Source organism: Zonotrichia leucophrys, chromosome 15 (genome assembly GCF_028769735.1).
Source record: "Zonotrichia leucophrys gambelii isolate GWCS_2022_RI chromosome 15, RI_Zleu_2.0, whole genome shotgun sequence".
NCBI lineage: Eukaryota > Metazoa > Chordata > Aves > Passeriformes > Passerellidae > Zonotrichia > Zonotrichia leucophrys.
This window is the reverse complement of record NC_088185.1, coordinates 12,089,817-12,230,200: the sequence shown is the minus strand read 5'-3', so window position 1 is coordinate 12,230,200 and position 140,384 is coordinate 12,089,817. Positions and strand designations below refer to the sequence as shown.

Below are 140,384 nucleotides of genomic sequence, written 5' to 3'. Positions count from 1 at the left end.
GGGAAATGTTACCCACCGTTTTTTCCGCTTGTTGTAGGGAGACGAGCCGGTCGGGGCGAGGCAGATTTGCATTGCAAACCACTTCCACCCACCCTCCCCCTGCCTCCTTTTCTTTTCAGATTCCCCACCGCACGGGGTAAGTCCAAACCAGGTTTTCGCCTTTTTGCTTCTGTCGAGAGCTCAGGGCGGACGGGGGACCCCGAAATCCCCCCGGTGCATGCGGGGTCCCCGCGCCCTGCGGATGCTCGTGGTGCTTTTTGGAGCTGCCTTATCGAGCCTGGCCTAAAATCCGCACGGAGACAGGCAGAACCCTGCAGCAGGACGGCGGGGCGGCGCTTCCCCACCTCTTTTCTTCCAGATTTTGGCTCCCTTTGCTGGCCAGAGGACCGCGACTGCCTGAGAGAATCGCTCTTGCCTTGAATTTTGAGCTCTTAAAGCTGTTCCTTTGTGTTAAATTGTTAAATATTCCCCCCTAACCCGCTCCTTGGTTTAATCTCGGGGAAGAGGACTGTGCTGGTGGCGCCTCAGAGGGGGCGATTTTACAGCCCCCATCCCACCCCATGCCCTCGCTTGCAGCAAATTTGGGTGGAAGCGGTTGAAGATCCCCCGGTCGGGCTCGGAGCTGCTGCAAACCCTGCCCGGGAGGCAGGGAAGGGGCAGTCGGGCTCCTGGGATGGGCAGGAATTGGGATTTAGGGCTGTGATGCTGCAAGAGCCGGAGCTGCCCGCTGTGTGTTTTAGGAGCAGCATGGCTTTGGGGTGGCCTCAGCATCACTGAAATACCTCCCCACTCCCCAAAAAAATCCCAAACCCAGCTCTTAAATCCATTATCTTGGAGTTAAACCGTTCCTGAACCCCCCAACCTTCAGGCTGGCTTTTTCCCCCTGCTGGGAGTGTTGTGAGCCGGCTCCTTCCCTTCACCCCAAAACGCTCCAGCAAGGAGCAGGATTGTGCTGGCTGAGCCCCGGCTCACAGAGAGGCCCTGGCAGCTGCTGGAGCCCCCAGATTGCTGCCTCACACCCCGGGGAGGGTTGGCTGTGTCCGGGGTGCAGGAGGATCCCGAAGCTCAGCTGCCATCCCCGGCTGGAAGTGCGGCGGGAATCGCTTTGGAGAGCGGTTTGCAAGCACGGGGCGACCCCGAGCAATCCTGCTGAACTTTGATGTCCTTCCCTCTCTCTCCCCCTCCTCTCCACCCCCTTTTCCCCTCTGTCCCTTCTGAATCCAGCGAGGTTAGTCCGGACAGAGTCGGTGCCCTGCGACATCAACAACCCCCTGAGGAAGCCCCCGCGCTACTCGGACCTGCACGTCAGCCAAACGCTGCCCAAAACCAACAAACTCAACAAGGTGAGCTCCCCAAAACCAACAAACTCAACAAGGTGAGATCCCAAAACCAACAAATCAACAAGGTGAGCCGAGAGCCCCCAACAAAAACTCAACAAGTGAGCTCCCAAACCAACAAACTCAGCAAGGTGAGCCCTGAGCCCCTGAGCTCCCAAAACCAACAAACTCAGCAAGGTGAGCCCTGAGCCCCCAAAACCAACAAACTCAACAAGGTGAGCTCCCCAAAACCAACAAACTCAACAAGGTGAGCCCTGAGCCCCCCAAAACCAACAAACTCAACAAGGTGAGCTCCCCAAAACCAACAAACTCAACAAGGTGAGCCCTGAGCCCCACCTGAGCTCCCCAAAACCAACAAACTCAGCAAGGTGAGCCCTGAGCCCCCCAAAACCAACAAACTCAACAAGGTGAGATCCCCAAAACCAACAAACTCAGCAAGGTGAGCCCTGAGCTCCCCAAAACCAACAAACTCAACAAGGTGAGCCCTGAACCCCCCGTGTGCACACCCTGCCACAGGGACAGGATCCCCTGCACACAGATATCCACAGCTTTGCATTCTGTGCAATCCACACCTTTGGAATTCCTCAGGCTGGAAAAGACCTTTAAAGAAAATTAAGTTTGGTTGCTCCCCCTGCACTGCCAAGGCCATCGCTGCCCCATGTGCCCAAGTGCCACATCCACATGGCTGCTGAATGACTCCAGCACTGCCCTGGGCAGCTGTGCCAGTGCCTGATCACCCTTTCAGTGATTAGAAATGTTCCCTAATATCCACCCTGCCCCTGCCCTGGCCCAGCCTGAGGCCGTTCCCTCTGCTCCTGTCCCTGTTCCCTGGAGCACAGCCCGACCCCCCGGCTGTCCCCTCCTGGCAGGAGCTGTGCAGAGCCACAAGGGCCCCCTGAGCCTCCTTTGCTCCAGGCTGAGCCCCTGCCCAGCTCCCTCAGCCTCTCCTGGGGCTCCAGCCCCTTCCCTGGACATGTATCCAATGAAGTTATTTCTTTTAAAAATAAAATGGGATCAGCACTTCCAGAACAGCCTGGATACTGCTGTCCCACTCCTCCTCCATTGTGGCCTCTCAATCTCCAGGTCGAAGCTGAATTTGGGGTGGTTTGAGGTCTCTGCTCCCAATGGAGGCTTTGATAAATAACAAATTTATTGTTGCAAATAAAACCAGCCTGGAATTGGATTGTCCCTGGCGAAGCTGCTCAAGCCAGACCTGACAGAGCACCTGGCTCACTCCTGCTCTGCCTTGATACAATAAACCCATCACAGGGCTGGTGCTGATGGAATTTAAAGCCTGTTGGCCTCCAGTGGAAAATTCCTCGGAGGAAGGGCAGGGTGAGGTGTTGGCAGGATGGAAGTGCTCAGAAAGAGGAATATCACTGACCTGATGGGGAATGGATCAACAAAACCCTGCATTCCCAAAGCCTGGCTGAGCTCCTCCCGCCCTCAGCATCTTCTGGCTCTGGGGAAAGTTTGGGTACCAAGATGCTCCTGGAGACTGACTTTAAACCTAAATCTGGTTTTGTTGTTTTGGGGTGGTGCTTTTGTCCTGAGCGCTCCCATTCAGGTTGAAATTTCCCCTATAAATGTTCTTATTACAGCAGGACTCCCTTCTTACTTTGGTATTTCTAAAAGCATTTCTTTAAAGGTATCCTGAATAAAATAATGGAATGGCTTGGGTTGGAACAGACCTTAAATTCCTCTAATTCCAACACCCCATGAAATCTTACTGTTTTGACCTTCACTGGTTGCTTAAAAAAGAATTTACCTGACCAAGATTATTGAGCATGGAGTGATGACCAATGTGGCTTTCCTGGAAAGCCCAGCTCATTTAAGAATTAATTAATTAGGACAAAATTACCTGCTGGGGAAGGCTCGTGCAGATTTTTTAACCTTGGAGGGAAATTCTGTGGGGATGGGAAAGCTCAGCACTGCTCAGACCCTGTTTGGTGGCTCCAAGTTGGGCAACAAGGGGAGAAATCCTGGCCTCAATTTTCCTTTTGGGATCCAAGACATCCAAGCAGGTTTTCCTGCCTGTTAGCTCTCAGTGGTCCCTTCCCACCCACGCACCCCACTGTGCACCCAAAATCCATGGCTTTGACTGGGAAGATTCAAGGAATGCTGAGGAATGTCTTGGGATGCATTGGCTGCTCCTTCCAGATCCCTCTGCTCCCTGCAAGGCCCTGGGCTTTGGCTCCAAGGAGCTCTGCAGGAACTTCCAGGACCTTGTTGTCCCCAAGGACCAAGCCCCAAGGTGGTGGCCCCAATTCTGGCCTTGGTGGCCGTGGCTGTGCAGAGCCAGGAGATTTGTGGCACCCTCAGCTGGGTGGGAAAGGAGCCAATTTATGGTAGGAAATGCCCTTGGGGAATACAAACAGCTTTGGAAAAAACTCTGGGTGTTTTCTAGGACTTCTGGAAGAAACAGGTGGGATGATGTCATATTGTATTTGTGGGGTGCCCAATGGCAGAAGGAATGATGAATCTGACTGCATGTTCTCCAAAGGCTAATTTATTATTTTATTTTATTATTTATTATTTTATTGTACTATATTATATTAAAGAATACTAAACTAAAGGATACAAAAAAGATGCTTACTGAAAGCTAAAAAGATAATAATGAAAACTCCTGACTCTTTCCAGAATCTGACACAGCTTGGCCCTGATTGGCCAAAGAGTGAAAACAACTCCCAGCAGAATCCAATGAAACAATCCCCTGTGGGTAAACAATCTCTAAACACATTCCACACCAGCACAACACAGGAGAAGCAAATGAGATGAGAATTGTTTTCCTTTTCTCTGAGGCTTCTCAGCTTCCCAGGAGAAAAATCCTGGGCGAAGTGATTTTTCAGAGAATGTGAATGCCACAATGTCATTTGTCACCCGGGGTCCTTTGCACCTTGGGGTGGCACCAACCAGCACTGCTCTTACCTCCTCTCCTTTCCCTCCTTCCCTGTGTCCCTCAGGACCACATCCCAGTGCCCTACCAGCCCGATTCCAGCAGCAACCCCTCGTCCACCACGTCGTCCACGCCGTCCTCGCCGGCGCCGCCGCTGCCGCCCAGCGCCACCCCGCCGTCCCCGCTGCACCCGTCCCCGCAGTGCCCGCGCCAGCAGAAGCAGTTCAACCTGCCAGGTAATGCCACCCTCTCCCCGTGTCCCCACCTGTGTCCTAGGGTGTCCTTGGGTTGTGGGAGGTGGGTGATAATTGCTGCCCTGAGATGTGCAGGATGTCTCTGTGTCAGCCCGTGCAACTGAAGAACGAGTCTGCACTCTTCACTTTTCGGTCTTGAGGTTGTTTATTAATTCTTATCTATAAAATTTTCTTTCTGCTCAGCTGAGGTCTGCTCAGTCACAGGCACTCTGTGCTGTCCTTTTATACTACAAACTACGTATAACATATTTACACTTAATTCCCAATACCCATCACCTATGGTAGACAGTGCACTTCTACTCTAAACCAATCCCAAAGTGCCAACATCACTGCAGAAAATGGAGAACAAGAAGAAGAAGAAGAAGGAGAAAGACTGGACACACCCAGTTCCCTCATCTTGTCTCCATAACCCCCATACCAAAAATCCTAAAATCTACATTTTCACCTTGTGATCATTTTGTTATTACGCCATTCAAACCTGTGTGACTTTCACGTCCTCATACAAAGCTGGTAACTTGCTCCAAGGGTCAAAATCAAATCCCCAGGTGTTCTGGGCTGCGTGCCAGGGTCTCTGAGCCCCCTGGTGGAGTCCTGGCAACTCTGGACACCCAGAGGGATGCACTGAGTTCCGACAGGTTGGGAGAAGGTGGAAGTAGAAATGAGGAGAAAAGATGAGTTTTGGATAATTAAGGTTGGGAGTCTCTGGTCAAACCTCTTGCTTGAAGAAGAATTAGAGCCCAAGGCTTGATCCAGTTGTGGAATCCTCCAAGGTTGGAGCCAGACCAACTTCGGTGGCTCTTGAGGCTACAAAGCCTTTCCAGGCATGGATTTTCCATTTTCCCATGGATTTTCCATTTTCCATGGATTTTCCATGACATTTCACCTCAAGCACAAACAGAAACCAGGGGCTGACTCCTCTATGAGGACAAATTGGGGTGCCCTTGATGTTTTTTTGGGGTGATGGGTCCCCAGCAGATTGGCAGTGTGTGTGGGGTGACAGATGATTCTGGGAATGTCTGACGTGGCTTGTCCCATGGAATCTGGACCTGGATCCATCTGCTCCTGGAGCTCCATCTCTTCAGGAATGGTGGGAGAGGCAGGGAGGTCGTGGTGGCTGCAGGACACAGAAGTTATGGAAGATGACCCAAAAAGCTCCTCCTGTCTGCCTTCCTTTGGGATGTCCTGCTGTTCCAGGAAAGGTCCCTTCCAGGAGGGAATGGCTCAGCATCACTCCTGGAACTGTGTCCACCTGTTCCCAAAATGGAGCTGGTGAAGGAAGAGGAGATCTCTGGGATGCTGGGACACTTCTGGCTGTCCTGTTTTATTCCTGTCAGGAGCAAAATGGGATCCAAAGCAGGACTTACCCTGCTTTCATCTTCCCAGCCAGGAAGTTTTCCGTGGTTTATCCCATCAGGATGATCATCTCAAGGATTAGGATTTGGGCTTGGAAATGCTGACACGGTGACCTTCTCCTGCTGGAATTACCTTCCAGGCTCCTTTGATGTTGGCTCAGGTCCTGATGCAGGGCTGAGGTCGGACTTTGGGGTCTCTGAGCTACAGGGGAGAAGCTGAGCCATGGCCCTTGGGGTCCTGGAGATAAGGAGGTGAATTCTGAGTTGCTGCCAACCTCTGGTGGCCTCAGCAGCCCTGAGTTCTTCACACCCATGACCTGCCTGCTCCTGGATCAATCCTGGGGCTGGAGATGGGAGCCAGTGGATGTTCACAACACCCAGAGCCTCTCCAGACTCTGGTTTTGGATAGTGGCTCCTGGAACTCCTTCCAGGATGGACAGAGATCCAAAGAAGGGAAAAAAGGGTGGAATGTGGCCCCAATGGGCAGCAGTTCCAAACCCATCACTTGGCATCTCCATGATGCCATGAGGTTCCCAAATCCCACTGGCAAACTGGCATCCAGACCCCACCAGTGACTTCATGGATGACATCAACGCTCTCCAAATGGACATCTCTTCTCCAAACGCAGAAGAGAAGTTGTGAGGGGGAGGGGGAATCGAGTTATAATCCAGAAAAAGTCTTAATTTTTTGACCTGGGCATCCTATGTGCCATTTTGGAATATGGAATATTCCATATGGGCATATGGAAGTGGGAGAGGTTGGATCACACAAGCAGGAGGGGTTCACACAACTGGGGTTGAGGTTTCCTGGTGAAGAACTGGGCAGAGGCTGGAGATTTTCCAGCTCCACAGGTCAATGTTGAACCCTTTTTCCTCTTTTGCAGCCTCCCATTACTACAAGTACAAGCAGCAGTTCATTTTCCCAGGTGAGGCTTTCCAGAAGTTTCTCCTTGGCTGGTGGGGTTTCTCCTGGTGGGGATGGGTGCATGGGTAAGGCTCTCTGGAAGTTTCTCCTTGGATGCTGGGGTTTCTGCTGGTGGGGATGGGTGCATGGCCAGCCCTCCAAACCCCTGGATTTGTGCTGGGGTGGGATTTCTCCTCCAAGCCCATTGCTGCTGCAGGGTTGGGTGGCCCTGAGTGACCCCCAGCCCTACTCAGGGTGTCACCAAACGGGACCTGGGAGTGCAGGGTGGGGTTTAACCCCCCTGGATGCCCCCAGAGGTCTCTGACTCCTCTCTCTGTTGCCAGATGTGGTGCCTGAGACGCCGACCCGAGCCCCACAGGTTGTCCTGCACCCCGTCACCTCCAACCCCATGTGAGTGACTCCCCTTTCCAATCCCTTCCCTCTGCACCCCAAATCCTCCAGGGTGCTCCCCTGGCCTTGGGGGCTCAGGTGCTCCTGGTGAGACCCCAGAGCTCTGGAAGGCTGAGAAGGAGGGCAAAGGGTTAATTTATAACTCACAGCTCTTCACTGTTGGGAAAAAAAAAACGGATTTCAGTCTAAAAAGCCCAAGCCCAAAGGATTAATTAAATTATAATTGAATTATAATTAAATTAAAAGCAGATAACCAGCATATCTTCACCACTTCCAATATTTTCAAGCACAATAAAGTTTAGGCTGAAAGTTGGGAAAAGCAGCATCTTATCAGTGTTAGAACCATCGCTCCCCAGCAGGTCGAGCCCAAATCCATCATTCCTTGATGTCCTGGAGCCTGTGCTGCTCCAGCAGCAACATTCCACTGCTCTGTTCCTCCTGATCCTTTCTCTAAAGCCACTTTTGAAGGATTTCACAAGCCAGGGGTTTAAGGGATCAGGTCTGGCCCCAGTTTGTGGCTGGCTCATCCACACCCTCCAAATTTCACTGGGGATCCAGTGGAGCAAAGGATGGAACCACTGTCCCTTGGGAATTGATGGAAAAATGGTCAAGCCAAAGCCCTTTTTTTTCACCCCTGCCTAAAGGAAGGTGTCAAGACAGGATTTTTGGGGAGGAACAGCTTTCAATATCCAAAATTTGTAATTCTGGCTCCCCCCACTAAAAATATCCCGTGGGACCCATCCTGGGCTTGGCTGGGTTAAACATCTCTGGATCCTCTGTAGACAGGAATCCATGCCTGGGATGGCAATGAGGAGCTGGCTGCTCCTGCAAACCACCCATCCATGGAGATGTTTTGTGGCCACTTGGTCTTCCCAAGCTGCTCAAAATACCAGGATTGACTCCTTTTTTGTAGGAACCTGGAATTTATAGTCTTTAGTGGCCGTGGAATGGGATAGGACTTGTAGGATCGCCATGTCTGAGTGGCCTGGGAGCGTAATTCCCCTGGGAAGAGATTAATAATAATAATTTATAATATATTTATATGATGTTTGAAGGCACCCAAGCTGTTCCAGCTGATCCCTCATTCAGAATTTCCCTAATTCCCCATTAATTATCAGGAGCATCAGACCCCAGTCATGGACCTGGGGGGGTGGGAGGTGCTGAGTGAACAGGGAAGGAAAAGAACTGGAAAACCAGTCAGATTTGGGTGCTTTACTGCAGAGAGAGGATCTTTGAACCCTCCACTTCTGCAAAATGATTGAAAAATTCCTTTTCTTTCCTTCTGCACTTCTGCTTTGGCTGGGGTTTGTTGCAAAGAAATCTTAGAAATCCCTGAAAATGCCTCAAATGTGGTCAGTGTGTGTGTGGGGGGTAAATGTGTCCCTTTCCCTGGGTTAGTGACAGCTTCTCCTCTCTGATCCCCTTATCCCTGGGGCAGGAAGAGGGACTGCTCCCCAGATCCCAGTGTTTTTCCATGGTGTTAATTCCATAATTCTTTTAACAGCCTGGAAGGAAACCCATTGCTTCAAATTGAAGTGGAGCCCACCTCGGAGGTGAGATGGCTCCTGTGCTTAATGGGCCTTGGTTTTAAGGATATCTTGGGGCACATTTCCTAGGAAATGGAGACGTTTCCCATCTGTGCAGTGGAATTGCTGATAATTGAATTAAAGTCCAGGCATCCGTGTCCCCATCCCATGGAGAGGGCCCCTCCTGGGCCTCGAGTTTGGAATTCAATGAGGTTTTTTAGGAGGCATTAAAAATGCGCTGGGAGGGAAGGAAAGGAGAGGGAAGATGAGGACGGAGCTTTTAAGGGGTGTTGTAAATCCTGTAGGAAGCCTTAATGGAACATCAAGGGGTCTGGGAATAATGGGAATTAACAGAGCACAGCTCAGCCAGGGGAGGATGAAGCTGTTTTAAGACAAATTAATTAAATCTCTGATGGGTCACAATCTTAAATTTAGCCGCAGGATGGGGTTAAATGGCTCCACAGGGAAGCGGTGCAGTCCCCAGCTCTGGCGGGATGCAACGCCCTGTGCTTGTGGCACTTGGGGACATGGGCTTGGCCATGCTGGGGAAGGGTTGGAGTCTATCCCAGATGGCTTTTCCAACCTAAAGGGTTCCATGATTCTATGCAAATCTGGGATTTTGCCAACTTTGTGTAGAATGGGGCTGCTCCGTTGGTGTTGGGAGGCCCCTGCCTGGTTCCTCTGGGTCTGAACAGGCAGGAATTGGGTCAGTGGGGTTTTTCCCACAGTTTTCCCCCTGGTTTATGGTTCCCCATGCCCTTTGCCCACCGCAGAACGAGGAAGGCGCCGAGGAGGTGCAGGAGTCGGAGGACGACTTCGAGGAGATGAACCTGTCGCTGCTCTCCGCGCGCAACTTCCCGCGCAAGGCCAGCCAGACCAGCATCTTCCTGCAGGAGTGGGACATCCCCTTCGAGCAGCTGGAGATCGGCGAGCTCATCGGCAAGGGCCGCTTCGGGCAGGTGTTCCACGGGCGCTGGCACGGCGAGGTGGCCATCCGCCTCATCGACATCGAGCGCGACAACGAGGACCAGCTCAAGGCCTTCAAGAGGGAGGTCATGGCCTACCGCCAGACCCGGCACGAGAACGTGGTGCTCTTCATGGGGGCCTGCATGAGCCCTCCCCACCTCGCCATCATCACCAGGTTGGGGTTGTTTCTTTCTGTCCAAAAATTTGATTTTTCCGTCTGAAAAATGCATTTTCCTGTGACGGTGTTCACAGGGGTCTTAGGATGAGGGAAGAGATGAGGATCTAACTCCATGTTTCAGAAGGCTTGATTTATTATTTTATGATATATATTACATTAAAACTATACTAAAAGAATAGAAGAAAGGATTTCATCAGAAGGCTGGCTAAGAATAGAATAGAAAGAATGATAACAAAAGCTTCTGTCTCGGACAGAGAGTCTGAGCCAGCTGGCCTGTGATTTGCCATTAATTACAAACAAACCAACATGGGCCAATCACAGATCCACCTGTTGCATTCCACAGCAGCAGATAATCATTGTTTTCATTTTGTTCCTGAGGCTTCTCAGCTTCTCAGGAGGAAAAATCCTAAGGAAAGGATTTTTCATAAAAGTTGTCTGCGACATTTTCCCCATCTTTTTTTCCTCCAGTCCAGTGGTGCTTCTGTGTTGAGTTTTCTCCCCTAAGGAAGGGATGCTCTCCATGTGCTGTATCCATGTTCTCCACGTGCTGGGGTTTGTGGTGTGGAGGACACAGCAAATCCAAAAGTCTGTCCAGGCAGGACATTCCTCTGTAGGAGGGGAGCTCCGGACAGGAATGGTTTGTTTATCCAAGGGCAGGAAGAAACATGGAATCATGGAATGGTTTGGCTTGGGTTGGGAGAGACCTTAAAGCCAATCCAGGGGAATTAACACCTTCCACTATCCCAGGTTATTCCAGCCTGGCCTTGGGCACTGCCAGGGATCCAGGATGGGCACCCTGTGCCAGGGCCTGCCCACCCTGCCAGGGAACAATTCCCAGTTCCCAATATCCCATCCATCCCTGCCCTCTGGCACTGGGAGCCATTCCTTGTGTCCTGTCCCTCCATCCCTTGTCCCCAGTCCCTCTCCAGCTCTCCTGGAGCCCCTTTAGTAACTGGAAGTCTGGGAGACTCCTGGCAACTTTCAGGGTAATGAGGTGGGATTTGGGGGCTTCCAGACCATCCAACACCTCCACAGCTTTCTTGGTCTCAAGACATTCTCAAATACCTGCCCTCACCCACATTTCCAATGGGAATGCAGCACAGAGTCTCCCGGTGTAATCCATGCTTGGTTGGGCAAAAAATCCTGCCTGGCCTGAAGGAAAAGAGGCTGCAACTGCTCCCAGAGCAGCTGTTGTCATGGGAAATGCATTTGTTCCAAGGAATTCTGTGATTTCCTTCACCTCCAGACCATGTTTTCAGCCATGGACAGGACATAGTCCTGTTTTTCATCCCACCCCGGGTTATTTTCTCCCAGAGAAGTTTCTCCAAGGTGAGGTTGAATTTTCCTCCTGGCAGCATTTCAAAAAGCAATGGAATGGCACCAACAGCCATCAGTGATGAAATATTGCATCATCTTTCCCTAATGTCCCTAATTTTCCCTTGAAAGTGGCACCTCCCAGTCCCTGATCCCAGATGGGACGGCTCTGCAGGTGTTCTGCTCCCTTCTTTGTCCAAAACAAAAGGGTTTCACCCCAAATTTGTGTTGCATCACCCCTGCTTGGGTGGGTTTGGGGATGGTGTTTGCCTTGGGGGTTTCACCCTCAGTGGTCAGGGTGACTCCAAAGCAGGACCAGCTCTCCCCAGCTGGCGACTGGAAAAAACGACGCCTTTTATTCAGGGACCAAAAAGGAGCCATCTGGGGAAAATTCCGCAGCATTTCCATCTATTGGGTAGCTCCAGGCCAAAAGCTTTTGGGAAAGTGTGCAAACACATGTATTGATGGATGAGTCAGAGCCCCCATCCGTGTGTCACAGCGCGTTCCCAAAGGAAAAGGCGGCGTCTCCATCCCGTCCCCCTGCAGCCCCCATTTGCTCAGCTTTTCAGGGCTATTCAATAGCAAAACCTGGGAAATTTATTCCTCGATTTTTTAAAAAATTTTTCTTCTTTTATTTTTTTAATTTGAGCCCTGGAATGTTTTCTCTTCCATTTTCTATTCAAATGGGTCTTTCTGCAAAAGCAAAAAGGTGCCATTTTTGACAGCTGGACAAAATCAGTCTGTGTGCTGCTGCAACCTGGTGAATTAATGTGAGGAACGTGGAGCTCTGCTCGTCCTGTTCCTCTTCCAGCTGCATTGGTCTTGTTTTTTAAGGTCAAAATGTAAATGTATTAAATTGCCCAAAATATAACCCAAGCTCACAACATTTCCAGGCATCATTTGCTTGTTCTTACAACACACTTTTATCTGCATCCTTTGAAAGTTGAACCAATATCAGCTTTAAACCAAAGGACAGTAGGGTTAGATGGGATATTGGGAATGAGGAATTGTTCCCTGGCAGGGTGGGCAGGCCCTGGCACAGAGCAGCTGTGGCTGCCCCTGGATCCCTGGCAGTGCCCAAGGCCAGGCTGGACAGGGCTTGGAGAAGCCTGGATAGGAAACAGCTGCTCTGGGCACCCTGTGCCAGGGCCTGCCCACCCTCACTGGGGAAAACTTTTCCTTATGTCTGATCCAATCCCTACATCCAAGGATGCTTCCTTGCTCTTGTGCTGGCACTTCTTGTCTGGTCCATCCTTGGCTGAACATTTTTGGGACGTCTCTGGTGTGGGGAAAAGCCTTCTCACCATGTGGAGCTTTCCCTCCCATCCACATTTCAGGTTTTTCCTAAGGGATGTGACAACCTGGGGGCTTTTCTGCCGTGACAGCTGCTGCTTGGGTTTGTAGGGAATGAGAATGGAAGGGGACATTGTGGGAATGTCCAGGATCCTGGGAATGGTGTAGGATATTGGGAATGGTCCAGGAGATGGCACTGGGGGAGCATCACTCTTCCAATGGGACATTCCCACTCTTCCAATGGGACATTTCAGGTTTTTCCTGAGGGATATGACAGCCCTGGGGGCTTTTCTGCCATGAGAACTGCTGCTGGGGTGTTGTAGGGAATGAGGTGGGAAGGGGACAGTTTGGGAATGTTCAGGATCCTGGGAATGGTCCAGGAGGTGCACTGGGGGAGCATCACTCTTCCAATGGGACATTCCCAAAGGAACCTGAGATTTCCTTGCAGGTTTATGGGAATAACTTTAAACAAGGCTTTATTTGGAGTGGGGCAAATCATTCCCAGCTGCCTGAGGAGCGGATTAAGTCTATGAACCCACGATACCAGGATTTCCCCACCCTCCCTATGCCCATTCCCAGGTCAGGACTTTCTGGGTCACCACTTTTCCCCTGGGAGCCCACAAGTGGCCACTCGAGGCCGTTTTTCCCACAAAACCCCATCAATTCCTTGTGGCTGTTGCAGAAATCTCCATTTCCCTGCACGTCTGGGAGCAGCTGTGTGTCCCTGGGAAGGGGCTTCACCACGCCGTGCCACCGGCGCTGCCGGAAGGGGGTTGCTTATTTATAGCCGGGTTTATTTTTACTTTTCCCCATCCCGACGTTTTCCTTCCTGATTGCCTGTGATATTCAGGGATCGTCTCATTAGCACAAAGAAATTTCCCCATCCAAACAGCACGGCCCACAGGGGGGAAAAAATGGAAGGGGAAACTGAGGCAGCAGCTGGCTGAGGGTGGGATAGTTGGGGTTAAAAATATGATTTTACATTATTGACGTTTTTAGGGATATATGGCACTATATTAACATTTTTTTAGGGATAAATGGGACCAGCACTGTTTAATGTATTCATCAATGATAAAAACAGTGGGATTGAGACTGGAAAAGAGAAGGCTGCAGGGAGAGCTCAGAGCTGGAGAGGGACTGGGGACAAGGGATGGAGGGACAGGACACAGGGAATGGCTCCCAGTGCCAGAGGGCAGGGATGGATGGGATATTGGGAATTGGGAATTGTTCCCTGGCAGGGTGGGGAGGAATTCCAGGGAATTTCACACCTGGCAGTGCCCAAGGCCAGGCTGGACAGGGCTTGGAGCAGCCTGGGACAGTGGGAGGTGTCCCTGCCCATGGCAGGGGTGGCACTGGATGGGCTTTAAGGTCCCTTCCAACCCAAACCATTCCATGACTCCTGTCTCTTAACCCGACAGAAAAGCAGAAATCCAGCATTTTTCAGCAGTGGGAGGTGGCGAGTGCAAGGAACGGTTCCATCAGAGCTGCTAATGGGTTTTCTCTTGGGTAATGAGCACTGGGGACAATTAACATCCATCTTAATTAGTCTGGAGCAGGAGTGGGTGCTTTGAGCCTCGGTGCTTTGAGCGGGAAACGGCGGCGGAGTCCTCGGCTGGGAGGGATGGAAGGGCTGGAAAAACTCCCTTTGTTGGAATAACGAGTTGGTTTTTCTGCTGGGGAGCATAACAAAGCCAGCCCTGGGTAAACTCAGCTCCCTGGGGCTCCTGGTCCCCAGAGGAGGAGCAGAGGTAAAGCCTCAGCCACCCAAGGGGCCTTCCAAGGGTAAAGTCCTTTCCTAATCCCGATAAAATGGCTCCAGCCACCCATGAAAGCAGAGACTCCCACATTTTAGGAGTCTGGTGTTCATCCTGATGAAAAAAAGGGGGGATTTGAATGCTTACTGATGCTTCCAGGTGCTCCTTGGGTCTGTAATGAAAGCAGGGGTTCAGCACACTGCATGCAGCTCCTTGGGGCTCCTGGTGGTTGGGAATGTTGTTTGGCAGAAGGGAGAGAGGTTATCCAGTCTGGGAGAAGGTTTGAGCTGGAGTTTGCCTGGGCTTTGAGCTCACGCTGGCTCGTGAGGGGGATTTGGGGCAGCTTTTCCAGGATTCCTGGGGGTTTTAGTTAAAAGTTCCAACGTGGCTCTCGGACCTCGTACAAGGAGTCTGGGATTTGACCCCTCCCTTGTCACGCCAGGGTGACTCCAACTGTCCAGGGTGCCACTGGTGATGCCACCAGGGCTGTGTGCCCATGATTTATGTCCCTGATGGGAAGACCAAGGAGAACATTGAGGAACATTAGGAATTAACCTGACCTTGGCAGAACTGTGTAAAGAGAATTAATTTGTTGAAAGTGCCTTTGGAGCAGAGGAACTTGGAAGGTTTCTGCTGGAGAGGGAGCAGCTCCTAAACCCTTCCCTGGAGCTGCTGGTGGTGGGGAGGGGGTGGAGATAAACCCAGTCCCTGTCCTTACATGAGATACCAAAGATGAAATGAGAGTTTGCTCTTTTTTCTCTGTGGAAAGCAGGTTTTAATGACAGGAACACATTCCCTGGCACTAATTAATAGGGAAGACATGAGGGTGAGGGATGGGAGGAATATCCAAAGCACTTCAGCTGTTTATTCATGGATAACTTTAGTGCATGGACCAAATACTGGGGTTTACTTTGATTTTATAATAGATTTCCATGCTGGATTTTGCCAATATTTAATGTTTGGCTCTGCTGCTGGGAGGAACAAGCCCTTCACAAGGGATGCTCTCCCATCCCAGGAGCTTGCTCCCTCTGGACAAAACTCAGCTTTAGCCTCTCCCAGTGCCAGATCTCCTGACCTTTACAGGCACAGCCCAGCTGGGAAGGATTTGGGGCTTGCAAATCTTAATGCTCAGGAAGCTGGGGATGTTTAACCTGATTTGAAGGATGGGAGGAAAGGGGAAGGGTGGAAGCCGTGGCACTTACGATGGAACAGACTGGGGGGGTCTGGTTTTTCCCTGTGGATGCTCCGTGGTGCTTGGAGCCAGCTCCCTGTTCCCTCCAGGACATCCAATTGTCCTTTGAGCTTTAACAAACCACAAATTGAAGGAACAAGGTCAGGTGGGATGGAGCCCTGGGCAACCATCACTGCCCATGGCAAGGGTTGGAATTGAGAGGATTTGTAAGGTCTCTTCCAACCCAAACCATTGCAGGGTTTTATGAAATTGGATTTTCCTCCTCAATGGACTTAAAATGAAATCCTCCCATCCATCCTTCCTGTGCTGGGAATTGAAACTCTAAATCCTGTTCAGTGGGAGGGAAACTGAGGCACAGAGTTGCCGCCTTGTTTTTCCTCCATGCCAGGCTGGAGCCATGCACAGACAGGACACAGGGAGTGGCTTCCCATGGACAGAGGGCAGGGTTAGATGGGATTTTGGGAACAGATTCTTTGCTGTGAGGCCTTGGTACAGGCTGCCCCATCCCTGGAAGCACTCCAGGCCAGGCTGGATGGGGCTTGGAGCACCCTGGGATAGTGGAAGGTGCCTCTGCCCGTGGCAGGGGTGGGATGAGATCATCTGTAAGGTCTCTTCCCATTCAAACCATTCCATGCTTTGATCCTGGAGCATTTCCAAAGTGTCCTTCGGGTCCTTCCCTTCTCTCCCTGCTCCTGGGTGTTTTTTGGGAGGGGAACCCATGAAATCCTACCTCCCCTAACCCCATCCATGTTCCAACACCCACTTTGATGTCGGGATCTCTAGCTGGTCAGAGTGAACCCAAGAAAAGTTCCAAAGTCTCTTTTCCCAGCCCGGCGCTTGAAGAAGCAGTCAGGGCTCTTCATTTCTCGCTCTCAAGGTTGTTCATTGTTTCTTATCTGTAAAAAATTTTCTCCTGCCCTGCCGAGGTCCATCCAGCAGGACAGTTCCAGGCACTCTGCCTGCCCCCAGGGCAGTGTTATGTCTTTATACTAAAAACTACGTGTACAATGTTTACAATTCCTTCCCAATACCTATCACCTGTGTTAGACAGTGAGCTTCTACTCTAAACCAATCTGTGAGTGCCACCATCACAGCAGGAGATGGAGGCCAAGAAGAAGAAGGAGAAAGGCTGGACACACCCAGTTCCCTCCATCTTGCCTCCTGAACCCCCATACCAAAACCCTAAAATCTACTTTTCCACCTGTGATAACTTCACTATTATTCTACCTAAACTGTTGTGGCTTGCAGATCTTCATACAAGGTTGGTAATTTGCTCCACAGGTCATAATCAAACCCACAGGTGTTTTGGGCTCTGTGCCAGGGTCCCTGAGCCCCCTGGCAGGGGTCTGGGCTGCTCAGGACAGCCAGGGGGATGTCCTGGGTTCTGACACTTTGGGACCCAGACCCTTCTCCTCTGCCTCTGTTGTTTTCCCTTTTCCTACTTTTCCGCCCCATTCCCTTCGCTGGCAGTTAATGGAGCTCGTAGATCATATAATAAATAGGGATCGACTTCATGCCAGGCTGTGGATCAGAATGGATTGACCCGTGGGAATGCACTCCCTGCCAATCGATGCCAGCCCATCAGCCTGGATAAATCTTGATAACGACTGACAATGGCAAAGTCGATATGTGAATTAATATATACATTAAACCTGGATATATCTTCCATGGGCAGGCAGCAGCTTGGGGAGGGAATATCCCGAGCCAGGAGGATGGTTGGGAATGGGGAAAAGCAGCAGTTTGATCCTCTGTGTTTGATATGGGTCTGGCTAAGCTTTCCTTACCCACTGGAGCATCAAATCCCTGCCGCCGGCGGCTCCTTAATGTGGAGGATGCTCCAGGGGGAAAGTTTTCCTTTGTGCTTTAAGAGTGTTTCCAAATGCCATGGAAGTGTTGCCGGTTTGGCCCTGATTTCTCCGGGAAAGTGCTTAACACAGCGGGATTCGCTGTTCTGGAGAGGAAGGGATTTAAGGAAATGCCTTTGATTAAGTGCCCCGCTGAGAGATGATCCCAAAAAGCCCTTCCGCTCGTGCCAGCTCTTCCCATCCCTGTTGAGTGACATCCCAGCATCATTCCTGATTTTTTCTGAGCATCCTCAGTGCCTGGGATCCTCTTTGGGACAGAGCAGGGCTGCCTGTGGGGGGATCCATGTGCTGGCACCCTGCTTAGCCCAAGAAACAGATCCTTCCTGCCACAACAGCATTAACTTTTTATTAATAATGATCATTATTACTATTCCGAAGTGGTTGCAGGGAAGCAGCCAGCTCAATCCAAAGTTTCTTTCCTTTCTCCAAAAGGGCTTTTAAAAAAATTTATTTTCCTTCCTGAAGTTCAGAACAGTGCAGAGAATATATCAGAGACAAGGAGGTCGAGGCGCTTCCACTCATCCCTGTGCACCCAACCCTCCCTCTCGGAGCCGATTCCGAGCGCGTCCTTTCCAAAGGCAGCAAGTGGCACCTGGAGCACGGAGCTTTTTCGGATGACTTGTTTGCAAGCCTGGCTTTAGCTAAGCCCCAGGGGCTGCTTTGCATTCACCTGGCTCCGAGCTCTTCTCCCCGCAGCTGGAGAAGAGCTCGTCTCCTCTATTTCCTCCAAATAAAAATGCATGGAGTTGGCTTTTTCCAAAGAACTTGTTTTTTTCCGAGGCGACGATGGAGTTGGAGCTACTTTTCGGGGAGGCAGATCCCCCTCCTCCTCCTTTTCCTCCTCCTCCTCCTCCTCCTGCAGCCCTTGTGGTTTGGCTGTAGTTATCTCGCGTGCCAGCTGCCGGCAGGGAAATTTTGCTGCCTAAGTAATATCCATCAAAAGTCGGTCCTTCCATCGGCTGGAGAGAGTGGGATGAGGGGAGCGTTGGCTCTCCAGGGCTTTTCTGTTTCCTCCTGCTGGTTTGGCTCTGCAGAGGCTTCTCCATGAGGAGCAGGAGGGTCTCTCCCATCTCCAGGATGGGGACATGGGCTCTGCTTGAAATGGCAGGAGTTGAATTCCCCATCTTCCCGTTGGGTTCAGTTGGAATGGGGTTGGATGAGATGAGTATTTCCAGCCTGGAGGGGCTGGGATCTGCTGGATGCTCAGGTCACGCCTTTTCTGGCATTGAGTTTTGGCTGCTGCTTCTGTTGAAGCACAGAATTGTTTGGATTGGAAAAGATCCTTAAGATTGTCAATTCCAACCATTCCCCCAGCACTGCCAAGGCACAACTGATCCGTGTCCCCAGGTGCCACACAGAGCTGTTAAATCCTCCAGAGATGGGGACTCCAGGGATGTGCCAGGGCTTGACAACCCTTTCAGTGAAGAAATTTTCCCTCATATCCTAATTTTTCCTCCCTGGTCATGGTTGTGGAGTTTGGACGTAGAGGGCTGAGGAATTTCAGACTGGATGCTGCCACTGCTGGCTCTGGCATTGGCAGGGAATCAAGGGGGCGAAATTCCTTATCCATTTAGAGGAAAACAAAACCTCGGGATAAAAATGAACCTAAAGCTCTCCCATTGCTGCTCTTACAGCCTTGTTCAATTTTCCTTTGTGTGAAACACCTCAGGAGCTGTTGAGTTCCAAAAGAACTGTTGCTAGAAGCTGGGAAAAGAGAAAAACAAGCCAATATATGGGAGCAGCTGGAAAACTTCCTAAATAAGTCAGGAACGTGCTGGAATGTGCAGAGCTCCTTCTTTCCCTCTCTGGTCCTGCTCAAATGAAATCAAATAAGTCCTGGCTCAGTGGTTCCTGTTGCTGTTTCTTTCTTAACATTCCCCAAAGGATCCTTTTTCCATGAAAACCTCAAAGTGGGTAAACTGCTGGGGAATGTGGGAGCATCCAAGCATCCTTTGCCGTGTCTTTTCTTGCAGCACAGATGTAACCTGGGAGCAGAGGTATTTTTATATTAAAGCATTTTTTATTAATTCCCCACCTCGCTCTCTTCTCCAGTGTCTCCCCTGGGTCTGTAGTGCTGGCTGTCTCCATGGTATCCGAGCTGCTTCCCTATAAATCCATATCCCAGCATGAACTTCCCAGGGTCTGGCATTTATCACCTCTTTAATTGAATGGGCATTTATGGGGATGGGAAGAGGGAAGGGAAGCACAAAGCTCCTGGAGTGATGGAATGTGCCCCACAACTCTTGGCTCGGGATGATCCCTGCTCCTGAGCAGGGGACAGGATGGAACCTCCATCCTTGCAGAGGTGTTGGCCATGAATGTAGTGTTATGGCCACCAGTGTAGAGGTGATGGCCATCAGTGTAAAGGTGTTGGCCATCAACAGAAGGGTGTTGGCCATTGACTTATTGATTGCCATGAATGTAGAGGTGATGACTATCGCTGTAGAGGTGGTGGCCATCAAGGTAGAGGTGTTGGCCACCAGTGTAGGGACATTAACCATCACTATAGACGGGGTGGCCATCAAAGTAAAGGTGATGGCCATCAGTGTAAGAGGTAATGTCCACCAGTGTAGAGGTGATGACCATCACTGTAGAGGTGATCACCATCAGTGTAGGGGTGATGGTCACCAGGATAGAAGTGGTGGCCATCAAGGTAGAGGTGTTGGCCACCAGTGTAGGGACATTGACCATCAGTATAGAGGTGGTGGCCATCAATGTCGAGTTGATGGTGACCAGGATAGAGGTGGTGGCCACCAGTGTAGAGACAATGACCATAGAGGTGGTGGCCATCGATGTAAAGGTGATAGACTTGATGATCATCAGTGTAGAGGGGACTGCCACCAGTGTAGAGGTGGTGGCCATCAAAGCAGAGGTGTTGGCCACCAGTGTAGGAGTAATGGCCATCAATGTAAAGACAATGACCACCAATGTAGAGGTGTTGGCCACCAGTGTAGGGACATTGACCATCAGTATAGAGGTGGTGGCCGTCAATGTAAAGGTGATGGCCATCAGTGTAGACTTGATGACCATGAGTGTAGAGGTTATTGCCACCAGTTGGCCACCAGTGTAGGAGTAATGGCCATCAATGTAGAGACAATGACCACCAATGTAGAGGTGCTGGCCACCAGTGCAGAGCTGATGACCATCAATATTGCAGAGAGGGGTAAAAAACCCCAAGGGATGGAAGAGGGATGAGGTTGTTTTCCCATGGAACAGCACAAACACCCAGAGGCAGTGCTCCAGCTCTTCCTCCCTCATCCCAAATTGTTCCTCTGCGAGCCGCCTTGGCTTTGCTCCCGCTGCTGATGTCTCCAGCCCACGTTGGGAATGCAGAATGTTTATAAAGCAATTTGGGATTTGGCTTGCTTGGCTGAACACTTCAAAAACTCATTTTGAATTGAGAGTGACATCTGCAGCAGGATGGGGCTGGGCCTGTCCTGATGCTGGGAGAGGCACCGGGATGTGGATATGGATGTTCCATGGGATGAGGTGCACTCCTGAGGACTCCCAGAAGGATCTCTGTGTCTCTGTCCCAGTCACCCCTCAGGTCTGGATGCTGTTTGGTCACCTCCTGGCACCAGGGCACATGTCATCAACCTGCTCTGCCACCAGGTGGGACGGAGAAGTTTGGGAGAAGAAGACAAGAATTCCTTATGAGTTTTCATTCAGTGCTGAATAACCCAGCATCCATCTGAAGATGCAAATTATCTACCTTGTTTTTGGTGTCGAGCGTAGGCATTTTGTGGCCTTGTCATCCACAGCCGTGTCCCTCAAAGCCAGGCTCAGCAGGGACCTCTCCAAGTGGAAAGGCAGAAGGCTCCGAGCGTGCCCCGGGTGCCGCTCTTTGTCCTGCCCCGAATGGGGAGCAATTGAGGAATGAGGAGAAGCGGAATTGTGGAGCTGTGCCATGAAAAGGTTCTGCAGGTGGTGGCTGAATGGGCTCAGGTGCTGCATAAAAGGTATCAACCAGGCTTTATCTCCACGTTGGCAGCTCCTTATCCAGCAAGAAACGTCGGATGTGCCGGTGGCGGGCGCTCGGTGAATTCATTCGGATTTATTCATCCAGGGGAGGGGAGAAGCACCTGGGCTGCTTTGATGGCTCTGCCAGGGTCTGAGGAGCAGAGGTGGCAGGGACATGTCCTGGTGCCACCAGCCCAGGTCTGGCTGTCCTCCTGCAGCGGCTCCATCCACTGGGGAGGATTTGGAAATCCTGTAAATGAAGTGGAAAGATGGGAATCTCACCAGCCAAGGGCTGCAAGCTCCGCTCTCAGGGTTATCTCAGCAGTTCAGATAAGCAGAAATGGGAGGATTTTCCTCTAAACAACCCTTTACCAGGAAAACAGCTGATCTTAACTTGCTGTAGGGCTGGAATCCAGCCCTGTTCCAGTGCTAATCCACTCATTGCATTTCCAGTGTCAATTTGTGACCAATTCAGATACAGGCAGCTGGCTGTATAAAGGTTTTCTCTGGGAGAAAACGTGTTTTCCAGAGGTTGGGAAGGGCTGGGGGAACTCCTGTGGGTGCAGGCAGGTCATGGAGGTGGCAAAATGCAGTTGTGTGGCAGAGGTTACAGCTTGGTGGGTTTATGTGGCAAATTAGTGTAGGAAAACAGAGGTGGTGGAAGGACAATCCATGTCCGTTGTTATTCTGCACACTTTGATTCATTCTGGTTACAGAAACCCGAGGATTTTATCACTGATTTCCAAGTGCCTGGATCCTAATCTCCAGCAAATTCTTATTTGACTGCAGTCCAAGTGCTGCAGGAGATGGGAAGATGGTTCAGAGGGAGTGCAGCTGCCTCGGGAATAAATCCAGCTGGGATGCTCCGGGAGGTGCTGGGACACCTGAGCAAGGAAAGCCATCCCTGAGGAGGCACTCGCTGCCCTAAATCCCCTCTGCAGCTCACTTGTGCCCAGCAGGACAATTCCTAATGCTTCCAGTGAGGAGAGGGTGCTGTTGTCTTTCCAAAACCCATGGGATGTGGGGATTGATCCCATTCCTGTTTCACTGCTTGTCCTGAAAATTCTGCTCTCTGCCCATGGAGTGATGTGGAGCAGGAGGATCCTTTGTATCCATGAGCTTCTGGAGTTTGGGGTTTTTCTGGGTTTCATGGACTCATGGAATGGTTTGGGTGGGAAGGGACCTTAAAGCTCATCCCATTCCACTCTCTGCCATGGGCAGGGACACTTTCATTATCCCAGGTTGCTCCAAGCCCCATCCAAGGTGTCCCTGCCCATGGCAGAGGGCTGGAATTATATGGTCCCTCAAGTCCCTTCCAACCCAAACCATCCTGTGATTCTCTTTTATGATTCTGTGATTATTTTCACCCAGAAAGGACAAAACCTCTCTCAGGGGTTGAATCCAAACCAGTGCATGCTGGAATTCCCAGGGCAGGAGGAACTGGGCGAGGGGAAAGCAGTGGAATGAAACCCTAGAACTTTAAATTTGTTAACCAGAACAGAATCAAATCAACATCTGCAACCACCAAACCTCTTTAACAAGCTGTGTGCTGGGTGTTTTATTTCCCAGGCACAGGTATCCAGTCTCATCTTTCCAAAGTTGCCTGGAATGAGCGTGGGCGGATAGAGAAAAGCAAAAAAAAAAAGCTCTTTTTTTTGTGGGCGGGAGTCGAGGCAGCAGCCACCCACGTCCTCCATTATGATATTCAAATGTCAATATATTTTTAATTGGTTTATATCCATCCCCCCCCTCCCCCCCCATCCAGCTGCCTTTGGTAATTAAGGCTCTGTAAATAGATTTTACTGTAATTGGTAAGAGAAGGAAAATTGGAGGACATTGTACAGTGCACGGGGTTGGGTTGGGGGATTTTTTTTTCCCCCTCCCTGTCTTTCCTCTTTTGACTCATTTTACATCTGTGAGATTTGGATCCCGTGGGAGGAGGAGGAGGAGGAGGAGGAGGAGGAGGAGGGGGGAGCCACGGCAAGTTCTGCACAAAAACTCAGAGGTGGGAGGACCAGGGGGTTTGCTCTGGGTTGGGACACAGGGAAAAGCCAGGGGCTAGCCCAGGTTGTCCCTTGTGCCACCACAGTGGTGCCACCAGGGTGAACCAGGGGTGCTGAGAGCTCCCTCCCAGTGCCAAACTGGGAGAGCCCCCAGTTCCCTATGGAATCCTCAGCCTGCCTCCAGCCAGGGGGCCAAAATCTGCCCCAAATCCTGTGATTATTTACTTATTTATTTATGATTTGGGGCTGTTTCTCCAGGAGGGTTTGTAACTTCTCTTTCCCTTTTCTTCCAGCCTGTGTAAAGGACGGACTCTCTACTCCGTGGTGAGGGACGCCAAAATTGTCCTGGATGTCAACAAGACGAGGCAGATAGCACAAGAAATTGTGAAGGTATGGTCTGGTGGGGTCTGGATCCTGCAGAAAACCCAGCCAAGAGTCCAGTCCAGTCATTCTGGGGAGCAGGAGAGGAGCAGCCAAGGATTCTGGTTTTAAAATCCCGGGATTCTGGGCAGGTCAGAACTCCTTGGCTTTAAAATCCAAGGATTCTGAGCATGTTAGAACTCCTTGGTTTTAAAATCCAAGGATTCTGGGCAGGACAGAACTCCTTGGTTTTAAAATCCAATGATTCTGGGAAGGTTAGAACACCCTGGTTTTAAAATCCAAGGATTCTGGGCAGGATAGAACTCCTTGGTTTTAAAATCCAATGATTCTGGGAAGGTTAGAACACCCTGGTTTTAAAATCCAAGGATTCTGGGCAGGATAGAACTCCTTGGTTTGAAAATCCAATGATTCTGGGTAGGATAGAACTCCTTGATTCTAAAATCCAAGGGTCCTGGGCAGATTAGAACTCCTTAGTTTTAAAAAGGATACTGGGCAGGACAGAACTCCTTGGTTTTAAAATCCAATGATTCTGGGAAGGTTAGAACTCCTTGGTTTTAAAATCCAGGCATTTTTGATGTCTCTCATGTGGTTAATTGGGGTGGCACCAAAGCTTCCATGGGCTCCCCGTGCTTGGGGCTCATCCTGGCCACTGCTCCTCTTCCCTGCTGGAATTCCTGCTGGAATTTCAGGTGTTTAAATCCAGCATTGCTGCTCTGGGGGAGTTTCTGGTGGGATATTCCTTTCCTCTTGGAAAAAAATGTAATAATCATGGAATACAAGAATGGTTTGTGTTGGAAGGGAGCTTAAAGTTCATCCCACTCCTCCCCTTACCATGGGCAGGGACACCTTCCACTATCCCAGGTTGCTCCAAGCCCCATCCAGCCTGGCCTTGGACACTTCCAGCATTCCCAGTATTCCCATAAAACATTCCCAGGGCCGAGGCTCCTGGAGAAATCTATGCCATAGTGCCACAAGGCCAAGCTCACATACATTTCCCAGGGATGACTCCAAGTGCATCTTCCACACCTCAGACGTGTCCCTACAAACAATCCTATGCAGGATCCTCCCGTGGCAGGGTGGAGGGGCTGGGAATTCGGGTCCTGAGCCCTCACAGCTTCCCATGGGATGTCAGCAGCAGCACTGAGGTGTTGAGCTGCCTGCCAGAGCGGGGTTGTGCTGTGATTCCAAACAGATTTGTCACCAGGAATATTTGGCGCGTGCTCTGGCATGGGAGCCGTGACAGTGCCCCCGTGCCCTGCTCAAGGTCAGCCAACACTTCCCCACCTGGAACCCAAACCTGGAGCTGATCCCACATGTAATGGTGGGAAAACAGAAAATCAGGTTTTCTGGCAGACCTTAGCCCTCCTTAAGTGTTCAAACCCAGGTTAAAAGCTGAATGTGTTCAGCAATATTTCCTGGGCAGTGCCTTTTCCCTGGATTGTCCTTATTAAATTGTTTATTTTGTGTTTATTTAGATTCAGTTTTAACTTTAAAATTTAAATTCCTTCAGTCCTCCTGGACTCTCCAGGTGAGCACAGCCTGAATCTTTATCTATCTCAGAGCCATGGCCTGAGCTGGGGGTGCCTGAGGCAGCCCAGAGCCTCTCCCTCCTGAATTCCTACTTCTGATCCATGTTTTCCACCTTTTAGACGCAGATTTTTTCCTGCTGAGCAAACATTTGAAACATCACAGTCTAGCCTTGTATTTTCCCCCCCTTTTTTGTGCTCAGGGCTTTTGCCTTCCAGATGTTCCCAGCAGGAACAACAGCTCTGTTCAGCCCCTTTCCCTGCGTGGGTTCGCTGCTCCGTGTGGGTTTCGAGGATGAGGCTGAGACATCCTTGTTTTCTGCAGCTGCTGCCTGTTGGGAACAGGTTGGAAACCTCCAAGTCTGTGGTGTTGAGAGGAAGAGAGAGGTTTTGTATCCACCCCAGATCCCTGGAGGAATTAGCAGAGCTCCAAATGCTCTCCCTGTGCACCAAAGGGAATTCCTGGAGAAGTCCCCAATGCCATGACCCAACCACATGGCCCATTCCTGCTGAGGAGCAGCAGATTCCCACCCTTCCCACCTTTCCCCAGCAGATATTTTGAGGGATTTGGAAGTGGTGGGTGTCAGGAAGGGAAATCCCAACACCTTGGTTGGGGTGGGATTGGAGCTGCATTTTCCGGAGGCTTCGGATTTTCTGCACAGTCACAGCAGCTGTTTGGTTTTATCCTTTGAGTCCTGGAATGTGACGGGAGAGCTGCTCAGCCCCTTGGATCGGTGGGTGCAAGGTTATCCCGAGATCCTCGGGAGGGGGAGGATGATTTATCCCGGGAAGGGGAGGAAGGCTCCTCCCGGGAGCGGTGCCGGCAGAGGGAGCTGGCTTTTCACACAGCCCAGCACATGAAGGCGTTCCTGGCCCCAGAGAGTTTCCTCAGGGACCATCCCAGGGGCTGAGGTGGCAGGGCTGGAATTTGCAGTGGGATCTGCACGGAGCCAGGTGAGGGATTGGGGTTTGCCCAGGGAAATTCCCTCCAGCAAAGGCCGGGCTGTGTTTGGTGATTCCATGGGGATGAGCTCCATGGATGTGGGAGCGAGGTCCTGGTGCTGCTCTGGGATCCCATCACCCTCAAACAATGGGAAGGGGCTGCAGAGCATTCCCGGGGCACTGGGGCTCATCCATGCACTGCACCTGGCCAGGGAAACATTGGAATGCTGCTCCTTGCTCCACCCTGGCACTTTCTGGAGGTGACAGTGACATTTGAAAGCCGATTTTTTTAAACCTCATCATTATTTCGTGTGCTGGGAAATGGAGACCCCTAATTAATCCCGGTGCCTGGAACGGTCCTGGCATCCAGCCCCAAATCCTTTCCTTCCTCCAGCATCCCTTGGCAGAAGCTCTGTAGGATTTTCTCCCCACCGGGTGCAGTGAAACTCCCATATCTTGCTGGGTTGGGGTGTTTTTCTGTTTGTTTTCCCACTTTTTCCAGATGGTGGAATTTGGATTGGGCTTCTGGCTCCACATCAGCCGCCAGCTTAAAAATAAATTCATCTCGCACAGCCTGCGTGCTTAATGATGATAGATGAAAAGATGAGACTCAGGATGGATGGATCCCCATGGAATTCCAGTTAATAAATCCCCCTTTTTCCAGTGCCAGACAACCAATATTCCCTCTTAAGCAACAGTTTGCCGGCCTGTTGGCCATTGATCCTCCAGCAGCATCCTGCAGATCAAGTTTTCCCCGAGTCTGCTTAGGAGAGTGAAAAGTGGGACAGCATGAAAATCCCTGCTGAAGTTGGGATAAATGTGCTTTATCCCCCTCCCCGTTCCCAGAATGATCCCGCCGAGCTGAACATCCGCCACGCGGAGCTGCCGGCAGTCTGCTTGATTTGCCGAGGCTAAACAGGAGAGTTTGGATTTCCCACCCATGGCCTTTTTGTGCCTCATTAGCACTAATTTTAATTAACCGCCGAGCAGTTTTTCCTGGGGGGAAGGAATTAAGGCAGGACTCCTGCGAGGCGCCCGTTTCCAGGCGGATGGGGCCGTCGGAAGCGCCGGTGGGGCTGTGGGGAGCGGTGAATTATTACCCTCCTCTGCCAGCCCCCAAAAACACAGAGGCAGAAACATCATCACCATCCATTTCCCAGCAGAGGGTTCCAGGGAAGCGGCTGCGGGGTGGGTTTGCTGCTCATTTTTCCTGTGGAATCAATTAATCAGGAAAATGAGCGGGCGCCGTGGCAGCTGGGACACCCACTCCACAATCCCATCTCCCTCCAGGAGCCCATCCCTTCCAAGCACTTTTCCTTCCTTCAGGGCCCTTTGGGGACATGGTACAGCCTGGATGTGCCGTGGTGGCTCATGGATCCCATGGGAATGCCACTTGGATGTTCCATGGTGGCTCATGGATGCCACCTGGATGTGCCGTGGTGGCTCATGGATGCCATGGGAATGCCACGTGGATTGTGCTGTGGTGGCTTATGGATCCCATGGGAATGCCACCTGGATGTGCCATGGTGGCTCATGGATGCCACCTGGATGTGCCATGGTGGCTCATGGATGCCATGGGAATGCCACCTGGATGTGCCGTGGTGGCTCATGGATGCCACCTGGATGAGCTCTGGTGGCTCACGGATCCCACGGGAATGCCACCACTCTGGCGTTATCCTGCCCATTTGTGCCGCTTGTGTAACCTCAGGGTGTTTTCCTCTCTCTGTCCCACCCCAGGGAATGGGATACCTGCATGCCAAGGGCATCCTCCACAAGGATCTCAAATCCAAGAATGTCTTCTACGACAATGGGAAGGTGGTGATCACCGACTTCGGGCTCTTCAGCATCTCCGGGGTTCTCCAGGCAGGCAGGTAGGAGGGCATGGACACTCTGGGGCTCCTCCCTGTGCCCTAAACCTGGGAACAATCCCAAAAAATCCCTCTCCAAGTGCTTCTCTGTGTCCCTAGCCTTTGAGATGGAGGTCAAGAGGCCTTTGAGTGTTGTGGGGCTGCTCTGTTTGAAGGGAGTTGGGTTTGATCCATAGGAAGGAACACGATGCCGTGTGTGAGCCTCTGGAATTTTGGCTCAGAGAGGCAGATTGTGCCCCTTGGACCAACCTCTTCCCATGGGATGCATCACTGCCATGGCCAAACCCCCCTGCAGCCAGCCAGGAGATGCTGCTGTGGCAGCAGGGCTGGTTCATGCCTTGGCTTTTCCCTTTCCATCGTTATAAATCCCTGGCATCTGCTCCATCCCCTGCCTGGATTGAGTGATGCCATCCCTGTGCTGTCCCCACTCCAGTGACATTTTGGGACTCACCGACATCTGGCCACGGTGTCTGTGCTGGGCATGGAGCAGGACGTGGACAATGAGAGCTAAGCTTGGGATTTTCACAACACTGTGACATTTTGGGGTCTCGGAGGGTTTAAATCTGAAGGTTTTGGTAAATTTTCCTTATTAAATTTCTTTTCCTGATGCTTTGGGAGGGCTTTCCAGCTGTAGGAATGGCAGGGAGAGGCGTTCCAGCAGCTGTGGAAAGGAAGGAAAGCAAAGCTGGGGTGGAAAAAGGAAACAGAAGCAGAGAAGGAAGAACAGAAATTATATTTTCCATTTCTAAGTGGGGAATAAGAACATTGCTGATTTTTCCCACCTTTCCTACTAAATCCTTTGTGTTGGATTTCCTTCTAAACCCTTTGTTGGGAACAGCACAGCCCAAGCTTGGGCAGTTTTCTCCTGGTCCTTCCATCTCCATGGCAAAGATACTCAGGAGATAAAAAGCACTTTGGAAATGATGGATTTTTCCCCAATTTCCCAGTGATTATTTCAAAGGATTAAAGGAAATGGCAGTGGCCGCCTCTCTCCATCCCACACTCCCAGATTTTCCACTCTGCCTGGACGAATATCAACGGATTTCAGCACAAACTTGGCCAAAAACTTTGGAAAGGCAGGAAATCAGGATCTCCTGGTCCAAAGTGGGATTTGCCTCTGGTTTGGCAGCTGGGCGGGGGGTTTGGGATTCAGGGGCTGCCAGGAGGAAGGGACAGCTCATTCCAGCAGGGAATGAGGATTTGGGCAAAACAGCCCAAGCTTTGGCAGGAATCTTTGCTGTGAAGGTCAGGGATGCTCCAGAGATGGGATGAGAAATGGGGGAATGGGGTTTCTGAGGAGGTGGCCGATGTGTGGTCACCTCTGCCCAAGATTGGGATGTCCCTTGTGGGGTCAAAATCCAGGAGATGGCCAGGAAAGCAAGACTGGAGAGAAATGAGCAGAGTTTTGCTGGAAAAATGGAGAAAATGGGAAAATTTGTGCCCTGGGCTGCTGGCAGCAGATGTTTTCTGCTGGAGGAGAGCTGAGAGGAGAGCAGGGATCCACAGCCACCATGAATTTTGGAACAGGAAGTGTCTGCAAAAATTCCCCTTTTCAGGGTGGGTTTTTGCTGGTTTTGGTGTCTCTCAGATGAAGACAGGAGATAAATCCCAATTTTGGGTCCTTAGAGGCTTGGAAAACATCTGTTGGGAAGGAAGCCAATTTTTGGAGGTCAGGTTAAGGATGGTGACATTTCTTCAGCCGATTTCGCTGGGGTTAAACCACTTCCTGCAGAGATTTGGTGACTTGGGGGTCTCACCCTGCTGAAATCAGATTTATTCCTCCTTTATTTAAATGTCCTTGGGCTCAGTGGGGATAAGGAGGGTGGAGAGGAGCCATGGACACCACAGAGGAGACAGAGAGGATGGAGAGGAGCCATGGACACTCCAGAGGGAATAAGGGGGATGGAGAGGACCTCTGGACACCCCAAGGGGGACAAGGAGGCTTCATCAGCATTTTCCTGGAGTAACAGTGTCCCTCCCTGGGGAAGGAGTCCCTCTGGTCACAGCCAGACCTGTGACTGGGAATGGGAATGGCTTTGCAGGCAGGAGGATCTGGATTGTGCCACTTTGGGATCATGAGCCAGCTTTGAGGTGGAACCCCATCCCTGGATGGTTTCCCATGGGATTTTGGCCCCAGGCTGACATTCAGGAGGACAATGACCCCACAGCCATCCCTTAACCCTGTTCATCCCCATCTTTGGGAGGGTTCCAGGGAGAAATTCCTGGCAGGAGCCAGTCCAAGGTGACGTGGGACAGGTTTGTTCCCTCCTGCTGCTGAACCTGGGCTCAGACACACCATGATGCAGCCTCAGGTGTCACCACCCCTGGTGATCCAGGGATTTTGAAGCCAGCAGTGTATCCCAGGTGCCTGCTGGAGGATGTAAAGGATGGAGGAGTCACCAATGTCATCCTCAGCCGTTGGCCAAAGGATTCCAGTGGATTTATCCCAAGCAGAGAGAGCCTGGGGAGGTGGAGGAAAGACAGACAGATAAGGTGAAATGAGGGGTTGTTATAAAGCCAGGCTGGTCCCTTGGGAGGTACCATTGGAGGCTTGGACTTGGAGGGGCTGTTTTGGGGCCAAATACCTGAAAACACCAATTCTTTAGGCTGTTACTTTAGGATGGTTTGCTCAGAAGAGGCTCTTTGTGGTGCCCAGTCCAAATTCCTGCTCCAACCACGGTGAGGCCTCTGGGGGAATTCATCCCCACTTTTTGACCACCAAACTCCCAAAAAACTCACTTCCTTTTCAAACCAGGACACCCCTGGTTCCTTTAAGAGATTTTGGTGCAAAGAGCACAGCAGGAGCCCCAGCAGACCCTACATCCCCAGCCTGGGAGAGCCAAAGTTCCCCTAAAACACCATTCTGTGACCCAGTATTGTCCCGCTGCCTGGGCAGGGACATTTGTCAGAGCAGGGTTAATACCTGAGTTTGCAAAGATGATGTGGGGAAAACCAGGCTTAAAAACCTTGTGAAGAGGGTGGGAAGCTGGGGATGTGGTGTGCCCTGGTGTATCCACAGCTCCAGCTCCACGTCCCAGCAGGAACCACCATCCAATTTTGTCCTGCTGCCTGGCAGGGACATTTCTCAGAGCAGGGTTAATACCTGAGTTTGCAAAGATGATGTCGGAAAACCAGGCTTAAAAACCTTGGGAAAAAGGTGGGAAGCTGGGGATGTGGTGGTGTAGTGCCCTGGGGTACCCACACCCATCCAGCTCCATGTTCTGGCAGGAAACACCATCCAATTTTGTCCTGCTGTCCGGACAGGAACAACTTTGCCAACATTTCCAGAGCAGGGGTAAAACCTGACTTTGCAAGGATGATGTGGGGAAACCAGGCTTAAAAACCTTGGGAAGAGGTGGGAAGCTGGGGATGTGGTGGCCTGGTGTATCCACAGCTCCAGCTCCATGTTCTGGCAGGAAACACCATCCAATTTTGTCCTGCTGCCTGGCAGGGACATTTCTCAGAGCAGGGTTAAAACCTGACTTTGCAATGATGGTGTGGATAAAACCAGGCTTAAATCCCTGTGAGGAGGGTGGGCAGCTGGGTCTGTGGTGGTGCTGTGCTCCAGGGTACCCACGGCTCCAGCTCCATGTTCCAGCAGGAACCACCATCCAATTTTGTCCTGCTGCCTGGCAGGGACATTTCTCAGAGCATGGTTAAACCCTGACTTTGATGTGGGTAAAACCAGGTTGAAATCCCTGTGAGGAGGGTGGGCAGCTGGGTCTGTGGTGATGCTGTGCCCCAGTGTCCCCACGGCTCCGTGTCCCACAGGAGGGAGAACAAGCTGCGCATCCAGAACGGCTGGCTGTGCCACCTGGCCCCCGAGATCATCCGGCAGCTCTCGCCCGACACCGAGGAGGACAAGCTGCCCTTCTCCAAGCACTCGGATGTCTTTGCACTGGGGTGAGTCCTGGGACAGGGATCTGGCCTGGTTGGGGCAGGTGGGAGCTGCTCAGGGCTCAGGAGGGGATGAGGATGCTCTTGGTTTGTCCCAAATCCAAGGGATGGAATTCCCATCGCTGGGCTGGATGAACCTTCCAGCTTCGAGAAATTCTGAGTGGAAGCATCCCTAAATCACCAAATCTCCCTGTTTTAGACCAGGCTGGCTCTGAGTAATGGGAACCAGAATATCCTGAGGATGCCAGCCTGGAGAGTCCAATTCTCTCTAAATTACCAAATTCTCCTGTTTTGCACCAAAATGGTGCTTGGCAATGGGATCCAGAGTATCCTGGGAATGCCAGCCTGGCATCATCTCTCCCCTGCACCTTCCTGGGGCAGGTGCCAATGAGAAGGTGCTTGGATGATGGAGATGTCAAAGGTTGGGGACACAGCTCTGGAGCCCCTGGACACCTCAATTCTCTCTAAATGACCAAATCTTCCTGGTTTGGCCATGGTCATGGTGGCTCCAGGGAATGGGATCCAGAACATCCTGGGAATACCAGCCTGGATTCATCTCCCCTGCACCCTCCTGGGGTGGGAACTGATGAGAAGGCGCTTGGATGATGATGGATGGGATGCCCAACGTTGGGGACACAGCTCTGGAGCCCCTGGACACCCCAATGTCCCTCTCCAGCCACTGCAGAGGGCTGGTGGTGGCGCCAGCTCTACGAGCAGTTGCCAAAAGCCAAGAAAAATGAGAATTCCTAAGTTTTCCTCAGCAAACCAGCTCATTCCTCCTGCCCTTTTTCTGCCCACAAACCTCCCTGAGGGCACGAGCCCAATTCCACCCCGCTAAACCTTTCCCAAACCCTTTCCTCTTTACCCAGAGGATTAATTTTCTCACGGATACCTCGAAGGCTGTGGGATTAGGGAGCGTGGGCCCGTTATCCGAGGCAATATTCCCATCAAACCCGCAGTAATTACAGCTGGAAGGGTCTGGCTCTTTTATTTTGTGCCCTCCCTGAGGTACAACTTCAGCACAGAAATAAAGAGGTAATTAAAGGATCGTATCCAACTAAGTGAGAGTGGGTGGGGAGACGTAATTTTCCCTTTTTTTCCCTCAGTTGTGGGAAAAATGGAAAGCGTGAGTTTCCTGAAAAGATGAAAAGGTTTCCCCACGTTTTCCCTCTTTCTTGTTTCTGCTGCCCTCCATCAAGCCTGGGTGGCTCAGGGATGATCCTGAGGGGTCGCTTCACTCCAGGGATTTGGGTATCAGGGACAGCAAGAGGAAAAAATCTTTTAAAGATGACAAATCTCCCAGTGAGAAACTGAATTAACGCCTTGGATGTGTTAAATCCAATCTGAGGGTTCTTGGATGCTCCCCCCTGAGGATTTTGTCCTGTGCCCAAGCCCCCCCTTCCTCTGCACCCACATCATTCTCCCATATTCACTTTTTTTGAGATTTCCAGCCAAACTGCGCAAAATTAGAATTCCAATTCCCAAAATCAGGGAGCTTCCCTAACCGGGAGGAATCTTTCATATATCAGATAGATTTTTTCCACCCTGGTGTCATTTTAACCCTGGGTTTTGATCCTTTTAGTGGTCACGAGGGAGGGAAAAGCAGGTCCAGGGAATCTGCCTTGGACAATGGGGCTGGCATTGTGGGAATCCAGGCTCATCCAGGCTCCGGGTGCCAGAAAATGATGATGCAAAACTTCCAGGCATCAGCGGGGGCGGAAAACCACAGGGGTGCCCACCGGTGATGCCCTGGTTTTGGGATATTCCCTTGGATCTGGGATTCCTCACGGAAAAGAGGGCTTGGCTTAGCAATGAGAGCAGGAGCAGATGGCCCGGGCTTCACGTGGCCATCACCTGGTGAGGACACCTGGGATGGGTCATGGCACGGGTTTTTGGAGCTTGGAGAGCTTTTTGGAGGAGAAAAAGGGAAAAGGTGGAGTGAAAGTGAATTCTTAAGCTCGTCCCTTCCCGGAATTCTGCTGGAGGGGCAGCTGCATCCCCACCATCCTCTCTTCAGCTGCTGCATCCAGGTGGGACAATCCCACTTGATGGCTTTGCCTGGGCCTCCATCAGCCTCTGTCCTCCTTCCCACTAGTTGGGATCTCCCCTGGTGGGAATCAGGGCTCGCTCCAGGAAAATGGGAGAGGTGACACCTCTGTATCGAGGAGCACCTCTGGGATGAAGCATCTCCTGGATGGTTCTGGAGCAGGGAGAGAGGCTCTGCAGTGTCACCCACATCCAATCTGCTCTGATTGGATGTGGGTGACACTGCACCCACATCCAATCCCTGCATCCAAAGGATTGGATGTGGGTGCAGTGTCTGGACACCTCCCCATTGTCACAGGCATTTTTTATGAAAAATCTTTTCTTTAGGATTTTTTCTTCCTGAGAAGCTGAGAGGCCTCAGGAACAAAATGTAAACAATGATTATCTGCTGCTGTGGAATGCAACAAGTAGATCTTTGATTGGTCTATGTTGGTTGTTTCTAATTAATGGCCAATCACAGTCAGCTGGCTCAGACTCTCTGAGACAGAAGCTTTTGTTATCATTCTTTCTTTTTCTATTCTTAGCCAGCCTTCTGAGGAAATCCTTTCTTCTATTCTTTTAGTATAGTTTTAATATAATATATATCATAAAACAATAAATCAGCCTTCTGAAACATAGAGTCAGATCCTCATCTCTTCCCTCATCCTCACACCCCTGTGAGCACTGTCACACCCCATCCTGAGTCCCTGCTGGCTGCTCCATCTCTGATCCCCAGTGTCTCCCAACAGCACCATCTGGTACGAGCTGCACGCCCGGGAATGGCCCTTCAAGACGCAGCCAGCGGAGGCGATCATCTGGCAGGTGGGGAGAGGGATGAAGCCCAACCTCAGCCAGATTGGGATGGGCAAGGAGATCTCGGTAGGTGCTGTGGGGGTGTGCATGGACTGGGACATGGCTGGTGGGGCCCTTGGAAAACCCTCTGGATCTGCTGATCTCACCCAGCCAGGCTTGGTCCTGCTGCTGAGCTCAGCTCAAACGTTCCCTTTGCTCCAGCCCTTCCCAAGGATATGGGGATGGAGATGGGTGCTCGTGGGATGGACACCCCCCCTTCATCCCAGCCTTTTGTGGGGATGTGGGGATGCAAATGGGGGTCTCATGGGTTGGACACATTCCCTCCATCCCAGCCTTTCCCAAGAATCTGGTGATGGCAATGGGATCCTCATGGGATGGAGACATCCCTTCCATCCCGGCCCTTCCCAAGAACCCAATGATGGAGATGGTCCATCCCAATCCTTAACAAGAACCCAGTAAGGCAGACAGATCCTCATGGGATGGATATGTTCCCTCCATCCCATCCCTTCCCAAGGAATCTGGTGATGGAGATGGCTCTTCATGGGATGGACATATCCCTTCCATCCCAGTCCTTCATGAGAATTCAGTGATGGAAATGGCTCCTTATGGGATGGAAACATTTCCTCATCTCAACCCTTCGCAAGGACCCAGTGATGAAGATGGCTCCTCATGGGCTGGGCACATCCCCTGCATCCCAGCCTTTCCCAAAAATCCAGTGGTGAAGATGGGTGCTCATGGGATGGACACATCCTCCCCATCCCAATCCTTAACAAGAACCCAGTAATGGAGACAGATCCTCATGGGATGGATTCATCTCCATGACCTCCATCCCAGCCCTTCGTGAGAATTCAGTGTTGGAAATGGGATCTTCATGGGATGGATGTGTTCCCTTCATCCCAGCCCTTCCCAAGGATGTGGTGATGGAGATGGCTCCTCACGGGCTGGGCACATCCCCTGTATCCCAGCCTTTCCCAAAAATCCAGTGGTGAAGATGGCTCCTCATGGGATGGACACATCTCTTCCATCCCAACCCTTCATGAGAATTCATTGATGGAAATGGGATCCTCATGGGATAGACCCATCCCTTCCATCCCAGCCCTTCCCAAGGATGTGCTGATGGAGATGGATCCTCATGAGATGGACTCATCTCCTTCATCCCAGCCCTTTGCAAGGAGGTAGTGATGGAGATGGGTCCTCATAGGATGAATTTGTCTCCTCCATCCCAGTCCTTCCTGAGAATCCAGTAATGGAAATGGCTCCTCATGGGATGGATATGTCTCCTCCATCCTCCTCTCTTTCTAAGAATCTAGTGATGGAAATGTCTCCTCATGGGATGGAAACATTCCCTCCATCCCAGCCTTGCCAAGGGTGTGCTGATGGAGATGGGATCCTCATGGGATGGACACATCCCCTCCAATCCAGCTGTTCCCAAGGATGTGCTGATGGAGACGGGCTCCTTTGGGGGTGACGGTTGTGGTGGGAGTGGGCCTGGCTCAATTCCTGCTGGGAGAAGGCCTGGCTGGGTTTCCTGACACTCTCTCCCTGTGGCTCCAGGACATCCTGCTGTTCTGCTGGGCCTACGAGCAGGAGGAGAGGCCCACCTTCACCAAGCTCATGGACATGCTGGAGAAACTGCCAAAGCGCAACCGCCGCCTTTCCCACCCGGGGCACTTCTGGAAGTCGGCTGAGTAAGTCCCCATCCCTGCCCTATTCCCAGATTCCATGGACTGATCCCTTCTTCTCCCATGGCAAAATCCTGCTTTGTTCCGCTGCTTTGGCTTAGTCACATCCCTGTGCTCCAGGAAACGGCATCAGAGGGTCCCCAGTTGGGATTTTGGAGTCTGCCCTGTTGGGAACAGCAGGCAAAACGCAGAGCAATCACTTAGAAACTCATTTTCCTCCCCGGAATTTGTCATGTTGTGACAAACAGAACCGAAATCTCTCCCATGCGGGGGTGGCGTTCACGGGAGGGATTTTTCCTGCTCCCAGCGTGCATCCCCAGAGGCTGGGAATGGGGATGGATGGAGGGGAGGAGATGTCAGCTCAGGGAGAGAAGTGAGGACATTTTAGGGGGTCAGGGACCACTCTTTGTCTCCTTACAGAGTGTGGGAGATGCCCATTTCCCCTGCTGCTGATAACAAACTGCATTTCTTCCTTCTCTGGGCGGCTCCAAGAGTGTCTGGAATGTCCCCAGTGCCACTCCCTGTCCCTTGGGGCTGCCGAGAGCAGCGCAAAGCCCGCGGCCAGGTGGCCCTCAAGGCGCCCGGAACGGGAGATGTTAATCAGGAGCGGAGTTAATTCCCAAGCCACGCTCCGAGCAGGCACCAGGGCGGCTCCGGAGGATGCCGGGCCCCCAGGCAGCTGCGGAATCGCTCCGCTGGCTTTGGGAATGTTTTTTCCAGTCTCTGAGCCACGCTCTGCCCGCCCCGGGCTGGGGCTGCCCCGCAGCTCCCCGTTAATTACCGGCCCAATCTTTTGCTAATCAGGATGTTCCAGCTCGGCTTTGCACGGCAGCTGATTCCTTCCACAGCGACTCGGCTCTGGCTGTCGTTCCTGTTAGGTCCTGGAAGGTTCCTGTTAGGTCCTGTTAGATCCAGGAATCCTGGCTGTGCACAGGGATGAGCTGGCTGTGGTACCCCATCCCTGCATCCAAGGGATTGGAGCACAAACCCGAGGGATCCTGGATGCACAGGGATGGGAGTGGTACCCAAGGAGCCCTTTCCCCTCTGGATGATGCTCCTGGATGCACAGGGATGGGAGTGGTACCCAAGGAGCCCTTTCCCCTCTGGATGATGCTCCAGGAGCCAGGCAGGGATGGCAGGGAGGTGCAGGAGTTCAGGGTGAGAGGAATGGCGGAATTGTCTTTCCAAACATACTCTGTGTCTGCTGGTAGATAAAACCAGCTCTGGGAGATAAAAGAAACAATGGGAAGGATTCCGCTGATTGACGAACGGAAAAAGAGATTTGCCTTTAGAAATAAACTTAAGGTTTGCTGAGAAACGAAATTAGACGTTGTGAGATGAAAGAAACAATGGGGAAGAAAAAGCCCTAATTTCCATAAGAATTAAAAATTTAAAGGGAGGGTTATACCTTAGGGGGAGTCTTTGGTATCAGGTGTTCTGGAAAGTCTGAACCTCTCAAGTACCTTAGAAATGGGGAAAGAGAGAAGGGAAATGCAGCCGGGAAATTGAGATAAAAAGGGAAAAAAAATTGGAGAGATCCCAGGGGAATGCCCCATGGCCTCTCCCTTTATTGGAATAAAGCCAGAAAGGACTCCTCTGTCTCCTTTTTGGACATAAACACATAAACACCCTCTGGTGTTTGTGGATTAATTTTCCTAATGAGGGTTTCTCCCGGTGGTTTTGGGATCAGCTCCGTGGCAAAGCTCTTCCAGGAGGGATTTTTCCCAAATATCTTCCCCGCAAACCCCCAGGTTCCCCAGGGCTGACTCTGCTCCTTGTGTCCCCTCCAGGCTGTGACGGGAGGAGTTGTGGGACGGTGCCTTCCTCCCCCAGCGGGTCTCCTCTTCCTCTCCGCTTCCCACCCTGCGCTACGGAGGAGCAGCGGGGCCGACAGCGAGCCGGGACAGGACCGGGATCTTCTCCCTCGGCGTTTCTGCATCCCGGGAATCCTCCGGCACCGGGATCTTCTCCCGGGGCGTTTCTGCATCCTGGGAATCCTCCGGGAGCCGGAGCAGCCCCGGCTGCGGTGGGATGGGGACAGCGGGCGGCTCTGCGTGCGCAGCCGGTGGCTCTGGGGACAGAACCCCGACCACAGGACAATGACTTCAGTTTGTCCCCCCAGGGCTCCTCTGATCCCCATCCAGCGCTCACGACGATGCTCGGCTGGGGAGGGCTCGTTCTCGGCTCTCTGCGGGTTTCTTTAATTCCCTTTATTTATTTCTTTGCGGTTTTGTCATGAAAAAAGGGGGAATGTCGCTGATTCATGAGTTTGTGCCCGGATCCTGCGGGGCCAGGGAGTGCCACTGCCATTAGCTGCTCCCCGCGGGGAAATGCATCTGTCCCGCTGCCCCCGCAGCCCCTCCGTGGGCAGCGCTGACCTTTCACAAGTGGCTTCTCTCCCTCTTACGTGTCCCCCCGCGGGTCTCCCTGCCAGCGGGACACGGCTCCGCGTTCCCGGTAATTTATCTGTCTCCTCATTCCCGTTAATTTATCCCGTTAATTTATCCCGTTAATTCATCAGCCGGCCCTGCCCCCTCCCTCTCCATCCCTGCCCTGCTCCTGCCTTTGCTCCTCATTCCCCAGATCCCAGGTTTGGGGCTGCTCTGGTGTGACGGTGTTCACAGGGGTTTTCAGATTGGGGAAGAGATGAGGATCTGACTCCATGCTTCAGAAGGCTGATTTATTGTTTTATGATATATATTACATTAAAACTGTACTAAAAGAATAGAAGAAAAGGTTTCATCAGAAGGCTGGCTAAGAATAGAATAGGAAAGAATGAATAACAAAAGCTTGTGTCTCAGACAGAGAGTCTGAGCCAGCTCACTGTGATTGGCCATTAATTAGAAACAACCACATGAGACCAATCACAGATGCACCTGTTGCATTCCACAGCATAAGATAATAATTGTTTACATTTTGTTCCTGAGGCCTTCCAGCTTCTCAGGAGGAAAAATCCTAAGGAAAGGATTTTCCATGAAAGATGTCTGTGACACTCTGGGCTGGGCATCAGCTGGGATTGGGATCCATCCCCTCTCCTGTGGCTCATTCCTGCAGCTGGGAATGCAGGCAGGCTCTGGTTGTACAGAGCAGCTCCCTGCCCCACTCTGGGCTATCTCAGCCACCCAGGACCATTTCCCTCATCTCCCATCAGCCAAATCCCAGAGTTTCCCCAAAAATTCTCCCTGGGAGCTGCTGTTTCCACCTGAATTCCACGTGCTGGTGTTTCCCTCTCCTCCCCCAGCTTGGATGGGCCCTCCAGCCCCTCGGATGAGCTGTCAGATGAGAGCAAATTGCATTCCCAGGCTCTCATGCAGCATAATTGCTTGACAGGAACCATCCCAGATAATTCAATTGTAGTCTCAGTTCGCTTTAATTTGGAGCCGTGACGAGGCTTTGCAAACCCAGCCAGCCCTGCTTTGTCTGGCTGCTGCTCCAGCTCCTCCTCGCTGGTGCTGGGAGTGCTTTAGCATAAGTAAATGAACATTAGTAACTTAATTGCAGCTGGGATGAGATGGGAGTTTAATTGTGGGGGTATTAAAATCCCCATGCGTGCACGTGTGAGAATTCCAGGGTGGGCAGGAGCAGGGAGGGGTGGATCCAGCCCTGAAAGGATCTGAAGGAGTCTCCTGGTGATGTTTTTGGGATGGGAGGCAGCGCAGGGAGCTGGGATGGGGCAGGATGACTTTAGGGGTTGAGCCCTCATTTGGGTTAATTGTTCCTTGCTCCAGCAGCAAATCAGGGGTTCCTCAGTCAGGGCTCATCCCAGCTCTTCCCTGCCTTTCACCCCAGCCCAGCCTGCAGCACCCATGGCCTGGGCTGTCCCTGCTCTCCCCAGCTGTCCCTGTTCCCCTCAAGGGTGTCCCTGTCCCCCCAAGTGTCCCTCTGCACCTGTGCCACCAACCTTGCACTAAAACCTCGGGGTCTCTCTGAGCTCTCACCAATGCCTTCACCTGTGCTGCTTCCATCCTCTGGGGGAGGCACAAAATCCCCTCTCCAGAAGTTTTGGGTACAGGGAGGTGTCACCATCCCCAAACCCCATCCAGAGGGAGCAGGGTCCTGCTGGCTCTGTGGGTTTGGGTTCTGAGCAGGTTTGGATTCCCAGGGGAGCAGGAGGCAGGGGAAGGTGTTGAAGGAGGAGGAGGAAGGTGACACCAGAGTGGTGCCCATCACTGGGGTGATGGATGTTGTGTGGTGGAAGGGACGAGGTCTCTCTTGCGGTCATTGTGGGTTTGCTCCTCGTGTCCCAGGTCCTCACCTTGGTGTCCCCCGTGGGGTCTCACAGCTGCTGGCAGATTCCTGATGGATTTTATGGCCAGGAGTGGAGGGAACAGTGAACTGAGGGGTGCTGGGTGTCAGGGCCTCCCTGGGCTGCAGCCTCAGCCACAGAACCATGGAATGGTTGGGTGGGAAGGACCTCAAATCCCATCCCATCCCACCCCTGTCATGGCAGGGACACCTCCCACTGTCCCAGGTGCTGCAATCCCCATCCAGCCTGGCCTGGGACACTGCCAGGGATCCAGGGGCAGCCCCAGCTGCTCTGGGAATTCCATCCCAGCCCCTCCCCACCTTCCCAGGGAACAATTCCATCCCAATATCCCATTTAACTCTGCCCTCTTTCACTTTCAAGCCATTCCCCTCGTCCTGTCTCATTCCCCTTTGGCCACACCCTTCTCCGCTGAATTTTGGGCATCTGGAAAAAACTAAATATCAGGAAGAAACGAAAAGAAACTAAATATTCCTACAGCCAACCTCTCCCTGCTCTGCAGCCTCTTCCTCCCCTCTCCCCTCGCTGTGGTGTCTCAGCCACAGGCACAGCACAATGGCATCAATTGTCCTGAATTTATCCCAAAGGAGCTCCGAGGAGCAGCTCCTTCCCTTCCATTCCAGTTGTCCAGGCTGCCACATTATTCCCTTCATTCCTCCTTAATTTTAAAGTCTTCATTATTCAAACAAAACCCCACCCACCAAACCAACAAATCTTATTGTTGCTGTTGTAGGTTGGGGTTTTTCTGACTCTGCCTTTGTGAAGGATATTTATATTTTTTTTCCTTTGGCCCGGTTTATAAATATCCAGCACTTCAGCAGGGAGGGAATGCAGGAGAAGCTCTCCACAACAGTTTTTAATGGGAGCTCTGAAGGATGAGAGGGTCCATCCCAAGCCAGGGCTGTTTCCAGCCGGGCTGGGCTTAGCTGGGCTCAGCTGCCTTTGAGATTGCAGGACCTCCCCCAGCCCCAGGGATGCTCTCACAGCCCAGGGATGCTCTCCTGGCCCAGCCCTGCTGCTCCATCCTCCCATCACCTCCCCTCTCTTCCCAGATCTCCCTGACTTTGCTGCTGCCCGAGGATTTTTCCAGCATTTTTCCAGCCCCGCGTTTGGGGCTGGGCTGTGTGGACTCTCCCAGAGGTGGCCCCAAAGCTCTGTGTGCTCCTTTGGCTGCTGAAGGATATTCCCTGCTCTGGTTTTTCCTTCTATTCCCCTTTTCCCCACGAATTCCTAAATCCTCGCTGAGCCCTGACCGGGCGATTTCTGGGAATGACGAGCTCAGAGTTTGGTCCCCATGACTTTTATCCCATCCTTGGCCGTGGCAAGAGCTGGGATGGTGCAGATTTGGGATGGATGGAGGCACAAATGAATGTCTGGGATGTGGAGGAGCTGCTCAGCCTTTCCCAGAGCACGGAATTATGGAATGGTTTGGGTTGGAAGGGAACTCAAACCTCATGGACAGGGGCATTTCCACACCCCAGGCTGCTCCAAGCCCCTGGCCTTGGGCACTGCCAGGGATCCAGGGGCAGCCACAGCTGCTCTGGGCACCTGTGCCTGCCCTCACCAGGAGAAGTCCCCTCCCAACACCCAGCCCAACCCCTCTTTGTGTGAATTTAGGATTCTATGGAAGAGCTGGTGCCTGGAACTCGGAGAAGGGCTCTGTGCTGAGCCCCTCTCTGCCCCCCAAGTGCCCTGAGTCAAGCCCTTCCTCCTTTCTTCATCCTTTATTTATTTTAAATTATTTGAATTTCATCGAATTTCTATGAATTTATTTAAATTTATTTGACTTTCTAGGAATTTATTTGAATTTATCTATTTTTGTTGCCAACAGAAACTCTTTGGGGGGGAAGCTTGGTCAGCTGCAAGCGCTGCCTTTAATTTCAGGTCCCTGTAAATTCCCATATTTCATTGCCTTGTACATAAGGTATATATGGATATATATACATATCTCTATATGTATGTATATAGATATATACAGACCTCAATCTTGTACAGTTTCCAACTGAACTCGCTGGCCTGCTTCGTTTTCTCCGTGGTAGTTTGCAGAATGAGCTGATTTTCAGTTCCCCTTTTCCTCCCTCCACCCCCTTTTTTTTCTTTTTATAAATATATATATAAATATAAATATATATATATATATATTTTGTTGTCGTCGTTGCAAAAAAAAAAAAAAAACACCTCCGGAAAAAAAGAAGCTGGTGAGAAATAAAAATATAAATCACCCCCACAAACTACTGAGAAAAACTAAAAAAAACCAAAAAAAAAAGGAATTTCTGAGAAAGGCACGATGGATTCTCCCCGCTGTAAATTTGTACAGGAACATTTCTAACGTTTTCTACACTTGAAGAAAGTAATTTCTAATTTCCGCTGTCTGGCTGGGTGCGAATCTCTGGGACCTGCAGACCTGGATAGCCATTTGTTCCCGTGGTTTCTTGTGCAGTGTTTGGTGAGGTGACAGTGTATGAATTATTTATGCCAATAAAAAGAAAAAAAAAAAAAGACCAAAAAACTAAAAAAAAAACAAAACACATTTGAAAAAACCTTGTGCTGCTCCGTGTCCTCTCCATGGTGGGGTCGGGATGAGTCCATCAGAGGTTTGGGAGCATCTCAGCGTGGTCCAGAGCTGCCAAATCCCTTTTTCCTTCCCATCCCAGCCCTTTGGGGATTATAATTCCGAGGATGGGAGCTGCAGCAGCACAGCAAACGTGGGGATTGGGCTCGCAGATAAATTTCCACCCAGCTGTGCTCAGCAGAGGGGCTGGGGTGGCTGAGCCCGGTGATGGAGCACTGGAGGCTCCTGGCATCTGCTGCTCCCTTTGTTTGCCTCTCCCACGCTGTTTTCCCGGGATGCCACCATCATCCATCTGCCACGCAAACCCTCGGGAAAAGCGGCTCATGGGGGCACCCAGGGGATGGAGCAGAAAATCACGGCAAGTTCACACGGTTTCCCCCCCTCTCTCCTTCCCTCCTCGCCACTGCCCGAGCACTTGAAAGGTAAAATAATGATGGCTGGCCATTAATAAACCATGAGCGCTCCACACTTCTCCCGTCGAGGGCTTTTCATCTTTCAAAGCCTGCAGGAGCTGGAGCCAATTAAAGCAGGCTGAGCCCGAGCGGGGACGGGGCCAGCCAGGGGGGTTTGAGGGGAAGGGGCTGCTCGGATGGATTCTCCCAGCTGGAGAAATGGGGGGATTTGGGGCTAAAGAGGCACCATCGATGCCTCCTTCACTGGGCTCACCGTGGTGGTGTCACCATCTCTTGGATGTGCAAGGAACAGGGTGGTGAAGATGGAGGGCTGCCATCAGTCTGGAGAGGAACTGGTTGGTACTGGTGTGGAACTGGTTGGCACTGGTGTGGAATTGATTGGCACTGGTGTGGAACTGGCTGGCACTGGTGTGGAACTGAGCAGCCCTGATGTGGAACTGGCTGGCACTGGTGCGGAACTGGTTGGCACTGGTTTGGAACTGGGCAGCCCTGGTGTGGAACTGGTTGGCACTGGTGTGGAATTGATTGGCACTGGTGTGGGATGGGCTGGAAATGGTGTGGAACTGGCTGGCACTGGTGTGGAACTGGCTGGCACTGGTGTGGAACTGGGCAGCTCTGGTGTGAAACTGGGCAGCCCTGGTGTGAAACTGGCTGGCACTGGTGTGGAACTGATTGGCACTGGTGTGGAACTGGGCAGGCCTGGTGTGAAATGGGACAGCCCTGGTGTGGAACTGGGCAGCCCTGGCATGGAATTGGGCAACTCTGGTGTGGAACTGGTTGGCACTGGTATGAAACTGGGCAGCCCTGGTGTAGAACTGGTTGGCCCTGGTGTGGAACTGGGCAGCACTGGTGACTCCAGCTCCAGAACAGAGCTGCTGTTGGCACTGCAGTGCCCAGTGCAGGGAGGCTGAGCTCACTCCTGGCTTGTGGTAATGAGATGCCAGCACCAGAACTGAGAAAAATGTCCAAAATATCCCCCAAAGCAGCTTTAACAGCGGCTTTGGAGTGCGGGGGATGCCTTTGGGCACATCCCTGTGGGATCTGTGTGTGTGTGTGTGTGTGCAGGGACAGGCACAGGGACACTCACACGTGGCTGTCACCTCCTCCCTGCTGAGGATGAATCACAGCCCATTAATATTTCACAGGATAAACACCAGGAGTGGCAGAGGAGCTCAACCGCAGGCCGGCAGCTCCAGCTCTCTGTCCCTGCTGCTGGGTGAGCCCACGGCGTCATTCCTGCTTGGATGCTCTTGGTGTGGGCACCATGGGGATGCTCTAACATCAGACAGGGGTACTGAACTTTTGGGGTCACTTGAGATATTAAACCACTGTTGCGGTGCTAATATATTGGAATTAAGCAGAAGTGAGGGTGCCACCTCAGGGGTCTCTTCCCTGACCGATCCATCCCCAGGATGGAGCTGCCCCACGTTGGACGCCAATATATTGAAATTAAATCCCAATATAGCCAGATGGAAGGTGCCTGGGCTCATCTGGCTCTTGCTGCTTGACCAAAGGTGGCAGCTGCAGTGGTTTCACCCCAGAGACAATTTTGGCTGGCTGGATGTGTGTGTGGTGTTTCACCCCACAGACACTTTTGGCTGGCTGGATGTGTGGTGGTTTCACCTCAGATACACCTTTGGCTGGCTGGATATTGCAGTAAAAATGAGGGTGCCACCTCAGGGGTCTCTTCCCTGACCGATCCATCCCCGGGATGGAGCTGCCCCACGTTGGGCGCCAATATCTTGGAATTAAATCCCATTATAGCCAGATGGAAGGTGTCTGGGCTTGTCTGGCCTTTGCTGCTTGACCAGAGGCGGCAGCTGTTGTGGTTTCACCTCAGAGACACTTTTGGCTGGCTGGATGCTGCAGCTGGGTGCTTGGAGGCAAATCCAGGCCTGCGGGAGCTCAGTTTTACATCTGGCAGAGAAGCTTTAAGGCAATGGTGAAGGAAAGGAGTCGGTTCTGATGGAGGGTTTGGATCCAGAGCTTTATTCTGGCCCACAGGCTCTGAATGCAGCACCAGCTCCAACAGAACTCCCTGAGCCCGTGGTTGCTGCTCCTTTAACCCCAGGGAGAGGGGCAGGGAAGAGGCAGGGAGCCACCAAGGAGGGACAGGAGGGGAGGGACAAAGGGACAAAGGACACCTGGATGGCCCAATGCCCCCCCCAGAGGCATCTTTTGAACTTTGCCAATCACTCAACGCCCTTCTGGAATGCCAAGATTGATGGACAGCAGTCAGCAGGGGCAAGGGAGGGGAAGGGAGAGGTTGTTGGCACACCTGAGGAAAGAACCGGCATGACTGAGACAGGCTGTTACATCGCACCACAACCAACCACCTCAGTTCCCACCAGGGAGGGTGGCTCTAAACGTGTCCCTGTGGTGTCCCAGCACTGCTTAGGTCACCCACCCTCCCTCCGGACACACCGGGCTTGTCAGAGACACAAATCTGCCTTGATTTGTGTAATTCTGCCCCCAAATTCAGCCCCAGTTTAACACCTCCGATGCCCCGAGGCGCGGCCGGTGTCACAGGTCTCTGCTCCCCGTGGGACCCGGGGCAGGGCTGGGCTCTGCCCTGCAGCAGCACAAGGAAAGGCTGGCGAGGAGCCGAGCCAGGGGCTGAGAACCAGCGGTGACCCGCAGGAGGTGCCGGGGGGGACACGGGGGACAATCCGGGCTGGCCAGGATCCCGCACCCCTGCCCGGTTCTCCCCGGGCACAGCCCCACAATGGGCCATTGTTCCCAGTCTGATTTATGCTTCCTCCCCAGGCTGCTCTGGCCTTTCTCAGGAGCCGCCAGGAGCTCAGGGCCTTTGAGGCTGGCAAGGGGGTTTATTTACAGAGGCGAAGGAGACAGGGCTGCTGTGGAAAGTGCATTTTTTAGCATCAGTCTCATTACATGATAATGACAATGGGAGGATGCCAGCAGCTCACATTCAGGCAGCAGGCTAAAAAACTTAATGTTATAACTTGCTTTATAAGCTTCTTAACTGATCTCACAAAGCAAAAGCACATTGACAGTAGTTCTATCTAATCACCACAAGCACACGTACTTTTGGTTAAAACAATCTCATAACTGCTGCTTTAACTCTACTCACCGTTTTGCTATATCTAAAGCCTACCTTTTACAACTTTCCCAAAAACCCTCTAATTTTGTAAATTCCCACAGGCCGCTCTTTTCGGGGGGAGCCGGGGTGGGCTGAGCCCCTGCAGCCACCCGGGGGGAGTTCCAGCCTGGCTGAAGCTCCAGCTCTTCATTAGGGCTTGATTAGCTCATTAAGGGCTGTGGGACACGCGGGGACAGCCCGGGCCCCGGGGGGACAGAGCAGTGCCCAGGGCTGGGGTTAATTTGCCACTCGTGTGGTGGCCACCCGGCCTTTAACAGGATTGTGGCTCTGAGCTGATCCCGCTTTGCAGAGCCCCGGGATTAATTAATTAATTAATCAATTCATTCATTCATTCCGTGCCTGGGGGGCTCCAGCAGCTCCCCAGGGAAGGGGCTGCGCTGCCCCAGTCCCCACTGCTGCTGCTGCTGTCCCATTGCTCAGCAGATTCTCTTTCCTCACCTCTATTTTTACGCTGCCCTGGGGACAGAAACCCGACCCCTGTGACTGCCGACCCTGCCGGGCTCCCAGCACAGGATCCTTTCCTCCTGGCAGATCTGGGAAGGAGGAGATTCCCAATCTCCAGCTTTTTTGCCTTAAACGTGACACCTGCAGCCTCCTCCAGAGAGCTGAGCCGTGCCCTGGGCAGCAGCAGGTAGAGAAACTGGCTGAGGGTTTTCCTGTGCCCCAGGATTTTATTTATTCCTGGTTTTTTTGGAGGGACAGGGTGGCTTTCCGTGCCTGGATTAGGGATGGGAGGGTGTGACGATGTTCACAGGGGTTTTTGGAGTGGGGAAGAGACGAGGATCTGATCCATGTTTCAGAAGGCATGATTTATTGTTTTATGATATATATTACATTAAAACTATACTAAAAGAATAGAAGAAAGGATTTCATCAGAAGGCTGGCTAAGAATAGAAATGGATGGAATGATAACAAAGGTTTGTGGCTTGGGCTCTGTCCAAGCCAGCTGACTGTGATTGGCCATTAATTAGAAACAACCAACATGGGCCAATCACAGATGCACCTGTTGCATTCCACAGCAGCAGGTAATCATTGTTTACATTTTGTTCCTGAGGCCTTCCAGCTTCTCAGGAGGAAAAATCCTAAGGAAAGGATTTTCCATAAAAGATGTCTGTGACAGGAGGGGATCAGGGGACCCCGGGGGTGCTGTGAGGTCCCTGTGGGGTGGGGAAGGGTCGGTGATGCTGAAGGAAAAGAATCCCACACTTGGGGTTTGTGCCTGGGCACCTGGAGGGGGGAAGTTGTCCCAGAGGGGAATTGTCCCACCAGGGTGTGGGGGACCTGTCCCAGACATCCCCAGGAGGATCTGGAGAGGAAATCCCTGTGCCCCCATCCTAGGGACAGGGTAGGGGTGCTCTGTGGGACCCCCTGGCTCCATGGCCCCACTTCCAGTTGGTGGAGAGACATTCTGGAGTCCTGGAAGGTGCCAGGCACGGTGGATGAACCTTCAGCCTGAACTTCCATCCTCCTCAGCCACCAGGTCCTGTGGGGACAGCTCAGCTCCACCCTCCTCCAGCCCCACAGCCATGGGGTAGAACCCAGCAATTCCCACTGCCAAAACCATGGAATTCCCACAGCCAGAACCAGGGAATTCACACAGCCAGAACCAGGGAATTCACACAGCCAGAACCAGGGAATTCACACAGCCAGAACCAGGGAATTAACAGAGCCAGAACCAAGGAATTGCCACTGCCAGAACCATGGAATTGCCACTGCCAGAACCAAGGAATCCCCACTGCTAGAACCAGGGAATTCACACAGCCAAAACTACGGAATTCGCACTCCCAGAGCCAAGGAATTTACACAGCCAGAACCAGGGAATTCATACTGCCAGAACCAAAAAATTCCCACAGCCAGAATTCAACAATTCCCACAGCCAGAACCAAGGAACTGCCAGAGCCAGAACCAGGGAATTCACACAGTCAGAACTCAGCTATTCCCACTGCCAGAATGAAGGAATTTCCACTGCCAGAACCAGGGAATACCCACTGCCAGAACCATGGAATTTCCACTGCCAGAACCAGGGAATTCACACTGCCAGAACCCAGCAATTCCCACTGTCAGAACCTTGCCCTTCCTGCTCTCCAGAGCCTCCCTGCACCCTGTGGAGATCCAGGATGTGCAGGCTGCCCATGCAGAGCCATTCCCACCCGGCAGAGCTGAGCTTTAGCTGCTCCCAGAGCCTGGATGTGCTGCTGGAAATGCAGAATGAGCTGGGAAACAGCCAAAGGTTTGGGGTTTGGGGGCTCAGGGGCTGATCCCCTCATTGGAGGAATAATTCCAGCAGCAAATCTCCTATGGAAGGAGTAAGAAAGGAGTCATCCCCGTGCTGGCAGCTGGAGCAGGATGATTCCATGTGGGATTGCAATCTGGGAGTGCTGGGATGCTGCAGGGAGGGACTGGAACCCATTTCATCCAATTTTTCCAAGCTCCTTCTGCACTGGTGCTGTCAAATTTCCCCCACCAGGCCATGCTGCAGGGCTGGGAGCTCCCAGCAGGATTCCTGAAGGAAAATCTCACTCCAGGAACACCTGGTTTTCTCCAGAGGTTTTCCCAGAGGTTGTTTTGCTGGCTGCAGTGGCACTTGGGACCCTGCTCACCCTCTGGGTCTGGTGACACCAAGAGCTTCTGGTGCTGCTCTGTGACCAGGGGACAGCCACCCCCGAGCTCCTGGGTGTTGGGTTTAAATCCCTGGATTGGGTTTCAGATATTTTTGGTCCTGGAAGTCCCATGGGTGATGATGGATCCTTCCTCCACGTGGCCAAACTCTTTTTTGGGATTTAACCACCCTTAACTTATTCCCAGCTGCCTGCTCCATTCATCCCCAATTCCAGCACCTTCCATGGGGATGGCTCCTTGCTCACCCCTTCCATGGGGGATTTGCTGCTGGAATTTTCCCTCCAATGAGGGGATCAGCCCCTGAGCCCCCATCCCCAGACCTTTGGCTGTTTCCCAGCTCATTCTGCATTTCCAGCAGCACATCCAGGCTTTGGGAGCAGCTAAAGCTCAGCTCTGCCGGGTGGGAATGGCTCTGCATGGGCAGCCTGCACATCCTGGATCTGCACAGGGTGCAGGGAGGCTCTGGAGAGCAGGAAGGGCAAGGTTCTGACAGTGGAAATTCCCTGGTTCTGGCTGTGGGAATTGCTGGGTTCTGGCAGTGGGAATTCCATGGTTCTGGCAGTGTGAATTCCATGGTTCTGGCAGTGGCAATTCCCTGGTTCTGACTGTACAAATTCCCTGGTTCTGGCAGTGGAAATTCCATGGTTCTGGCAGTGGCAATTCCCTGGTTCTGGCAGTGGCAATTCCATGGTTCTGGCTGTGTAAATTCCATAGTTCTGGCAGTGGGAAATTCCAGTTTCCACCTGTGTGAATCCCTGGTTCTGTCAGTGGGAATTCCTTGGCTTGGGCTGTAGGAATTCCATGGTTCTGGCTGTGTGAATTCTGTGTGAATTCCTTGGTTCTGGCAGTGGGAAGTCCGTGGTTCTGGCTGTGGGAATTCCATGGTTGTGGCAGTGGGAATTTCTTGGTTCTGGATGAGTGAATTCCCTGATTCTGGCAGCAGGAATTCCATAGTTCTGGCAGCGGGAATTCCTTGGCTCTGGGAGTGGGAATTCTGTAGTTTTGGCTGTGTGAATTCCCTGGTTCTGGCAGTGGGAATTGCTGGGTTCTGGCAGAGGGAATTTCATGGTTCTGGCTGTGTGAATTCCTTGGTTCTGGATGAGTGAATTCCCTGGTTCTGGCTGTATAAATTCCTTGGTTCTGTCAGTGTGAACTTCCTGGTTCTGGATGGGTGGATTCTGAGGTTCTGCCTGTGGGAATTCCCAGGTTCTAGCAGAGAGAATTTCTTGGTTCTGGCAGTGTGAATTCTATGGTTCTGGCTGTGGGAACTCCATGGTTCTGGACGGGTGAATTCTGTGGTTCAGGCTGTGTGATTTCCCTGGTTTTGGCAGTGGGAATTCCATGATTCTCTCTGTGTGATTTCCCTGGTTCTGTCTGTGAGAACTCCCTGTCTCTGGCGCTGAGAATTCCTCGTTCCATGGCTCCAGACAGCACCAGCGCAGTTCCCCAGGTCCTGCCCCCGGGCTTGGCTCCGTGCGGAGCTGCCCGAGGCGCTGGGAGGAAAATGGATTGATTGCCTCATTATCCCTGCTCTACCCCCCGTGCCTTAAATACAACACACCTGCCCTGAGAGCTGCTCCCACACCTCCCACAGAGCACCCTGGGACTCATTTTCCTGGGAAACAGCTCCTGAGTGCAGAGGTGAGTGGGATTTGGGCTGGGGGCGATCCTCCAGGCTGGATCTGTGTTCCAGGGTTTGGGATGCTGCTGGATGGGATAAAGTGTTCTTGGGTGCCTGTTGTGGAGGGGAGTTTGGGGGATGAATGGCTGGAAAGGTTGTGCTGTGCTCCTAAATGGAGGTGGGAATTGTTGTGGATCTGCTCCTCTTGTCATGGGAATAAGGTGGGAAAGGCAAAGGGTTTGCCTTCAAATGTTTGGGAAGCTGCAAAAGCAGCAATTTCCCTGCTGGGAGCTGCCTGTTCCTGCCTGGCTGCAGGGCATCCATCCATCCATCCATCCATCCATCCATCCATCCATCCATCCATGGCTTCCTCCAGTGCTGCTGGAGATGTCCAAGCCCCCAATAAATTCAATTATAAAACTGGAAAAAAGGCCTGTCCATCACTCACAGCCCCTTTTCCTACTGCTCCCTCCTTATTTCCATGAGTCTGGTTGGTGCTTGGGGAGGGATCCTGGGAATTTGGGATTTGGAAGCCACAACTGAGGGCCCAGAATCACTGAACTGCCCCAATGCTTCTGCTGGGAGGTGGCTGCTCAAAAATCCTTCCCATGGAGGTTTGTTGGTTAAATGGCTCTGGGGCAGAACTGCAGGGCTGGATTCTGGTTTTGGGAATGGGAATTGCTGGATTAAATGGCTAAAAGTGGAGTTTGGAGTGAGGGCACGCAGAGTTCCTGCTCTCAGGAGCTGTATCTGAGTCACCTTGGGATGGGAAGGATCATGTGAAGTGTGACCTGCTCTGGAGGTGTTGACAACAGCACTGTGACATCAAAAACTGGTTTTATTTTATTTTTTTTTAGCTCTCAGAGTTAAACTGAGGCTTTTGAGCAGGAGAGCCATGTCAGTGTTGGTGCAATAGGCAGGTCAAGCTCATTTCTCCCTGCTCAGGGCTCTCATTGGGGTTAAAACCTCTTCAATTTAAAGAAGGAAATTGTTTCTGGGGGTGTTCAGGGGCTTTGGAGCAGAACCTGACATGGGATTGAGGTGCAGCTTGTCCTGCTGGATGGGAGAGTTAGAGGGGAGAGGGACAACAGGTCCCTGGCAATGATTTAATCTCCAAGGACTCCTTTAATTAATGCAGCAGCCCTTGGATGCCTCCTAATTGCCCAGGCATGCCTGACTTTGCAGCACGCAGGGGCTGAGCTTGTGCTGAGGAGCCTGGATGTGCCTTTCTGCTCTGCCTCCCTTTGGAGCTGAGAAAAAATCAATGGAAAACCCTTCCAAAGGCCCGGAGAGCTCCGTTATCTCCGATCGACCTCAAACAAAACCCCACTGCACGCCAAGGACAGCAGCTCCTTGCCTGGTTAAAAAATCAGCTTTTCCTTACGGATGGATAAAATTCATTTGGTTTAGGGCAGAAAGAGCCGTGCTGGGGGGTGGAAATGCTATTTCCCTACTCTGCACCTTTGGGAAATGCATTTTAGGGAAAGGAAAGGGAAGGGAAGGGAAAGGAAAAGTCGGTCCCCCGTGGCCCTGAAGAGCTGCAGGGCTCTCCCTGCCTTTCCCTTGAGTTGGGTGCTTGGAATTCAAGCCCAGAGCTTCTCCCATCCTCATCCTCCTTCCCAACCCCACCTGGTGAGACAGAGTCCCCCTGAGCACCCAAAATTCGCTCCCAGCCGTGCTTAGGCAGGCGTGCAGCAGCTTCCAGCCGGGAGAGATTAAAAGTTACTGAATAACCCAACTCCTCCGTCACCCCCGTGGCCGTGCCAGGTGCCCGGGGGGCATTCCCGTCATCCCAAAACCACCGGCAGCGATCCCCACCGTGCCAGCCCTGCCGAGCCACAGGGGATGCGCTGCATGAGCACGGTGGGTCCGGGGACGGGGGCACAGCCGAGGGGCAATGCCACCGTGGCAAGGGCGGCACGCAGGCGGCTGGGCACGGCTCACGCAGCCCTCCCGCAGCTCCAGCGCCGCCTGAGCCCTTTTCCTGCCGCTGCCCAGCGCCTCCTTCCCCGGCTCCGGCCGGCCCCTGCCTCCGGACGAGCCATGGCCTCGGTTCGTGCCTTTTGTTCGCTCTTCCTTTCGGAGCCCGGAGCCCGGGGCTGCGGCGGGGGCGAGCGGGGGGCGCTGCCCGGGGGCCTCTCGGCGCCTCCCTCCGGACCCAAGTAAGGCTGGGGACCGAGGGGACACTCCGGGGAGGTGGCTCGGGGCGGCTGCCAATGTCCAAGCGGGAGTTGTGGTGTTTTTCCAGGAGTGTTTTGTTCGGGATGGGAGCGGTGGGGTCTGTTGGGATATCGCTCCCGATCTCCCGGCTCCGCTTGTTGCTCGCCTCGGACACACCTTTGGAGGGGTGGGCTGGGGGTGTCGGCAGCGCCCTCCTGGCTGGGGGCTCTGCGGGATCATTTTAGGGTGGTGACAGCCCTAAAAACCCGTTCCAGGTGCGCCTTTCTCCACCTGGGCACCTCCAGCTTCTCCTGCGTGCATGGGCCCTGCCCTGGGCACAGCACGGCAGATTTGGGGCAGGTGTGGGGAAGGAAAAACACCCGAAAAGAAGGGATGGGAAGGGAAGGGAAGCATCTCCTGCGGGGAGGCGTGCGCTCCTTCCTCCAGCTCCCAGCTCATCCTGCAAACTGCGTCGGCACCGCAGCTGCTCCGGCTTCCTGGGAAGTCCTATTGATGCCAAAGCAATCCTGGAGAAGGGAGGGGGGATGACTAAAGTTATCCGCGGCCGTGTGCGGCTGCAGATGCGGGGTCCTTCCCCCCCTTGCCGCTGTTTTTTTGGGGAGGGGTTCCGAGGCTGTGATCAAAAGCTGGAGCTGGCGTCCATCTGCTTCTGACAACCTGAGCGCTCGCTGGCAGCTTCTGCATTCAGAGCCTTGAATTCCTCAATAATTAGGAGTTTTTTCGGAAAAAAAATATTCTCCATCTGGGCTTTTTCATGATGGGAATGAAAAGCCAAGGTGGGTGTGGGAGGGGGGCAGGTGGATTTTCAGCCTTAGCAACCCAAATCTTGAAATATTACATCAGCACCGAAGAGGTGTAATTAAGTAGGAAACAAATGAGCCCAGCTAATCTGTTTTGCTTGTTTGAGCTTAGCGGAGTGCAGAAAACAAACAGAGGCTGAATGATGAATGAGACTTTTTATTTATTTATTTTTAAAGGGTTTTTCTTTGCCCGGAGCCCCGAGGGGGGGTTGGGATGTGGGTCAGGAAACGCGGCCGCTCTCCCATCCCCGCGGCTCCGAGGTCACCGGGCCGGGGCTCTGCCCATTCCCCGCTTCCATCGCCCGCTCTGCCTCCCTTGCACGCCTTCCCGCAGGGATGGGGATGGGGATGCATCTCCGAGCCGCTCTTCCCTGTGCCATCAAAGGGAAGGGCACCGCGGGTGGCAGCGAGTGCCCTTTAAGGTGGCACTGCCACCTCAGCTCCTCGGGACACGGGGGCACGGCTGGGGGCTGGGCTTTCTGCAGGAATTGTTGCTTTTGGGGCACCTTTGGGTGCCAGGAGTGAGGAAAAGCTTCGTGGGGACCCCACAGGCTCCGCCGCACCCTCCCCCTGTTTCCCTGTCCCCGGCCACCCCACAAAGGACGGGGGGACACGGCCGTGGCTGTGGGGCTCTCACAGCTCTTCAAAGAGCCCAGAGGGCTCCAGCAGCTGGGATGTGTCCCTGAGTGTCCCCCCAGCTCTTGTGGCATCTCCGTGCTCCCTGTGCCGCTCCCCTGGGAGGGCTCGGGGGGCTGGGGCCGCCTTCGGGGCCACATTTGGGGCTGCACTGGGGCCGCTTTGGGGGTGCCTTTGGGGCTGCTTTGGAGCTGCCTTTGGGGCTCTGGGATGGTTTTCCCCCCGCTGCCAGGCTCCAGCAGTGACACGAGGTGCCAGGAGCAGATGGCAGCCATCGGCCGGGCTGGCTCTCAGATCCCTGTGGCTCCTGGCACCGTGCTGGGCAGCGGCTCCTCGTAACCCTCTCGCTGCCACGCTGCTCTCTGGGGGAAAACTGGGCGGTTTTGGGGTCTCTGCATTGAGTGTTTTGCGTTTGAGCCCCGTGCCCAGCCCAGAGGGGTTTCTGGTTGCTGTTCCTGGTGTGATGCTCCAAGCTGAGGATGGAGAGGAGGAACTTTGTGGGTCTGGAGCGCTGCCCATCAGTCAGTGGTGACAGTGACCCTGTTCCCCCACCCCCCTCCTGCCAAACCTTGCAGAAATGGATTTAAAAGCAGAGGAAAGGAGCAGCTTTTGGGGTCTGAGAGGGCAGGGGCTGTGCCCTGGGTGGGACAGGGGCGGCTGTCACTGTCAGTGTGTGGGGTCAGCCCAGAATGGGGAGCCTGAGGACCCTCCTGGCACCAGACTGCCCCAAAATCACAGGGCAGAGGAGGTGTTCCCAAAATGGGGGAGCCCCAAACCCTGTATGGCAGAGATGATGTTCCCAAAATGGTAGAACCCCAAAGCCTTGCACGGCAGTGATGGTCCTAAAATGCAGGAACCCCAAACCCTGCATGGCAGAGTAGGTGCTCCCAAAATGGGAGAGACCCAAAACTTTGCACGGCAGTGATGTTCCCAAATGAGGGAGCCCCAAAACCTGTCATGGTAGAGGTGATATTCCCAAAATGGGGGAACCCCAAAATCTTACACATCAGAGGAGATGCTCCCAAAATGGGGGAACCCCAAACCTTGCACAGCAGAGGAGATGCTCCCAGAATGAGAGAGCCTCAAACCTTGCATGGCAGTGATGTTCCCAAAATGAGGCAGCCCCAAAACCTGCAGAGGAGATACTCCCAAATTGGGAGAACCCAAAACCTTGCACGGCAGTGATGCCCCCAAAATAGGGGAACCCCAAAATCTGGCATGGCAATGATGCTTCTGAAATGGGGGAACCCTAAAACCTTGCACAGCAGAGAAGATGTTCCAAAAACAGGAGAACCCTAAAACCTTGCATGGCAGTGATGCCCCCAAAATGGGAGAACCCCAAAACCTGGCAGAGGAGATGCTCCCAAAATGGGACAACCCCAAACCCGGCATGGCAGAAGATATGTTTCCAAAACTGGGGAGCCCCAAAACCTTGCATGGCAGTGATGCCCCCCAAAATAGGGGCCACACACCCTAAAACCTAGCACAGCAGAGGTTATGCTCCCAAAATGGGGAAGCCCCAAAACCTTGCACAGCAGAGATGTTCCCAGAATGGGCGAGCCCAAAAACCTTGCACAGAAGAAGTGGTGGTCCCAAAATGGGGGAACCCCAAAACCTTACACATCAGAGGAGATGCTCCCAAAATTGGGGAGCTCCAACACCTTGCACAGCAGTGATGCCCCCAAAATGGGAGAACCCCAAAACCTTGCACGGCAGTGATGCCCCAAAAATGGGAGAACCTTAAAACTTGGCAGAGATACTCCCAAAATGGGAGAGCCCCAAAACTTTGCATGGCAGAAGATATGCTTCCAAAACGGGCGAGCCCCAAAACCTGGCACTGCAGTGATGCTCCCAGCGTGCCCACCCTGCTCAGCGCCCCCCAAAACACCCCTGACTCTTCCTGGGCTCCCACTCTCTTGGCCGTGCCCCACCGGGATCCCCCCACACCGCCGGCTCTCCCCTTGCATTCCCTGCCCTCCCTCCCTCCCCCGGAGCAGCCAGGAAATTGGGAAGCGGCCAAAATGAACCAAGTTTTCCCCTTCCCTCCTGGGTGACAATTCCAAGCCCGCAGGAGCTCTGTGGCCAGCAGCCAGCTCTGGATCCACAGCCCGAGGGGAGCAGCAGCCCCTGCCTCCCGCCAGAACCCGCACAAGCCCTCCTCTTGTTGTTGTTATTCTTATTATAATTATTATTACATTTATTTTAAATTCTGTTTCTCCTCGGCCAGGGGAGGGCTGGAGGGATTTATTGGCTGTGCCTGCCTGGTTTCGGCAGCGCTGCTGCTCTCCCCGAGTCATCAGAGCCGTTCTGGAAGGGAGAATTGAGCAGCTCGGGAGCGGGCGGTGTCCTCCTCGCCCAGCGAGGCTGTTTATCCTCCTCGTTCGGGTTTCAGACGAATAAATTTGCCAGACAACAATGATATTAGCCTCGTCTCAAAGACTTTATCAATTTGCAGTTGTCTCTCCGCTGATAGTTTTTTATTGAGCTGTCTGAGATGATTTCCAAAGAGAGGGCTGCAATTTCAACTATTAAGTAATTTGGGAAAGCAATTAGTGTGAATCTGGAAACTCCCTGTGTTGCTCCTGAATAAATCAACCTCTCTGCGAGAGAGAGAGCCGTGCTGAAAGAGCCCGGGCTGATTTATGGGAAAGGGGGGTTTGGCCAGGGAAACAGCAAGGAGAGAGTTCCTGGCCTGGAAAACTTCAGTGCTTTGGTGGTGCTGTGGTTCAGGGGGGTGTTGGGGGTCCTGGGAGCTGGGATTTCCTCGGGGGTGTCCCCTCCTTGGACCCCCAACTCCAAAAGGATTTCCTGCTAAAAGAGGTTCTGGGTTTGCTCCTGCTTTGGTTCTCCTGGGGGAGCTGGAGAGGGGTGGAGGGGATGGGGGCAGGGAAATGAGGGAGGGCAGAGGAGATCCCAAATCCTCTAGGATTGCTCCATCCATGGGGTTGAATCCAACTCCTAACTCCCAGTGCTGAACTGGGGCAGGGTTGATTTGGATGAGATACAAGGAAGATGTTTTTGGGATGAGGATGGTGAGGCGGGGCTGCTCCATCCCTGGAATGTCCAAGGCCAGGTTGGACAGGGCTTGGAGCAGCCTGGGATGGTGGAAGGTGTCCCTACCATGGCAGGGCAGGAATGAGATGGGCTTTATGTCCTTTCCAACCCAAACCATTCCATGATTCCATTCTCTGCTACCACAGGGCTGTCAAGGCCTTGCCAAAGTGAGCTCTCACAGCCTGAGCTGCTGTTCCTGATCCACAGAGCTCCTCCCTTCTCCTGGGATCAGATCAGGGCCACTGGCCATGATTTACACCTGAGAAATCCCTGCTAGCAGCTCCCACATCCATCCCAGGTGGGATCCTCCAGCAGGATTTGCCCCATCCCCTCCCCAGAGCAGCCTGTGCATCCCTGCTGGACGATGGGTGATGACATTTCCCTTTTCCCTGGGCTTCCCTGGTCCCCAGCATCCCCCAGGGGCAGGAGCAGCTCCTCAGAGCACGGGGTGAAGCACAGGGACCATCCCAGCCCTGCTCTCCACTCCAGGGTCATCCCAGGACAATTATTGTTGGCTGCAGGAGCACGGCTGGAGAACCCCCCCCACTGCAGAGTTTCTTCTGTTTGGAGCTTTTTCCTGGTGGCTGCTGCTTCCCCCTCTGAATCCCTCCATAATCCACTAAGGGACCTCACATCTCCCTTTCCTTCTCCTTTTTTTTTTTTTTTTTTTTTTTTTTTTTTTCCTAAAACAATTAGCTTGGCTCAAACCCTCTGCAATCCATCAATTAATACAAGCTGCAGCAGTAAATTAAAGGGAAACAGGAACAACTATGCTGGGATTAGGTCACTGAAACTATAAACTTTGGAACAAATCAGATTTCCTTGGGAAGGGAAATGGACAGCAGTGATATGTCAAGCCCTGAGATGAGACAGGCTCGGAGCAACTTTCCAGAGTCTCCTGACTTGGCTGCTGGATGCCAGAACTTCTTCCCCAGGGGAAGTTTTGGGTTGCCAGACCCCGTTGCTGCTGCTGGAGACTTGGATGGCCAAATAAACAAACAAGGAGAGAGGGAAAGGGCTGGGGAAGAAGCTGCAGGGACACTTTGGGTATCAGGCCCTGCTCTCCACCATGGTTGTTGTGCCCTGCTGAAAGGTGGGATGTGAGAATTCCCAGTGACAATCTCCCAGTGACATCCCAAAGGTGGGATTTGTTCATTCCCAGTTCTCCCAGTGACATCCCAAAGGAGGGATGTGTTCATTCCCAGTTCTCCCAGTGACATCCCGAAGGTGGGATGGGTTCATTCCCAGTTCTCCCAGTGACATCCCAAGGGTGGGATTGGTTCATTCCCAGTTCTCCCAGTGACATCTCAAAGGTAGGATTGATTCATTCCCAGTTCTCCCAGTGACATCCCAAAGGTGGAATTAATTCATTCCCAGTTCTCCCAGTGACATCCCAAAGGTGGAATTAATTCATTCCCAGTTCTCCCAGTGACATCCCAAAGGAGGGATGTGTTCATTCCCAGTTCTCCCAGTGACATCCCAAAGGTGGGATGTGTTCATTCCCAGTGACATCCCAAAGGAGGGATGTGTTCATTCCCAGTTCTCCCAGTGACATCCCAAAGGTGGGATGTGTTCATTCCCAGTTCTCCCAGTGACATCCCAAAGGTGGGATTGGTTCATTCCCAGTGACATCCCAAAGGAGGGATGTGTTCATTCCCAGTTCTCCCAGTGACATCCCAAAGGAGGGATGTGTTCATTCCCAGTTCTCCCAGTGACATCCCAAAGGTGGGATTTGTTCATTCCCAGTCCTCCCAGTGACATCCCAAAGGTGGGATTTGTTCATTCCCAGTCCTCCCAGTGACATCCCAAAGGTAGGATTGATTCATTCCCAGTTCTCCCAGTGACATCCCAAAAGAGGGATGTGTTCATTCCCAGTTCTCCCAGTGACATCCCAAAGGTGGGATGTGTTCATTCCCAGTTCTCCCAGTGACATCCCAAAGGTGGGATTGGTTCATTCCCAGTGACATCCCAAAGGAGGGATGTGTTCATTCCCAGTTCTCCCAGTGACATCCCAAAGGTGGGATGGGTTCATTCCCAGTGACATCCCAAAGGTGGGATGGTTCATTCCCAGTCCTCCAGTGACATCCCAAAGGTGGGATGGGTTCATTCCCAGTTCTCCCAGTGACATCCCAAAGGTGGGATTTGTTCATTCCCAGTTCTCCCAGTGACATCCCAAAGGAGGGATGTGTTCATTCCCAGTGACATCCCAAGGGTGGGATTGGTTCATTCCCAGTTCTCCCAGTGACATCTCAAAGGTAGGATTGATTCATTCCCAGTTCTCCCAGTGACATCCCAAAGGTGGGATTTGTTCATTCCCAGTTCTCCCAGTGACATCCCAAAGGAGGGATGTGTTCATTCCCAGTTCTCCCAGTGACATCCCAAAGGTGGGATGGGTTCATTCCCAGTTCTCCCAGTGACATTCCTGTCCAGGGCAGGGGATGGTGCTCAGGGGAGGCAGGGCACCCACAGCTCTGTGCCAGCTCAGGGAAAAGGGGATAAAAACCCTCCCCAAAGCCAGGGTGAGGGGCACAACAGGGATTCCTGTCCTGAGGGATGAGATCCTTGTGCTGGATCTGTGGCAGGGCTCAGACAGATGGGTCAGAGACTACCAATGCTTATCTGCTGTTTTAGGAAGACTAAAGTTTTGTAGTAATGTTAATCTAATCCTTGTAGTAATGTTTACTACAAGGATTAGGTTAAAATCACGTCCACAAACTTATGCATATTACAACATCTCTTGCTTGCAGAGTTTAATGAAATTTTCTTTTTCTGGTAAACCTGTCTGATTGAATCTTCTTGCAGTCTTCAAAGTTCCAGGATGCCAAGGCATCCTGTTATCCAATCTCCAGATCCAAAGTTCATCAGCTGATAGTGTACCAATATCCCAACATTTTTGGACAGAGGGACAGGGAGACATCACCTGGTTGTGCAGGTGCTGCCCCATCCTGGATGCTGCCAACCCTCCCTGGCCAGGCTGTGCCCACCCTGGGGGCATCAAGGTCAACAATGACCCTGGTTTAAAATGAAAATAAGGATGATATTGTGACTTTTCCTTCCAGCTGGAGGCAGCTGAGGATCCCAGAGGATCCCTCTGTGCCGGAGGGGTTGGAGCAGGGTGTGACAGTGGTCACAGGGAGTTCTCGGATGGGGAAGAGATGAGGATCTGACTCCATGTTTCAGAAGGCTGATTTATTATTTTATGATAGATATTACATTAAAACTATACTAAAAGAATAGAAGAAAGGGTTTCATCAGAAGGCTGGCTAAGAATAGAATAGGAAAGAATGATAACAAAGGTTTGTGGCTCAGCTCTGTGTCCGAGCCAGCTGACTGTGATTGGCCATTAATTAGAAACAATCACATGAGACCAATCACAGATGCACCTGTTGCATTCCACAGCAGCAGATAATCAATGTTTACATTTTGTTCCTGAGGCCTCGCAGCTTCTCAGGAGGAAAAATCCTAAGGAAAGGATTTTCCATAAAAGATGTCTGTGACAGCAGGGCTGTGCACCCTCCTGGCAGGACAATCCCAACCCCTGAGCTCCAGAAACCGCTTTTGGCCCCAGCTCTTGGCTTCAGGAGATGCTGCAATCTGAATTCCTGAGTGTTCATGAGAGAAACTTTCCCTGCTCTCTGCTTCTCCCTCCTCTCTTCCCACAATTTTCACCGCAGGTTTGCCCTGCTGAGATCCTTGCCCTGGCACCCCGTGGGCACCAAGGCTCCTTTTGCTGCCCCCAGCATTTAACCCCTGCCCACCACACCCCGCAGCTCCGGGCAGAGCCTCGTTAGCGCTGCAGAACCTCTGCTGGAACAGCGTGGGAGCTGCAGGGCTCAGCCTGAGAAAAACAACCCAGCCCGGCCTTTCATTCCCTCCTAATGAGGCGTCTCAGCATCCCCGGCTCCTTCCCAGCATCCAGGTGGGAGCAAACACCGAGCTGCGGGGCTGGGAAAAGCAGGGAATAAATTCACATTTTAGCAGAGGTTTGAGTGGCGCAGAAATTCCAGGGGGAAATGGAGTTGCTGCTCGCTGGGTTGGCATCCCCAAAATTCCATGGGGTTCCCCACAAACACAACCTGAAACATTCCTGAGGGAAGCAGGGTGGGGACACCAGGATGGGCTCTGGAATCCCTGCACAGAGGGGAATTTGGTGGGACCTTGGAGCTGATAAACCTCAGGGCAACTCTCATATCATAAGTGAACTCTGCAGGGCTGAATTTGGTTCGAATTGTAGTTAACACCTCCCTCCATGCCAGAGTTAGCTACCCCAAAAATATGACTACCCCTTGCTCTATATTATAGATTATATATATATATATAATAAACTCTCATATCTATATACATCTTATATTTATATATAAAATATCATATATATAGTATATCATACATATATATAAACATTAAAATTTATAAAAATTAGTTGTCTATTTTATATATAAATAATAAAATATACATTAATATATAATATATTTTAAGATTATATATATTAGAATATATAATATATATATATTTGGTTCTAATTGCAATTAACACCTCCCTCCATGCCAGACTTACCTACCCCAAAAGTATGACCACTCCTTGCTTTATATTATAGATATATAGAAAATATATCTATATATATCTATACTTGTATAAAAAATATAATATATATAAATTATAAACTATTATCTATATATATTATAAAATATATATAGATAATAATATATAGAATATATTAATTATAGATATAATATTATAATAATATAAAATATAAATATATAGAATAATATATATTTTAAGGTTATATATATTAGAATATATAATAAATACATATATTTGGTTCTAATTGTAATTAACACCTCCCTCCATGCTAGAGTTACTTACCCCAAAATACGACCACCCCTTGCTTTATATTATATATATACACATTTTAAAAATATATCTGTATATATCTATACTTGTATAAAAATATAATATATATAAATTTATATTTTCTATATATAAAATATAAAATATGTATATAGAATATAGAATATAGAATATAGAATATAGAATACACATTAATGTACACTTTATAATATTTTAATATATTATGTATTAGAATATATAATAAATATTAATGCATTTTATTTCTATAAATTTTATTTTATATATTTTATATTTTTGTATATTTCATATATCTATTATGTTCATTATATTTTTATTGTTATTACATTCTATTTGTATATATATAATTTATTGTAGAAATAATAATTATTATAATTGGAATAAGAATAAGAATAGAATAAGAATAAGAATAGCTAGATCATACTCTGAGTGTGCTGAGGCAGATTTGGGGGATCAGATCCTGTTCACAAATCTCTTTGGATGCATTTTTGCAGTCAGCAGCAATCCTTGAACACCCTCACAGTTTTTAATTAACGTGTGCATTAATTATTTCCTCACCTGACAGTGTGGGCCCCTCAAGGGCAGGGTGGGGAGTGCTTTAGGATAAAGTGAGGGTGAAATAATTCCCCTTTTTCCATGAGAGTTGGGGTAGTGAGCAGAGGAGAGAAGGAGTGAGGATGAGGAGCGTTGGGATGGAGTAAAGCAGAGTGATGAGAGCCCAGTCCTGGCAAACTTGGTGCAAAAATGTCCTGTTTTAATTAGGAATATCCCAATTCCTATTGATGAAACCTCTCCCTGCTCTGAGGGCAGGAAATCCAGGCAAATCCTGCTCTGGGCTGGAGACTTTCCTAGAGAACACCTGGAGGGAACATTTCCCTGTTCCTGCTGCTCCTGGAGAACATTTCCATGTTCCTGCTGCTCAGACACTGCCAGCAGCTGCTGTAGGAGAACATTTCTCCTGGGTTTGGCCGCACCAGCCTGGAGTGAAAATTGTGGGAAGGAGGGTGCAGAGAGCAGGAAAACCCAAAGCAGGGATGGTTTCATGAGCTCTACACCCAATTTATTGCTCTTTAACCCCATTTTCCTGGCTCTGAGTGGGGACAGGGATGGGAAGAGCAGAGGCATTTCAGCCTGGGCTGGGATGTTCTGCTGGCCCCACAAAATTTGGCTTTTTCCTTCACCTTCTCCTCTGGTTTATATTTTCCCACCCTCATAACAAGAGCAGATCCCAGGAATTGTGTTGTAGTTTCCAAACAAAAACTGTGTAGACTCCCAAATTGATGCCAGGAGGAGCTGAAGCAGCTTCCAGGAGCATCTGGATCCTGCTTTGGGAGCAGCAGGCAGGGAATTCCCAGCAGGATTTGGGTAATCCAGGGTGTCCCTGGTGCTTCCAACATCAACATCCCCAATTCCCACCTCTGGGGAGAATGGGCAGCTTGGGAGAGGCCAAGACAGAAAAGTGGGATTTGCAAGATGGGATAAATCTGAAATAAACCTGGGATAAATCTGGGATAACTGTGCAATAACTGTGGGATAAGTCTGGAATAACTCTGGGATAAGTCTGGAATAATTTGGATAACTCTGGAATAACTGTGGGATAACTCTGGGGTAACTCTGGGATAAGTCTGGGATAAATCTGGGATAAGTCTGGAATAACTGTGGGATAACTCTCAGATAACTCTGGGATAATCTGGGATAAATCTGGGATAATTCTGGGATAATTCTGGGACAATTCTGGGATAAATCTGGGGTAAGTCTGGAACAACTTGGATAAATCTGGAATAACTGTAGGATAACTGTGGGGTAACTCTGGGATAAATCTGGATAACTGTGGGATAAATCGGATAAATCTGGAGTAACTCTGGGATACCTCTGGGATAACTCTGGAATAACTCTGGGATAAATCTGGATAACTCTGAGATAACTCTGGGGTAACTGGGATAATCTGGGATAAATCTGGATAACTGGGATTAGTGTGGGATAACTGTGAGATAAATCTGGAATAACTCTGGGATAATCTGGGATAAATCTAGAATAACTGTGGAATAAGTGTGGGATAAATCTGAGATAACTCTGGGTCAACTCTGGGATAACTGTGGGATAACCTGAGATAACTATGGGATAAATCTGGAATAATCTGTAATAACACTGGAATAATTCTGGAGGAATTCCGGGATAATTTGGGATAACTGTGGGATAAATCTGGGATAACCTGTTCAAACCTCTGCCAGCAGCACCCACCCTCACACCAACAAATTCTCCACCTTCAGCTCCCCTCTATCTTGCCCTCCCTGCACCCACCTGAATCCCAGTTTTCCGTGGCTGTTTGTGGTTTTCTTGGGTTTTTTGGGGGTTTTTGGGGTTTTTGGGCAGGGAGGTGGCTGCAGGGAGAGCGGGAGGTTCAGACACTGGCTAATCCTGTTAGGAAGGCAGTGGTTATTGCAGGGCTTCCAGTGGGACCTGCTAAATGAACCGTAATTCTGTAATGAGATTTCCTTTTCCCGGCCAGACTAAATGTTCCTGGCCACTGGGAATAGGAGCTCGGGGAGAGGAGGAAAAATAAAGAGAGAGAAAGAAGAAGAGGAGGGGGAGCCTGGCTCAGGCTGCTCTCCCTGGTTTGCAGAGCTCTGGCTCTTGTGGCTCATTCCTGCACCTGGGACAGCAGCTCAGAGCCAGAGGCGGCCCTGAACAAGAAAAACACCTCTGAGGTGGTTACAGCATTCCAAAACCTGGAGAAAGTGGGAGAGACTTCTTCAGGAGAGATTTAAGCTGGTCAGAGTGACCCCAAGAAAAGTTAGAAAGTCTCTTTTCCCAGCCTGGTGCTCCAAGAAGGAGTCAGGGCTCTCCATTTCTCGCTCTCAAGGTTGTTCATTGTTTCTTATCTATAGAAAATTTTCTCCTGCCCTGCCGAGGTCCATCCAGCAGGACAGTTCCAGGCACTCTGCCTGCCCCAGGGCAGTGTTATGTCTTTATACTAAAAACTACATGTACAATGTTTACAATTCCTTCCCAATACCTATCACCTGTGTTAGACAGTGAGCTTCTACTCTAAACCAATCTGTGAGTGCCAACATCACAGCAGGAGATGGAGGCCAAGAAGAAGAAGGAGAAAGGCTGGACACACCCAGTTCCCTCCATCTTGCCTCCTGAACCCCCATATCAAAACCCCAAAATCTACTTTTCCACCCCGTGATAACTTCACTGTTATTCTACCTAAACTGTTGTGGCTTGCTGATCTTCATCTAAGGTTGGTAATTTACTCCATGGGTCATAATCAAACCCACAGGTGTTTTGGGCTCTGTGCCAGGGTCCCTGAGCCCCCTGGCAGGGGTCCTGGATGTCCTGGACAGCCAGAGGGATGTTCTGGGTCCTGATAAGGAAGGAGCTGTGAGGGGAAAACAGGCTCTGGAGAGGGGGTGATCTCCTTGTGGGAGAGGGGAATTACACCATGGTGTCCAAAGGGGTTTATTCTGATTTGTAGCTGCAGAATGGAGCAGTGAGAACTTCCTGATGTGTGATCATCACCCTGGGCTGGGGCAGCTCTGATCCTGTCCTGGGACACTTTTGGCACTGGGGTGAAGCCGGGCAGAGGAGAATGGGCAAACAGTGGGATTCAGGTGAAAACTCCTGCAGGGACTGGGATCTGCTCAGAGTTCATCAGGCCCTTAAATCCCATCCCATTCCACCCTACTATGGTAGTGACACCTCCCACTGTCCCAGGCTGCTCCAGCCCCAATGTCCAGCCTGGCCTTGGGCACTGCCAGGGATCCAGGATGGGCACCCTGTGCCAGGGCCTGCCCACCCTGCCAGGGAACAATTCCCAATTCCCAATATCCCATCCATCCCTGCCCTCTGGCACTGGGAGCCATTCCCTGTGTGCTGTCCCTCCATCCCTTGTCCCCAGTCCCTCTCCAGCTCTCCTGGAGCCCCTTCAGGCCCTGCAAGGGGCTCTGAGCTCTCCCTGGAGCCTTCTCCTCTCCAGGTGAGCACCCCCAGCTCTCCCAGCCTGGCTCCAGCCCTTGCAGCATCTCTGGTGCCTCCTCTGGGCTCTCCCCAGCAGCTCCAGGTCCCTCCTGTGCTGTACCCAGGGCTGGCTCCATTTCCGTGGCAGTCTCAGCCCAGCTCCCAGCAGTGCCCCAGTGCCATCCCAGCTCTGCCATCCTCTCCCTCCCCTCTCAGCCTTCAGGTGTCCCCACACTCCCCAAATTTCTCTCTTTTCACCCCAGATTGAGAAGCCTCTCTGGGGAGCAGAGTGGGGTTGGGAATGCTCCAGGCAGGGAGAAATGCAGTATTTTGTATCAGCTCTTTCCTTGCTTGATCCTGTTTGTGTTCAGGGTTTGTTGCTTTTCCTCCTGGCCCTTCTTGCTCTGATTTTTTCTGTCTGTGGCAAACAGAAGCCTTTGGTTTGCCCAAAGTTCCTCTGCCTGTGCTGCTCCACTGGGGTGAGAGTTTTCCAGAAATTCCTGGTGGTCCTGGAAACCCCTGGGCCCTGTCTCTCATCCAGGTGAGAAAAGAAAAGAAAAATATTTGGGTGTTTTTACTTTTCCCTTTGAAATTTGGCCCTGAGGGTGCTGCAAACCCTGTTTTTTCTGTGCCTTTATTCCCCATTTTTTTTTTTTGTGGGAATTGGGGAGGAATTGGTTTTTTCCAGCCTTTCATGGGCAGTGCTTTGCTGGTCCAAGGTGGCCTGGCTCTTGGTGAGGTTGTTTTTCCTGTTTTCTGTGGTTTTAACCTTCAATCCCTCCCTTGGGCTGCATGGATGGGCACCTCCTGCTCCCAACTCTCATCCCAGCTTTTTCCAGCCCATCAGCTGCTCCTGCTGCAAAACACCCTGGGATGAGGAGGGGAAAATAGCAATGCTAAAAATAAAATAAAATAAAATAAAATAAAATAAAATAAAATAAAATAAAATAAAATAAAATAAAATAAAATAAAATAAAATAAAATAAAATAAAATAAAATAATTTTTTAAAAAAATTAAAAGAAAATAAATAAAATTTTAAAAATAGAATAAAAATGAAATAAAATGAAACTAAATGAAATGAAATAAAATAAAATGTAAACAATAAAATAAAATAATAAAATGAAATAAAATAATTAAAAATTTTAAAATAGAATAAAATTAAATAAAATTAAACTAAATAAAATAAAATGTAGACAAGGAAAATAAAATAAACAAAATTTTAAAATAGAATGAAATAAAATTAAATGCAAACAATAAAATAAAATAATTTTTAAAAATTAAATAAAAAGAAACGTCAAAAATAAAAAAATATAAAAAATGAAATGAAATAAAATAAAATATATAAACTAAAATCAAAATAAAATCAGTGGTTTGGATGCCAGCTCTCCTTGGTGTCCTGAGCACCTCTCCTCCCTCCTGTTCCTGATTATCCCATACTGGCCCAGAAAACCTTGTGGGGCTGGGTCTGTCCAGCCCGTCCATCCCCCTGGCCAGGCTTTACCCAGGACCCAGCCTGGAATCAGCCATTCCAAAGAACTGCAGGGCGTTAAGGTGAAGGGAAAGCTGGAAATCAAAGCAGGCAGGGCTTTCCTGGCACGGAGAAACAGGATATCCCAGGATTTCACCTCCTCCCACCAGGATATCCCAGGATTTCACCTCCTCCCACCAGGATATCCCGGGATTTCAACTCCTCCCACCACAAACTGGGCAGGATCCCGGAGCAAGCGGTGGGAGCAGGGAAATCTGGGGGTGCCCAGAGTGGGATCATGAAATGGTTTGGGATGGAGGGAGCTTAAAGCCCATCCCATCCCATCCCATCCCATCCCATCCCATCCCATCCCATCCCATCCCACCACCCTCCACTATCCCGGTGTGAGAAACGCCCCTCACTTTAAAAAATATAAAAGATTTATTAAAACTTTATCAAAAATTATGAGAAATAGCCACTCACTTTCCATAGTTTAGGAAGGTTTATTAAACCTTGTCAAAAATGTTTAATTAATTATTATTATAAAGGCTTAATTAATTATTATATATAATACATTATATGTAATATATATTTTATATACTATATAGTATATATTGTATATTATTATATATTTATTCTATATTATTATTATTTTATTTTTTAATTGAATTTTTTATTCCTATTGAGGTTTTTTAGGGCCTGGCACGTCCAAAGCTACTTCTGGACCTTGGTGCTCAGCTCTCTTGGCCAGGCTAGTGTTTGTTGGCCCAAAGTGGTTTGGGTGGCTGAGAAGTTTAAATTCCTTCAAACTCCAGCAGTGTCAACATCCCATTAAAGCCGTGCCAGGAATAAATCCAGATTCCAGATTCCATCCCAAAAATCCCACCTTGCCCTACTCACTGCTCCCTCCTCCTGGTGGGATGCCCGAATTCCCTGTTATATACACTTTATATACATTTTATTTTATAATCAAATATACATTTTATTGTCTGGGTCTCGCAGGGAATCGGAGCCTCTCCCTGCAGGCCAGCACCCAGGCACTTTGCTGCTTGGCGCTGGATTATTTTTATCATATTATTTTTTCCCCTCCTTGCTCCTCTTTAGAAATGAAGAAGTCGGCAGCAGCTGTTTCTGCGCTCTTGGCTTTGCTTTGTGCCGGTTTTTTTGCAGCGAATGCTGTGCAGATTTGGCTTATCAGGCTCGTCAGGCTGCTCCACTCCTGCCCGGCCCTATTTACCCAGAGCCCCGGCCCTTTCCTGCCTTTGTCACCACCCACCCCAAGGTGCTCCAGCGATAACTTCTCACTCCGGATTAGGGATTTGGGGCTTTTCAAAAGAGTCTTTAACACACAGCCCTCAGAAATGTGTCACTTGGTTAAAAAAAACCCCAAAAAACAGTTTAAACCTCGAAATTTAGTGCTTAAGGGTGACACAGGAGTGATTTTTCTGCTTTGTAATTACTCCAAGAATTGATCTAAAGGTTCAAAGGTGCCATTTTGGGGGCCTGATCCCGCTGGGAAGGAACGGGGCTGGAAATAGGGGCTCAGATGGCACAAAATCCCGGGAGCTGGCTGGTTTTAGCTGGCTTTAATGATCTCGATTCCGCTGATTCCAGTGGAGCCGTGGAGCTCTGCTGCTGCTGCTGCTGCTTTGGAGCATCTGCCCCCAACCTCCAGCTGCTGGGGATGGCTCAGCTCAGCCCCTTGTGCTGCAGAACAGGGTTTGCATCTGAATAACCCACGAGTGACTCGAGCCCCTTTCAGGCTGCTCAGAGAGGTTTCAAAGCAGGGTTTTTGTAAAATCTAAATTACGCCCCGGATTTACGAGGAGTCCTTGAACTTTGGGGTGTTTGTCAGGCCTTCAATGCTTCCTGAAAATGATAATGAGAGGGATTTGGATTTTGATGGGAAGGTGGCAGGGCTTGGGGCTGGGGGAAATGTGACTTTTTGAAGGGAAGGGGTTCATATTTTGAAGTAGAATTTTAAAAGAAATGCAAGGGAAGACAGGCAGGTCCTTCCCTGCCCTGTAACAGCGGCGAAACATGAATTCATCCCCCTGGAATTTCTTGTTTGTGCGCTCCCATAATCTCATTTCTTTGGTGTCTGTATGAAGCTCGAGATAGTTGAACGCCAGGAGCCAAATTCTCTCGGACTAATATCTTTTTATTAGATTTGCTGCGTGCGTGTGTGCCCACGTGTGAGAGAGAGAGATCGCCCTTCATCACCCACCTCGTGCCGAGGAGGAGGAGGAGGAGGAGGAGGAGGAGAGGAGCTCCCAAGGAATCTTTCCAGCAGCTTTTTCCAACTCTGACCCCCAAGATGGGGATGTCTGGGACATAAACGCTCCCAAGGGATCTTTCCAGCAGCTTTTTCCAACTCTGAACCCCAGGATAGGGATGTCTGGGACATAAACGTGGCTTTGGGTGGGGTTTACAGGTGTCCTGCTGGTTACCAGGGTTTGTGTTGGGATGTTTCGTGTTGTCGCAGCTCTGCCTGGTCACTGTGGGCTGTGACAGCTTCTGGAGGTGGGAGACAAAGAGTTTTCCCCTAAATTGTCACGGGAAAGGAGGAGCTGGCCCAGGGATGTTTTAGAAGTGATCTGCCCTGGCCATGAACTCCCAGGTTTTCAGGATTTGATCAAACCTGGCTTTGATGAGCCCCAGCCTTTGTCCCGTGCAGAGGGGACGGTGCCAGGGAATCCCCCGATCCAGCAGAGGGTGGGTGGGTTCCGAGGGGTCCCTCCTGTCCCACAGCAACCCTGCCCCATCCCGCCAGAGCTCCGGGACTTCCCAGGCTGTGCCGGGGGTCGGCAGAAGGGAAGAGCCAAGAGCGAAGGCTCACTGCCACCTCTAGGCAAAGCCCAGCATCGGCGCTCGCTCTAAACTGGAGCACGGGCAGGGACAATCCTGGGATTTGTCCCAAATCGCCGCAGTGGCAGTGGCAGACCCCGCTCCCGGCTGCTGCGCGTGTGTGCGGGGTGTGCGCGCTCCGCGGCTCCCAAAGCTTTGGTATAAATATAAATGTTCAGCCCTTCCTCCAGCCCGCGGGCTCTAATCCCCTTCCGCACGCGTTTCCAGCCGCGGGGAATGAGCAGCCCAGTAAGTCCCGAGCCGCGGAGGTTGTGTGTGTGATCCCTGCGTGATCTGTGTGTGTGATCCGTGTGTGAGCCCTGTGTGTGTGTGAGCCCTGTGTGATCCGTGTGTGTGATCCGTGTGTGAGCCCTGTATGTGTGATCCCTGTGTGTGATCCCTGTGTGTGATTCGTGTGTGATCCGTGTGTGTGTGTGATCCCTGTGTGTGTGTGATCCCTGTGTGTGTGTGTGTGATCCCTGTGTGTGTGTGATCTCTGTGTGATCCCTGTGTGTGATTCATGTGTGTGATCTGTGTGTGATCCGTGTGTGTGTGATCTCTGTGTGATCCCTGTGTGTGATCCCTGTGTGTGATCTGTGTGTGATCTGTGTGTGATCCGTGTGTGATCTGTGTGTGATCCGTGTGTGTGTGATCCCTGTGTGATCCCTGTGTGTGATCCGTGTGTGTGTGATCTGTGTGTGTGTGATCCGTGTGTGTGTGATCTCTGTGTGATCCCTGTGTGTGATCCCTGCATGTGATCCCTGTGTGTGTGATCCGTGTGTGTGTGTGACCCGTGTGTGTGCAATCCCCGTGTGTGTGTGATCCCGAGGATCTCAGGGAGTGCCGAGCATCCTGAGCCGCACATTCCCGGCGGATCCCCCAGCTGGGAGCTCCAAGAGAGGTGGGTGAGGGACAAGGGCAGCAGCGCAGGGGAAGCAGCGGGAGGAAATTTGGGCGTTAAGCGCTGGGTTTATATTCGGTTTCTATCCCTAACCTCTGGCAGCATATGGCCGGGAGCGAGCGGCGCTGAGCTGCCTCCAGAGGAGACGGGGAGCCGGAGAGGGGCGGGGAGGCGGCTCTTGCCTCTCCCGAGCAGTTTTGGGGGAGAACTTCCCAGGCAGCGCCGCCTGAATCGGCTCCCAGCTGTGGGAAAGGGGAAAGCAACTTCCATGGACGAGGCTTGCTGGGAATGGGGGGGTTCCTCCAGAGCTGGGGCTGCTCCCTGGGGTGAGCAGGATGGCAGGGACACGTTCCCTGCGGGGAAATGCTGTCCCCAGACGCTTTTTGCTGGGGACAGGAAGGCGCAGCCTCGGCTGTCGCACCAGGAGCTCGGTGGGGAAGGGGCTCAGGGGTGCGGCCGTGCTGGGGAGGGTCTCGCTCCACCTTCTCCATCCACAGCCCACCCTCTGCCTCCTCAGTTGTTTATGAACCTCCAAACCTTTCCCTTGCCTTCCCGGCTGACTCACGGCTTCCAGCGGGAGGGAAAGGCGACCTGGGGCTCCTCCCTGGCGCAGGGGGAGCACAGGACACGCACAGGCTCCCTTCCCACAGGGACACTCTGCTCCTGGCTGGATTTCCGGGCCGCAGCAGCGCTCCCGGTGATCCCAAATCGAGCTGGTCCCGCTCAGATTCCCGTGGGGAAGGAAGTGCTGCCGTGCCCCGGGGGAATGTGGTGCAGGGATGAGCAGAGCTCTGTTCCCGGGATCTGTTCAGGGCTCTGTTCCCGGGATCTGTTCAGGGCTCTGCTCCTGGGATCTGTTCAGGGCTCTGTTCCTGGGATCTGTTCAGGGCTCTGCTCCTGGGATCTGTTCCTGGGATCTGTTCAGGGCTCTGGGATCTGTTCCTGGGATCTGTTCAGGGCTCTGGGATCTGTTCAGAGCTCTGTTCCTGGGATCTGTTCAGGGCTCTGCTCCTGGGATCTGTTCCTGGGATCTGTTTCTGGGCTCTGTTCAGGGCTCTGTTCCTGGGATCTGTTCAGAGCTCTGTTCCTGGGATCTGTTCAGGGCTCTGTTCAGAGTTCTATTCCCGGGATCTGTTCAGGGCTCTGCTCCTGGGATCTGTTCAGAGCTCTTTCCTGGGATCTGTTCAGGGCTCTGTTCCTGGGATCTGTTCAGGGCTCTGGGATCTGTTCAGGGCTCTGTTCAGAGCTCTATTCCTGGGATCTGTTCAGAGCTCTGTTCCTGGGATCTGTTCCCGGGATCTGTTTCTGGGCTCTGTTCAGAGCTCTGTTCCTGGGATCTGTTCAGAGCTCTGTTCCTGGGATCTGTTCAGGGCTCTGGGATCCAGGGCTGGTTCCTGGGCTGGGATCCCGCCGCAGGGTGGGAGGGCTGCACTTCCAAAGCCCAGAGTGTCCCAGGGAGCTCTGCTCCCCCGGATCAGGGCTGTGCTGCCTCTGATGGATGTGCCCGGCTGGCAGGAGGAGCAGGAGGTGCTGCTGGCCGTGTGTCGGGGTGGCTTTGGCACTGCAGAGTCCCCTCAAACAGGTGACATCACAGCCACCAGCCCTGCGTCTGCCTGCACCCCTATCCGAGGAAAACTGCTCCAGCCCACAGAGCCCTGCAGCTCTACGGCTCCAAACCGTGAGCCCTGCAAGGAGAAGGGTTTGGACTTTTCCCAGCCCGGGCCTGGGTCACAAAGTCCTTTGTCACCGGTGTGTGCCCGCTGCTCCCTGGCTGATGGACCGGAGCAGATGTCCTTGGGTAGCTCGCTCTTAGATGAGTCCTCCTGGCTCTAGAGAGGCAGAATCACGTTTCCCTTAACCCCAGACAGTGTTAGAGCCCGATCTCGGTGAGGAGGGGCGGGACGGGGGAGGCAGCCCCGGCTCTGCTGCTGCATTTGCCCGTCCTCTCCGCCTCTGCACAGCTCTCGGTGAGCCGGGCAGGAGCGGGGCCGCTCCGCTCCCCTTCCTTCGCCGTGGGAAGTTCTGTAATTGAGCCGCCCGCTGTGCCCTGCCTTGTTTGCCTGCCTCTGCTGAGGCACCCACGGGCTGGGCACCTTCCCCGGGCTCGGGACACCTCTGTGTGCTCCGGTGGGAGCTGCCTGCTGGGCTGGGAGCAGGTGAACCCCAGAGCCCTGCCCGAGAGCCCGCTGGGTTTATATAATATTATATATCTATAATTGTGTGTTTGTTGTTGCCATGGGAATGAGCGCAATCGCGAAGGCTGGAGGCTGATGTCAAGCCTGGGTCCGCTCTGGGCCGCGCTGGGGGCAGGTGGAGAGTCGGGAGGGGAAGTGGGGTGAGGAGATCTTTGTTCCCTGCCCCGTGTGCAGCACAGGGGCAGCTCCGGCAGCTGAGGCTCGGGGATGTCCCAGCCCCGCCTGGAGCCGGGCCGGGAGCTCCCGAAGGGATGGAGGTGTCAGCCCTGGGCACCAGCGGGCACGGGCTGCCGGGAGAGGAGCGGGGTTTTCTGCAGCATAGCCAGCCTGGGAGCAGGAGTGTGGGGGCTGCAGCAGGGCTGGGCAGGGACCTGGGGACCGCTCAGCCGCTCCGGTGCCCCCCGGGGCACGCAGAGCCCCCCACCCGCCCCGGGCAGGCTGAGTCAGGCCCGCGGGGGGTGACGCGGAGCTTCCAGCAACAAGTGGGGGCCGGGGGGTGTCTGTGAGCTCTTTAATTGGTGAGGGAGTTGGGGGGGTGGGCGATGCTCCCCGGCAAGGGGAGGGAGGGAGGGGGGAGAAAAGCCACGCTGGAAATGAGGTTATATAAAAGATGTATGATTTGGAGAGCGGAGTGTCTCCTAATGAGGGCTGCACCGGCTCGCTCCACACCCATAAAAACCCTGGTTGGACGTCAAAGCGGATTCGTTTCGGTGATGCTGGGATAAAGGGGCGCAGCGAGGACTGGCTCCCCGCTGCCAGCCCTGCCCAGCCGAACCCAGCGCGGGGCTCCGTCCGTGCCGAGCCGCCGGGAGCGATGCGGGGCCGGCCGCGGGGCCGGGGCCGGGCACGGCTCCTCTCCGCCGCACGGTAGGTGCCCCCCAGCCCCGCACCGGGCTCCGCTCCTCCGCGAAACTTTGCCGGGGCTGCGGCACCGTGCGCCCCGTCGGGAGCGCCGCCGCATCCTCCGGGCACCGTGAGCGGGGAAGGGGAGGCGGCGGCGGGACCCCAACCCCGGCAGTGCCCGCAGCGAGGGGGACACGCGTGGGATGTGCCCGGAGGAAGCGCTCGCTGCTCGGGGTGGCCCCGCCGAGACGCGAATCGCACTCGCTCCCCAAGCCCAGGGCACGCTGCGGGTGTCCCCCCCCCGTCCCTCCGCACCCGCAAAGTTCCCCCAGCGCCTCCGAGCCCGGCTGGCCCCGCGGGGAGCGCGGTGCTCCTCCCGGGATGGGGCAGCGGGAGGGCGCTCGGTGTGCCCGGAGGGAGGGCAGGAGGGGCAGGGCACCGAGTGCGGGGGTGGCAGGCGGGCAGCGAGCCCGGGACAAGCGGAACTCTGCCCGGGGGCCATCGGAGCGGGGAGGGCAGCGAGCGGGAGCGGCCGTTCACCGAACTGGGGTTGGCGGGGGCGGTTTTGGGGAGGGCAGAGGGACAATTCCGCAGAATGTCACCCTGCCAGGGATGGGCATTTTCCCCTGGGGATGCCGTTTCCCGGGAGAAGGCGGTTTCGGGAGGCGGGCGGCACTGTCCCGGGGCAGCGGCGTTGTCCCGGGTGGAGGAGCCGATCCGCCCGTCCCGCCTGAGCTGTCCCGGGTGCTGAACGCGGCGGAGCCCCGGAGCTCCCGAGCCTCCGCTCCCCACCGGGGATTGCGAGAGATGCCGCCGAGCCCCGCGCTGGGATGGGGAGTGGCCCTTGCCAGGTCCTGCCCTCGCTGTTTGCCTGTCCCTGGGGTGTCCCGGCTGTCCCCAGGGTGTCCTCACTGTCCCCGGGGCACTGCGGTGGAAGCGAGACCCCCGTCCAGCCCGGGCTGGGGACACTCCAGCCCTCGGGATGTCCTGTTGGGGCTGGCTCCTGTCCTTTAGGGAGAACGGGGGTCACCCCGGATCGTTGCCCGTCCCTCTGCCCAACAAGGACCTCGCAGAATGAGCCGGGAATGCAGCGGGAGCTGCAGCCGCAGGGATCGGAGGGGACGAGCCCTGCTTGTCCTGCTGCTGCCCGGGTTTGGTTCTGACTGGAAAGCTTTTGGTTCTGACTGGCAAAGCAGAGGGCAAAGGAGCTCTTTGTGGGGCACATCTGGCACATCTGGCGCCGGGCTGTGCCGGTGTGCGCTGCCCCGTCCCGCCGCGCTCCCTGCCCCGCTCGCTGAGCCCCCAAGCCCGGGTGAGGGGTGCGGACATTTTCTCCCGACGCTTCCAAGTTCTCCCTGTCGGGAGGGAATTCTGGCAGGCGACTTGACAATGATGTGCCGAGTCCCCGAGGAGCGGATCCGCCTCTCGCTGAGATGGAGGGGAAGCGTCTCCTTCCTTCCTTTTTCCATTCCCGATCTCCCCCGTCCCCCTTTTCCCTTCCCGGTGGTTGTTTGGCACGGGGGACGGTGGAGATCGCAGGGGCAGCTGCAGCAATGGGGGGCTTGGCTGTTTCAAACACCGGCTCCTCTCCCTCACCCTCATTCCCGAGTGCCAGCGGCTCTGGCAGACGGGAATCTACAGGGATGATCACACAGAAGCAGCGGGGAGGCTTTGGGAGCAGGGGGGAAATCACTCTCCCAGGAATTTCTACCTGCACCATTTGCTAGTTATCATCCTCTGCTCAAGGTCTCAGTGGGGAAGCCTTATTTAAAGAATTTGGGTTTGCATCAGCAATTTCCTCCTCCCTCTCTTTTCTTCCCGGCTCGTATTTCCCAGAATATTTCCTTAAAGACGCCACAAACTCAGGCACAGACTCTGCAGTTTCAAATGTTTGCAAACAAACTCCGGGTGCGGAGTCTCTTCCCCCGCAGCCGTGGGCAGGGAGGGGACATTTCCCTGCTCAGGTACCCGCTCTGGGAGAAGCATCACACCCCCCTGGAGCCCGGGAAAGGGACAATCTCTTGTACCCTTTGCATTCTGTGTGTTCCCCCTGCCAGCGCCACAACTGTGAGCGAGAGGCCATCTTAGGCAGAGGGGTTTGGGCTGAATCCTCCTTGGAATCCTCGCTTGGATTTAACGTTCTGTGGCTGCTCACGGGGAGGGCTGGGTCCTCCCTCGCCCTCAGGGGCCGTTTTGGCCCTGTCAGATTTTTTTTGTCCCCCTCCCCGCTCTGCTTGTGTATTTTGTCTTTTCCATTTCAGTGGTGTGTCTGTACAAAGGCTTAGGAAATCTGCCAGATTCCCTAAATCAGTGCCTGAAAACAACTATTTTTAGTAACTGATAAGTCACATGAGCCCGGCTCGCATAGATTAGCATTTACCTTTCCCGAGGAACGAGGATATTGTTTGATACTTGTTGATACCATCAATTTTCCCCTAAAGAAACCCAACCCCGCTAACGAGGGGCCGGGTTAGAGAGGCGGCTCCGAGCGAGCTCCGATGCCTTTGTTCTACTCCCACAGCTCCCATCCTATCTGTGCGTTAAATCAAATCTATAGATGCAATCTGATCCCTCCAAAAATAAATGTATTGTGTCCCGAAGAGGCCTGGGAGCCGCTGTCTGGCTCAGGCTGGATAAATCATGCTCGTTCCAAATGAGCCCTGATGGGCTGTGTGTGATAAGGGACACTGGGTTGTCACCATCCCAAATGAGCCCTGATGGGCTCTGTGTGTGATAAGGGACCCTGGGTTGTCACCATCCATGCGGGATGTGGCTTTGGGAAGCCCAGATGTCACCAGGGTGGTGGTTCTGCATGTGGGGCATGGAAACCTGGAGGTTCTGAGTGTGTGTGTGTGTCCCTACAAAAAGGGGGGCACTGATGCCAAGGAAACGCTTTCCACGGCTTCTCCACTCCGTGACAATCCCCAAATGCTTAACAGGATCCAGCAATGCCCTTCTAGGGGAGCTTGTCTTAATCCCATTTTCCAGAGTTTCATGCTTACGTTTCCAGACGTGCTGGAACGTGAGGTTCTGTCTCTCTTTCAGAGGCTGGGGAGCTCGGTGCCCTCCGAGCAGGGATTATCCTTCATGCCCACCAGGCAGTGAATGGAGCATCCCTGCCACATCTGGGACAGGGCTCCGAGCTGGCCCTGGGGTCACAGCCTGCCCCAAATGCCAGCAGTGAGGAGCAGGGGCTTGGGGAGCTAAAATCCTCTCCTCTGGCATGGGGAAAAGCTGGTTTAGGATGGGGGTTAGGGCTGCTTCAGCTTCCATAGGGAAGGGAGAAATGGACCCCTGGGATCAATGGGGTCCATTTCCATTCCTCTCCCACATGCACTCCTGGGTTTTTTGCCACATCCATGCTCAGGGATGCTGGAGGGATGAGGATGATGAGGCTGGAGCAGCCTCTCTCCCACAGTCAGCACCTTCAGCAAATCCAGGAGGCAGAAAACTCCACATCATCTCCCCCCCATGAGTCCTGCTGGAATCGGAGTCAGAGCCCTTGTAGGACAAGGAACAGGTCCCAGGAGGCCCCTGGAGAACTTTGCTGCTGTTGTTGGTACTATGGCAACAAGTGCTAATGCAAGGCATGGACAGAAACTCGGGGGAACAAATTATCCTCAATTTTCCCCTGGCACGTCCCTGAGGATGCCAGGGCCAACAGGGCAGGAGCTGTGCCGTGGCTCCATGTGTTGGATTCATCCCTGGGGAAGGGAGGAATCCCAATCCTGTCCCTTCTCCTACTGCAGAGGGGTGGTGACGGCACTCAGGAGATCCCAGAGCTCTTGGGATCTGCCTGGGGTTGGGGACCATGAGGGGCCCGATCTCCTCCTGAGGGTTCTAAACAGGGACATGAGTCACTCCTTAGGAAAACAGTGCCAACAGGATTTTTTGGGAAATTTAATGCCAGGCAAGAAGGATTTTGGGGTGTCAGCAGCAAAGGAGGGGACGTGAGTTGCTGAACAGGACCAGGAGTTTATTCCTGGATGGACTCAGAGCTCCATCCCTGACTTTATTGATGCTGGCTGGCAGCTCCTGAGCTATTACAGCTCCAGCCAACCTGCTGTGATTTTGAAATTTTCTTTTTCTTTTGTTTTTTTCCCTAAATGGAGCCCCAATTCCCCTCTCATGCTGCGATTGGACCTCCAGACCATCCATCAAGTGGCATTTTCTCATTTATTTCCTCCCTACCTATTTTGTCTTCCAGGACAAAGTGGCGGTGTGTTAACACCGCTCCAATTTGTCACGCCGGAGTCACTGGTGTAATTCCAAGCCTCTCAGAAAATTGATGGTGGCAGAATTGAGGTTTTACAGATGGGCCAAGCCCTAATAAGAACATCAGTTTGAGATGGGGCGAGCAGCGGAATTGACGCTTTTATCTAAATTCTGTTGGAGCCACACACGGCAGGCGCCGGGGAAATATTGTAGGAAACAGCAAAAGAGGAAAGGCAGGCGTGGTGCAGAAATCTGCTCAGTCCTGAACTCCAAATTACAACAAAGCCCTGGTTCTGGCAGCTACAGAAAAAGGGGGATTTTTGTCAACACAGTTGTCTTGGCAACATTAAAATGCATTTCGTGCGTTCTGCTCGGGTTGTGCCGGGTGGGGTGAACGGAAGGGGGGTGAGGGGCTCCAATAAATTGCAGGAAAGTTTTGGGGTGGCTCTGCCTCCTCCAGCACTGCTGTCCCATGATCAGGAGTGTGCAGGACACTGGTGTGAATGGGATGGGATAGGAGCAGATCAGAAAAAATGGGATATTTGTGTTAGAAGGGAGCTGCAATGATGATTTTAACTGCACAGACATTCCCGTGGCTGCTTTGCCAGCAGGACCTGGCTCTCCTTGGCTGCTCCATTCCCTGGAGAGGGCATGGGCACCAAACCAGGTGCCAGGAGCTGGATAAATGTGCAGGTCCTGGGGGCTTTGGGGCAGATTTATGAGCAAACAGTTGTGGTTTGTTTTCCAGGAAGCAACCCCTGATTAGAGGCAGATGAACCCTCTTGGGGTCTGGCCATGGATTTATTACTACCAGAAGCAAGGATTTATCTGATTAACTGCCCTTCCTGCAGGAACAGGAATGTTTTGGGTGCAGAGAGCCACGGGGAGGTGAGGGAGTCTCCAGGGTGGAGCCCGTGGCATTCCATCCCTTTGGCAGTGGGGCAATTCCATCCCTTTGGCAGTGGGGCAATTCCATCCCTTTGGCAGTGGTGCAATTCCATCCCTTTGGCAATGGTGCAATTCCATCCCTTTGCTGGTGCCAGCTCAGGTCAGTGGGCACCGACTGGCACCAGGGCATTGTACAGACGGCAAAGTGCCTCATTCCAGTCACTCCTGGTGGAAATTTGGTTTACTGGGGGCAAAGACAAGGTCCCAGCCCAGCTGGAGTAATGATTCCCAACCCAAGAATGGTTGGGAATTGAGCTGGGAATGGGAAGGGAGAAGCAGAGCCATCGTTTGGGTTTGGAGGGAAAAGGTCTCGCCCATGCTGGGTGGATTTTGGGAAGGCTGAGGGGAGATGGGTGGTTCCAGCTGGGAGTGATCCTGGAACAGAGGCTAGACAGAGCTAAAAGAATAAATCAGGTATTTATTAAAGGCCTTCAAAGGACACACCTTGGGCAGTGCAAAGTCTCACAGAGACTACACCCAGGGTGGGCAATGGTCACGATTTAAGTTTGGCCTATTTGTATATCAGTTAATTGTCCAATTACAGCTTCAGGTAATGAAGTCACATTCCCTAAGTTTCCTCCGATTCCCTTTTGTTTACACTTTTTGGGCCTGAGGCTGTGTTGGTGACCATGGTTCTCAGGCCTGGAAGGATTGTTCTGTCTGCCCAAAACGTGAGGAGAGCAAACCAACACTGCATCAGTTCAGAGTTATACACTAATGCAGGATCTAAAACATGCAAAAGCTAAAACTTAAGACATCAGAGGAACATTATCTGAGGATTAAAAGGCTGTGGACAAGTACACCCTGGGCAGGGATGGAGCGTGGAGTTTATTCCAGTGAGCTGCCTGCCAGGGAATCACTTGAACATTCCCATTTCAGAGGCACAGCCATGCAGGTTTACAGGAACTGTGCATATGCTGCATCCCAGCGCTCCTCATCCCCTCCACCGATGCTCCGTGGGTCGTAAAAATTAAATGGGCATCAATCCATCAGCGCCAGGGCTCTTCCTCGAGCGCTATAAATCCCACGAAAGCTAATTAAAGAGGACAATGGTGCCCATTTAAAGCTGGCACGGGCATGCAGGAGCCATTATCACCGGGAGAACAGGGCTCCAAATGGATTTGTGAGGCTGAGGGGATGGCGTTGAGCACGGCCCAGCCCGGCACAGCCCGCGGCTCTGCCTGGCACAGGCAGGAGATTGTGTTAAAGCTCCTGAGATTGATTTCTCCTCCGCTTTGCCTTGGAAATCAAATCATCCTGTTGTATTGCACTAAATAGTTATTTCGTTGTTTGCACTGGGTGTTTGGTAATTTGCGCTGTTCACATGATTTGTATCCTCTCACCGCGTGGTCTTCCCCTTTTCCCCTTCCCTAAATGTCAGTGTGGTCTCCAAACACGAACTTTTACATCATTCCATTAAGGTTTGTGCTGGGGTTTGTTCTTGGAATCTTATCTGGCAGCTCAAGGAGCTTCTCCTGGGGTTGGTTGGTTGAACTTTTATCACTGATGGAGGGGAGCAGGCTCTGCTGCTTTTCCCTGAAACAGGAATATTCCCCCTAAATATACCCCATATTCCCCCCAAATATCATATTTTCCCCAAATATACCCCATATTCCCCCCAGATATATCCCATATTCCCCCCAAATATATCCCATATTCCACCCAAGTAGACCCTATATTCCACCCAAATATATCCCATATTCCACCCAAATAGACCCCATATTCCACCCAAATATATCCCATATTCCACCCAAATATGCCCCATATTCCACCCAAATATATCCCATATTCCACCCAAATATATCCCAAATAGGCCCCATATTCCCCCAAACCCATCAGCCAAAGGAGAGAAGTTCCCAGGGGCTGGTGTTGGGGTCAGGGTTGAGGCTTGCCTGGGGTGCTGCCCCTCTGCAGGGCTCGTTGCTCTCCTGTAGTTTGAGTTGGATTTATGCTTTGGGATGGGCAGGGAAACTGAGGCAGGAGTGGGGGTGGCACCATCCATGGAGGTTTATTCCAGCAGGGTTTATTCCCAATAAACCATGGGTGGCACCATCCATGGAGGTTTATTCCAGTGGGGTTTATTCCCAATAAACCATGGGTGGCACCATCCATGGAGGTTTATTCCAGTGGGGTTTATTCCCAATAAACCATGGGTGACACCATCCATGGAGGTTTATTCCAGCAGGGTTTATTCTCAATAAACCATGGGTGACACCATCCATGGAGGTTTATTCCAGCAGGGTTTATTCCCAATAAACCATGGGTGGCACCATCCATGGAGGTTTATTCCAGCGGGGTTTATTCCCAATAAACCATGGGTGGCACCATCCATGGAGGTTTATTCCAGCAGAGTTTATTCTCAATAAACCATGGGTGACACCATCCATGGAGGTTTATTCCAGCAGGGTTTATTCCCAATAAACCATGGGTGACACCATCCATGGAGGTTTATTCCAGCAGGGTTTATTCCCAATAAACCATGGGTGGCACCATCCATGGAGGTTTATTCCAGCAGGGTTTATTCCTGACAGGGAGCTGAGCCCGGCTTTGCTGGTGGAGTTTTCATCTCCTGGCTGTTTTTTGGGGTGGGATGAGTGTTCCTACCCCGGTGAAACCCCGTTGTGCTCTCACTGTTTTGAGGAGTTAGACCTGACACTTCCAGCAGCTTCTAAATATCTGACCCGGCTCCGAGGTTCATAAATCAGAGTCCTCATGGTGCTGGGAGGGAGAGCTGGGAATCTGTGGGCTCACGGAGCTCAGCACAGCTCAGCCACCCACAGGGCTGAGCTCTTTGGGTTCCATCCGAAGTGTGTCCCCTCTGGAATCAGAGCTGTCCCACCCCAGAGTGGGACAGGAGAGCCCTGACCCTCCTGGGGGAGTTTTCCAAGCCGTCCTTGTGTCTCCTGCCTTCCTGAACTTCTCCCTCTCCCTCCTCTCTGCACTCTGAGTTTCTGCAAGGTTTTCCAGCTGGAAAATAATCGGACTTGATGATCTTTAAGATTATTTTCCAACGTCAATGATGCCATGATTCTGTGAAAATCCTTATCCAGCTATTCCCTAAAGGAGCAGGAGGATGAGGGGCTTAGGACCTCTCTGTCCTCCCTCTCCTTGCCTGTTCCTCTCCTTTCTGGCTCTTTTCTGACCTTCCTGACTCTGAGGAGCAGCAGAAAAAAAGGATAAATCTCTGGATGGGTGTTGAGGTACCACTTAAAATCTATTTTTTTCTTTTCATCCCTTTTGTGAGGAATGCTGAGGTGTCAGTGGGTTTGGGGGCAGGCAGCAATGAGCACCTAGAAACGCCAGCGTTCCATGGTATTGCTGAGCACACACAAGAAATGACAACCCTTTTCCATGGAAATAGCTGGAAATTATCCTGCTGGGAGAAGAGAGAGGGATTAAACACCGGGGGCTCCTCAGCTCTTTTCCAGCGAGCTCAGCAAGTCCCGCTGTGAGGTCGGGCAGGGCTGAAGGACATCCACGGTCCCCTCCAGCTGTGCAACATCTGCCCGTGTGAGCGGCTGGCAGCCCTGGCAGTGTCTGTCCCAAATTCCACCCAAATATTCCCACACTGTATTCCACCCAAATATATCCCATATTTTCCCCAAATATGCCCCATATATATCCCATATTTCCCCCAAATATATCCCATATTCCACCCAAATATATCCCATATTCCCCCCAAATATATCCAATATTCCACCCGAATATGTCCCATATTCCCCCAAATATATCCCATATTCCCCCAAATATATCCCATATTTCCCCCAAATATATCCAATATTCCACCTGAATATGTCCCATATTCCCCCAAATATATCCCATATTCCACCCAAATATATGGGGTATATGTCCCATATGTCCCATATGTCCCCACTCAAATATATCCCATATTTTCCCTAAATACACGCCATATTCCCCCCAAATATATCTCCTATTTTCCCCAAATATACCCCATATTCCACTCAAATATACCCCATATTCCCCCCAAACATATCCGATATTCCCAGGCGGTGCCCAGGGTGGTTGTGCCCATCGAGATGCACACAGAGCTGGCCCGGGTAAGGAGCCCCGATGGCACGGCAGGGCTGGCCCCTCTCAGGACGCTCTGCCCCGTGCTCCCGGGGCACTGCGGCTCCTTCCAAAGCCACCTTTGTCCCCACGAGGCTCATTGGGATGAGTTTGGTGTGACCCAGCCCTGCCCGGCCAGTGATGGTCACCTTGTGGGGCAGAGGGGTCGGGAAATCAGAGCCCGGCAGGGAGAAGGAAGCGGCTCCTGAGAATCCCAAAGAGCTTGGGAAAATTGGGAAAACTCGGCTGGGAAAGCGAGGTGAGGATGGGGAAGGGATGGAGGGGTGGGAGGGAAGGAAAGGGACAGGAGCTGTCGGGTAGAAGTGAATTCCTGCTTTCCTCCATCCTCCCCAAAACTGGAACCTTCCTTCTCCTGCTCGGCTACCCGAGCCCCGGGTGGCGACACAGCCCATCCCGGGGTCCTGATCCAGTGTCATTTGCAATTAGGGCATTAATTAGCCCTGGTGGATGTGACTCAGTGGTATTTAACCCTTTGTAAACTGCTGCTCTGCAGGGCCAAGTCACAGCAGGGGAAGGGCCACAGGGGTTAAACCCAAGGGTTTGGGTTATGGATCTCGAATTGTTTTGTTCCTAATTCGCTGCTAAAAAGCCCAGCATTCCTCACATGAGGATTAACGTGCCCAAGTGGCGCTGGTGTCCCTGCCCTACCCCTCAGATCCCTTTTGTCCCATTTGGGGTTGGAGGGAGCTCCTGTCAGAGAGGGGCTGGAGGTGCCAAAGCTGCCCTGAGCATGTGGAGAGACAAGGTTGCTCTCCTTGCCATGGCAGTGCCTCCAGCAGAACATGTGCCCTCTGTTCTGTGCCGAAAACTCCGATTTTAAAAAAGAAAAGAAGGCGCTGGCTCGATGCGAAGCGTCAGGGCACAGTCCTGGAGAGAAACGTTCTCCAGAGCATCTGAGAAAAACGCGAGGGGAGCGCGGGGAGGCTTCGGGAGCAGAAGTGACAGAAGCCAAGCGTGCCTTGTAAGAACAAGGGTCCCATCAGGAGCCAATGGGCTGTGACTCCCTGAGCCCTGCGAGGGCTGTTCCTGCTCATCCTAAGGGTGGGATGAGCTCCTTGGTGCCCTCCCGGTGATGCTGCCCCGAGGGCGGGATGAGCTCCGAGGTGCCCTCCCGGCCATGTTTCCCCTCCGCCGGAGCGGGGCTGGGCTCGGGGGAGGGCGAGCGTCCCTTCCTTCTCCCCGTGCCAGGCTGGGAATCTGGGCAGAGGAGGAGCCGAGCGCTGATCCCTGCAGCCAGCCTTAAAAGCAGCAGTTGCCTTTGGAAGTGTTTTCCCAACTCGGGGAAGGAAGGGGAGCTGAGCGGCCTCTTCTGTTCCCCGGCTGCTGCGCCTGGAGTGACACCTCGGAGAGACAGCACCTCCGGAACAGGTTTCCTCCCGGGCAGGGCTGCCCATTCCCTGTCGGGCTCTCACCCAGCAGGTTGTGGGATGCTCTGGAGAACACGCGGAGAGGGGATCCCGAGCGGGCAGAGCCTCCTGGGTGTGCCGAGCCGGGCTGCCCAGCCCTGCCCTGCCCTGCCCAGCGGCCCCTGCCAGGGCTGCCCTGCTCTGCCCTGCCCTGCCCAGCGGCCCCTGCAAGGGCTGCCCGCTCCCCCCGCGCCCCCGCCGAACAGATGGTGCCGATTTTCGCAGGGGGAGGTGAAGGGAGCAAAGCCCGGAGCGCTGCGAGGCCGCAGCCTGGGGGGGTGACATCTGTGGGGACGGGGTGCCCGCGGCGTGCCCAGCCCCGCGCTCAGCTCAGCGGGCACTTGCGCCTGCCCTGCCTCACTTATCTCCCTCCTTTGTTGGTTTTTCCCCTGCTTTGCAGATAGAGAAGCCCGCGCACCGTCGGCGGGGATGCCGGTGAAGCCAGCGCGCTGCCTCCCGCTCCGTGCCAGCGGCTGACTGGAAGCTGGAATGTTTCCCACCCCGGGCGATGCCCAGCCCTGCTCCTAGCCTGCCTTCCCAGGGGTGACATTCCCGCTTTCCTGCCGTTCGCAGAGCAGTGCCACCGAGCATGCCGCAGGGAGCCCCTCGGCAGCCCGAGCCCAGGGGAGTTTTCCATTGAGTCCAGCTCCTCAAGAGCCAGAGTTGCTCCTTCCCACCCTCGGACAGCGAATTCCCCTGCTCCCAGCAGGGTGTTGAGGTCCTGCAGAGCGGGCTGGAGGAGGGGGCTGCCATGGAAGAGAATGTGTTCAGCGTGCAGCAGATCCAGCCCAACGTCATCTCGGTGAGGCTCTTCAAGCGCAAGGTGGGCGGCCTCGGCTTCCTGGTGAAGGAGCGCGTCAGCAAACCGCCCGTCATCATCTCGGACCTGATCCGGGGCGGGGCTGCCGAGCAGAGTGGCCTCATCCAGGCTGGGGACATCATCCTGGCCGTCAATGGCAGGCCCCTGGTGGACATGAGCTATGAGACGGCGCTGGAGATCCTGAGAAGCATCGCCTCCGAGACCTACGTGGTGCTCATCCTGCGCGGCCCCGAGGGCTTCACCACTCACCTGGAGACCACCTTTACGGGCGACGGGACACCCAAAACCGTCCGTGTCACCAGACCCCTGTGCCCGGCTCCCAAGGCGGTTGACTTGTCCAACCCAAGCAAAGAGCAGCCAGCAGCCATGGGATCGCTGTGGAGCAGGGAAACGGGCAAGGAGGTGGAGCCCCACGTCCACGTTAACGGGCTCGTTCCCGGCAGCAAAGGGGCAAAGGACGGCGGCAGGGACAAGGACGGGGCTTGTGCTCACTCCTGCCTCAACGGCGGCGTGGAGGACAACGAGCTGCTCAAAGAGATCGAGCCCGTCCTGGACCTGCTGAAGAGCAGCAGCAGTAAGGACAGCGGTGGAGATGCGCCCTCCAAGGTAGAGACACGGGATATAGAAGTCCAGGTGGACTGGTAGGTCTCCCTAAATACATTTTTTACCTTTGGTGGAACGCGCTGGTTTTGGCTCGCCGAGTGCCTCTCCACAGCTGGCTGCTGCCTGGCACAGCTGGGTGGAGACGGAGGGGAAGGGATGGGGAAAAGAGGGAAGTGGTTGGTGAGGAGAAGATGAAAAATTGGGAGAAGATTGTGGAAGGAAGATCTAAGCATGGGAAATTGGGGAGATTTGGAATAATGTCTCATGGAAAGCTGAGATGTGTGATGTGGTGGATCACGGGCTGGGCTGGGATAAATCTCTGCTCCATGTTCCCAATTCCATTTGTTTTAAGTCGAAGCAAAACCCCGTGCCTCAGTTTCCTCACCTGCCAAATAAGGTCCAGGGTATTCCTGTCCTTGTGGTCCTGCTTTGGAGCTCTCCAGTTGAAATCTGCTTTAACTTTAATGGGAGAGGAGGGTCGGACCAGCAGGGCACGGTGCTTCCCAGGAGAAATCAGCTCCCAAACCTTTTGGGAGAGGGGAGGAGAGCCCCAGTCCAGCTCCATCTGAAGCCAAGACAGGGCGGGGGCAGTGGGACCAGCCTGGTGGGCAGGAGGGAGATGTTCCCTATCGGGAGCTCGGGATGGCCAATCCTTGTGGAAACGCCAGGACGGATCTGCCCGTGCTCCTCCAGAGCCAGATCGCTGTTTCAGGACTTGCGTGCATGGGTGGGGATGTGAACAACGCTTGTCCCATGTCCTGTTGAGGAGGGGGAAGTGGCACAGCTCCTGATTTTCCTCAGTGTTTCCCAGAGCCGGGGCAGCTCCCCGGGGTCCCTCCTGCTTTCCAGAGCTGTTGTTTGCAGCCGGGTTTGTTCAGCGCCAACTCCCTCTCCTCCTGACCGTTCATTAACACTGCTAGCTTGCCTTTTCCTGCTGCTTTTCCCCAAGTCCCCAAACACGTTTTAGCAGTGTCAAGTGCTGCAGCAGGGTTGTGGCTGCCCTCGCTTATTGACTGGCTGGAAAAGCCCCGAGGGTTTGCTGGAGCTGCAGATCCGTGCCTCGGCCACGGAAAGATCTGAAATGCCAAGTTCTCTGTAATTTCAGGTTCTCTTGCTGTAGACACTTCTTAGGAGAAGGAAAACATTGTGTTCATTTTTCTTTATCAGAAACAAGGGGGGAGAGCCACAGCGGGGTCCCCACCACGGGCTCCCAGCCAAGGCTGAGCTCCCGCTCGCTCCCATCCCAATCCCACCCACTCTCTGTGTTTTCCACCTTCCTTGTTTTATTTTCAGTTGTTTTCATGTCGTTCCTGCTCTCCCAATTTATTCCTGCTTCCCGTGGAGGACACGGTACTCAAAGCTTGTTAGGGTGCTCACACTGAGTCAGAGGGAAAAAATATCTGCTGGGCTCGGTGCTGGTGTCTGGGTGTCCTTCCTGCCACCCCCTCCCCACCACAGCTGCTCTCCAGGTTCACTTTCTGAACAAGAATTGTTCAATTGAATTGTTGGGATTTGGAAAATTCAGAAATCTGCTGTGCAATGGGAAGGGATTTAACCCCCTTCCCGAGCTCAGGACGCTCTCCAAAAACCTGTCTGGATTTAATCCCATCCTGGGAGAGCCTGGTTTAAGGATTGAGACTTTGAAAGGGTCAGGACTGGGTACAAAATGTGCAGGGAGGCTCCAAAATCCCTCCTGGTTTGGCTCAGGGACCTGGGGGTGGCAGCCCAGAGGACACAATCCCAAATATTGGGGTTGAACAGGGGCAGCCTCACCCTTCAAACCATGTCCCTCATCCCAGCAGCCGCAGGATCTCCAAGGAAATTCTGCTCCAGTCATGGGGAGGGATGAAAAACATGATTCTACTCTGAAAAGTCTCTTTTATTCAGAGATTAAACAGAAATGCTTTGATTTCACTTTGATTTCACTTAAACTGAAGGATCTTGAAGCAGCAAAGCGGGGACTTCACCAAAATATCTCTTTTTTTTTTTTTTTTTTGTTTTCAATATCCTAATAATTTTTTTTAAAAAGTCTTTGTTATCTCTATACCTTGGGGATGAAAATCCACTTTTCAGTCAAATTCTCCTGCTTGATGAAAAGCTGCAGCCTGGCTTTTGTGGTGTGAGGGAGAAGATCCAGGCTGGAGCAGGGATGTGGGAAAGATTGACTGCAGGGAGAAGCTGTCAGGAGCTGCTGTGCAGGGCAAAGGGCATTTCTGTGGGATTGGGCTGGGCATGATTCATCTCCTCAGCTCGGCTCACACAGAGCCAGGGCATCCTCAAGGTCTCCTGCACTCCGAGTTTTCTTGGATGGCAGGAGGAGTGCAGAAAGGTCAGGGAGCAATGGGGAGTGGGTAGCTGGGGAGAGTGTTGGTCGGTGCCAAGGAAATGCCAAAAAATCCTCGGTGAGGAATGTCAGAGGGATGCAGCTCAGCCCTGACTCCTCCAGGCAGGAATAGTGCAGGAATTGAGCTGTACCCACATCCAGGAGGGAGAGAAACCTTGCTCAAGGTTGAGCTGGACACCTCCAGCCTGGTCTGGAGATGGTGGGGTTGGGATGGATCCTGTTCTGTCTCCTCTCTGCCGTTGATCCAGCTGGAGATGGTGGGATTGGGATGGATCCTCTTCTGTCTCCTCTCTGCCGTTGATCCAGCTGGAGATGGTGGGATTGGGATGGATCCTGTTCTGTCTCCCCTCTGCTGTTGATCCAGCTGGAGATGGTGGGATTGCAATGGATCCTGATCCCGTTCTGTCTCCTCTCTGCCTGGTGCTGACCACCCCAGCCTAGGGCACTTTGTTGGATCCAGTCTGGCTCAGGGAGCTGGGACAGCATTCCCAGGGCAGGAGGGGATGGCACAAGGCTGAGCTTGTCCACAGGGAGACAAAAACTTCTTGCTCAAGATGAGCTTTGGTAAAACCAATTCAAACTACACCTGATGGTTTGGGCTTCCAGCTGCTCTCTCCAGTGATACTTCCAAGGAAAACTGGAAGGGAGCCTACAAGAGAAATGTAGAGGGACTTCTTATGGGAGCATGGAGGGACAGGATAAAGGGATTGGGTTCAAAATGGGCAGGGCTGGATGGGATATTGGGAATTAGGAATTGTCCCCTGGCAGGGTGGGCAGGCCCTGGCACAGGGTGCCCAGAGCAGCTGGGGCTGCCCCTGGATCCCTGGCAGTGCCCAAGGCCAGGCTGGACATTGGGGCTGGGAGCACCCTGACTGGATGTTCTTTAAGGTCCCTTCCAATCCATCCTGTGGCTGATTGATTGATTGATCCATAATTTGCTGTGGGCACACAATCAGTTCCTCTCCATCCCCTGCCCCCACGATCTGCATTCCCCAGGGGAATTCTCCTTGCTGCCTTCTCCTCCCACCCCGTGCCCTCAGGGTCTGTCCATGGAGTGACCACAGCTGCTCCTCAGCTCAGGCCATCTGCCATCAGCAGAGGGAGCACAGATGTGGGGCTCAAGGTATGATGAGAGCTGGCATTTGTGCCATGAGGCTCACCGTGGGCTAGGAGGCAAAAATAGAGTTTGATTCACTCCCTGCCAGCGAGCCCAGGTCTGTTTTTCCCTCAGAGCTCTGGGGAGATTGTCAGGTCCCATCTTCCCTCCTTCTTCCCCCCCTCCCCACTGAGTTGCCAGGGTTGATTTTCCTTCCCAGGTCTCTTCCATGACATGAGCAGCATGATGGAAACATGGCAGTTTCAGTCCAAGCAGCAGCCCCGAGAGGGAGAAGTGTGCTCAGAGCAGGAACTCAGCTCACAAAAGGTTTCAAGGTTTCAGGCTCCAGCTTGCCTTGGAACAAACCCCATAATTTTGCAGTTCCCAAAGAGAACTGCAAATTCCCAAATTCTCTTCCTCCCACCTTCCTCAGGACCACCAAAATCTCTTTGTGTCGCTCAAAACATTTCGTTTGCATTTCTGACCTGTCTTCATTCTTCTGCACTTGGACGCAAAAGTTTTAAACCTCAGAAAGGAGAAGGTTCCCTGGAATTTCCACGTTTGTGCCATTCTGGAAATGGCTGCAGGGAGCTCTGGCAGGGAATAGCCTTCCCCTGCTCCCCTGGCCGAGGCTTCTTCCTCATCACTCCACTCCATCACTGATCCAGAGAGGCATTTTGTGTCTGGAAACCCCATATTCCACCCAAATACACCCCATATCCCCCCCTTCCCAGCAAATATATCCCATATTCCCCCATATTTTGGAGGAATTTGGGATATACTTGGAGGGAATATGGGATATATTTGGGTGGAATATGGGATATATTAGGGGAGAAAATAGAATATGGGATATATTAGGGGAGATATACCCCATATTCCCCCAAATATACCCCATATTCTCTCCTAATATACCCTATATTCCACTCAAATACATCCTGTATTCACCCCAAATATATCCCAAATTCCCTCCAAATGTGTCTCATATTCTCCCCATATATACCCCATATTCTGCCCAAATATGTCCCATATTCCTCCAAATATATCCCACATTCCCCCTAATATATCCCATATTTCCTCAATATATTCCATATTGCCCCCAAATATATCTCATATTTCACCCAAATATACCCCATATTTTCTCCAAATATATCCCATATTTCCCCCAAATATATCCCAAATTCCCCCAAATGTACCCCATATTCCCCCAAATATATCTCATATTCCACTCAAATATGTCCCAAATTCCCCTCAAATACACCCCATATTCTCCCCAAATATACCCCATATTCCACCCAAATATATCCCATATTTTCCCCAATATGTCCCATATTCCACCCAATATATCCCATATTTCCCCAAAATATACCCCATATTCCCCCCAGATATATCCCATATTCCTCCCAAATATTTTCCATATTCCCCCAAATATACCCCATATTCCTCCAAAATATATTCCATATTCCCCCCACATATATCCCATTTTCCACCCCAATATATCCCATATTCCCACCACATATACCCCATATTTCCCCCAAATATATCCCATGTTCTCCCCAAATATATCCCACAGTCCCTCAAATATGTCCCCATATTCCCACCCCAATATATCCCATATTCAACCCAAATACACGCCATATTCCCCCAAACCCATCAGCCCAGTTCCCAACCCACCCCTCACAGCTCAGCCTCTGTGCTGCTCCTTCATCCCCTGGGTTCCCCTGCCCTTGTCCCCGTGTGTGCCCCCAACAGCCAAACCCCTGGGCCAGGTGTGACCCCACAGGAGATCCAGGTGTGACCCCCCAGGAGACCCAGCTGTGATCCCACAGGACATCCAGGTGTGACCCCCCAGGAGACCCAGGTGTGATCCCAGAGGAGATCCAGGTGTGACTCCACAGAACATTCAGGTGTGACCTGCAGGAGATCCAGCTGTGACCCCACAGGAGATCCAGGTGTGATCCCAGAGGAGATCCAGGTGTGACCCCTCAGGAGACCCAGGTGTGACCCACAGGAGATCCAGGTGTGATCCCAGAGGAGATCCAGGTGTGATCCCACAGGAGACCCAGGTGTGACCCCACAGGAGATCCAGGTGTGACCCCTCAGGACGTTCAGGTGTGACCTACAGAAGATCCAGGAGTGGTTCCCATCACCCCTGAGCTGTTTTGCTCCCCTGGCCGGGCTGGGATCCTGCAGGAGCTCACTGTGGAGGGACAGGAGCGGTTGCAGCTCGGTGCTGGCTGAATGTTGAGCTGTGCTGGTGGGACTCTGGGACTGCCTGGATCTGTTCCCAGGTCTTTCCGTGTCAGCGCCTCCTCTAAGGCATTTGCCAGCCTCATATTTCACAGGCTCCCTGAGGCTGCAGCTTGCTCAGCTCATTAGTCCCTGATCCCAGTGCTGGGCACATTCCTGACGTTCTGAGGCTGCGGGATCTTCTCCAGATCATTCCACAGGTTCTTCCTGAGGCTTTTCCTCCTCCTTCCGTGCTGTCTCAGATCTCCTCTCCCATTTGTTCCTTGCTTGGATCACCCTGCACTGTCCCTGCTGCCTCTCCAGGGGGTGCATCCCTGATTTTGGAGTTATTCCTTCCTCCAAATCCCCACCTCCTTCCTGAGCTCTGCTCCATCCTCTGCACCCTGCTAATCCCTTCTCCTGCCCCATCCCTCTCCCTCTGCTCTTGTCCAGACCTCGCTGAACACTCCAGCCTGGAGCCAGCATCTTTTCCAGAGAAGGAAGCATTTTAATTTTAATTAAATTAATTAAATTAGGGAATTTTAATTTCTGCCCCTCTGGAACGTGGTTTTCCATGGGGCAAAGGAAAGGTGAGGCAAGAGCTGCTGGTCCCACCTGAAGGTGGAGCCCTGCAAGTGCAGCCACGCCCCAGGAACAATCAGGGAATGAGGTAAGAGGAAGGAATTTCTCTCCTGAGCGTCCCACACAGCCCCAGGCTCAGGTTTGCCAGGAGAAGGAGAAGCTGATCCCCGGTCACAGCACAGGGTGATGCTATCAGTGTCACCAGAGCTGTCACCGCAGCGTGGGCACTGCCACCCTCATCATCCATCCCAGGGCTGGCTCTGCTCCCTGCCTGGGAAGCAGAGAGATCCTTCTGCCAAGGAAATTCAAAGGAGCCGAGTGACAAACTGACAAACTTCCCTTTCCATCTTTTTTTATTTTTTTCCCCTTTAATTTCTTTTTTGGAAAAGCTTTGGAGAAATTTCTGAAAGGGCTGTCTCAGCAACTTCCCTTCTGCTTCATCACTCGGAGCACTGCAACATCATCAAATTAGTCAAAAGAAAACAGTGGTGCCTCTCATTTCTCCAAACAGCCAGATGCTCTTTCCAAGGGGAGGCAGCATCCCAGGCTCTGCCAGGCACCGGGGGGGAGGGCAGGATTCCTCTTTCCTTTTTAAAGCATCAGATTTGGCTTTCAGATCACAAAAAACCCTCAAAAAGGGTTTTGGGTCTCTCCGGGTCCAAGAGATCTGGCCAAGAGTGTGTGATGAGAGGGATCCTGGATCCTGGATCTGGCTTTTGGGAGTTAATCAAACCAATGGCTTCCATCTTCAGCATTGCTTCCAAAGATATCAAAATGGGGATTAAAAACATCTCATGGAATGGTTTGGGTTGGGAAAGACCTTAAAGCTCATCCAGTCCTAGGACTCCTTCCACTATCCCAGGCTGCTCCAAGCCCCAATGTCCAACCTGGCCTGGGATTTTCCAAAAAGAGGAGCCAGCTCCTCTGTCCCTGTGGCTCTCCCAGGGCAGATCCCTGGGGATGGCCAGCCTGGCTCCCTCGAGGGAGCTGTGCCCCCCCAGTGCCCACCAGGATGGCTTTGGGGGCTCTCCTTTTGACAAAACCCCAAATTCCCAAAAGCGAACATTGTCCAGGGGCTGAGCTGTGGCTGTCCCTGAGCCTGCTGGAGCTGTGAGTGACATCCTCAGGTCACCCCGTGCCTCTGGGGGCTGCAGGAGCCACGGCAAGAGAGGAAAACAACTCATCCCAAAAATCCTGTTCAGCCACGGCAAGAGAGGAAAACAACTCATCCCAAAAATCCTGTTCCCTTCCCAACTCGCAAACCAGGCCCTCACAAGCGAGGGCCAGGAAATATTTGTAAAATGAAGCAATTGATGGTTTTTATTTTTATTCCCCCATCTGTGCTCGGGCTGGGCTGAGGCTCTGGCTGCTCTCAATGGGCTTTTCTCTGCCTGCCTCACTCCAAAAGGACAGAGCCGGATCCTTGTGGGCAGCCCCATCCGGGGGAGGCTCAGGGCAGGCACAGCACCAGGGACAGCCCCAGGTCACTCTGGGGCTTTGTCACAGCCACCCTTGGCTGTGCTTTCCCAGCAGGGCCAGCCCCTCAGTGCTGTGCTCGTGCAGCCATAAATCCATGGGGAGGAGAAGAGCAGCAGGAATCTGCTCCTGCCACACCTGCAGGCACACAGGAGATGTGGAGCACCCAGGTTGTCGGGATCTTTAGCTGGTCACAGTGACCCCAAGAAAAGTTAGAAAGTCTCTTTTCCCAGCCCAGCACTTGAAGAAGGAGTCAGGGCTCTTCATTTCTCGCTCTCAAGGTTGTTCATTGTTTCTTATCTATAGAAAATTTTCTCCTGCCCTGCTGAGGTCTGCCCAGCAGGACAGTTCCATGCACTCTGCCTGCCCCCAGGGCAGCGTTATGTCTTTATACTAAAAACTACATGTACAATGTTTACAATCATCTCCAATACCTATCACCTGTGTTAGACATGAGCTTCTACTCTAAACCAATCTGTGAGTGCCAACATCACTGCAGTAGATGGAGGCCAAGAAGAAGAAGGAGAAAGGCTGGACACACCCAGTTCCCTCCATCTTGTCCCCTGAATCCCCATACCAAAAACCCCAAAATGTGCTTTTCCACCGCGTGATAACTTCACTACTATTCTACCTAAACTGTTGTGCCTTGCTGATCTTCATCTAAGGTTGGTAATTTGCTCCACGGATCATAATCAAACCCCCAGGTGTTTTGGGTTCTGTGCCAGGGTCCCTGAGCCCCCTGGCAGGGGTCCTGGCCATCCTGGACAGCCAGAGGATGCTGTAAATGCTTTTTAGCCAATCATCTAAAATTACCCCTCATAAGTCTTAATTCAATGCATCTCTCATAGTTCTATTTCTCTAAATTATCCAGTCTTATTTGTAAGGCCATCTTCTAAAACTTCTTTTTAGTTCCATTTTTCTCCCAGCAATGTCTGTCCCATTCCATGGCATTTCCAAGTCAGCATTTCTTATTTCCAGGTTTGCATACAGGTGCACACTGTGTGGGCCTTCTGTCAGGTTTGGAGAATTCTCCAATCCATCTCCCACACAGTCCCCTGGCAGGCTGGGATCAGGGCAGGAGGGCAGGGATGTGCAGCCGTGGGAATGAGAGGAGCTCTCCAGGAGATTGAACAGCTGGGCTGGCTCCGAGGGGACAGCCAGGCTGGCCGGGCTCTCATCCTGCTAATTCCCTGCTGCCTGCCTGCTGGGGATTACTGGGATGGAGGCAGCCTGGGCAGGAAACCCTGAGTTTACCCTCTGGATTGGGCACAGAGGGATGTGTGGCTGTCCCCGTCCCTGTCCCCAGGATCTCTGTGCATCCCTGTGGATTCTGGGATTTGTGGATCACCACCCCCTGCAGCAGAGATTGGGATCTTGTCACAGACATCTCTTCATGAAAAATCCTTTCCTTAGGGTTTTTCCTCCTGAGAAGCTGAGAGGCCTCAGGAACAAAATGTAAACAATGATTATCTGCTGCTGTGGAATGCAACAGGTGCATCTGTGATTGGTCTCAATTGGTTGTTTATAATTAATGGCCAATCACAGTCAGCTGGCTCAGACAGAGAGTCCAAGCCACAAGCCTTTGCTATCCTTCCTTCTTTTTCTATTCTTAGCTAGCCTTCTGATGAAATCCTTTCTTCTATTCTTTTAGTATAGTTTTAATATAATATATATCATAAAATAATAAATCAGCTTTCTGAAACATGGAGTCAGATCCTCGCCTCTTCCCTCATCCAAGAACCCCTGTGAACACGGTCACAGGATCTCTGTTGCCTTTGGCTGAGGTGCTTGGGTGGGGTTTTTTAAAAGCTGTGTTTTATCTGATTGAAACCCACTCACATCCTCCCAGGAGCCAGCTCACCAGGGAGCAGCTTCCATGGCCTGCAGGGGCACAGAAATCCCAGGGAAAACGGCCCTTGGGCACCTGTGCCTCCTCACTCCCACCAAGGTGGCCACTTTCCAACGTTTGGAAGGTGGCCAGAGCCCAGGGAAATATTTTGGCGGCTGAGCATGGCTCTGTAAAAGCAGAAAAATGACAGGAAAAGCACAGGGAGATGCTCTTTAAATGAAGTCTTTTCCTTAAGCTAAAGGAGTTCAAGGACTGTGAAACGGAATTTATTTGTATTTATTTGTCTTCCTGAAATTGAATCAGGAGCATGCTGCTGGTGTGATTTATGCCTTGGGTGCAAATGTCCTACTTTGGTCAGTGCCCAAACCCTGCCGCCGTTAATGAGAATTCTCATTATTGATTCAGCGGCACCTGGAAGGCTTTTAAGGACTGACAGCAGGAGCAGAACAATTCCAGAGGGCATTTCCTCAGTGCCTGAGCCCATCCTGACCCGTGCCCCTGCTCTGCCCAGCCCAGGAGCCCCTTCCCTGGTGGCCTTGGTGACACAGGTGCCACCCCCTGCCCGTGTGAATGTCTCCTCTCTAAACCCCGTTTGTTTTCTCCTTGAGGAGGACTCACCTGGCAGAGGCTTTGCACCAGCTCAGGTGGCATTTCAGAGCCTCTCCCACACCCCAAAAGGTGTGTGGTGCAGTGAGCTACACCTGAGTTACACCTGGGCTACACCTGAGTTACACCTGAGCTACACCTGAGTTACTCCTGAGCTACACCTGAGTTACTCCAATGTCACCGCCTGGGCTGGGGCAGCCAGCTCTGGGATGTCCCCAGTGCCCAGCCCTCCCCTCATTCCCAGCATCTCCCCCTAAATACATCCCATATTCCCATCAAATATGTCCCATATTGTCCCAAATTATATCCCATATTCCCACCAAATATGTCCCATTTGCAACCCAAATATGTCCCATATTCCATCCAAATATATATTGTATTCCCCCCACATATATCCCATATTCCTCTCAAATATACCCCATATTCCACACAAATATATCCCATATTCCCCCAAATATGTCCCATATTCTCCCAAATATATCCCATATTCCACCCAAATATATCCCATATTCTCCCAAATATATCCCATATTCCTCTCAAATATACCCCATATTCCCTCCAAATATATCCCATATTCCACCCAAACATGTCCTACATTCAACCTAAATATGTCCCATATTCGACTCAAATATATCCCATATTCCCCCCAAATATATCCCATATTCCCCCCAAATATATCCCATATTTCTCCCTAAATATACCCCATATTCCACTCAAATACATCCCACCTATTCCTCAGTTTGCCAGGCTGAAATCCCTTCCACTCCAGCCTCTGGAAAGGTCAGGAAGAGCAGGGAGAGCTCCTGGGAGCTCAGCTCCTGTTTGTTCTGGGCTGATTTTTCCTCTTCCCTGCTCACTGAGCTGCTCTGCAAGCTCCTTCTGCCACCAGCTCCTCCAGCCTCCCTTCCCCGTCTCCCAGGGCTGTTTTCCCAGGTTCCAGCGGGATTTTGGGGTGCTGTAGGGGCTCTGCTGCAGGGCCGGTGTGGGCACTGCTGTGGCTCTGAGGTGGAGCTCCCGTGGTTGCTTGGGTTGTCCTCACCTCGGTGATTCACCGCCCTGGCTGAGGCTCTGCCTTTCCTCCCTTCCCACGGAGCACTGGCCAAGTTTTGGCTCCTGTGGGAAGCAGCTGGAGCAGGACCCGTGGTGCCAGCACCCCAAAAAGGTTTTTAACCCTTCAGTTTCAGGGAAGGGGAGAACAATCCCCAGAAAGCTCGGATGGAGAACGATCGTGTGCCGGGGGACCTGTGGGGGAAGAGCAACGTCCCCGTGGTCCTGAACAACCCCTGCTCTGAAGGACAGCAGGTAAGAGGCCGAGGCTGGGGCTGCTTTGGGTGGGAAAACCAGAATCCCCAGGGTTTGTGGGAATGTGAGCCATCCTGGTGGGTTCTCGCAGCGCAGAGAACCTGCAGGGACAACGTGTGACCCCAAAAGCTGCAGGTGACGGATCCCTGAGCCCCTTGGGGCCAGGAGCTGGAGGGGCCGTGGGTCAGGCAGGGAATGGAGGTCACTGGAGAATGCTGCTCCTCATCTGACGTGGGATGGGAGCCCAGCCAGGAGCAGGACGCCGAGGCCTCCCTGGGGAGTGTGATCCCCTCTGGTGGCACCAGGCCAAGCTGCATCATTAAAGTCCTTTGGATTCATCTGATGGTAATTCAATAGAGCACTTCAGATAATGCCTTCCACGGTGCCTTTTCATCTCTCACACTCCATGGCCATAAATTCTCAGGCTTCCCTGCCAAGAGGAGATTAACTCCACGTTTGTAGCGGAGCCAGAGACGTCAGGCAGCCCCTGCCAGGCCACCAAGAGCACCTCGGGGAAAACACGACGTGCGTGAGCTCTGCCAGGGCTGCTTGGGCAAAAGGATCTCCCTGATGGGATTATCCAGGCAGAACCTGGGGGACCAGACTGGAGATCACCTCCCTGTCATGGCCAGGGACACCTCCCACTGTCCCAGGCTGCTCCCAGCCCCAATGTCCAGCCTGGCCTTGGACATTTCCAGGGATCCAGGGGATGGCACAGCTGCTCTGGGAATTCCATTCCAGTCCTTCCCCACCCTGCCAGGGGACAATTCCCAATTCCCAATATCCCATCCATCCCTGCCCTCTGGCACTGGGAGCCATTCCCTGTGTCCTGTCCCTCCATCCCTTGTCCCCAGTCCCTCTCCAGCTCTCCTGGAGCCCCTTCAGGCCCTGCCAGGGGCTCTGAGCTCTCCCTGGAGCCTTCTCCTCTCCAGGTGAGCACCCCCAGCTCTCCCAGCCTGGCTCCAGAGCAGAGGGATGGGTGGCCTGAAGACCACAGAGATTCCCACAGGATCATCCAGTGCCACCCCTGCCATGGCAGGGACACCTTCCACTGTCCCAGGTGCTCCCAGCCCCAATGTCCAACCTGGCCTTGGACATTCCAGGGATCCAGGGGCAGCCACAGCTCCAGAGCAGAGGGGCTGTGCATCTCCATGGCCTCCTCTGGGCTCTCCCCAGCAGCTCCAGGTCCCTCCTGAGCTGGCCCCAGGGCCGGATGCATTTCTCCTGCATGCAATGATGTTCCCATTCACTTTTGCAGCCTGGCAGTGCCTGAGACCCACGGGGGACACACCAGACCCTCTGAGCTGGTGCTGATGCCCACACAGGGCACTGGGATAGCCCTGGCCATGCTGCAGGGCTGTACCCAGCTGGCTGGGATCCATTTCCACCCTCCCTCACCTCAGCACCATGGCCAGGTGTCCCAGCAGCACAGCCACCCTTGGGCTGGGTGTCACCCCACGCTGGTGGCAGCCACTGGGGGATGGCCCTGGGCAGCCCCACGTCCCAGCTCATGGGATTCTGAGCCCAGGGACAGGTCAGGGCTGCTCCCTTTGCCCCAGCTGTGCAGAGTCTCCCTGCTCCTTTGCTAAGCCCCGTGCGTGTCCGTGTCTGTTACTATAAGCACTTTATAACCTTCTGTGTGCAGAGCTTAATTTCTCTCTGTGCTGGGGCTGCCAAAACCGCCAGTCTTAAGCTGCTATTAAACTCTTTATTATTTTTTTTTTCACTGGATGCACAGCTTTCTTTTTATCCTTCTTATCCCCGAATCCTTACGCCTGCTTTTCTGGAAGCAGTCTGGTTTTTCCCCCAGCCATTCCCCAGGGCTCTGTGCAGTCAAGGCAGCTGAACTTCTTTCAAGCAGCAATAAATACTATTAACACTGGGGAAAGTCAAGCCAAGTGGGAACTTTCCTTGGGTTTTTTTGAAGCAGGATTGGGTGGATTCACTTGGCCAGGTGGCGAATGCTCACTGAGGCTCATAATAAGGTGCTGAAAGCCCCGCTGGGCATCGATCCCCATCCCTCTGTTATTTTTTACAAAACCACAGCGCATTTTTCACTGGTTTCCCAGCAGCCTGATCCCACTGTCCCTAACCCTGAGGATGCTGAGGTTGTGCCAGGTCCTGTTCCAGACCGCAGGGACTGATTCGGGAGCAGCCCGAGGGCAACCAGGAGCTCTGTGCCCGTGTGGCTCTCAGGGGAAGCGACTCAGAGCAGCTTGTGGGGGTGATTTACAGCTGAGCAGAGGCGCAGGATGTGCTCTGAGCCGAGCGGGGCTGATGCAGTCTGGACGGAAATGTCAGCACGGAGATAAATCCACAGCCCGGCTGCTGCTGCTCTCACCCCGCTGGGACTCAGCCGAGCAGGGTGAGCACCTGCAGAGCCCAGGACAGAGCTGTTCGCTGTCACTGTGTCCCCAAGGAGCCCCCACGGCTCCTCCTGTGGGAGCATATTGGAATTAAATCCCAATATAGCCGGAAGGAACGTGCCTGGGCTGGTCTGGCTCTTGCTGCTTGACCAAGGTGGCAGCTGTGGTGTTTCACCTCAGAGACACTTTTGGCTGGCTGGATGCTGCTGCTGGGCACTTGGGGACAAGTGCAGGCTTGCAGGAGCTCAGGTTTACCTCTGGCAGAGAAGCTTTAAGGTGATGGTGAAGGAAAGGAGTCAGTTCTGCTGGAAGGTTTCGATCCAGAGTTTTATTCCTGGCACTCAGGCCTCTGAATGCAGCAGCAGCTCCAACAGAACTCCTGAGCCCATGGTTGCTGTTCCTTTTAACCCCTGGGAGAGGGGCAGGGAAGGGGTAGGGAGCCACCAACCAGGTACAGGACGGGAAAGTCTCAGGGGACAAAGGACACCCGGATGGCCCAATGTTGACCCAGGGCTGAGAGGCATCTTTTGAACTCTGCCAATCACACAATGCCCTTGCTGGAATGCCAAGATTGATGGACAGCAGTCAGCAGGGGCAAGGAAGGGGAAGGGAGAGTTTATTGGCACACCTGGGTAAAGAAGCGGGATACTGAGACAGGCTATTCCATCACACTGCAACAGGAGCAGACAGCCCGGGAGCCGCGGGTGCCGGCACGCTCCGGGTGGGAGCTGTTTGCATAACGCGTGTGCCGCAGTTGTCTCTCGGCTTGTCCCTCTCCTGAGTCACCCAGATCCCAGCTGCCTCATTAAAACATGAAAAGATCTCACGCTGCCTCCCTGGCACAGCGGCGGGGAGTGTTTGGCTCCTGTTTCAGCACACACACACACACAGCAGCTCACACACAGCTCCTTCCCAGGCTCCCCTGGGTTCTCTCTCTCCTCCACAGCTGCTCTGGGATGGGGGTGTCAGAGCTGACACCTCTGCTCCAGCCTGGCTGCTGTCCCAGGATTCAGCATCTCCGTGGGCCTCTCCCAGCAAGGGTTGTCAGGCACTGGAGGTCTTGGTTGAAAAGACAGGTGTCTGCTAAGGAAGGCAGGAGCTTCCCCTGAAATGGAAAATGTAAACCCCCTCCCTCTGAATTGTTATAAATCTGGAATTAAGGAGCTCTCAGGCAAAGATATGGTAGCAGGAATAACAGTTCTTTACTAGGGAAGAAAATAAAAATAAAATAAGCAATGCAGTAAACTAAACACTGCCAGAGTCAGAACACAACCTGACACCCTGTGGGTCAGGGTGTTGGTGGCAGTCCCATTGGAATTGTGGCTCAGCCCTCCTGCAGTGTCAGGGGTGGTTCTGCTGGAGCAGGGATCCTGGAGAAGGATGTGTTCTTCCTCTGAAGAGGAAGGAGAGGCAGCTGCTGTTCCTCTGGGGAATCCAGTGGAGAAGCCGTGCTGGTGTTCCAGAATCTCCAGATTATATCCATGTAGCAATGCTTGGCTCCTCCCTCTGGGCTCACATCTCCCAATGGGATGCTGTAGTTCTTATCAGCCATGCAGGGACATTCCATAGCTGTTATCAACAGATGTCCCCTTGAGGGAGGTGTGAATGTGGTCACTCAGAGAGAGAGAGATAAGGAACAGATTAATGGGGTCCCATTAACGCCTGGAAATGTCCAAGGAATGACACTCAGTGCTCTGCTCCAGCTGACAGCTTGGTGCTCACCCAGAGGTTGGGATCAACCACCTCAGCGACCTTTCCTGACCTGAATGACTCTGTGATTCCAGGATTCCAGCTTGCCCAGCTCCTGCAGGGAAAAGACAAATGGGGAAGGGGAGAAGCTTTGGGGGAGTTTGAGGCAGAGCAGAGAAGCCCCAACCCACGGTGAAATTCTGTCCCTTTGTCCTCCAGTGGTGGCAGTGTCCCCTGTCCCAGGAGCTGTGTCACCCCATGGTGGCAGCGTCCCCCTGGCCCCAGGGTAGGGAAGGGGTAGGAACTGAAGGTCTGAAGGCTCAGATTTGGCCAGATTTTTGAATCTTGCATCCCCCCCCTTGCTCCGAGGATGGGGACATTGCTACATGTGCATTCCCAGCACGTTTTGGGGCCCTACCTTCTCCAGCAAGAAGTATTTTAGCAGCACACCTTGTCAGGAGATCAAAACTCCCATTAAAAAGTGCTGGGTGCAATCAACACTCCCTGCCTGGTGCTCCTGGTTTCTGTCTGGCAGGTGAGGATTGGTTTTGGTTGCATTTCTGAGCTGTTTTCAGCACATTTTGCCCATCTCAGGGAGCTGCTCTGAGCAATCAGGCTCAGAGGGAAGGTGGCAGATTGTCCCCTTTGGTCCTTGGGGTGGGTCAGGGAGCACAGGAAGCTGTTGGTGACTAAAGAATGATTCAATTCTCTTGGAAGAGTAAAACAAGCAGGGGAAAAAAAATGACCAGGAGCTGCCACTGCCATGATTCAGGCTGGACTCCTCAAAATTGAAAAAAATGAGCTTAAAAATAGTGTTTTTGTAGGACTGCATCGAGGAGGTTCTTATTTACTGCTGGGTTTGAGCTCTGCATGAGGTTTTTTTATTCAGTTTCTGCAGTGTGCAAAAGGGAGGCTGAGATGTGGTCTGTGGACATTTGGCTTCAAGGGGCAGACTTTGACACAGTCCTTGGGAAAATCATGGGATTTGTGACATGGGGAATGTCAGAGAGCCGCAGCAGCACAGCCTGAGGGGTGCAGGGAGCAGCTTTTGGAAACTGCAGGGCTAAAGAAGGTCCTGCTGTGGATTCAGGCTGTAAATCTCTGCCTTCCCCTCCAGCCCCTGTCCCTTGCTCCCAGAATATGTTTTCAGAGCGTGGCATTACACCACGAGCCTCAGGCTGTTTGAAATCCCTGTTTTCCAGGGGGAAAAAAGTCTGGACTTATTGTAAAAATGAGAACTGAGCAAAAAGTCTGGCCAGCAGTGCCAGCAAATGCAAAGGTGTCTGCTCAGCCTCGGAGTCAGCCAGGATTGATGTCTCAGAGCAGCAGAGCAATCCCCTGGTGAAGTGGGAACCAGTCAGAGCTGGAGCCTCAGCTGCTCTATCATCCCTGCTGCCTTCCCTCCTGAGCCAGCAGCTTTTCCCACCCTGTGCTGGTTCTTTGCTTCTTTAAATTTGTGCTGCTGCTGCTGCAGGGTGACAGGAGCTCAGAACCCCCAGAAAGGAGGTGACACTGCTGAAGGCAGCATCAGCTTCAAGAAAACCAGGTTAATCCAAAAGGGACACCAGCCCCAGGATTGTAGGAAGGGACAGACCCAGTCCCAGCCCGGAGCTGCTGTGCAGAGCCTTGAAGTGGTGCCAAACAGCAGCAGCTTTGGCCAGGACGCTCTCAGATGTCACCTGGAGAGCTGCAGCAGTAGCAGCACCGTGGTTCCAGGGATGGAATTACATCCCTGTGTAAGATCTGGCTCCTGGCAGACAGAGCTCTGCTGCCCAGAGCCACTGCAGGCTCCCCTGTCCCCACTGGCACACACTGATGGCTCTTGAGGCTGTAAGTGCTTGGGGTGAGTAAGGGCCACAGCAGAAAATTGTGGTTTTATCTGTGAAAATGTGCAAAAAGGAGCACCTGTAACCAGTTCTGCTCCTCACCAGCTCTGTGCTGGCTGAGGCTCTCCCCGTGCTGGCACAGAACTCAAGGAGAGCTGGAAGAGCCCATGCCAAGGCAGTGTCAGGGAGCTGAGGCTGGAGAAATCCAGCTACTGATGATTCAGCAGCCCCCCCACTTGGATAATTCATCCATCCTTATTCCTATGAGCTTTCCAGCATTGGTATCAGAGGAGCTGTGCCTTTGGCCTGCTCAGATTGATGCTCAACTCTTCATTCTTCCAGGCAGACTTGGCATCTGCAGAACCTGAGCAGGTGATGCTCCTTGGGAAGAAACACAGCACAGATTTTGGAGGAGAGTCTTCCTCTGGGAAACTTGAACACAACATTCTCCAAGTCACTTCCACCTCTGTTTTTAACTCATTTCCCACAGGTTTAGCTGTCCCATAACCAGACACAACTTCTTAACTCCATTGTGAGTCAGCGGCTCCGTTGTAGGATCCCAAATAACACCAAATATTGGGATAACGCACCTTGTCTGGCTGTGTCACCCCCAGAATTTACTCACAGCCATCCAGCCATACACAATGCTGTGTTGTTGGGACCTCTCGGGTTTTCTGTGGTCGAGATGACCCAGAGGTGTTAGAAAGTCTCTTTTTCCCAGCTCTGAGAAGAAGGAGTCAGGATTCTTCAGCTGTGGTTTTTAATGTTGTTTATTCTCTGTTATCTATAACATTCTTTCCCTGACCTGCTGAGATCTGTCTAGCAAGTCAGTCCAAGTCACACTGACCGCCTCAAAGGTGGTGTTATCTTTTTATACTAAAAACTACATGTACATTATTTACAATAATTTCCCAATACCTATCACCTATGTTAGACAGTCTGTTTCTACTCTAAACCAATCCAAAAGTGCCACCATCACCCAGATGATGGAAGCTAAGAAGAAGAAAGAAGAAGGACAAGGCACACCCAAATCCCTCCATCTTGGCTTCTGAACTCTTATTCTAAAAATTCAAAATTCTACTTTTCTGTCTCGTAACAAACTAACTATCATTCTTATTTAAACTTTCGTGGCTTGTAAATCCTCATACAAGGTTGGTAATTTTTCCCATTGGTTAAAATCAAAGGCACAGGTGTCTTTGGCTTAGTGCCAAGGTCTCTGAGCCCCCTGGCAGGGGTTCGAGCCATCCAGGGCAGCCAGAGGGATGTCCTGGGTTCCAACAGGGACCTTTTCCTGCATTTTGCTGATGAGTTCTGACCTTTTGCTGGGTGTTCCCTCATTTCCAGCCGCCGCCATCCGGGCGCCAGTCCCCAACCAAGAACGCCAACGGGAGCCCTTCCAAATGCCCCCGCTTTGTGAAAATCAAGAACTGGGAGACGGGCTCCGTGCTCCATGACACCCTGCACCTCAAAACTGCCATGGTGAGTAGAGCTGCCCCAAATTCCCCGAGCATCGATGAGTGGATGGCACCATTTCCAAGGTGGATTTACCCAGGAATGCAGAAGTGGAGGAATTCATGTCTTGGTTTGAACAGACAGGTGTCTGCTAAGGAAGGCAGGAGCCTCCCTTGAAATGGAAAATGTAAATCCCCTCCCTCCAAATTGTTATAATTTTGAAATTAAGGGGCTCTCAGGCAAAGATATGGGAATAGGAATAACAGTTCTTTATTAGGAAAAATAAAAATAATAAAAATAAAAAGGCAGTAATATAACAGACACCACTGTCAGAGTGAGAGCAGGCCCTGCCCCCCTGTGTGTCAGGGTGGTGTCCCAGCCCCATGCCATGGGGGCTCAGCCCTCCTGCAGTGCCAGCTGTGGCTCTGCTGCAGCAGGGATCCTGCACAAGGGGGGAGTTTTCCTCTGCAGCTCCAGGGCTGCTGCAGATGGGCCTGGGCTCCCTCTGGCCATGCAGGGCAGCAGAAAGCTGCTCCTCTGGCAATGCAGGGGGCAAAGGCTGCTGTGCTGTGCCAGGCTCAGATTGGATCCAGGTAGGAATGCTTGGCTCCTCCCCTGGGCGGAGCATCTCCCCATGGGATGCTGGGATTGGATCAGCCCTGCAGGGACACTCAGTGGCCATGGACAGCAGAGATCTCCTGGAGGGAGGGTTGGCTGTGGGAGAGAGAAAGAAAAAACTGCCCATGAACAGCAGAGAACTGCCCCAGCTCTGACAGATGGGGACAGAACACTCGCCCCCAGCTACACCTTTCAACGTGAGACACTCCAGTACGGTTTGAATTTCAAATCTGGTGCAATAACCAGAGAGAGGGAAATACATTGGGCTAAATAAGGAAAAGCATTTGACTTCATGCCAAGCTGGAGTGTGCACTCCATCTCTCCAGTACCTGATCAGGAGGGACAAGTGGTGACTGCACATGGCCTGGCTGTCACCACTCAGTGTCCCCAGCCAGCTGGGAATGTCCCTGTTTGTCAGCCACCACCACCCTCTGTATGGGTGCTCGCTGACTGCCCCAGCCCAGCCCAGCAGTGCCCTGGTGGCTCCAGGACATCCCTGTTCCCTCCTGTCCCCTCAGTCCACGGCGTGCACCGAGCAGATCTGCATGGGCTCCGTGATGACCCCCAGCCCCCACATCCGCAAGGCAGAGGACACCAGGAGCAAGGAGGAGGTGCTGCTCCTGGCCAAGGACTTCATTGACCAGTACTACTCCTCCATAAAGAGGTGGGTGTTGCTGCTGCTGCCTGGCTAGCTCCGTGGTAGAACATGGGACTCAATCCCAGGGTTGTGGGTTCATGCCCCGCATTGGGCGCCATTTGTTGCTGTTCATTTGTTTGTTGTGATGTGTTTGGGGATCCCCGGGGGGCCCCTAAGCTGTACATTCACTGGTAGCAGCAGGCAAGCAAGGAGACACCACATGGATTCTGAGGGGGCTCATTGGATGAGGGTTTATGGGGGTCCCACCACTGGGAGCAGCATGGTTTCTGAGGGGGAAGGGGGGAAGGAAGAGGGAGGGGAAGGGAGGAGGAGAGAAAGAGAACCTAGGGAGAGAAGGGCCAAGATAGAGTCTGGTCTCCCCCCACAGCTTAACAGGGAGATTCAAAGTGGGTGTGGAATAAGCCTTGTTCAATGGGATTACAGATCCATGATACTTCAGGGGAGGATCACAGGCTTGGAATAAACCGTACATTTTCGAGGGGTGGGACAGAGCATAGCATTTAAATAAAATGTAACACCACATGCTGCCTCAGCCCAAGGCTGCTGCTGGTGCCAAGATGTCACACGTGTCACCCAGAGCTGCCCTCACCCTGGGGCCAGCACAAGAAGGAGCTGGAGCTGCTGGAGGCAGTGCAGAGGAGGCACCAGGATGATCAGAGGGATGGAGCAGCTCTGTTGGGAGGAAAGGCTGAGAGAGTTGGGGTTGTTCAGTCTGGAAAAGAGAAGCTTTGGGGTAACATCCCTGTTGCCTTCCAGTGCCTGAAGGAGGCAAAAAGAAACATGGGGAGAGACTTGAGGCAAGGGATGGAGGGACAGGACACAGGGAATGGCTTCCCACTGCCAGAGGGCAGGGATGGGTGGGATATTGGGAATGAGGAATTGTTCCCTGGCAGGGTGGGCAGGCCCTGGCACAGGGTGCCCAGAGCAGCTGTGGCTGCCCCTGGATCCCTGGCAGTGCCCAAGGCCAGGCTGGACATTGGGGCTTGGAGCAACCTGGGACACTGGAAGGTGTCCCTGCCATGGCAGGGGGTGGAATGGGATGAGTTTTAAGGTCCCTTCCAGCCCAGGCCATTCCATGATTCCATGATGTAGTCTCCCACCCGTGCAAGTCACAGCAGGGGGAGGCTCTGGTGCTCCTTCAGCAGCTCCTTCTTGGGTAGAGTTTCATTCCTGGTGTATGTTGTGTCTCTGCACAAGCCACTGCTCTGTCCCCCTGGTCCTTGCCCTCCTGCTATCCCAAATCTGGGATAGCCATCCCCACAATCCCTGTGGCTGTGTAGGAACAAGGTATTCCAAGTGGAGAGCAGCATCATTCCCTGCCCTCCGCCTGACCCTCCACCTCCTCTGCTCCCAACCTTCCCAGATCCGGCTCCAAGGCCCACATGGAGAGGCTGGAGGAGGTGACCAAGGAGATTGAGACCACTGACACGTACCAGCTGCGGGACACGGAGCTGATCTACGGCGCCAAGCACGCCTGGAGGAACGCGGCGCGCTGCGTGGGCAGGATCCAGTGGTCCAAGCTGCAGGTGAGCACCAATCCCACCACAAACACCCAGGGGATTCCTGCCAAAGGGTGTGCTGGGGTTCTGGAGAGGCAAATTCCTGCTCTCCAGCACCTGGGAAGCACAGCACAGGTCCCAGGGCAGCTGTTCAGCAAACACAGCTCCTCTCATCAGCTGTGGGGTACTGACTGGCAGGAGCTGGAAAAGTGTCTGTGGGATGGGAGGTGAGGTGGCTGTGTCTGAAATGGAAGCTGGTGCTCCAGGGGATGTTTTCCAATATCAGATCCTGCTCCAACATCTTTCCTGCTGCTTCCAAACCTGTTGCTCCACCTGGAGAGAGGCAGCAGGACACATTTGTCCTCAGTACTGAGATCCAGCAGGGGAGGGTTTGGCTCAGTGCCCTTTTGGCAAGGGAATCACAGAACAGGATTGGAAATCAGTGATCCCCAGGGAATCCCTTGGTACAGAGCTGTCCTCTCCTCCTGTAACCTGGAACAAATCCAGTGCTGCTGAGCAGCTCCTGTGGCTGCTTCACACAGGGAATGGGCACAGCCACTTCTGTTAATCCCCCTTCCTGATTTCCCCATGCTTTCATGGATGCCCCTGGATCCCTGGCAGTGTCCAAGGCCAGGCTGGATGGGGCTTGGAGCATCCTGGGATAGTGGAAGGTGTCCCTGCCATGGGCAGGGGGTGGAATGAGATTCTCTTTAAAAGTCCCAACCCAAACCATTCCATGATTCCGTGATTCCCTGTCCCTCAGCCCTGGCTGGCACCTGTCCTGCTCCAGCTTTGAGTGCTGATCTACAAGAGAAGCAGAGCAGACTCTGTAATTGTTGGGGGATGAGGCAGGAACAGCAGCAGGTTGGGAGCATGGGAATGAGGAGGATTTTGCCTGAGCAGCAGATGAGTCACCTCTCCAAAGCAAAAGGGGCAGCTGGATTAGACATCCACGTGTTCCAAAGGCAGAGAACACATAATTACGGAGCTTTAGATCCCTGAGAAGCCACAGTGGTGCCTGGAGTTCTCCATGTGCTGTGTTTCCTCTGCCTGGCTCTGCCCTAGGAGCTGGAACATCCCCACAACTGCTTCCCTGTTCCAGGTGTTCGATGCCCGGGACTGCACCACGGCCCATGGGATGTTCAATTACATCTGCAACCACATCAAGTACGCCACCAACAAGGGGAACCTCAGGTGAGCCACCAGAGAGTCACCAGGCTTTGGATCCAAGGGCCTCTGGATGAGTGGAGACCCAGCTGGAGCTGGGTCTGGGCACTGCACAGCCAGCAGCAGTTCTGGGAAGGGTTAGAAGGATCTGATCTGGGGTGGGGGAGTCCTGCTGGTCCAAGTGTCTCTCTTCTTGCTGCCTGTGGAACCTCAGAGGGAAGTTTTTCCTGTTATTTCCCCTTTCCTATCCAGCACAGAGCTCAGAGTGCTCTCCAGATCTGAAACCCCCTGTGAGCAGCCAGGAGCTGGGAACTGTGATGGTGTTCACAGGGGTTTTCATGTGAGGGAAGAGACGAGAATGTTGACTCCATGTTCAGAAGGCTTATTATTTTATTATATACATTACATTAAAACTATACTAAAAAGCATAGAAGGAGAAGCTTCATCTCAGAAGGCTAGCTAAGCTAAGAATAGAAAGAAAAAGAATGATAACAAAGGCAGCTGCCTCAGACTCTCTGTCTGAGTCAGCTCTGCTGTGATTGGCCATTAATTACAAACAAGCACATGAGACCAATCGCAGATGGACCTGTTGCATTCCACAGCAGCAGATAACCATTGTTTACATTTTGTTCCTGAAGCCTCTCAGCTTCTCAGGAAATCCCAAGAGAAGGATTTTCACAAAAAGATGTCTGCGACAGGGAAAACACCCCAAATTCCCGATCCACCAGAGCCACCAACACTCAGGGACTCACTCAGAGCGCACCCAGAGGTGGTGGCAGCGCTTTTCCTCCAGCATTTCACCCCTCCCTCAGCTCATGGCATTCACCAGCGCTGCCTTTTCCCCCCAGGTCTGCCATCACCATCTTCCCGCAGCGCACGGACAGCAAGCACGACTTCCGCATCTGGAACGCGCAGCTGATCCGCTACGCCGGCTACAAGCAGCCCGACGGCTCCGTGCTGGGCGACCCCGCCAACGTGGAGCTCACCGAGGTACCAGCCTTGGCAAACCCTGTGGAGCTTGGGAAAGCTCCATGGAGGATTGGGGCTTAACCATAGGAGCTGCTGAGTCATGATGAGACAGCAGAATGAGCTCCTTTCTCTGACCCCCCCCGCCCCAAAGCTTATCTCTGTGACCTTATAGGCCACTATACCTAACCCTTACTATTGGACAAGTTTGGATCCCCCTATACCCTATAAAAAGGGGCTGTTTTAGCCCATCTGACAGAAGAAGAGCTGTCGCTGGACCCTTCACAGACTCCCCAATAAACCATCACTGTGGAACCGCCAGGACCTCTCCTTCTCCTCTCTCGCATCTGCTGCAGCCTCAGCCAAAGGCTCCCTACCTAGCAAGCAAAGAGCTGAAATCCTGGGAGAGCTGAGAATCACTAAAGAGCTGACAATCACCAAGCTTGCTAAGGCTAGCCTGCGGCGATGGCCATGAGCTAACTGGGCTTTCGGGCACGCTGTCTCTCTGAGGGACTGGGCTCCCAGACCATCCTTGCACTGCTCGATAACAAGGCCAAGATCGAGGTTTTATTATACCAGCCTGTCTGACTCTGGCCTTCCTGAGCCTTCTCCACTTGTCCTGCTTTAGGGCAAATTTGGGAGAAAACCTCCAAAGGGGGCCCCTCCAGAAAGCAAACCCACACAGCCCCTCTTCCCTTACCGTTTTGGGAAGGATTCCTCAGGGAGAAGTGGAAAGAACCTGTTTATTGAACAGGCACAGCACCCCCAGCACACAAAACCTGTTTCTTGAACAGGAACAGCACCCCCAGCACACAGAACCTGTTTATTGAACAGGCACAGTACCCCCAGCACACAGAACCTGTTTATTGAACAGGCACAGCACCCCCAGCACACAGAAGGAGCAATACCAGGTGACACCACTCTGTCACTGCTCTGAAAAAGATGACAAATTCAGAAAGTCTCTCTTGGGAGTAGTTGCTCTGTTATCAGTCCCTCCAGTGCTGGGGCAGCTGCTGCAGCCACAAGGTGCAAACTCTCGCTGTTCCCAGGGCCCATCCGGAGCAGGTTCGAGTGGTTCCAAAAAAGGGAAAGGAGAAACAGTCCAGGGTAAACTTGCTTAGCTAAACTAACTAATGAGCAGGAGCAAGAGCAAAGCAAAAAGCAAAAGCAGCACCATGCACTGCCCTGTCTGTGTGTCCCGCCAGCCATGGGGGAGCGGCTGAGAGCAAAACCAAAACAAAACATTCACTCTTCAGAGCCAGTCTTGAAGGCACAGAACATGATATCCAGCACAAACAGACTGGAGATACAAGCATCACAGCATCACCCTAGGACAGGGCTTCACCCAAAACCCTCTCCCAGGTCTTCCCTCCAGTGAAGCTGGCAGAGCTGGCAGGGAGGTTGTGTCCGTGTCTCAGGGCTTTCCCATGTTTCCAGATGGATTTTCTTGGAAAGTTTCCTTTTCCTTGAAGTCTCCCAGGGCTTACACCACTCCATAATCACCTTGTTGCCATAAATGAGAGATGTGGCAAATGAGAGGTGTTTAAAAAACTTTTATTCCATTTTCACTCTCATGAGAAGGGTGAGGCAATACAGATGTTATAATTCACACCATCGCAATCAGAAGCTAATTATGTCCTAATTACAATACACTATAAGCATTTCTTGGCTTATCAGCTTTTTGCCACACCGTGCTGTAAATGCCTTAAAGCCAATCATCTAAAACTGCCCCTCGTGGGTCCCACCACAATGCATCTTTCATAGTTTTATTTCTCTAAACTATCCAGTTTATTTGTGAGGCCATCCTTTGAAACTTGTTTCTAGCTCCATTTCTCTCCCAACAATGTCTGTCCTATTCCATGGCATTTCCAAGTCAGCATTTCTTATCTCAAGGTTTGCATACAGATGCACACTGTGTGGGCCTTCTGGCAGGCTTTGAGAATTCTCTACAAATCCATTTTCCACATTAAACCCACGCTTCCCATGCCTGCTGGGAATTCTGAGCACTCCCAGAGGGAGGAGAGGCTGGGTCAAGCAGGTTGGGATTGTCCTGGGCAGCCCCACATGGGGAGGCTGGGTTTGTGTCACCCTCAGGGCTTTTTTCCCAGGAGTAAAGGCTGAGTTTTGTCACTTTTCTGCTTTTCTCACCTATTTTCTCCTTCGCCACTACAGGCACAAGCCATGATCCTGCTGGGGATCAATCCCAGGCTCATTTGCAGCCCAAATTCCCCTGACTTGGCCATGGGTGGGCTGGGACAGTCCACCCCCTGTTGTATCTCCCTTTGCTTAACCACAAGGACAGAAATCCTGCCAGGAGCTGTTCCTAGGACCACACAATTCCCTGCCCACAGTGTCTAAAGAGCTGGGACACCAATCCTGCCTTTATTTTCCCCACAGATCTGCATCCAGCAAGGCTGGAAGGCTCCGTACGGGCGCTTCGATATCCTGCCCCTGCTCCTCCAAGCCAACGGCAACGACCCCGAGCTCTTCGAAATCCCACCAGAGCTCGTGCTGGAAGTGCCCATCCGGCACCCCAAGTGAGTCAGGAGCAGCCCCAAAACTGCTCCAGGGGACCATCAGCTCCTCTGGTTCCACCCTTGCCATGGCCTGGGGCCTTCACTGAAGGCCCTCTCCCAGATCTTCCCTCCAGTGAAGTTGGCAGGGAGGTTGTGTCCAGGTCTCAGTGCTTTCCCTCATATCCAGACTGATTTCCTTGGAAAATTTCCTTTTCCTTGAAGCCTCCCAGGGCTTACACCCCTCCATAATCACCTTGTCCCCATGAACAGCCCCAAAGGGAGGTACTGATGGAAATGTTCTTTTCAAGTCTGTGACAGTGTTCACAGCGGTCTCAGGTCGGTGGAATAGATGAAGATCTGAATCTATGTTTCAGAAAGCTTGATTTATTATTTTATGATATACATTACATTAAAACTATACTAAAAGAATAGAGGAAAAGTTTCATCAGAAGACTAGCTAAGCTAAGAATAGAAAGGAAAGAATGATAACAAAGATTTGTGTCTTGGACAGAGAGTCTGAGCCAGCTGACTGTGATTCGCCATTAATTACAAACAACCAACATGGGGCAATCACAGATCCACCTGTTGCATTCCACAGCAGCAGATAATCAATGTTTACATTTTGTTCCTGAGGCCTCTCAGCTTCTCAGGAAGAAAAACTCCTAAGGAAAGGATTTTTCATGAAAAGATGTCTGTGACACAAGTCCTTCACCCTGGTGGCAAAGTGACTTCCCTCATCCCCCTGCCTGCACTGGGAAGGGAATTCCTGGCTGGCTGCCTAATCCTGACCTTTCTCTTGGCAGGTTTGAGTGGTTTAAGGACCTGGGCCTGAAGTGGTACGGGCTGCCAGCCGTTTCCAACATGCTCCTGGAGATCGGGGGCTTGGAGTTCTCTGCCTGCCCCTTCAGCGGCTGGTACATGGGCACGGAGATCGGCGTCCGCGACTACTGCGACAACTCCCGCTACAACATCCTGGAGGTACCTCCTGCTGCTGCTCCTGGCGGGCCTCTGGGGGCACTGGGGAGCAGGCAGGACACTGGGAGAGCACAGGATGTCCCTTCTGGATCCAGCTCTCCGCCCCTCAGTGTAGGAAGGACGTTGAGATGCTGGAGCGTGTCCAGAGGAGGCAATGAGGCTGGAGATGGGCTGGGAACACAAACCCTGTGAGGAACTACTGAGGGAGCTGGGGCTGCTCAGCCTGGAGAAAAGGAGACTCAGAGGTGACCTCATCACTCTCTACAGCTCCTGAAAGGTGGTTGTAGTCAGGTGGGGTTGGGCTCTTTCTCCAGGAACTGACAGAACCAGAGGACATAATCTCAAACTGCATCAAGTGAAATATAGGTTCGATATCAGGAAAAAGTTTTTCACAGAAAGGGTGATAAAGTTCTGGAATGGCCTGCCCAGGGTGGTGGTGCAGTCACCATCCCTGGGTGTGTTTAACAAAGCCTGGATGTGGCACTGGGTGCCAGGGTTGAGTTGAGGCGTTGGGGCTGGGTTGGACTCGATGATCTTGAAGATCTCTTCCAACCTGGTCATTCTGGGAATTCTCCTGGAGCCACAGGGCCAAGGTTGGCAAGGTCTCTGTGTCCTGTGGGACCAGCAGGTGTCTGACACAGCCAGTGTGATCCCTGCAGAGCTTTCCACAGGCTTCCCAAAGAATCTTAGGGATCAGCAGGCACCTGGTTGTGTGCTCAGTTGAGGCCAAGTGTTGAAACATTAAAGGATGCAGAAACCCTTGGTGGCTCCTCAGGGACATGTGAGCCCTTGGGGACCCTCCAGCCGGTCCCATGGCTCAGGGAATGCCCACACTGGGACAGACAAAGCCAAGCCATGGGAAGGTGGCCGTGCAGGGGGTCTGGATTCATCAAAACCTCCCAGGGAATGTTGTGCTATTAGAGGGGCTCCATCCCTCCCCAGTCTCCTAAAATCCAGAGGGGTGGGAGCAGTGTGAGTGTCCAGCTGGTCCTGGTGGCCTCCTCAGCAGCATTTGGCCACCTGATTCTGCTCAGGGAGGAGGAAAGGCCATGCTCGTGCCATGGAGAGGAAAAGACAGGATTTCTTCCAAGAGGAAGGCATAACATCAGCCCTTCCCTCCCCTGTGGGTGCCTTGTGCCAGCCTCGGTTCCTCTCCCCAAGCAGAGCTCTCCAGTCCTTGTTTCTTGGCCATTAAATCCTTCCCCTCCTGCCGTGTGTTGTTACAGCAAGTGGCCAAGAAAATGAACCTGGATATGAGGAAAACGTCCTCGCTGTGGAAGGACCAGGCCCTGGTGGAGATCAACATCGCTGTGCTCTACAGCTTCCAGGTACCCCACCCAGACCCTGCTGTGCCTGGGCCAGCTGGAGGGACACAGGGACTGGGTGGGACAAGAGTGGAGACATCCACCCAAGCACAATGGCTGGAACTGGGCTGTGCCTCCCAAATTTGGGCTGCTGCAGTGAGATTTAATAATCTCCACACTCTGGATGTTGTAAAACAACACCACCAGCACCTGAGTCCTGCTGGTCCAGAAGGAATATCCCAGCAGGGGGAAAACCCAGCCCTTCTGACCTATCCAAGTGGCAGGAACTGGCTCTTCCCCAGCCACAAAACCAGTCCTTGGCGAGCCAGCTTCAAAGGGGGAGAGTACTTCCCAGAGCTGGGCTGGAGCTGCCCTGCTGGAAGAGCTTCCCAAGGTTCTGAGCAGAGGAGGCTCCATCCCATCCATTCCCATCCATCCCATCCATCCTATCTATCCCATCCATCCCATCCATCCTATCTATCCCATCCGTCCCACCCATCCCATCCATCATCCATCCATCCATCCATCCATCCATCCATCCATCCATCATCCATCCATCCATCCATCCATCCATCCATCCATCCATCCATCCATCCCATCCCATCCCATCCCACCCCATCCCATCCCATCCCATCCCATCCCATCCCATCCCATCCCATCTTTGCTTGGCCCAGGACAATTAGCAGGGGGAACAGGGCTCCCATATCACATCTATTCTCAAATCACTTTAGAGCCCCCTTGGGAAGACCAAGATCAGCCGCCACCTTGGATCATCCCCAAAGACCATGGGAGTAAGGAGTATTTGTGACAAACAGCTCCAAATGTAGAATTTTGGCTTTTTCCCTCTGGGATGTGTTGACAGCTGCTGTCTCTGCTCTCTTGTCCCCCTGCAGAGTGACAAGGTGACCATCGTGGATCACCACTCGGCCACCGAGTCCTTCATCAAGCACATGGAGAACGAGTACCGCTGCCGGGGGGGCTGTCCCGCCGACTGGGTGTGGATCGTGCCGCCCATGTCGGGCAGCATCACCCCCGTCTTCCACCAGGAGATGCTCAACTACCGCCTGACGCCCTCCTTTGAGTACCAGGTGCTGTCCCCACCCTCCACCGTGCCTCTGGCCAAGGGCGGGGCGGGAGAGGGAGCTCAGGAGGTGCAGGAAGGGCAGGGACACCATCCAATTCCTGCACAATGGATGTTTCACCCCAGCATAGTGTAATGATGGGGGTTTGCCCCTCCGTGGGGATGTGGGACACCTGAGCTCCCAGTTTTTAATCACACTTTGGAAGTGCCTAATGGGTGGGTGAGGAAATGGCTGGAAGGCTCCTGCATCCCATTCCAGCCTGCAGGTTTGAGAGGATGGCTCCTGGATCCCATCTCCCAAATCCCATATCCCCTATCCTATATCCCATTCTAGCCTGCAGGTTTGAGAGGATGACTCCTGTATCCCAAATGCTCTCCAGCCTGCAGGTTTGAGTGGATGGCTCCTGCATCCTATATCCCATTCCAGCCTGCAGGTTTGAGTGGATATAGCTCTTGGATCCCATATCCCAAATTCCATATCTCATAACCCATATCCCATATCCCAAATCCCATATCCCATCCCAGCCTGCAGGTTTGAGAGGATATAGCTCTTGGATCCCATATCCCACATCCCATATCTCAAACCCCAAATCCCATATCCCATAAACCATATCCCAAATCCCAAATCCCATATCCCATTCCAGCCTGCAGGTTTGAGAGGCTGGCTCCTGTATCCCATATCCCATATCCCATATCCCATATCCCATATCCCATATCCCATATCCCATATCCCATATCCCATATCCTATATCCTTTATCCCATATCCCATATCACATACCCCATCCCAGCCTGCAGGTTTGAGAGGATGGCTCCTGTACCCCAAATCCTATATCCCATACTTCTTATCCCATTCCAGCCGGCAGGTTTGAGAGAATGCTCCTGCACCCAGGGGATCCAGCAGTGGGCCAGAGGCTGCAGCCCAGCATGGGCTCAAACGCTGCTGCTGGGCTGTTGAACCCTGCAGACCATGAGGAAAATCCCCTCAGCAGACACTCCCTCGTTATCCAGCCTTCCCTGCTCCGGTGCTTTCCACACAAAGTGACCTTTAGTCAAGAGCCCTTAAGGAATAATCGCAGAGCAGGAGCAGTCTGTTCACTCCTTCCCAGCCCACCAGGCCCCCCGATGTTCCTGGCTCTGCCTGCAGCCTGCAAGGGCACGGAATGAGCTTCTGTGTGCCTGCTCTGCCTTCAGCTGCTTCCCCTTCCCAAAGGGCCTCTTAGGGAAAAAACCTGTGGCCAGAGCAGGGGAAAGGATCTGTTTCCATCACCTCTCCCCTTCTGGCGCTGTCTCCTTTTTGGCTGTGGCCTATTAACGCTGCTCTCAAGAGGTGACAGAGCAATTGGCCAGATGCTGCTACAAGCCAGGAGGGTTTATTAGATTGCAATTTTCCTGGGCATGTTCCATACCCTAAACAAACCCCCACAAGGCTCCAAGAATCAGGGACACAGAGAGGAGAGGCAGAGCTGTGCAGTAGCAGCTATTCCTCCCCTTCCTCACTGGAAGAATTTAACTCTCAGTGCTGTGGGTGCTGCATTTCTCCAAGCTCTGAGCACTCCCCACCCTCTCTGATCCTGCTTTTCCCTCTCCTAGCCGGACCCCTGGAACACCCACGTCTGGAAAGGGGTCAATGGGACACCCACCAAGAAGAGGGCCATTGGCTTTAAGAAGCTGGCAAAGTGAGTACCAGCAGGCTCTGGAAAGGCCTGGAATGTTTGGGGCTGGTCCTGGGTTTAAGCACCTATGGGTGTGTGCATCACCCTACTGATGATGGGCTCTGATCTGGGCTTTGGGCCACTGAAGGCTTTACCTGCCCTGAGGGACATTTGGGGACACAGGCAGCCCTTTGAGCACCCCTCAGACCACCAAAAGGGGTGTGACCAGGTAAATCCCAGATCTTGGGTACTGTTTGTTCTCCAGAGCTGTTCATTCTCTGGTTAGGAGGTTTTGATGCTCAGATATGGCTTTCCCACTTTTGGAGGGTGTTTTGCCTGTTTTTTCCTTTCCTTGGGGCAGGAAGATCCCCCCTCCCTCTTCAGGGCTGTGCTGGCACTGAGGACATCAAACTCCTGTCCATATTCCTCCTTTTTCCTACATGAGGAGAACCTGCCCCCAGTGTGTGCCCAACCCTCCAAACACCTGCTTTGGAAGGAAGGGGGGAGATGAGAATGAGGATCTCCTTGCAGGCAGCAGATGGATCAGGGCTGAGCTGAGATTTGCACTTCATGGTCAGTTGACCCCTGGCAAGGGGCCACCCCAGTCCCTCCTCCCTGCCAAGGCTCCTCAGCAGCAGCAGGGATGCAGGAATGAAGCACAATTTGGCTGATTCTGGCCCAAATTCCTCCCCTGGGGGCCATTGGCAGGCAGGAGCAGGGCTGGGTGTGCCCTGGGGATGGTGGCCAGGCTGCCAGGTGGCCCTGGCTCGTCACAGCATCTCCCCACGCTTCAGTTTCCCCAAATCCCTGCCATCAATTTGCTCCCACTCTTCAGCTGTCACCTCCTGCGAGCTGCTCTCCGTGGTGCATCCATAAACAGGAGCAGCAGCTGAGGAATGTGACACTGGGGCCGGGGGAAGAGCAGGAGGATTCATGGAGTTTGGAGGAAAAAATGCTTTTATTGCTCCCCTCTGCCCCATTGAGGGATGGTTTTATAAAAATGTGAGCGTGGCAGGTCATTTAAAACAAAATGTCCATTGTTCCTGGTATAGGGAAAGGAATTGTTTTTGTAATTCACCATTAATCCTGTCTGGATCTGAGCTTATCAGCTGAAGAAGAGGCAGAGCCTTGAGCATGATTTGGTGCCTGCTCAGACTCAAAAATCTGCCTAAATCTGTCCAAATCTGAGGCTTCAGACATGCAGTCCCTGCCCTGGGGACAGGGGACAGTGCCACCACAGGAGGACAAAGGGACAGAGCTGCACTGAGGGTGGTAATGCAGCAGCAATCAGAAATGTTCCTGGGGCTGACCCTGCCAGGGGCAGGCAGGATAAACCAGCCTGCAGGAGTTTCTACCTCTTCCTTCCTCTTTTTCTTCCCTAAATGATTCCCCAAACCCAGAGTATTCCTGGGCAGGAAGGGCAGAGGGAAGCTGGGCTCCTCCTGTGCAGTGTGACCACTCCAGTGTCACAGACATCTTTTTATGAAAAATCTTTTCTTTAAGAATTTTCCTCCTGAGAAGCTGAGAGGCCTCAGGAACAAAATGTAAACAATGATTATCTGCTGCTGTGGAATGCAGCAGGTGCATCTGTGATTGGTCTCATGTGGTTGTTTCTAATTAATGGCCAATCACAGCCCAGCTGGCTCAGGCTCTTTGTCCAAGCCACAGACTTGTTATCATTCTTTTCTATTCTTAGCTTAGCTAGCCTTCTGATGAAACTTTTTTTTTCTATTCTTTTAGTATAGCTTTAATGTAATGTATATCATAAAATAATAAATCAAGTTTTCTGAAACATAGAGTCAGATCTTAGTCTCTTCCCTCAACATAAAACCCCTGTGAACACTGTCACACTCCAGCTGCAGCCTCTGCTCCCCACAGCTCCTCTGGAGGGGCTGCAGGAGCCCTGCTGAACTCAAAAACCTGGGGCAAGGGCTGTCAGAGTGAATCAGGCAGCCCTTCCTCCTGCAGAGGCCACAGAGAGGCTTTGTGCTCCCTCGGCCTCCCAAAAATCACCTTTCCCTGTTGCAACAGCAGCCTAAATCCAGACCTGATGGATTTCTGCCCTTCTGGTGGCCCCATTTAAAGGCTTGGTGGTCCACTTAGAAAAAAAAAGTGTTTGGCATGTAGGAAAACCGGTGTTGATGTGATATAAATGTCCTTAAGATGACAAACCCACAACCCCTGTCCCCATCACGGTGCTCCCAGTGATGCCACAGATAAGGAATCAGCATTCCTGGTGCTGCATCACCTGGGCCACGGTTGGAGAGAGGCTGGGGACCCCCAGTGCCCCTCTGTGTGCCCCGAGCCAGGGGGAAATCTGGAGGAAAAGCCCCCAGGCATGGCTGGGGCACAGGAAAGAGCCAGCTGGGCACAAGGCTGGGGTAAATGTGCCACCACTCCCCAGCCTGCTCCTCCCAGGGGAGGGCTGGGTGTCACCAGGGTGCAAATCACAGGCACTGGGACAGCTGGGTGTGACCTCAGTGTCCCCAGGCTCTGTGGGGAGCAGGGCTGGGTTGGATTTAAGGGATGGAGGAGCTGCTGTTCCTCCTGTAGCTCCAGCTCTGCAGGATCCTTTCCTTTTCCTTTCCTTTCCTTTTCCTTTCCTTTTCCTTTCCTTTTCCTTTCCTTTCCTTTTCCTTTTCTTTCCTTTCCTTTCCTTTTCCTTTCCCTCTCCTCTCCTCTCCTCCTGATTCTTCTGTTTCTGTGCCCCCCATACCTGGTTTAGCATTTTCCTCCTTCACCCCATCCAGGTGTTTGAGCTCTGTCCAAGCTTCCCCATCTCCTTTTCCTCTCTGACAACTCAAGCTCTTCCAGGCTTCCCTGTTTGCCATGTGAGAACCAAAAATTTGATGCTGCAGCTTTGTAAGGCTGTTCATTTAATAGGAAATTAAAAGGTCTGGGCTAGAGGCACAGGTAAGGACCAGGCTCTGACTGGGATTTATTCCTGCTTCCCAGGGCTGTGAAGTTCTCAGCCAAGCTGATGGGCCAAGCCATGGCCAAGAGGGTCAAGGCCACCATCCTGTATGCCACGGAGACGGGGAAGTCCCAGGTCTATGCAAAAACCCTGTGTGAGATCTTCAAACACGCCTTTGATGCCAAGGTATTGCTCCTGACACGTGCTGGGTGTGAGATCATGGTGTGGAAAGAGCTGCCAAGGGCCTTCAGGTGTGCCCCTGTGGGTCTGGGATGGAGGAAAATCCCTGATTTCCTGCACTGATTGCAGCTGTGGCCCCTCTGGAGGCAGCCCCAGGGCTGGCCCTGTCCCTCCACTCCTGTTCCCATGCAGAGATCCCAGCAGGGATGTGCTGTCCCCATCCCCAGCCTGCCCAGGAGGCTCCCAGCTCTCTGTGCCCTCTCTGTGCCCCCAGGTGATGGCCATGGATGAGTATGATGTGGTGCACCTGGAGCACGAGACCATGGTCCTGGTGGTCACCAGCACCTTCGGCAATGGGGACCCGCCTGAGAACGGAGAGGTAGGACAGCAGGGACAGCAGGGGTGTCTTGGTTTGGACAGACAGGAGTCTGCAAAGGAAGGCAGGAGCCTCCCCTGAAATGGAGAATGTAAACCCTCCCCACCCCTCTGAATTGCTATAAATTTTAAATTAAGGGGCTCTTAGACAAAAATATGGGAGCAGGAATAACAGTTCTTTAATAGGGGAAAGAAAAAAAAAAGGATAAAATAAACAATGCAGTACACTAGAACAACACTGACAGAGTCAGAACCCAGCCTGACACCCTGTGGGTCAGGGTGTTGGTGGCAGTCCCATTGGAATTGTGGCTCAGCCCTCCTGCAGTGTCAGGGCTGGTTCTGCTGGAGCAGGGATCCTGTAGAGAAGGATGGATTCTTCCTCTGAAGATCCAGTGGAAGGAGAGGCAGCTGCTGTTCCTCTGGGGAATCCAGTGGAGAAGCCGTGCTGGTGTCTCAAAACCTCTGGATTATATCTGGGTAGGAATGCTTGGCTCCTCCCTCTGGGCTCACATCTCCCAATGGGATGCTGTAGTTCTTATCAGCCATGCAGTGACATTCAATAGCTGTTATCAGCAATGTCCCCTCCCAGGGAGGAGTGAATGTGGTCACTCAGAGAGAGATAAGGCAAACTGCCCACTTGACAAAGGTAATCTGCCATACAGATGGTAATTGAAAACATCTTGCATTGCAATCTTCAACAAGGGGACAGCAGGGGACAGGGCCAGGAATGTCCTAGTTTGGCTCAGACTGAGCTGAAAGGACCTCAAACGGGTCCAGGTGCTGCAGCTGCCTCCAGGCCGCTCTGGAGCAGGGACATCTCCTGGTTCCCTGCCATGACACAGCCACTGATCTGATGTTAAATTCATCCTGTGTGACCACAGGACAGTGTCACACAGAAGGTGACAGTGCCCTGGCTGGGGGGCTGTGACCTGGACAGCTGGGAACAGCAAACAGGCAGCAGAGCCACAGCCCAGGCTGTGCTCAGGGCTTGGTTTCCTGCAAAATCTGGCAAAAGTGATGGGCTTTTTTTGTTCCTTTTTCTGCAGAAATTTGGCTGTGCATTAATGGAGATGAAGAATCCCAACTCCAACCTGGAGGAGAGGAAGTAAGAGCACTCCAACTCCTTCCCCTTTCACTCCAACGCCTTCCCCTCCCAGTCCAACACCTTCCCCTCCCAGTCCAAACGCCAGCATGCAGGACAGGTTCCCTGGCTCCATCCTCTCACAGGGAAACCCTCGGGCAGATCCCACATTTGCAAATATCCAGGAATAGGACCTGCCTGGACACCCAGGGAATGGAGAGACTGGAGGTCCCAGGGAGGACAAAAACACAGATTATGGGTTGCCTGTGAATCCTAGCTTGTAACTCCCTGGGGTGACACTTCAAAGCTTCTCTCTTCATCTTGAAGAGGCAGAAATCTGTGAAAAAAACAGATAAAAATAGGAATTTCCCCAAAATCATCGATTCTGAGAGCCAGAGCCTGTCCAGGAGGCACCAAAATAGTAAGAGTTGGAGGTAGAAGGGAGTTCCCAGGCTTGCAGATGTAGGTGGGGGAGGGCTGGAGAACCAGATTTAGCTCCATGCATGGTGTGAAAAGATTTCTAGGGAAAATAAGAGCTGTGATAATCCTGTGATGTTTGTAACGGGTACCTAGGAGACAGAACGTGGGATTGTAGAAAATCCCCCTTCAGGGGAGGATGAGCTTTGTGCAGATCCCAGGGGGGGAAAGGAAGGGAGGGCTCTGACAATGATCATTTGGGGTCTCCTCTAATTTTAGCTGCGAAGAATAAAATATTTCCCTGAACTGGGTCACTGCTGTGCCCTGGAATATCTCCTGAGCTGACAACTGGCACAGGGCTGCTCCTTAATTCAGGAGGGATCCAGGGCAATTCCAGCACCCTGGCTCGGGGCAGTGTCACCAGGGTGGTGACAAACACACAGGGACCAGTCTGTGCTGTGATGGCCCTGACTCCAGGGTGGTGACAAACACAAAGGGACCAGTCTGCCCTGGGATGGCCCTGACTCCAGGATGGTGACAAACACACAGGGACCAGTCTGCCCTGGGATGGCCCTGACTCCAGGATGGTGGCAAACACAGGGACCAGTCTGTGGCTCTCCCTGCTGATGGATCCCTGCTGAAAACCCAGCAGGCTCCTCATGGCCTCGTGCCTCAATGGGGACAGTGACAGAACAGGCTGCCCTGGAGGGCTGAGGATGGAGAAGGGACGTTCCACATATGGTGTTCACACCAAGGATCTTCTCCTTGGGTGCAGAGGTGCTGCCCATGGCTGGTCAGGCAGATTTGAGGAGGTTAAAAGCCCCTGAGCTCGGTGCTTGCTGTCCCAGACACGTCCAAGTGTGATTTAAGGGCTGGTGGGAGTTTCTAAGAGCCAGGCAGAAACACCCTGCACTGTCCCAGCTGCTCCAAGGCCTGCTCAGCCTGGCCGTGGACACTTCCAGGGATCCAGGGATCCACAGCTTCTCTTTTTGGCATTGCCCCAGCCAATATCCAGGACCTTGCTAACATCAAGCACACAAAAAACCTTTTGCAATGAGAAAAGGAGACCTGGAGGAGGCAGTGGGAGGAAGAGGGACAGTGTCAGACACGTTACAGACACCTGGAGAGAGCAGCCCATGGAGTCCCAGCTCCCCAGGGAATGCTGAGACCCTCAGGGCAGGGTGGCCTTAGTGTGATAGTGTCACAGGAGCCTGTCAGAGCTCTCTGCCCACAGCCCTGAGGCTGTGCTGGGCTTGGTATTTGGCTCCTCATGTCTTACAGCAAGGGTTTCCCATGGGTTTTCCAAAGTATTCTTATTCCAAGCCTGATGTTGAAGTGCAGCCCATCCCTCCCACACCACAGGGACCTCCTCATTCCAGCTGCTGTCCCAGCCTTGGGCCAGCACCCACCTGGGCAATTTGGGCTTTGTGTCCCTCTAATCCAGAGGGTCCTGCTGCCCTGAACAGAGCCTGGATTGCAGAAAATCTCTGCAAGATGAGCTTGGAGCATCTCAGAGGCTGGGGAGGGAGGCCCCCTAACCCGGGATAACCCAGGGGAAGGGCCGTGGCCAGGGCCAGCTGAGTGGAGGAGCAGAAAGGCATGGAGGTCTGGGGAGAGGGGGGAGGATGAGGGGCAGAGGTGGCCCTGGGGCTCTGTGACCCAGCTGTCCCTGGCAGAGGTGGCACTGGGGCCCTGTGACCCAGCTGTCCCTGGCTCAGGCCGCGCTCTCCCATGCCATGCCATGCCATGCTCTCCCGTGCCGTGCCATGCCGTGCCGTGCTGGCTGCAGGAGCTGTGCCGTGACTCATGCACACAGCGCTGCTCACTGCTCACTGCTCTGCCTGTAAATTTAGAAACTCTTGTGCGGAGCAATTTTGGGAGATGGCTCAATTCAGAAATACTTCTGCTGTTGTCAGATTTTATGGTTTTTTTCCTCGGCTCCCCTTCCCCCTCCTCACCCCTTCTTCTCTCACTCTGTTTTTTGGGATTTTTTTTAATTTCCCACTTCCTATGAATGAAAGAACCCTCAGAATATCTCTTCAGACACACGCCCGACCTTGTGTGCTGCCAGGGAAGGGCAGGTAGAGCCCAAGGTCCTGGCAGCTCTGTGTCGCTGTGGGAGGTGACCAGGACCTCATGGAGCATCCCTGCTCCAGCTGAGGATGCACAGGGGTTGCTATGGCCTTATCCCCGGAGGGAGCACATTCCTCTGCTCTTCCCACACTGCGTGCTGGTGGGGTTGTGAGCCCTCAGCTGTGCTTTGGAGCCCCCCTGTGAGCCCCAAAGCCAGGGGGTGCCCCCAGTGTGAGCCTGGCTGCTGTTGTTGTCCACAGGAGCTACAAGGTCCGGTTCAACAGCGTCTCCTCCTACTCGGACGCACGGAAATCCTCCAGCGATGGCCCTGACCCCAGGGACAACTTCGAGAGCACGGGGCCCCTGGCAAACGTCAGGTAAAGGGACAGGGCAGGAGCTGGTGCTGCACAGACCCCACCTCACCCTGAGGTGTTTGGGTGATGTGCAGACCCCTCCAGGCTGCTGTGCGTGGTGGTGGGACAGGAGGGACCAGCTGTGCTCTGGCATATCTAAAAGATCCTTTTTCCTGTCATGTTTCTATGAGACCTGGCTCTGAACTGAAATAATTCAGATCAATAGCTGCGATTTTTAAAGCTTAATAGCTATATCTGGATGAAGCTTTTGAACTTGACCTGTCATTTGCTGACTTGCTACCCAGACATGTGGTCTCCAGTGCAGCACAAACTGCAAATTTTCACCAAAGCCACACATCAAATGAATTCTCAGAATAAATTGTTCATATAGCAAGTGAAAACAGCTGCATTGTGGTGAGTCACCCCACTGCACACTGGGGTTAAAAACAGCTCATCACCTCATGTGTGCGAGAGAGTTGTGAGCCCTACAATTTAGAGACCACATTAATAAACTCTGGTGTCTTCTGGTGGGATTACCTTCCCCCTCAGGGTCCCTCCCAGCTGAGCAGCCACAGCTGAACCATCTTTGCACAGGTTCTCCGTGTTTGGGCTGGGCTCCAGGGCTTACCCCCACTTCTGCGCCTTCGCCCGCGCCGTGGACACGCTGCTGGAGGAGCTGGGGGGAGAGAGGATCCTCCGCATGGGAGAGGGGGATGAGCTCTGTGGCCAGGAGGAATCCTTCAGGACCTGGGCCAAGAAGGTCTTCAAGGTAACCTTGAGGGGCTGCAGGGAGGAGCAGGGGGGAGAAGGACAGAGCTTGGAGCTGGATCTGAACCCAGCCTCCCCTTCCTGGGACCGGGACACTCCAGCACCGCCCCAGCCCACAGCAAAGAGAGTGGAGCTGATGCTCTACTTTGTGCTGACCACCCAAAGGTCACCAATGTGTTGAATCCCTGCATCATCCCAGATAGGTGGGAGGGAGAGCAGCATGAGCAATGTCCATGGCCACTGGTCCAGCCCCATGCTGCTGGGGGCTCCTTGTCTGTGTGGGCTGGGCTGAGGGGCTCAGCTGGGCTGGGCTGGGCTGGGCTGAGGGGGTGCCTGAGGGCCTGGTGGGTGCTGCAGGCAGCGTGTGACGTGTTCTGCGTGGGGGACGACGTGAACATCGAGAAAGCCAACAACTCCCTGATCAGCAACGACCGCAGCTGGAAGAGGAGCAAGTTCCGCCTGACCTACGTGGCTGAGGCCCCGGAGCTCACACAAGGTACAGGCCAGGAGGGCTCTGTCTGTGGGAAACATGGGCAACACACAGGGGTAGAGGGGCCAAACCCCTTTTTTTGTCTCTGTTAAATCCCCAGCGTTTCAACCCTGCCTTTCCCTTCATCTCATCCCCAAGGAGCAGCCCCAGGCCCCTCAGGCTGTTTCAGCCCTGCCTTTCCCCCCATCCCATGGCCAAGGAGCAGCCCCAGGCCCCTCAGGCTGGTCCTGTCTGTGTCTGCAACAGAGATGTTTGGACTTGATCTACTCTCCCTCATCCTGACCCTGTTTCTTTGTCTCTCTTAAATTCCCAGTGTTTTAACCCCAAGGAGCACCCCCAGGCCCCTAGGCCGGTCCTGTGTGTGTTTGTAACAGAGATATTTGGACCTGATCTACTCTCCCTCATCCTGACCCCATTTTTTGTCTCTGTTAAATCCCCAGCGTTTCAGCCCTGCCTCTCCCCTCCATCCCATGCCCAAGGAACAGCCCCAAGCCCCTCAGGCCGGTCCTGTCTGTGTAACAGAGATGTTTGGACCTGATCTGCTCTCCCTCCTCCTGACCCCATTTTTTGAAGCAAGGAGCTGGAAAATTGGGATTTTTCCAGGCTTATTTTGTCCAATGCTGCTCCATGGAGTGTTGTGGAGGAAAGGCAGGTCAGCCCATGGACACCTGGCCCCTCAGCACGGTTCCTGCAGCTCCTGCAGCACCAGCTCAGCTCTGCCCAAACCCAGGTGCTCTCCTGCCAGCCAGGCAGCAAGAGGAGCTGTGGGCAGTGTGAGGGCACTGCCCTGAGTGTCACAGGACTGGTTTTGGAATCCTCTATCACCAAAAAAACGTGCTTGGGTCACCCCTGGGCTTCCTGATCCCTTGGGCTCACAGGAGGGAGGTCAAACCCCTGTGGTCACCTCTGAGGGGCTGAACCCACAATGGCCCTACAGAAGCTTTGGCCATGCTCTGCTGAATCCCTCCCCTGACTCTTTTCCTCCTCAGGACTGTACAGCATCCACAAAAAACGTGTCTATGCAGCCCGGCTCCTCACACGGCAGAACCTGCAGAGCCCCAAGTCCAGGTAGGAGGTGCAGCTGTCCTGGGAGCTGAACACACACCTGGGGCACCCAGAACAGTGCTACAAACAGCCCTTGAGCCCTGGATGTCTGTGGAATCCACCTTTGTGCAGGCCATGAGTCAGCCTGGAAGGCAGAGGGGATGTTCCTGCCCTCCATGCGTGGTGGAATTCCTGCTGGTCCCTCCCTCAGCCCATGGGATGGGGAGCTGGCTGGAGGGGTGTGGGACACCAGGACATCCCTCTGGCTGTCCAGGACAGCCAGGACCCCTTGCCAGGGGGCTCAGAAGCCCTGGCACAGAGCCCAAAACACCTGTGGGTTTGATTATGACCCATGGAGCAAATTACCAACCTTGTATGAAGATCAGCAAGCCACAACAGTTTAGGTAGAATAATAGTGAAGTTATCACAGGTGAAAAAGTAGATTTTGAGGTTTTGGTATGGGGGGTCAGGAGGCAAGATGGAGGGAACTGGGTGTGTCCAGCCTTTCTCCTTCTACTTCTTGGCCTCCATCTTCTGCTGTGATGTTGGCACTCACAGATTGGTTTAGAGTAGAAGCTCAGTGTCTAACATAGGTCATAGGTATTGGAAAGTAATTGTAAACATTGTACATGTAGTTTTTATAAAGTTTTTATAAAGACATAACACTGCCCTGGGGCAGGCAGAGTGCCTGGAACTGTCCTGCTGGATGGACCTTGGCAGGGCAGGAGAAAGAATTTTATAGATAAGAAACAATGAACAACCTTGAGACCGAGAAATGAAGAGACTTGACTCCTTCTTCGAGCACTGGGCTGGGAAAAGAGACTTTGAAACTTTTCTTGCGGTCACTCTGACAAGCTAAAGATTCCGGCAGAGGAGCAGCAAAGGAAGGATAAAATTGCTGAGCAAGAAGTTCAATTGGTTTTCCCCTTTTAAAAGGGTGAGTCAGGGCGTGCTGCAGTGTCCCTTCTCCCTGCTGTGACCTTGGTGACACGGCCACCACAGCTTGGACGTGCAGCCACCCCTACCCAGCTCACCAGCAGCTCCTGAGGCCAGGGCTCAGCTTCTCCTTAAGGATCTTTGGAGGCTTTCCCAAAGATCATCCCAAAGTTAGTGATTTTGGGGAAGGATCCCCTAAACCACTTTTTCCTGGTTTTTGTTCCTTGCCCTGCAGCCGCCTGACGATTTTCCTGCGCCTGCACACCAACGGGCACCAGGAGCTGCAGTACCAGCCTGGGGACCACCTGGGTGTCTTCCCGGGCAACCACGAGGACTTGGTCAATGCCCTTATCGACAGGCTTGAGGATGCACCTCCAACAAACCAGCTGGTGAAGGTGGAGCTGCTGGAGGAAAGGAGCACGGCTCTAGGTAAGCAGGGAGCACAGGTGGTCTCTCTCCTCCTTTCCCTAAGTTCTTGTAGCTCCTCAGGGAGGTGGGTGGCCACAGGAGAATTATTTTCATCTCCCTGCTGTGTTTGTGTGGATTGGGAGCTCCTTCTTCATCCCTGCTCTGCACAGAGCCATTGCTTGTCTGCACTTGGCATGTGGGGCAAGGGTTTGAAGGGTGTGACTGTTCACAGGGGTCCGAGGATGAGGGAAGAGACGAGGATCTGATTCCATGTTTCAGAAGGCTGATTTATTATTTTATTATATATATTATATTAAAACTATACTAAAAGAATATAAGAAAGGATTTCATCAGAAGGCTAGCTAAGCATAGAAAAGAAGGAATGAATAACAAAGGCTTGACTGTGATTCGCCATTAATTAGAAACCACCAACATGGGCCAATCACAGATGCACCTGTTGCATTCCACAGCAGCATATAATCATTGTTTACATTTTGTTCCTGAGGCCTCACAGCTTCTCAGGAGGAAAAATCCTAAGGAAATGATTTTTCATAAAATATATATGTGACAGAAGGGTAGGCAGGGCCCTGGGGAAGATTTTCTGTGGAAAAACTAAAGGTCTTTATACTCCTATAGAAAGGGCAATGTCTAGGACTGGGAAGAAGAGTTAAGGGGCGTGGAGGGGCCATCCCAACACCGGATTTCAGGGATTTTCTGATTCCCAACTGGAGATGGAAAACTCTAATCCAGTATCTCAGAGGGGGATTAAAACCAGGATTTGCCCACCTTGGCCCTGCTGCTCAGCTGATGCCAGGCTCGTGCTGGATTCCCTCCTGGCAGGTGTCATCAGTAACTGGACAGACGAGAACCGTGTCCCACCCTGCACCATCTTCCAGGCCTTCAAGTACTACCTGGACATCACCACCCCTCCCACCCCGCTGCTGCTGCAGCAGTTCGCTCTGCTGGCCACCAGTGACAAGGAGAAGAAACGTCTGCAGGTCCTCAGCAAGGTAAAGAGCCCAAGCCCCAGGTTCTGCAAGCCCTGGGGGCAATCACAGCCCAGCCAGGGCATTTCCATCCCACACTGTGCTCAGGTTGAGTCTCCTGAGCTCTGCTCAGGGTGCCTTCACTGCCCCTCACTCCAGCTTTGCCATGGACCTCCTGGAATATCACCTGGAAAAGGTGGATCCTGCAGCTCTCTCCTCCCTCCCTCCCTCTTTCCCAGGGCCTGCAGGAGTACGAGGAGTGGAAGTGGTCCAAGAACCCCACGATCGTGGAGGTGCTGGAGGAGTTCCCCTCGGTGCAGATGCCCTCCACGCTGCTGCTGACCCAGCTGCCCCTCCTGCAGCCTCGCTACTACTCCATCAGCTCGTCCCCAGAGATGTACCCAGGGGAGGTGCACCTCACCGTGGCTGTGGTGTCCTACCGCACCCGAGGTACCGCCCCAGGGCTGGGCTCTGGGGGAAACAGCACAGGGGCAGCCACACCAAACCTCTGGCAGGGAGATGTGCCTTTAAAGCCTGCTGCAAGAGTAGATGGCCCAAACCACTGCTGTCCCATTTCATGGACAGTGGCAGTGACACAGAGGTGATACTTCTGGGGCAATGTCTTGGTTTGAAAAGCCAGGTGTCTGCTAAGGAAGGCAGGAGACTCCCCTGAAATGGAAAATGCAAACCCCCTCCCTCCAAAATATTATTATTTTGAAATTAAGGGGCTCTCAGACAAAGATATGGGAGTAAGATTAACAGTTCTTTACTAGAAAAATTAAAAATACAAATGCAATACAAAAAACTAAAAAACATTTCCAGAATGAGAATCTGACCTGTCCCCATCTGTGTCAAGGTGGTGTCCCAGCCCCATCCCATGGGGGCTCAGCCCTCCTGCAGTGCCAGCTGTGGCTCTGCTGCAGCAGGGATCCTGCACAAGGGGGGAGTTTTCCTCTGCAGCTCCAGGGCTGCTGCAGATGGGCCTGGGCTCCCTCTGGCCATGCAGGGCAGCAGAAAGCTGCTCCTCTGGCAATGCAGGGGGCAAAGGCTGCTGTGCTGGGCCAGGCTCAGATTGGATCCAGGCAGGAATGCTTGGCTCCTCCCCTGGGCGGAGCATCTCCCCATGGGATGCTGGGATTGGATCAGCCCTGCAGGGACACTCAGGGCCATGGACAGCAGAGATCTCCTGGAGGGAGGGTTGGCTGTGGGAGAGAGAAAGAAAAAACTGCCCATGGACAGCAGAGAACTGCCCCAGCTCTGACAGGTGGGGACAGAACACACAGCCCCAGCTAAATCTTTCAGCTTGAAACAGACAGGTCCCTAATCCAAGCTCCATGTAGGATTCTGTTTGCCTACCCCAAAATCCACATTCCCAGCAGCCAAGACACTGATGTGTCCAAGCATGGTCATGCTGTGGATGGACACAGCCCTGGTGCTCTGCAGGACACGGGGAGGACAGTAGAGCTGCCATGGAGGGTTTCTATCTGGGAGCATCACAATGCTGCTCCTGCCAAAAATACTCAAAGGAGAGCTGAGTGCTCCCTAAGGATTGTGGAGGTCCAGTTCTGCCAGGTCAGGGTCCTGGGTAGCTCCACAGAGGGATCCAGGTGCCAAACTCTGCCAAGTTCATGGAGAATGGATGCTGAGGTATGAAATGTTTCAGGGAAGTGTTCATGCAGGATGTAGCAGGGAGGGTTTGAGGAAAGAAAACAGTGATGTGCCATGTACAGACCTCCTCCCTTCCCAGATGGAGAGGGACCCATCCACCATGGAGTGTGCTCCTCATGGCTCAGTCGGATCCAGACGGATGAAGTGGTGCCCTGCTTTGTACGAGGGTGAGTGACCCACAGAGGCCAGGCCTGAGGAGGAGGGAGTGAGACCCCTCACAGGGTGAGCTCTCTGCCCTCGATTGCTGTCGCAGTGGGAGAAAACAGGGCTGGGTTTGTGAGCAAATGGTTCCCCTTAGAGGGAAATTCTGCGCAAAATGTCACATCCTGGGATTTCACCTCATTTCCCACCCCTCACTCTCTGGGAGGTGTCTCAGCTGGCTGTGGGCAGAGGGAACACCCTGCTGGTGTTTAACTGGAGCTTTGCTGTGTGCAGTGCCCCCGGATTCCACCTGCCCCAGGACCCCCAGGTGCCCTGCATCCTCATCGGCCCCGGCACCGGCATCGCCCCCTTCCGCAGCTTCTGGCAGCAGCGGCTCTTCGACATCCAGCACAAAGGTGGGGCCGTCCTCTTCCTCACCTTACAGACAGTTTGGGTGGGACCATCCTCTTCCTCACCTCACAGAGTTTGGTGGGGCCATCCTCTTCCTCACCTCACAGGGTTTGGTGGGGCCATCCTCTTCCTCACCTCACAGAGTTTGGTGGGGCCATCCTCTTTCTCACCTCACAGAGTTGGGGTGGGGCCATCCTCTTCCTCACCTCACAGATTTTGGACAGGGCTGTCCCCTGCTTCTTCCTCACACAGAGTTTGGGTGGGGCCATCCTCTTCCTCACCCCACACAGATTTTGGGTGGGGCCATCCTTCCCTATCTTAGATTTTGGGTGGGGCCATCCTCTTCCTCACCTCACACAGTATTTGGGTAGGCCATCCTTCCTCCCGTCACAGATTTTGGGCAGGGTTGTCCTTCCTCACCTCACACAGATTTTGGGCAGGGCTGTGCCCTGCTTCTTCCTCACATAGATTTTGGGTGGGGCCATCCTCTTCCTCAGCTCACTTTGTGTGGAGCCATCCTTCCTCACCTCACAGATTTTGGGCAAGGCCGTCCTTCCTCACCTCACACAGATTTTGGGTAGGGCTGTCCTTCCTCACCTCACGCAGGATTTGGGAACCCTTGGTTGGGGTGTTGGGATGGGGGTCCCACCCTGCCGGGGGTGTCCCAGCAGATCTGGTGGCAGTGTGGAGGGAGGCGGCTGGTGGGAATTGGAGGTGGCTGGTGGGAACTGGAGTGGGCTGGTGGGAACTGGTGGCCCCTCAGGGGAATTGGTGTGTCCCCTCATGGGAGCTGGTGTCCCCAGGCTGAGAGCTGTCCCCACGCTGTCCCCAGGGCTGAAGCCGTGCCCCATGGTGCTGGTGTTTGGCTGCCGGCAGTCCAGGATCGACCACATCTACAAGGAGGAGACGCTGTTTGCCAAGAGCCAGGGTGTCTTCAGAGAGCTGTACACGGCCTATTCCCGGGAACCCGACAGACCAAAGGTGGGCACGGCCCCAGCAATGCTGCCCAGCCTGGGCTGGGTCCCTGGCCAGTGGTGGCTCATCCCTGGGGCACAGAAATGGGCAGGGTTGTCCCTTCCCTGTGGGCACCATTCCCAAGGTGTGTCACCATCCCAGTGCCAGCTGGAATGTGTGCCCAGGCTGCTCCTTCCTGCTGCCATCCACATGGGAGAGCAGGAGGGAAAAGGGGAATGGGAAAGGGCAAGAGAGGAAGGAAAGGAAGGAGAAAGGAAGAAAGGAGGAAGAAGGAAAGGAAAGGAAAGGAAAGGAAAGGAAAGGAAAGGAAAGGAAAGGAAAGGAAAGGAAAGGAAAGGAAAGGAAAGGAAAGGAAAGGAAAGGAAAGGAAAGGAAAGGAAAGGAAAGGAAAGGAAAGGAAAGGAAAGGAAAGGAAAGGAAAGGAAAGGAAAGGAAAGGAAAGGAAAGGAAAGGAAAGGAAAGGAAGGAAAGGGAAAAAGGGGAAAAGGAAAAGGAAAAGGAAAAGGAAAAGGAAAAGGAAAAGGAAAAGGAAAAGGAAAAGAGGAAAAGGGAAAGGATGTCACCCAGTGGAGTGGCCCACAGCCATTGCAAATACCTGCTCCAAATTCCCACTTGGACTGAACAGGCCTGGCAATGGCAGAGATGGTGCAGGTGTGCCCATGCAAGAACAGGAAGATTCTTTGCTGCTGTCCCCATCTCTTTTTTGTCACTGTGGGTGTTGCAAGGCACATCTGTACCCCCCAAAGAGGGGTCACCCCTCAGTGCTGCCCCCAGGGTTAATCCCAGCTCCCTCCTCGTCCCTCAGAAATACGTGCAGGACGTGTTACAGGAGCAGCTGGCCCAGACCGTGTTCAAAGCTCTGAAGGAGCAGGGAGGCCACATCTACGTCTGCGGGGATGTCACCATGGCCGGGGACGTCCTCAAGGCCGTGCAGCTCATCGTGAGGCAGCAGGGCCAGCTGTCAGCAGAGGAGGCAGGAGCCTTCCTCAGCAAGCTGCGGGTGAGTGCTGTGTGCCACCGCTGCCACCCCTGCGTGCCACCACTGCCACTCCTGCCAGGGGCACTGCACCTGCTGCCTGCCCCCTGTGCCCAGGGAGGGTCAGCAGAGGGACATGCCAAAGGTGTCTGTGTGCAGGGAGGTCACCTGGCTCCTCTGGGCAGCGGGTTGAGCACCGGTGCCAGCGCTTTTGGGTGCTTCTGGCAGGGCTTGTTGGCCATCCATCACAAAATGGATTTATCAGGGCATTTTGTGGGTCCCTGCTGCAAATCTCCCTGTCTGTGTGCCCTGTACCAGACATAAATGATGAAGCTGAAGTTTAAGTGAGCTCAGTTTGGGCCACAGACCCACGGATGGATGCTGGAACAGCTCTGCTTCTCCCCAGGAGGATAACTCAGCATGACTCCTGTGGGATTTCCCCTTCTGAACCATCTCCCCTCCTCCATCCAGGCCCCATCCAAGGGAACACCGAGCCTCTGCCTGTCCACAGCCTGTGCCCCTGCCAGCCAGGAATTTCCAGCAGCTGAAGGGGTCTAAAGCCCCACTGTGCCCCAAGTGTGACCTTGGGAAGGTCCCTCTGTCCCCTCATGACAAAGCCCAAACCGTCTCCTGTGCTTCTGCTGCCTCCCCACCACGCAGGGTTTTGCTGGGGCTGACCCTGAGTGCTCACCCATGCCCTTTTTCCCTCTGCCACCCTCCCTCCCAGGATGACAGCCGGTACCACGAGGATATTTTTGGAGTCACCCTGCGCACGTACGAAGTGACAAACCGCCTTAGATCCGAGTCCATCGCCTTCATCGAGGAGAGCAAAAAAGACACGGATGAGTGAGTCCACACCTTTGTTTTAACCCCTGCAGCCACCTCAGGGGCTGGGAAAGGATGGGAAAGGAAGCTTTGGCTTTTGTGCACACCTTGAAGCAGAGGCTGAGGAAGGCACTGAGTTTTGCTCTGGAATAGCTGTCACCTCTCTAGGATAAACCCCAACTTATTGCAGTGGTGTGCTCAGACCTGACAATCCCATCCAAAGGAAAATGGTCCTGCCTGCTGCCTGCTTTCAGGCTGGCAAAACTCACAGGCAGGGGTGGCTCTCCCCAGTTGCTGGCTCCAGATGTTCAGCTCTCCATGCCCCTTCAGGAAAGATCCAGAGATTTTTCCCCCTGCTGTTGCAAAAGCAACCAGAAGTTAAAAAAAAAAAAAAAGAAATTTTGACATTTGCCGTGTTTGTTTCTGCTCTACCAAGTCCTGCCATTTGCTCAGCTTGGTCGTGGTGGGATTTTCCCTGGCTGAGCAGAAGGATTATTTAGGATAAAGGCTGGGCAGCTGCATGGATCGTGCTCCTTGTGCTGGCCCTTGGTAGCTTGGGGTGAAACCCCTTCCCTGTGTAGTGCCTGGAGTGGGTTTCCCCACATCCCTGAGGCTTGGCAGGAATTTTTCTCCAAGGAATCACATCCTCTGGGGTCTGGACTCTACCAGAGTGCCTCAGTTTCCCACCTGTGGATAGGGCTAAAGGTCACCTTGCTGCCCAGCCCGCCCAGCTCTGTAAACTCCTGCCCACAGCACAGAAAGGCCAAGTTGGGATGATCCCTGTGCTCCTCGCTGCTCCCTCTAAGGCCAGCCTTTCTCCCCTTTCCCTTGCAGGGTTTTCTGCTCCTAACTGGACCCTTCGCCCCCAGGGGATGCCAAACCAGTCCCAGCACCTGCTGCCCCCTCCAGCTGGAGGGCACTGGGTTTTGTATTTCACGGACACGGTGGCTCCTTTCCCAGGGGAACTGCCCATGGAAAGCGCTCTGTCTCTCGTCCTGTTCTTGTGTCCTGATGATGATGATGATGATAATGATGATGACTTTTATTTCCTTTCCTTCCTCCTTCTCTTGCTCTTGTCCTGTGGCCATTTCTTTTCACCTCCTTCCCCTTTCCCTGGATTTCCCCACTGGAGTTGGATGGCTTTATAACCTGCAGTGGCTCTTTTCGGAATTCCACACTTCCCCTCCTTCCCGTGAGGGCATTTTGCAGCTGCATGAAATCACCACCTTTGTGATCATTTGTGGGAGTTCCTGGGGGTGAGCAGAGCTGGCAGGGGCTGGGCAATGTTGCTTGTCCAGAGCTGGGGGTAGTTCCTGCCAGGGTCCCTCTTTCCCCAGCTTGGGGCTTGGCTGAATCCTTGTGTTTTCATGGCTTTTCTCTGGATTTGGACAAATCTGGGCATATGCCTGAGGCTGGGGGCAGTTGATGTGCAATTCCCTTGAATTTTATTTATCCCCAAGCAGCCTGGGTACAGCTGTGTGGTTTTTGATCTGATTTATGTGTCATGATTGCTCTTAAACGGGCCCTGCTCTGTCTCTCTTCTCCTGCTCTCTTTTCCTGCTCCCTGTGAGCCTCTCCTTTTGCTCACTCCCAACTTTTGCTGCCATGGAAGTTCTCCCACAAGCTCTGAGCACACAGGCTGAGGAAAAGCTCTTGGCAGTGACTTCTCCAGGGGGTTTTCCAGGGAATATTTGATCTGCAGCCACGCTGGCTGCACCCAGAGCTCTGCATGCCCTGATCCCTCTCCCAGGTGATCCTGGAAAGCCATGAGGATGGGACAGAAGCAGCTCCCAGAGGGAACAAAGGCAGCTCTTGGAGGGGGATAGAGGCTCCAGGTCTTTGGTGGGGACGTGCCAACAGAGGAATCATGAAATCCCAGAGCCAGCAGCTCTTAGCACATCTCATGACCACTTCTGGGACAGCAAACCCCAGCCCTTTCCACATTTCAGGGAGCAGAAAGTGCCACCGTGGAGCCACCTGCCTGCCAAGAGAGATGTGTGTGGCATTTTGGGGTGAGACCCCTCTGTGCCACCTGCCAGTGGCACGAGCTGTCCTGTGAGAAGGGAGGTGAGATCAGCTGCAAAGGTGCTGGGCTCTGACACGCTCACACCTCAGCCCTGCTGCAAGAGCCTGGCCCCAAAAGCAATTTAACACAACCACAGAAAGGCTGGAGGAAACAGAAAGGCTCTAACAGAGAAAAGCTGTCTGCAAGGGAAAGCAAACGTGACCTTGTGTGTCCTTCCTGCTGCTGCAGCCTGGAGAATCACAGAGCATTCTGGACTGGAAGGGACCCACAAGGATCCAGCCCAGCTCCTGATGAAAGGCCATCCAGGGACTGAACCTCAGCGTTTTTTGGCTCTGCCCATCCCAGCTTTGTCCTCCCTCAGTGCCACCACAAGGACAGCAGGACGTGGCTGCAGCTCTTGCTGGAGGCAGGCACGCAGGGTTGGCATCTTGAGGTGGCAGCTGCTGCTCCTCCCCTCTGCCCTGCTGTGCCCAGCTGTGCATGGATATCCTGGATGCAGCCGAGCTGCTGACAGCACAGGGATTGCCCCGGAGCTTTCACAGGGCTCAGATCACCTGCCCTGAGCTAAAGGCAGCACAGAAAGGGCTGCAGGAGCTCTGCTGCTCTCCCAGCCCATGGAACAAGCCCCACCATCCCAGGCTGTGCTGTTATTCCCACCCTCAGCCAGGATCTCCTGCCACATCTCCGTGGGCTGTGACACCTTCTGCAACTTCGACTCCCTGAAGCATCTCCAGCCCAAAATCCAGGGGCAAAAGGGCTCCAGGGACCGGGAGAATTTGAGATATCCAGGTCTGCTGGTGCCAGCTGAGCATCCAACACGGGATAAAACGAATAAATGCTGCCACGGTGTGGCCAGAGCTGGGCAGGGCTGGGACACACGGCCGGCTCTGTGGCACTGCCTCGGCTCTTGGTGACCTGCAGGGGAAAGCTGGAGAGCACGGAGGAAAGGACAGCCCATCCCAATCCCAGGGCAGGCAGTGGGATGGAGCCCCTTGGCTTGGGATGTGTGAGTTTGGGAGAGATCCTGTCTGGGAGAAAACTCCCTGGGCTCCAGAGCTGGGGACTTGCTGCAAGCTTGGCCTTGACTCCCATCCTGGGGCTGCAGAAACAAAGCTAAAATCAGAAAGAAAATCAGAAAGAAAATCAGACTGATACTCTTCTTCTGGGAAATTCTGGCTCCTGATTTATGTTCTGGTTCTCCTTTAGAAGAAGAAGGGAAGATGCAACCTGATGATGAGGAGGAGGAGGAGGCAATGCCCAAAGAAACATCCCTGTCCTCTTCCCAGCTCCCACCGTGGTGCTGGCAAGGTTTCCCTCCTGCCCTGCCTCCTGCCTGCCTGCTGTACCACCTCCCACTGGATTGTTTGGCTTTTTGTGCCTCCCAAAGCTCATCAGCTCCATCTCCCTCCCAGGGGAGCCAGCAGGGCAGCCCAGCCCTCCTGCCATGGGTCTGCAGAGGGTCTGGGCCAGGCAGAGAGCTCAGCAAACACCTGGAGGGGAAATGCTGGTTTAGGGCTCCTTACCTGGACCTGGAGCAGAAACCCCTCCCTGCCATGAAGGTCCACGAGGTGAAACCCCCCCAGGGCCCTGAGCTGCCTCTGCTCCTGCTGGCTCCTCACCAGCTGCACCACTGGGAATTTTGATTCACTCTTTGCTGTTGAGTCAGTCTCAGACGTCTGAACTGCTCCCCTTCATCCCCTCCACCTGCAGGGGCTTCACACTCCCCTCGAGCTCCATTTTCTCCCTTAGCAACAGGGGAAAGAAACTTGTGGATGTGCTTTATTATTCCTGAGATGTGGCTCTTCCAGCCTGGCCTCTGCTCACCTCCCTGTGGCCTTTCTGACGTGCAGGTGAAGCCACAAAATCTCTGCTATGAACACAGAGGGAGGTGGGTCTGCCCCAGCCTGGGCCCTGAGCTGTTCCAGGGGTCACACACACAGGGGTTGTGCCTCTGGGGCACTCAGGTGACAAATCTGTCCCCTCTGGGTGCCTGCTGCCCACCCCTCCTGTGCTGGACCTGAGGGACCCAGCCTGGCTCTCCTGAGGACCTCCACCACCCCAGTTTGGAGCAGCTCTGCTCCTTTTCACTCTCCAGGTGTTAAAGAGTCCCTTCTCTGAGCAGGAGGTTTGATTTTCAAGACACTACAAAGTGGGTTTTTTTGCAAAGATTTCACTTTCTAATTCTTTCAAGTGTCCACAGAGAGTCATTATGTGGATTTGAAATCCCAGGGGGAAAGGTTCTGTGTTTTCCCACCCTGCTGTGCCCACCAGCAGGGAAAAACCACTCAGTGCAAGGGTATCCAGTGCTGTGCTCTTGGTGGTTTCTGAGGTTTCATCTCCTGGGAAGGGCTGCCTGGGAGTTTGTTGTTCTTCTGTTTATGAGAGACAAGGGCAAAACAATGAGACAATGGGTAAAACAATGAGAAAAGGGTAAAATAATGAGACAGTGAAAAAACAATGAGACAGGGGTAAAACAATGAGACAATGGGTAAAACAATGAGATAATGGGTAAAACAATGAGACAGTGAAAAAACAATGAGATGGGGTAAAACAATGAGACAACAGCAAAACAATGAGACAATGGTAAAACAATGAGACAATGGGTAAAACAATGAGAAAAGGGTAAAATAATGAGACAGTGAAAAAACAATGAGACAGGGGTAAAACAATGAGACAATGGGTAAAACAATGAGACAATGGGTAAAACAATGAGATAATGGGTAAAACAATGAGACGAGGGTAAAACAGTGAGACAATGGTAAAACAATGAGACAATGGGCAAAACAATGAGACGAGCAAAACAATGAGACAATGGGCAAAACAATGAGACGAGCAAAACAATGAGACAATGGGTAAAACCATGAGACAAGGGCAAAACAGTGAGACAACAGTAAAACAATGAGACTGGGTAAAACAATGAGACAGGGGCAAAACAGTGAGACAACAGCAGAACAATGAGACAAGGGCAAAACAGTGAGACAAGGGAAAAAACAATGAGATGGGTAAAACAATGAGACAAGGGCAAAACAATGAGACAAGGGCAAAACAATGAGACATCTGCCACCAGAATGGCCTCACAGAGCTGTCACCTCCACATTGTGGCCTGAGCTTGTTGCTCAAGAGGAGCAGAGCCAAACTGGCCAGAGGATGGGATGTGTCTCTGTGCTGTCCCTGTCCCCTGTGTGTCCCCAGGGGGAGCAGGGACTGTGTGCACCCCCTGGGCACGGGGATCTGAGGGATCTGAGGGATCTGAGGTGTCTGTGCACAGCCAGCAGCCCTGCAGCTGTGTCCTGGCCAGG

The 140,384-nt window shown here is 52.8% G+C and overlaps 2 protein-coding genes across 8 annotated transcripts in view; both read left to right on the top strand.

Moving 5' to 3' along the window:
• The window catches only part of KSR2 (kinase suppressor of ras 2), a 90,855-nt gene extending 47,555 nt beyond the window's left edge, over positions 1 to 43,300 (top strand). Inside the window, exons 9-21 of one of the 3 annotated variants that reach the window (XM_064727043.1) lie at positions 38 to 136; positions 1,225 to 1,343; positions 4,301 to 4,469; positions 6,723 to 6,764; positions 7,087 to 7,153; positions 8,658 to 8,706; positions 9,453 to 9,820; positions 23,498 to 23,594; positions 27,791 to 27,924; positions 31,693 to 31,824; positions 34,593 to 34,722; positions 36,211 to 36,344; positions 38,129 to 43,300. In XM_064727043.1, the coding sequence (XP_064583113.1) occupies positions 38 to 136; positions 1,225 to 1,343; positions 4,301 to 4,469; positions 6,723 to 6,764; positions 7,087 to 7,153; positions 8,658 to 8,706; positions 9,453 to 9,820; positions 23,498 to 23,594; positions 27,791 to 27,924; positions 31,693 to 31,824; positions 34,593 to 34,722; positions 36,211 to 36,344; positions 38,129 to 38,135 (1,547 nt within the window). In that variant the 3' untranslated portion in view covers positions 38,136 to 43,300. Of the gene's footprint in view, positions 1 to 37; positions 137 to 1,224; positions 1,344 to 4,300; positions 4,470 to 6,722; positions 6,765 to 7,086; positions 7,154 to 8,657; positions 8,707 to 9,452; positions 9,821 to 23,497; positions 23,595 to 27,790; positions 27,925 to 31,692; positions 31,825 to 34,592; positions 34,723 to 36,210; positions 36,349 to 38,128 lie in introns of those variants that run through there. The other 2 variants (XM_064727045.1, XM_064727044.1) reach the window with 2 other exon arrangements.
• Positions 43,301 to 52,995: 9,695 nt separating this feature from the next.
• Positions 52,996 to 139,620, top strand: NOS1 (nitric oxide synthase 1). 5 transcript variants are annotated; one of them, XM_064726692.1, is made up of 29 exons: positions 52,996 to 53,113; positions 85,765 to 86,825; positions 98,145 to 98,268; positions 105,494 to 105,628; positions 106,738 to 106,883; positions 108,241 to 108,403; positions 109,479 to 109,570; positions 110,392 to 110,533; positions 112,907 to 113,046; positions 113,829 to 114,003; positions 115,227 to 115,328; positions 116,198 to 116,392; positions 117,977 to 118,062; positions 120,994 to 121,138; positions 121,407 to 121,511; positions 122,554 to 122,612; positions 125,339 to 125,455; positions 126,026 to 126,200; positions 126,557 to 126,695; positions 127,679 to 127,757; positions 128,905 to 129,098; positions 129,918 to 130,087; positions 130,303 to 130,513; positions 131,811 to 131,898; positions 132,167 to 132,288; positions 133,116 to 133,264; positions 134,064 to 134,258; positions 134,962 to 135,080; positions 135,894 to 139,620. In XM_064726692.1, exons 2-29 carry the CDS (start codon positions 86,116 to 86,118, stop codon positions 135,907 to 135,909), a joined length of 4,293 nt encoding a protein of 1,430 aa, XP_064582762.1. In that variant the 5' UTR covers positions 52,996 to 53,113; positions 85,765 to 86,115; the 3' UTR covers positions 135,910 to 139,620. The 5 variants fall into 5 exon arrangements, with proteins under 5 accessions (XP_064582762.1, XP_064582763.1, XP_064582761.1 ...); XM_064726693.1 differs by lacking the exon at positions 52,996 to 53,113 and adding an exon at positions 70,940 to 71,016; XM_064726691.1 differs by lacking the exon at positions 52,996 to 53,113 and adding an exon at positions 71,478 to 71,668.
• Positions 139,621 to 140,384: the final 764 nt, after the last annotated feature.

Excerpts from the sequence above, each read along its gene's own strand:
- NOS1 (XM_064726692.1), top strand. The coding sequence starts at position 86,116 with ATGGAAGAGAATGTGTTCAGCGTGCAGCAGATCCAGCCCAACGTCATC. Across the intron at positions 121,139-121,406 it reads AACACGCCTTTGATGCCAAG|GTGATGGCCATGGATGAGTA; the intron begins GTATTGCTCCTG and ends CTGTGCCCCCAG. Across the intron at positions 134,259-134,961 it reads CCTTCCTCAGCAAGCTGCGG|GATGACAGCCGGTACCACGA; the intron begins GTGAGTGCTGTG and ends CCTCCCTCCCAG.